Source organism: Peromyscus eremicus, unplaced genomic scaffold (genome assembly GCF_949786415.1).
Source record: "Peromyscus eremicus unplaced genomic scaffold, PerEre_H2_v1 PerEre#2#chrX_unloc_1, whole genome shotgun sequence".
Classification (NCBI taxonomy): domain Eukaryota; kingdom Metazoa; phylum Chordata; class Mammalia; order Rodentia; family Cricetidae; genus Peromyscus; species Peromyscus eremicus.
Window position 1 is genome coordinate 7,943,820 of NW_026734288.1, and position 144,179 is coordinate 8,087,998.

Here is a 144,179-nt window from a genome sequence, read left to right on the forward strand (position 1 = left end):
GCTCTTCTGTACACCAGTGAATGAAGATCTTCACATCCCAAATTCTTTTGAGATATTTATTTGGGAAGGATGAGTCCAGGAGCGCATCTGCCTCTACCAGGAAGGAGACAACAGCTCACAACTGTTTATATAGGCTATCCTGTGGGCAGAGTCAAACCGTGATTGGTTAATTTTTTTGTTTTTTGTATTTTTTGTTTGTTTGTTTTTTCTGCCTAGGGATTGGCCAATTATGTAGGCTAAGGACAGAGATGGCCTTGATTCCAGGGACAAACTGTATTTTTTTCCTCTGGCCTTTCTTGGCTTTTTGACACTAAATCTAAGACCAGTGTTCATTTCTTTCACTGACTCTGATTCTAAGGAACAAGAGTGTTGTTTTGGCACTAGATTCAGAGTCAAGACTTATTTCTTTGGTTCATTTCTCTGGCTCAGCTCCCAAACATAGGCTGTGTTTCTTTCCCTCTTCCTGGGCCCTAGTACCAAAATTCTATTGTCCTACTCTGTGATTGGTTAGTTTCACAAGTCACTTCGCCAGGGGCAGAGATGGCTCTGATTTGAGCCAAACTGTGATTCTTTCACTGGCCATATCTGAACCATCTTATCCAAGTTCTGGGCTCAAGTGTCAGGGTGGATTTCTTTAGTCAATCCCTTTCCCTTACAGTTTTGACAAAACAATAATCAGTAGTACATCATCTACCCTTAGAATTGTACTCAAGAGACTGACACACAAGGATCATGAATTCTAATGTATTGATGAGTAATTACTGACATTCAAGCCAGGCTGGATAAGAAATATTTCAAGCGCATTTGTGAATATTAAATATTAAAAATACAACCATGAATATTAAATATTAAAAATACAACCAATAACAAAAATCTATCACCCTTTCATGAACACCCTTTCTTGTAAAATGTGATCACATACTGCCTGACAGTTAAATAAAAATGAACCACTTAGATAACAGCCATACCATTCTATACAAGGCAGCAGATAAATACTTCTGAATAAGTGAAAGTGCAAAAGAAGATGAACAAAAGCCGCAAAAGGAATATAAGGACCACAAAATAAACTTTACTAATTGAATTTGCCACACATATCCCACACTTCAATACTTTTCACATGTTGCAAAACAGAAACCACAATGGGATCTTCACATTAGTCTTTAGTGAACTTGGTTAATAAATTACTTACTTCAAATCTACAATAAAAAGACTTCAAACAAGTTTTTTTTTCCTTGAAATTGAAAACTGTGTTGTCTAAACTCTTAACCAAATTGTTACATAAATAGGGTTTTCTTTTTTTATGAGTACCTATCTATTTCCTGACAACAAGATGATATAAAAACTTTAAAACATTGACAGTTATAGAGATATGACCAAGCCATTAATACAAGTTCATTTCCTGGACTAAGATCTGGTTCTCAAAGATGTTGAGTAATTCCTGCTACAAAAATCTCCAAGGGTCTAACCTTCTTGGAAACCAGAATGCACATACATATACCCAGAGGAAGTCACACACACACACATAGCATAATTAAAATAAAAACAAATCTTTAAACTAATTTTCAATTATAAATTTTTTTCTATTATAATTCTGTTAACATGGGTTTTGAGGCATTTAAAGGATTACAGCCTTTTTCTCCTTCATGAATTGGTCCATGTAACAGAAAGCATGCATATAGGCTTGAAGTTGGAGTAATGTATCATTTTCAGATTTAAAAAATGGTACCCTGCTAGAAGAAATCAATTTTGAGGGTTGGCCTGAGCATTAACATCTGCACACCATTTCCAATTTACAGTTTTTGCTTTATGCTGCAGGCCGGGTAGTGGTGGTACATACCTTTAATCCCAGCACTTGGGAGATAGAGTCAGGTGCATCTTTGTGACTTCAAGGTCAGCCTGGTCTACAGAGCAAGATCCAGGAAAGGCACCGTGCTACACAGAGAAACTCTGTCTCGAAAAACCAAAAAAAAATGTGGTAGCTTGAGTTTTCCTGACTGGCCCACAGTCAGGACAAATCTCTCTCACCTGCCAGTCGCATAGCCACTCAGCCACTCAGACCCAACCAAGTAAACACAGAGATTTATATTGTTTACAAACTGTATGGCCGTGGCAGGCTTCTGGCTAACTGTTCTTATAGCTTAAATTAATCCATTTCCATTAATTTATACCTTGCCAACTAGCTCGTGGCTTACCGGCATCTTCACATGCTGTTTATCATGGTGGTGGCTGGCAGTGTCTCTGACTCAGCCTTCCACTTTCCAGCTTTATTCTCCTCCTTGTTCCACCTATATTTCCTGCCTAGCCACTGGCAAATCAGTGTTTTATTTATTGACAAATCAGAGCAAAACATTGCCATATAAAACATCCCATAGCAATTCCCCCCCCCCCTTTTTTTTTTCAAAAAGGAAGGTTTTAACCTCAACAAAGTAAAATTACATATAATTTTGGAATTTGGGCATAGCTTCTCTTACTACTTCCTGCTGGAGGGGGGCGCTGTATCTTATGGGGACACAAAGAAAATGTTAGGATTATGGAATAGTCCATGAGGCTGTATTGTCTAAGCCAGTTGACTTCAAACTACTCTGGATGTTGGATCATCATGGCCATGGTGTCATTGGAGACCTTTCAGGGGGTCTTGGCTGGTCAAACCTGATGAATCTTAGTCTGGAACAAATCCATAGCCTCTGGCTTTCTGTGGGAACAAAAGCAGAGTCTCCTTTCCAAAGCAACACATCCTTACATCCAAATTTTGAAGTCAAGGTATCTTTAAAATATACATATTGGTTTAACTCAACATCTTTTACGATCAAATGTTTTTCTGCAGTTAAAAATCTCAAAGACAACACAATCCAGATTCTCTGTGTAATATTCATCTTTACATGGCTTATTTTTTATATTAATTTTACTGTCTCTTTAAAGACTTTATTTTTTAAAACTGTGTATTTGTTTATATAACTGTATATATCACCTTTTTTGTCTCTTTCAAGCCTACATATATTTTACACACATTGTAAACTATTACATCTGAATCTGTCTTATTGTGGATCTATTTCTTTATACTGCAGCATTTGTAAGACTGAAAAGGGGCTATGGCTGCTGGAACTGCCCACCTCAGCTTCCCAACATGGTGGTGGTAGTTTACCGCCAGCTCTGGGAGCTATCCGTGGGTCTATACTTTTATCCAAGCAGCATGTAGCCCAGAAACCTCATTTTTTGTTTTGTACTAGCAAAGGCTAAATCTACCATGCAGCTTAATGTGCCACTTGCAGAGGCCTCATTCCCACCATACAGCGGCAGGTCGAGCACTCACGCTAGGAACCCGCCAGTAGCTCAAACCTGCATGCTGAACCTCATTTGAGAGAGAAAATTAGGAAGCTGTTTTTAGCTCCATTTTAGAATCTTTTCTCAGGTTTTAGGTGGAAATTCTTGCCAACACTTGGGCACCATTTGTAGCTAGAGTTTTCCTGCCTGGCTCACAGTCAGGACAAATCTCTCTCACCTGCCAGTCCCACAGCCGCTCAGACCCAACCAAGTAAACACAGAGACTTATATTGCTTACAAACTATATGGCCATGGCAGACTTCTTGCTAACTGTTCTTACAGCTTAAGTTAATCCATTTCCATTAATCTATACCTTGCCACGTAGCTCGTGGCTTGCCCGCATCTTCACATGCTGTTTGTCATGGTGGCAGCTGGCAGTGTCTCTGACTCAGCCTTGAACTTCCCAGCTTTATTTTCCTCCTTGTCCCACCTATACTTCCTGCCTAGCCACTGACCAATCAGTGTTTTATTTATTGACCAATCAGAGCAACACATTTTGCATACAGAACATCCCACAGCAGAATGTGAATTCTTAGCTGTCTGCTTTAGCTGCCATGTCTGATACTTGTTTCAATGCGACTTTTTATGGAGTTCATGTATTGCTCTGGAACCAAGGGCCAAATTAAACCCTTTTCTAAGTTCACATAGATATCATCCATTTTCAAAGCAACAAAAAAGCAATGATACACATCTATGAAATTTTACAAAATTTATTATTTCATGTATTTGAAGAGAAGTGTCTTCTAGAAGTATGTAGGTCAGTTAGCCTTCAAAAACAGATACTCAAAAAGATCAAAAGTGATGGGCATGGTAGGGCATGCCTTTAATCTCAGTACTCAGGAGTCAGAGGCAAGTGGATCTCCATCAGTTTGAGGCCAGCCTGCTCTACAAAGTGAGTTCCAGGACAGCCAGGGATATGTAAAGACCCTGTCTCAGTTACCTTATCATTTAAATTTATAGGCCTTTTGTCCATATTAGTTGACATGTGTAAACAAAATAAGAAGAGACATAATAATGCTTGAACAGATTGTTGATACAGTTTAGATTTTTTCCAAAATAATTAATTTTGTGTAATTGAATGTAAGTATGTGGCCTGAAATCATAACAATTCATATATATTCAGATTTCCTTTGGTATGAGTTTTTTTCAGATCCTCAAAGTCTAATGTTATATTCAAAGACTTTAAGAGACCAATTACACACTAGAAATTTTACAGTTATAGGGTTGCTCTGTGTTGTGAGTAGGCATTACCACATTGATTACATTCATAGGGTTTTTCTGCAGTATGTGTCCTTTAATATACTTGAAGATGACTGAGCTGTGCTAAGGCTTTACCACACTGTTTACATTCATAGGGTTTCTCTCAATTATGTGTTCTTTCATTAAATTGAAGAGCACTATGATGAACAAAGGCTTTACCACAGTGATCACAATTGTATGGTTTCACTCCATTACGTGTTATAGTATACCTTTGAAAATGAGTGTGATGAGCAAAGGCTCGCAGAACACTGATTACATTCATAGGGTTTCTCTCCAGTATGTGTAATTTCATGTCTTCAAAGATGACAGTGCTCTGCAAAGACTTATTCCCACTGATTACATTCATAGGGTTTCTCTCCAGTATGTTCTTTTATGCCTTTGAAGATCACTATGACATTCAAAGGCTTTACTACATTGTTTGTATTCATATGTATTCTTTCATGCAATTAAAGAGCACTGTTTTGAGCAAAGACTTTACCACACTGATTACATTCATAGGGTTTCTCTCCAGTATGTGTTCTTGTATGTACTTGAAGATGACTGGGTTGTGCTAAGGGTTTAGTACATTGTTTACATTCATAGAGTTTCTGTCCCGTATGTGTTCTTTCATGCAATTGCAGAGCATTGTGTTGAGCATAGGCTTTAGCACACTGATTACATTCATAGGGTTTCTCTCCAGGATGTATTCTTTCATGCAGTTGAAGAGCACTGTGTCAAGCTAAGGTTTTACCACACTGATTACATTCATAGAGTATCTCTCCTGTATGTGTTGTTTTATGTACTTGAAGATTATGGGGCTGTGCAAGGGCTTTATCACACTGATTACATTCATAAGGTTTCTCTCCAGTATGTATTCTTTTATGCCTTTGAAGATGACTATGACATGCAAAACTTTACCACATTGTTTTCATTCATAGTTTTTTCTCCCATATGTATTCTTTCATGCAAATGAAGAGCACTATGATGAGCAAAGTCTTTCCCACAGTGATTAGATTCATAGGGTTTCTCTCCTGTATGTTTTCTTTTATGTACTTGAAGATAATCAGGCTGTGCAAAGGCTTTACCACATTGATTACATTCATAGGGCTTCTCTCCAGTATGTGTTCTTTCATGCCTTTGAAGAGCACTGTTTTTAGCAAAGGCTTTACCACACTGATTACATTCATAGGGTTTCTCTCTTGTATGTGTTCTCTTATGTACTTGAAGATGACTGGGCTGTACAAAGGCTTTACCACATTGTTTACATTCATAGGGTTTCTCTCCTGTATGTATTCTTTCATGCAATTTAAGAGCACTGTGTCCAGGAAAGGCTTTACCACACTGATTACATTCATAAGGTTTCTCACCAGTATGTGTTCTTTCATGCAATTGAAGAGCACTGTGTTGAGCAAAGGCTTTACCACACTGATAACATCCATATGGTTTCTCTCCAGTATGTGTTCTTTTATGTACTTGAAGATGACTGGGCTGTACAAAGGCTTTACCACACTGATTACATTCATAGGGTTTCTCTCCCGTATGTGTTCTTTTATGCAATTGAAGATTACTATGATGAGCAAAGGCTTTACTACACTGATTGCATTCATAGGGTTTCTCACCAGTATGTGTTCTTTTATGCCTTTGAAGAGCACTGTGTTGAGCAAAGGCTTTACCACACTGATTACATTCATAGGGTTTCTCTCCTGTATGTGTTCTTTCATGCAATTGAAGATTACTATGACGAGAAAAAGCTTTACTACACTGATTACATTCATAGGGTTTCTCTCCAGTATGTGTTCTTTCATGCCTTTGAAGAGCACTGTGTTGAGCAAAGGCTTTACCACACTGATTACATACATGGGGTTTCTCTCCAGTATGTGTTCTTTCATGCCTTTGAAGAGCACTGTTTTGAGCAAAGGCTTTTCCACACAGATTACATTCATAGGGTTTCTCTCCATTATGTGTTCTTTTATGTACTTCAAGATGACTGGAATGTGTGAAGGCTTTACCACATTGTTTACATTCATAGGATTTCTCTCCAAGGTGTGTTCTTCTATGCAACTGAAGAACTTTCCAATGAGCAAAGGCTTTGCCACATTGACTACATTCATAAAGTCTTTTAACGGTATGTGTAGTTTCATGCCTTTGAAGATGACAGTGTTGTGCAAAGGTTTTACCATATTGAGTATATTCATAGGATTTCTCTCCAGGATGTGTTTTTTCATGCCTTTGAGGATGATTATGACATACAAAGGCTTTACAACAATCAGTATAGTCATGTGATTTCTCTGAAGTATGACTTTTTTCATGCCTGCAAGAATAATTGAAACATTTAAAAGCTTTACTACATTCATTATATTGTTGAGTCTTTACATCTGCATGAATTAATTTTACAATTTGGTCTAAACATAAAGAGAACTGTGATCTTAAGGTTTTAACAAGTTGTTTACACTCATGTTGTTCCCCTGCATTAAGGTTGACTTTGTATATTTCAACATGCCTGTGATGGTAAGAGCCTTTATTACCTGGCTCATATTTATGGCATCATTTTTCTCTGAGGTTTTTCACATATTTGAAGAGAAATGGGAGAATTTGGACATTTACCTCAGTTATTCCATTGATAAATTTTCTATACTGTGAGTCATGCTACATTTTCAAATTTGACCAGGACAAAGAGAAGCATTTACACAGTCCTAGAACTCATGGGGCTTTTCTGAGGTGTGTTTGTTGATCTATTCTGAATGAAGCTGGAAAACAAATTTTTTGTAAACTTGAATCACATTCAACAATTTACTCAACATGGGACTACTACGTATTTTCTAATTGTTCTGAGATTGAGAGATGTAAACTGCTTCTCTCCAAATCCTTATGTTAATAGAGCTGGTATCCAGAGTGACATATAATATAACTATTAATGAAAGAATAAAAACAAGAATATTTCCACATTTCATTTACAGTTGGACTTTCTGTTCCTCATTGATATATGGTATAGGGAATAGTGTTTCTCTACAACAACCTCTCCCCTTTAACTTTTGACTCTAACTACCCATCTAACTAAAATTAGCAAAGACAGAACAACCATATGAGTAAATATACTATGGACTATTTGGTTATTACAAGGTTGTGTATATATTCTTATCACATATTCAATGAGTATATCTTTTGTAATATGAATACTATGAAACTAAACAGATTGTCAGTTGTACAGCATAGCTGTGATAAAGCTATTATTCCAATGGTATTTTCTTCTAAGACATTTATTTTTTGTCAGCCTTCTTAAAAGAATCAATTACAAACACAATTCACTTACCTGCTATTGAGGTAAATGTGTTTATGAGCATTTAATGATCATTGATGCATTTTAAGCTGTGATTGTTTACATTGCTTCATTTCTTTAAAACTTCCAGATATATATATATATATATATTTTTTGTCAGCCTTCTTAAAAGAATCAATTACAAACATATATATATATATGCACAGAGGCCCATTTCTATCAGCTTTTACAAGAAAATTACCTTGCATGATTTTGAGAACTTTGACAATGTTCTTCAACTTCAAAACGTTGCCAATTGTAGCCTAAAATATAGGAGAAGAAAAAAATGTATGAAATATTACAGGAAACTGAAAATTTTACTTTACTATCTTCACTGATCCTTACAATCAACTGTGATTTATTCACCTCACACTTCCTCATTCTCAATCAGAATTGCAGAAGAGCATCAACAACCAAGAAACTATTGTCCCCTTATTTAAAATGTGAAGGAAAATTTATAGTATTACCTATAGCTGTGAGGTTCATATAGGTCTCCATCATCACATCTTTGTAGAGATTCTTCTGTGAAGGATCCATCAATGCCCACTCTTCCTGAGTGATATCGACATGCACATCATTATATGTCACTGCATTCTAAAATATGCCATATATAAATATGCCATCCATATGTATAAAACAAAAACCATGATACAACATTGTAAATGTGTGCTTCTTTGACAAATAGCCACATAATTCTGATGACTGCAACATGTATTCTATACCTCACACATTATGATGAACTCATCTAATGATTTCACAAAGAAACTGAATAGGAGGATTACTTCTATTATTTCTGAATGCTTTGAATCGGACAGCATCTTGCAAGAGAAAAGCCTATTAACTGAGATAGAGATACAAGCAAACACTTCAACAGTACTGAGCACACATCAGAGAAATTGCATGAACCATTACTAACTACAAAGAAGTTTTGTAAGCTGGATGTATTGGCTCATGCCTTTAATCCCACAACTTAGAAGGTAGAGGCAGGTATATGTGTTTCTGAGTTGAAAGTTAGCCTAGTCTATGTAATCAGTTATAGGACAGAAAGAAGTAAATATTAAGAACCCATCTGCACTGTAAACTTTCATCAACAAACAAAAAGATAAGATGAACTCAGAGATTGTTTTACTGAAGTTTCTACAGAGTTAAGCATTTACTCTAGTTCTGTATTCATCTTCCAGAAATCTGAATTGTTCCAGTTTAAACTGTACTTGTATAAATAAAAAATTGACCACACGCTTGGTCACAAAACACATCTCAACAGATACAAAAATTTTGGAATAACCTCCTGAATCTTTTTGGACCATCATGCTTCAAAGTTAGATTTCAACAACAACAAAAATTATAGAAAGTCTATAATCTCATGGAAACTGAATATGCCCATGTGAAACACCAATGGGTCAAGGAAGAAATAAAGTAAGAAATTAAAGATTTCCTAGAATTCAATGAAAATGAAAGTACAACATACCCAAATTATGGGACACTATGAAAGCAGTGCTAAGAAATTTCATCACTCTGAATGCACACATGAAGAAGATGGAGAAATATACCAATTACTTAACAGCACAACTGAAATCTCTAGAACAAAAAGAAACAAACTCACCCAGGAGAAATAGATGCCAGAAAAAAATCAAATTGAGGGATGAAATCAATGAAATAGAAACCAAGAGATCAATACAAAAAAATCAATGAAACAAAAAGTTGGATCTTTGAAAAAATCAACACGATAGACAAACTCCTAACCAAAATAACCAAAAGGCAAAGAGAGAGCACCCACATTTACAAAATCAGAAATGAAAAGGGAGACATAAAAACAGACAACAAAGAAATCCAGAGAATCATCTGGTCATACTTCAAAAACCTATACTCCACAAAATCTGGATAGGTACCACAACCCAAAGCTAAATCAAGACCAGATAAACTTAAAAAGATCAATAACCCCTAAATAAATAGAAACAGTCATCAAAATCTCCCAACCAAAAAAAAAAAAAATCCCAGGACCAAATGGTTTCAGTGCAGAATTTTACCAGACTTTCAAAGAAGTACTAATTCCAATACTCTTCAAACTGTTCCACACAATAAAAACAGAAGAAACATTACCAAACTCTTTTTATGAGGCTACAATTACCCTGATAGCCAAACCACACAAAGGTACAACAAAGAAAGAGAATTACATACCAATCTCCCTCATGAACATTGATGCAAAATTACTCAACAAAATATTGGCAAACTGAATCCAAAAACACATTAAAAAATTATCCACCATGACCTAGTAGGCTTCATCCCAGGGATGCAAGGATGGTTCAACATACAAAAATCTGTCAATGTAATACACCATATAAACAAACTAAAAGAAAAAAAAACACATGTTCATCTCATTAGATGCTGAAAAAGCCTTTGACAATATCTAACACCTCTTCATGATAAAGGTCTTAGAGAGATCAGGAATACAAGGAACATTCCTAAACATAATAAAGGCAATTTACAGCAAGCCAACAGCTACCATCAAACTAAACGGGGAGAAATTCAAAACAATTCTACTAAAATCAGGAACAAGACAAGGTTGTCCACTCTCTCCATATTTTATTCAATATAGTACCTGAAGTTCTAGATAGAGCAATAAGACAACAAAAGAAGATCAAAGGGATACAAATTGAAAAGGAAGAAGTCAAACTTTCACTATTTGCAGATGATATGAAAGTATATATAATTGACCCAAACATTCTACCAGGAAACTCCTAGAGCTTATAAACTCCTTCAGAAAAGTGACAGAATACAAAATCAACTAAAAAAATCAATATCCCTCCTATACACAAATGATAAAAGGGCTGAGAAAGAAGTCAGAGAAACATCATTCTTTACAATAGCCACAAATAATATAAAATACCTTGGGATAACACTAACTAAACAAGTGAAGGACCTTTTTTGAAAAGAACTTCAAATCTCTAAAGAAAGAAATTGAAGAAGAAATCAGAAAATGGACGTATCTCCCATGCTCTTGGATAGGTAGGATTAACATAGTAAAAATGGCAATCTTATCAAAAGCAATCTACAGATTCAATGCAATCCCCATTAATATACCAACACAATTCTTCACAGACTTTGAAAGAAAAATACTAAACTTCATATGGACAAACAAAAGATCCAGGATAGCTAAAAAAAATCCTGTATAAAAGCAACCTCTAGAGGCATCACTGTCCCTAACTTCAAGCTCTGATATAGAGCTACAGTAATAAAAACAGTTTGGTATTGGTATAAAAACTGGCATACAGACCAATGGAATCAAATTGAAAACACTGACATTAATCCATGCACATATGAACACCTGATTTTTTACAAAGAAGCCAAAACTATACAATGGAAAAAAAGAAAGTATCTTCAACAAATGGTGCTGGCATAACTGGATGTCAAAATGTAAAAGATTACAAATAGATCCATATCTGTCTCCATGCACAAAACAAAAGTCCATGGGGATCAAAGACCTCAAAATAAACCCAGTTACACTAAACTTAACAGAAGAGAAAGTAGGAAGTACACTTGAACACATTGACAGAGGAGATTACTTCCTAAATATAACACCAGCAACACAGACACTGAGCATAACAATTAATAAATGAGACCTCTTGAAACTGAGAAGCTTTTGTAGGGCAAAAGACATGGTCAATAAGACAAAAAGACAGCATAGAGAATGGGAAAAGACCTTCATCAACCCCACATCTGACAGAGGACTGTTCTACAAAGTATATAAAGAACTCAAGAAACTACACATCAAAATACTGAACAACCCAGTTAAAAAATGGCCTAGAGAGCAAAACAGAGAATTCTCAAAAGAAGAATCACAAATGGTTGAAAGATATTTCAATAAATGCTCAACCTCCTTAATGATCAGAGAAATGCACATCAAAACCACTCTGAGATACTACCTTATACCTGTCAAAATGGCAATGATCAAAACCACAAATGACAGTCAATGTTGGTGAGGATGCAGACCAAAGGGAACACTCCTCCACTGTTGGTGGGAGTGCAAGCTTGTACAACCACTGTGGAAAACAGTATGGTGGTTTCTCAGAAAATTGGGAATCGATCTACCTCAAGACCCAGATATACCACTCTTGGGCATAAACCAAAGAATGCTCAATCATACCACAAAGATACATGCTCAACTATGTTCAAAGCAGAAGCTGGAAACAATGTAGATGCCTATCAACTGAAGAATGGATTAAGAAAATGTGATATATATACACAATGAAGTACTACTCCTCAGAGGAAAAAAAAATGACAGCATGAAATTTGCAGGCAAATGGATGGAACTAGAAAATATCATTCTGAGTGAGGTAACCCAAACTCAGAAGGAGAAACATGGTATGTACTCACTCATAAGAGGATTCTAGATATAAAGCAAAGAACAATCAGACGGCAACCCACAGAACCAGAGAGGCTCTATAGCATCAGGGACTCTAGGATGACTGTGACTTAAAATAAGTTTTGATCTTACTCAATTACTGGGCAAGCCTAAATGAAACATTTCACTCTTAGGATAAGACTTTATACTGTATCAAGCTGATAATAGAAAAATAAATAAATATATATGTATTTATTTATATATATAATTTATATATTATTTACCTATATATAAATAATATATATTATATAAATACATATGTATATTATTTATTTATTTTTCTATTATCAGTCTACCAAACTACATTATCACTGAATAGCAATAGCTTCTATTGTATGTGATTTTGAGAAAGTCTATAATGTTGGTAAAGGCATTGTAGAACAAGAAGGAAGCTGGCTGATTAATTTTAACCACAAGACAGTATACAGAACAAACAGGAAATGTGCTGAAACTATAGAGATGCATATTACACTCCTAGTGAAAAATTTTATCCAGAAAGGCTCCTCCTACTAAAGGTTTCAAAACAATAGAAAGAAATAACCAAGGAGAAACATGTGTCCAAATACAGTATCTTATCTGGGAGGGTTTTTAATCAATTGCATTTTGACCCAAGTCATTAAGGCTTACGGTCATTCATGAAGAAAATGCATTTAGTTACTTCAGTGATCCTCATAGTCTGCAACAGCTCTGACACTGTTCAAATGTCCAAAGTCTCTCCTGACACTCATGATGATCTCTTGACAGTGACATCTTGTAAAATTAGTAGAGTTACATCTTTTTTTTTTTTTTGGTTTTTCGAGACAGGGTTTCTCTGTGTAGCTTTGTGCCTCTCCTGGAACTCACTTGGTAGCCCAGGCTGGCCTCAAACTCACAGAGATTCGCCTGGCTCTGCCTCCTGAGTACTGGGATTAAAGGCGTGTGCCACCACCGCCTGGCATGTTACATCTTTTAAACATACAATGATACATAGTCCCATTCACATTCCAAAACAGTGAAATGGAGACACAGTGAGGGAAGGTTGAACCAAGGAAAGACTGAAGCACCACAAGACAAACAACAAATCCTGTATCTCTGTCTCAGATGCAAGGGACTTCAGTTCCAAAGGGCTTAGATGGCCCTTTCCCTGCAACTTCCCATACATCTCTCTCTCTCTCTCTCTCTCTCTCTCTCTCTCTCTCTCTGGTTACTTCTACTCCCCATATGCAGCTAAGTCTACATGGAAGATGTCTCATAGCTGAGGTATCTAAACATCTTGTGGTCACAAAATGTAACCCAGGTGTGTGGAATACTATTTTAAGATGTGTTGTATTTGTGTATGCTGTGGAACATTTGTTTTAATGATGCAAAGATGTTTTGCATTTTTTATGTTGCATTTGTTTAACTCTGTGAAGCTGTGTGCATTGCCTTTCTAAAATACTTGATTGGTCTAATGAAAAGCTGAATGGGCAATAGCTCAGCAGGAAAGGATAGGCAAGGATGGCTGTCAGAGATAATAAATGGGAGAAAAAAATCTGCATAGAAAAAAGGAAGAAGCAGCAAGAAAAAATAAAGAGAAGACACCAGGAGCGATCTACTCACCTACACAGCAAGCAATAGAATAAGAAGTAAAGAAAGCTAAACAGAATAGAGAAAGATAAACGCCAAAAGGTATATGGGATAATTTAAGGTGAGAAAAGCTGGCTAGAAACAAGCCAAGTTAAGGCCAGGCAATTATAAGAAAGAATAAGCCTCTATGGGTGTGATTTATTTTAGAACTAGGTAGCTGGACACCAAAAGAGTAATGAGTTTAAAAAGAATAAAAAACATCAAGCCTCATTGTCACAACTTTATGAAGTGAACCCTCCCAATATCCTCACTTGGTTTCTGTCTCTGCCAATCATAGATTCCTCCAAAAATGCTGAACTGTAACCAGAGGCTAAAAATCCATGACATTAAATATTGATTCTCTCTTGTTTCCAGGACTAGCAGATGATTGGGGATCCTGCAAAGTTTGACTTCTTGATTGGGATGGACATTAACATGCTTGGACCACAGGTGAAGCCTGTTTTGTATGAAGCTGCTTGCTGGGACTAGAAACCACTTTGCTTACTCATTTCATAACTTGAAGCAATAGGTAAATAGAGCATTAAACTTAGGGCACCTTCCATTACCCTTCATGCTTCCATTATCTGTATAATGGTGATAAAGTCTTTGAAAACCCTTGCCTGTTTCAACACTTCACTGCCCTCTGAAACTACCTTCTCATTTTCAATTGTTTCTGCCTCTCTTGTTTTCTTCCACTGTTAACCTGAATGAGTCTATAAAAACACTCCAACATATTCAATATTCCATTTAAGAAACTAGCACATTATTTTTTAATTCTGCATTAATAAATATCCTGGGCATTGACAGAATAAGAAATGATTTGGAGCCAAAATATGACACAAGTGACTCTTAGCCTAATTTTTACTGAGTCATTTTGACTGAAATTCAATAGCCTCAATCTCCATTTTCAGCCATTACTCTTAACATTCCCATATTCCTAGTCATACACAATGGACCAATAATGTTCTGTGTGTAACTTTCTATGGTGTTTGCCAACTAAGGTCCTGATATCTTCCACATTCTTCCAAAAGACAACATTCTCAGGTTCTACCTAGCAACAAAATCACTGTTGGTGTTACATATTTTGTTCTAACTTTCTTTTATCTTGCTACGATTAAAGCCTCTAATCAAAGACATATCAGGCAATGAATGGGTTTATTTGGCTGATTGTGTCAGATCACACTCCATCACCTTGAGAGATGAGGATAAAAACCCATGCTAAAAATTGAAGGCAAAACCCACAGGCAAAGATTGCTTTCCGGTGTTCTCTCTTGGCAGTAACTGTCTCATGCTCAGTTGGCTCCCTTTTCTAGCCCAGGCCCACTTTATTAGGGTTATTGTCACTGTAAGGAACATGTAAGACGTAGGGTGAACTGGAGTGATAAGCAATAGAATGACTTAAGTAAACCACAAATGGAGTAGGGATGAGCTATAATCTATGTGTGGAAGTTGGGATAAGACTAGAAACCTTGCCAGAAAGAGATATAAAATGAAGCCTCAGACCTGATCAACAGATCTCATCAGACCCTTGCATGAGATGTGAGATCCTGTCCCCAGTGAAGACATGGCTAACTGGAGGAAGGCTGACCCAAGATCCAAATAACAGATGTGGCGAGTCCGGACCTGTACACCTGGAGAGGTACTCCATTTCCATTTGGAAGACAGGATAAATATTACTTGTAATCTTAATGTGTGAATAAATGAGTGTTATACCATGTCTGAATCAAGAATGATTATTCCTCTCCTGTAACTTGGGTATGTTCTTGCTACAGTCACCCTAGATGGAATAGCCATTCCTGCTACCCTAGGTGGAGGAGCCTTCTCATTTCAATCATCAATCAGCAAAATCTCTCACAGACATAACAGTTTCTGGCTATTATAAATAAAGCCTCTATGAATCTAGTTGAGCAATTGTCCTTGTGGTAGGGTGGAGGACCATCATTTGGGTATATGCCCAAGCTGGGTCTTCATGTAGATTGACTACCCATTTTCAGAGGATTGCATATTTATTTCCCACAGTGGCTGTACAAGTTTGCACTTGTCAAAGCAGTGACTCCCCTGGCTCCATGTCCTTGCCAGCATTAACTATCATTTGTATTATTGATCTTCTCATTCTGGCAGATATAAAATGAAATCTCAAAGAAGTTTTAATATGCATTTCCCTGATGGCTAAGAATGTTGAACATTTCTTCAAGTGTTTCTCAGCAACTTTAGATTCATCTACTGAGAATTCTGTTTAGAGGTATATCCCATTATAAATGGATTATTTAGTTTGATGTTGTCAAGATTCTTTAGTTATTTATTATCCTGAGTGAGTCAAACATGGTATGACAAACATGGTATGTACTCACCTATAAGTAGATATACGGTTTAGCCGGGCGGTGGTGGCACACGCCTTCAATTCCAGCACTCGGGAGGCAGAGCCAGGCGGATCTCTGTGAGTTTGAGGCCAGCCTGGGCTACCAAGAGAGTTCCAGGAAAGGAGCAAAGCTACACAGAGAAACCCTGTCTTGAAAAAGCAAAAAAAAAAAGCAGATATAAGTAGTTCAGTAAAGTACAATCACAGTAATCACAGTTAATCACAGTAAAATTCATAGATGCTGTGGGGCTAAAGAAGAAACAATGGCCCTAGGAGAGATTTGCATCTCTCCCTTGGAAGAGGGAATAGAATAGATATTTTGGGTGCACTGATGGCAAGTTGGGATGGGAACAGGAAGGATCAGGTGAGTAAGGAAGAGACAAATGAGGAGAAGGTAGGGAGAGATAACTGGAATAGGGGAGCTTTTAGCAGGGGTTATGAAAATAGTACAATGTAAACAACCTGGAACCTGGGCTGGGAGATGGCTCAGTGTTTAAGGGCATTGACTGCTCTTCCAGAGGTCCTGAGTTCAATTTCTGGCAACTACATTGTGGCTCACAACCACTTGTAATGAGATCTGGTGCCCTCCTCTGGCCTTCAGGGACACATGTAGGCAGAATACTGTTTAGATAATAAATAAATCTAAAAAAAAAACATCTTGGAACCTATAAGGGTGACCCTAGTTAGGATTCCAAACAATTAAGAATATGGAGGCTGAACTAGCAATTTTCTGTAACTACATAAGGCTCCAGTGATGGAACTGGGACACCAAGACAGCCACAGAACATTCAACTGAAACTTGACCTGCCTATAATGTATGCTGGATCAAGGTGCCAGGCCACCAGCACATGAAATTTTCACAGTCCCTCCATTCCAATTAGTCTCGTCTGTCTTAATTCCCAAAACTTCAATTAGTAAATGCTTAGAAATTACAAAATCACTCCTCCTACTATAATCAAGTTCTGTTTTTTTTTTTTAATAATGGTGACTTCAGCAGCTTATTATCTACCCTCTTTTCTGCAGTAGTGTGCACAATATACTATTCCTTCTATTCTGGTCTGAAGGTAGAAACCATGCTCCAAATGCAAGTCCTTTCCTTTTACAACAATGGATATTAAATTGGATGAATCAAATGGGTAGTTTTTAAACCTAGAGGTGATACAATCATTCAATTTAAGATTTTGCAGCTGTAATATGGAGGACAGCAAGATCACTGACCTGGAGAGCAACACACTGGGACCATGGCCATTTGTGTCAACCTAAGAGAGCTTGTGTCAGAAACATCTTTCTAAAATGATTAAAATGCAAGTGTCCTAGAATCAATATGCCTTCCAAGGGACAAATCACTCTACACAATTAAGAGATTAATATGGAAAAAAATCTCTTTAATGAAAGCATGCATTCATCTCTAGCTAATGCTCAAAGAGGAACCAGCCTAGAAGAGATCTTGCATTCCCCATATTCCATCATCATTGTGACATTTGGATTCAGGCTTCAGATTACACTTTGAGTAATTCAAATTGGGACCAAATACTGCAACTCCACCCACTTAGACAGATGGGAGACTTACACAGCAAAGACATTTCCAAAATTATTTCTTAAGTAACCCAGTGATATGAAACAGTAGGATCGTCTTCAGTGACAGGGTTCTGAGGTGAAGGAGATGAGAAAGAGAGAAAATAAATGAGGTCTTGTACAACCTGTGTCTCATGTCAACTAAGCACCTTTTTTAAAAAAGGATTTATTTATTTATTTATTTATTTATTTATTTATTTATTATGCATCATACAGTATCCTGCCTGCATGTATGCATGCAGGCCAGAAGAGAGAGCACCAGGTCTCATTATAGATAGTTGTGAGCCACTATGTAGTTGCTGGAAATTGAAATCAGGACCTCTGGAAGAGGAGTAGCCAGTGCCCTTAACCTCTAAGCCAATTCTCCAGCCTCAACTAAGCTTCTTAAGAAGAATAGCCGGGCGGTGGTGGCGCACGCCTTTAATCCCAGCACTTGGGAGGCAGAGCCAGGCGGATCTCTGTGAGTTCGAGGCCAGCCTGGGCTACCAAGTGAGTTCCAGGAAAGGCGCAAAGCTACACGGAGAAACCCTGTCTCAAAAAAAAAAAAAAAAAAAAAAAAAAAAAAAAAAAAAGAAGAAGAATAGCAACTTGTATACTACTTCCAGGTGGAAAACTGAAGAAAATGGATGACCTTTATGAAGTCAGCAGAAACTATCACACAATGGGATAAATTCATGATCTGAAAAAACCCCACCACAAAGGTCCTAGCCCTAGACCATTACCAGATCTCCAAAGCATATTTCTGGCTTTAGGGAAGGAGCTGTTCTATTGTCAACACATCAGACCCTTAAGGAAAGCTCTCAAAGCCTAGGTCCTAGGTTTTAACTACCTTTACAAGAATTTTCCTCCTTCCTGCCTGAGGGCATAAAGGAAAGCCTTGCTTCATCAGGCAACTCTGTAACACAATAGTGTTTTCCATTTCTTTATTTTTATTTATTTATTTTTCACTATTTATTTATTTATTTATTTATTTATTTATTTTGGTTTTGTGAGACAGAGTTTCTCCATGTAGTTTTTTGTGCCTGTCCTGGATCTTCATCTGTAGTCCAGGGTGGCCTTGAAATCAGAGATTCGCAGGCTCTGCCTCTTGGGTGCTGTGATTAAAGGTGTGCACCACCACCACCCAGCACTACATTTCTTTTTTCTCTTTCTTTATTTTTCTTTTTTCTTTTTTTTTTTTTTTTTTTTTTTTTTTTGGTTTTTCAAGAGAGGGTTCCAATGTGTTGCTTTGGAGCCTCTCATGAAACTTACTCTGTAGATCAAGCTGTCCTCAAACACACAGAGATCTACTTGCCTCTGCTTCTCAAGTGAGTGCTGGGATTAAAGGCGTGTACCACCACCACCACAAACCTTGTGTTTTACTTTTCAAACGTTTGTCACTTGGCCATAATGCTCATATGGCAGAACTGTGCCTTTCTAGAGGAATTTTTTTTCAAGGCAGGGTTTCTCAGTGTAGCTTTGCGCCTTTCCTGGAACTCATTCTGTAGCCCAGGCTGGCCTCAAACTCACAGAGATCCACCTGCCTCTGTCTCACTAGAGCTGGGATTAAAGGCATGTGCCATCACTGCCCAGAACTATGCCTTTCTAAAGAAGAAATTGGAATTTTATGGCATGACAGGACTTAAGGTTGGATGTAAACCTGTAATGCCTCAGTGAGCAGCTTGTTAGATATTCTTTGATATAGGATTAGGCATAGTGGCTTGTGGTAAATGGGCAGTGTCTCCTTTGTAATGCTTTGGAGCCAAGTGTCTGAACAATACTGGTGAACAAATGTGTATCCTACTGTCCTAATCTGTAACAGCCCTGGAGAATATACTTATTTTGTGTTTTTTTAAGTAGTCCTCTCTCAGCTAAATTCTATTTTGTGAGACTTACTATCTCCAAAGAATTAGTGAATCTTTTATATCACTAATTCTACTCTTATATATTACACCTTAGTAGTGGAGTTCTACCTAACACATTAGATGCCTTTTACAACCTCCACAAAATTAATGAAAAAGGATCTTAAACATGAAAGGTAAATTCAAAGTGCTGAATCTCTAGAAGGTACTGGAGAAACTAGGCCTCTTCTAGTTTAAAAACATGCTTTTGTGGAAGTGTCCCCAGACAATGTGACCACACAGCTGCATGACAGGCTTAGAGGCCCAGACATACCTTCTGTGACAGGCTTACTAGCAAGCAACACCTGGAGTCAGAAAAAGAAATAAGCATACACCACCCAGGGATCCACCCAGGGATGAGGAAGCACCTAACATCCCAAACATTCCAAGAATTAGATAAGGTGGCCAAATATCCTTGAATCTAGCACACAACTATTTTTGTTTTTGAGATACCACTAGATAATTGTCAGCCAATCAGGGTCCTGAATTCTATAAATTTCCTCACCCCAACCACTGCTATTATAAAAACCCAATCCCACCTGAGCTCAGGGTTCTCTGCTCTCCCTGCTGTGTGGGACAGACAAAGCCCCGGAGGTTGAAAATAAAGGCTTTTTAATTTCACTTATGGGATACAGCCTCCATAGTGGGTTTTTGGTGGTCCCCACAATCTGGGCATAACTCTTTCAAACAAAAAGAATGTTTAATTTGATTACAAATATCTTTCTACACTCAGCTCCCTGCTCCCCATTCTGTGAGCAGAATCAGCCCACAGAGCAAAGTTATTCAGAGGCCTTCCCTGGGACTAGGAAGATTCATAGACCACATGGGACCTCACATGACAGGGATTTTGGCTGGAGGTTCCCACCCATATCTGGGGAGAGCCCACCCCACTCTCTCTTGCACCTCAAGATCTGCCCCACCCCATCTGGGGACAGCAGCCCCTCACTCACCATGTTGTGGGTTCCCAGCTGGTCCATGCTCTCTGCTCAGCTCCTTGCAGCAGCACTCACAGCACAGCACACAAAATCAATGGCACCTTCTCCCCTTCGAAGTCAAGCCTGAAGCTGGCTGCTAGAAGGACATTGAACCACTTCTTACTGGTAGATTGCCTAGGGGGCCTGATTGACTAGTGAGGCCTGAGTGAAAAATGAAAGACCCCGCTTATAGCAGGCTTTTACTTAGCATAAGAAACGCCATTCTTCGAGGCAAGTACCAGAAAAATAGGGCGTCCTTGGCCTAACTGCAAAATGTACGTTTAGATAAACCACTTGGCATAAACCGTAATCAGCCAGCTGCAAAAGCCTGGGACCAAGGAAACACCCACCCTGACCACCCGCCCTGGGAGAGAAACCGTTGAGTCAAAATAAGATATCTCTGGTTGGCCACTTGGCCTTGGGGAATAAACAGTTGGGCTGGGAAAGCACCCCCAAGGCCAAGTCAGCCACACACATCAAATTTCCGAGAATTAAAAATATGTCCCCAAGTTCGCCCTGGCCTTCTTTGAATCAACCAATGGGAACCCTGTAACTATGCTTCTCACTTCTGTAACCGTGCCTCTGCCCCTGGGATCCTATAAAAAGTCCCCTTTACCCAAGGAGGGCGCGCAAGTCCTCCGAGAGACTTTGTCGCCCCAGGTACCTGTGTGTCTGAATAAACCATCTTGCTGCTTGCATATGATCCGTGGTTTCGGTGTGTTCCTTGAACTTGGGGTCTCTCCTGAGGGAAGATCTCCTCTGGGGGTCTTTCAAAAAGAGCACCTCCCATAGGGTTAAACTATGCTTAAAAACACAGTACAATAATTCCTAAGCCTGCCTTTCCCCAGACACAAAGATATTTTCTAAATCAGCAGATATCAGCATTTCAATAGCACTTGCCCCTGGCTCCAATAAAAACCCTGCTATCTTATTGCACTCCATAGGCACCTTCCCTTCTTCCCCCTGGACACAATGTCACTAGCTAGTGTGCGCAGCTCACTGTACTGTGTGGTGTGGGGTGATTCCCTGTCACACAGGTGGAAGGTTTTCCAGAATATTAACAATTAAAAAAAGATTTAAAGATAAAAGGATGTTTGTAAAACAAATTGCTAAATTGTCATATTAATAAAAATTCCAGAGCCAGATATTGGGGAGAAAACTTAAACATCATCAAAGCAGAACAAGCCACAACCAACCTTACCTCATCAACACCTCACACGATCCTGTTTCCACAAATCCTCACACTGAAAGCCTGTGAATCCTCACTCCTGAGGGGCTCAGTTGAACTTCTTAAAAGCATCTAGTTCCTTGTCCTCATGCCTTATAAAACTCTCTGCTTCCTCCCATTGCTTCCTGGGATTAAAGGTGTGTGCCCTCCCCAGGCAAAGACATGAGACCATAGGTGTCAGGATTAAAGGTGTGTGCTATCATGCCTGCCTCTGTTTGCAGTGTGGCCTTGAACTCACAAAAATCCAAATGAAATGTTGTTTGCTGAGTGATAGCATTTGTGTGTCCCAAAACTGTCTGGCCTCTATGTCTAACTAGTAGATGGCTCTGTCTTCTGATCTCCAGATAAGTCTTATTTACTAGAGAACAAATAAAATAATTTCATAGATGTTTGTTCTGTGACTTCACATTGAGTTCAGGTGAACTGAATGTACTTTTTGTCTGGTGGTCACAGGGAATTCAGACAACCAGGAAAGAAAGCAGGAACCAGATCACAAACAAGAAAATAGGTCTTTCTCCCAGCAGAAACCTGGGTGATGGCTCCATTGTTTTAGGAGATTTATTATTAAAATTCAGAACAAACTCTTAGCAAATGCATAATAATAAAGATTAGTCTTCATGGAAAGTTGAATGTTTTAAGCATAGTTGAGCTAGGAAGGAATGTGTTTGCAAGCACTATTGTTAGCCAGGACATCTTCTTCCATGGGCAGGTGAAAACAAAACAAAACACTGCATTATTCAAGGTTCTCTGCATGAACAGGACTGGTAGAATGAACCTTCCATGTATGTAGAAAGTGGATTTATTAGAATGTCTCACAAGCTATGGTAGAGATAGTCAAACAATGGTTGCCTACCATAGAAATATGAAGAGTTCAGTAGTTGTTCATTCCATGAGGCCAGAGATCTAACCTGGTCTTCAGTATAAACCAAAATTCTAAGGAAGTAGCCTCCAATGTTAGTAAAAAGTGAAGTTGTTATCCAGATCTAGGACAAGCAGGCAAAGAAAGAACTTCCTTCTTTAATACCCTTTATATATGTAGGCTGACACCAAGAATTGCTATCCAGATTAAAGGTGCATCTTATCCTTTGTTGTGAAAGGACCAAGCAGACATCATAACCACCTTCTCTGTCTTCTCTCAGGGATCAGATCTCAATTTCAGTTTCTTGAGAATTAAGCAAGCAGTTTCTGGGAGAGCTATGACTTATCCCTTTCTGCACATACTCTTACTGCTCAAGGTTCAGTCAACTGTTTAATGTCTGGGACCCCTCACCAACTTAGAGCTTTGTGCATGGGTCAAGGTGAATGTGCAAGGCCAGCCAGCCTCCATGGCAGCTCAAGGACAGAGCCTGGGCCACTGAGTCAGCCCCCACAGTCAGTAGGTACAAGGCCAGAGAGCCCCCATGGGAGCTCAAGGAGAGAGCCTGGAACTTGTTCAAGCCTGCCGAAAAATGATAACTGTATCTCCCAACCAGTAAATTCAAAGATTACACACTCTCATCCAATCATATGATGTTAAGGCTTGTACCACCATGATTGTGGTTTTTCCAATAAAAAGCCCCTCCCTCCCCATGCTCCTTCACCTGGTTAGCCTGTGTGTTAGACATGGACCAAGCTTGGGATTCCTTGTTATCAATAAATTCGTGTTTGTTTTGCATGAGATATTGGCTTTATGGTGGTCTTGCTGGGGTCTCACAATGCGGCCACAACTGTTGATTGGATTTTTGGTGTTTTCAAGGCAGGGTTTATCTGTGTAGTCCTAGAACTCAGTCTGTAGACCAGGCTGGCCTCAATCTCAGAAAATCAAACTGCCTCTGCTTCCTGAGTACTGTCATTAGAGATGTGCATGACCACCAAGCAGCTGAAGGTGGGTATCACCTGAAATGATTCAGATTAAAAATGGGTCTTTGTTGTTTTTGTTTTCAAGACAGGATTTCAATGTGTAGCTTTTGGAATCTATTCTGGAAATCATTCTGTAGACCAGGTAGGCCTAGAACTTACAGAGATCTGCCTGCCTCTGCCTTCTGAGTGCTGTGATTAAAGCATCTTTAACTTTAAACCTTTAATAAAATCCCCTTACATGTGCACCAAACTCTTTGGGTTTTAGTTATTCCAGACTTAGTCTGTTTGATTACCAAGAACAGCCATCACAGCAGATGGGACAGATAAATTGAAAAAGATTTCTTACCTGCAGGAGGCAAGGTGAGAATGGGAGTTATTTCTAAAACAATGCTTTTCAAAACAAAGAATTGTGGGGACTTTAATTAGGTAATCTGGACTTGTTCATGTAGGGTTCTCCCTCTTTCTAAGCATGCTCAGTTAACAAATACACTTCTGAACATTATCACAATGTACAAGTAAAGACACTGTTACTTCAAAGTCATGCAGAAACATAAATTATAAAAATGATCAAAAGAAAAGTCTCTGACATGTTCATCTTGCACCACAAGGTCTTACCTGAAAGTCAAGCAAAAGCCATAGTGAAAATAGATGGTTTTGGAGCCTATGTGACTGTCAATCTTGATATTTAATCTAAAAGGTAACATACCAATGCCACAATTCTCCCATACATGAAAGATAAAGAACACAAATACAGAAAGCATCAAGGAGAAGTCACCTAACAGCACTGTTTGCTCTGCTGCTACATGAACAGTTATGATGAGCTCTATTAACCTTAGAACAAAGGCTTGGGAGAAGGCCACAACTGCTTCCGTGCAAGACAAAAAGAGTTCATTTTAACTAGCCCTGGCTGCTGTGTGTCTCAGGGCTCTGACATTAATGGAGAGAAACCCATTCTTTCCTTACTTTTAAGAGATCCACCTGCCTCTGTCTCTCAAGTGCTGAAATTAAAAGCATGCACCACCACTGCCTGGCTGGAAGTAATTTTCAAAATTGGAAAAATGACTCATGTAACCCAGAAATTCTTTCTTCAGTGTCTGATCTCATGATTTCATCATGTACATGTGACTTTTTAATCTCTTTTTAAAACTGATGAAAGTTTAATTTATTTTAATGAATAAGGTATATTGTATTATTGATTATTATTATATTATTGATATAACCCTAACCTCTAACACTGACACCTTGACTGTGACCCCCACCCTCACACTGCTGAGGCACATCAATCCTGCAGAAGGTCACATTAACCTGCTGAGGCCCTACACCTGCTGAGGCCCTGGACACATGCTGAAGAAAAGGGAAAACTCCTGAGAATACAGGGCACCTGGGAAACGGAGTCCATGGTGTCATAGTGCTGTTGAGAAAGGCATCCTGGGAAATGAAGCCCATGTGAAATGATAGTTATAAAGGAAGGCAAGCTGGGAAATTAAGTCTATAATGTAGTGATGCTCTAGGGAAAGGCATCATAGGAAGTAAATTCCATACATAATGATGCTGTAGAGAAAGGCATCCTGGGAAATGAAATCTATAATGTAGTAATGCTATTGAAAAAGGTATCTTGGTAAATGAAGTCCAGATTGAAGTGATGCTCTAGAGAAAGGCATCCTGAGAAGTGAAGTTCAGATTGTAGCGATGCTGTAGAGAACAGCAGCCTGGGAAATGAATTTCCACATGTAGTGATGATTTAGACAAAGGCATCCTGGAAAAAGATATCTATATGTAACGATGCAATACAAAAAGGCATTTCAGGAAATGAAGTTGATAACAGAGTAATGCTGTAGAGTGAGTTATCTTGGGAAATAAAGTAAAAAAGGTTGTGGTGCTATGGAGAAAGGCATCCTGGGAAATGGAGTTGAAAGCATGCTAATGTTATAAAGTTGAAACAGTAAGTTTTTTTTTTCTGACACAAACAGCATGATGGGAAAAGTAGTTTGGAATAGAAAACAATACAGGTAAAAGAATCTCAGGAAATGGAGTTCAAAACAGTAATGATATAAGGAAATCATCCAAAAGAATGATGGGAAATGTAATTTCTAGTAGACGTCCAATATACAGAGAGGAATCTTTGGAAAAGAAGTCCATCATAATTATACTATTGAGAAAGGGATCCTGGGGGAAAAAAGTCCAGAATGTACTGATGCTGTAGAGATATACATCCTGGGAAATAAAGTCCCACATATAGTGATACTGTAAAGAAAGGGATCCTGGGAAATGAAGTCCAAAATTTTATGGTGCTACAGAGAAAGGCATCCTGGGAAATGGAGTTTAAAGCGTACTGACAGTATAAAGAAACAGTAAGTTTCCTTCTAACCCAAAAGGCATGATGGGAAATGTAGTTTGGAACAGAAGGACTATACAGGGGAATACATCCTGGGAAATGGAGTCCAACACAGAGTGATGCTATAAGGAAAAGCAACTTAGGAAATCATTGAAGGGGTATGATAGGAAACATATTTTCTAGTACATGACCAAAACACAGAAAGGCAACCTGGGAAATGAAGTCCAAAAAGTAGAGACACATAACCCCAACTCTGACCCTAAGCTAACTCTATCCCTAATATAACCCTAATGCCTGACCCTAACCCTAATGTAACCCTAAATCCTGAACCTGACCCCCTGACTCTGACACCCACCCTCGTACTGCTGAGAGCCCAAAAAACCTTCAGAAAGTCAGCGTCACATGCTGAGGACACTGGACACCTGCTAAAGAAATCGGTAAACTCCCAAGAACACAAGACACCTGGGAAATGAAGTCCACAGTGTCATGGTGCTGTGGAGAAAGACATGCAGGGAAATGAAGTCCAAACCTAGTGATGCAAAAGAGAAAGGCATCCTGGAAAATGAAGTCCATAGGTAGTGATGCTGTAGAGAAAGGCATCCCAGGAAATGAAGTTTTTATGTAGTGATGCTATAGAGAAAGGACTCCAGGGAAATTTAGTCCAGAATGTAGTGATGTTGTAGAGAAAGACATCCTGGAAAATAAAATAGTGATACCCTAAAATAAAAAATACTGGGAAATAAAGTCCAAAATGTAATGGTGAACTAAAGAAAGGTATCCCGTGAAATAAAGCTGAAATGTCCTCATGCTATAGAGAAAGTCATCCTGGGAAATGAAATCCAGAATGCAATGATGCTCTAGAGAATATCATCCTGGAAAATGAAGTTCCACATGTAGTGATGCTGTAGAGAAAGGCATCCTGGGAAATAAAGTTCAAATGTACTAATGCTACAGAGAAAAACATCTTGAGAAATCAAGTCCAGAATGGACTCATGCTATAGAGAAAGGCATCCTAGAAAATGGGGACCAAATTGTACTGATGCTGTAGAGAAAGGCACCCAGAGAAATGAAATCCTACATGTAGTGGTTTTGTAGTGCAAGGAATCCTGGGAAATGAAGTACAAATGTAGTGGTGTTGTAGAGATAGACATCCTGGGAAATGAATTCCAGAATGTAGTGATGTTCCAGAGAAAGGCACCCTGGGAAATAAAGTCAATATGTAATGGTGCTATAGAGAAAGGCATCCTGGGAAATAAAGTTCAGAATATAGTGATATGCTCTAGAGATAGGCATCCTGGGAAATGAAGTCCAGAATATAATGATGCAGTAGAGAAAGACATCATGTGAAATAAAGTGCAAATGAACTGATGCTGAAAAAAGGCATCCTGGAAAATGAAGTCTAGAATGTACTGATGATGTAGAGGAAGGCATCTTGGGAATAGAAGTTGATATGTAGTGATGCTGTAGAGGTAGGCATCTTGAAAAATGAAGCCCTGAATTTATTGATGCTATAGAAAAAGTCATCCTGGAAAAAGGCGTCCACATGTAATGATCCTGTAGAGAAAGTAATCCTGGGAAATGAAGTCCGACCAGTAGTGATGCTGTAGAGATAGTCATTCTAGGAAATGAGGTCCAAATGTACTGATGCTATATAGAAAGGAATCCTGGGAAATGAAGTTCAGAATGTAGTGATGTAGAGAAATCCATCTTGGGAAATGAAGTCCAGTTTGTAGTGAATCCATAGAGAAAGGGATCCTGGGAATGAAGTCTTAATGTACTGATGCTATAGAGGAAGGCATCTTGGGAAATGAAGTTCAAAAAGTACTGGTGCTGTGGAGAAAGGCATCCTGTAAAATGAAGTGCAGAATGTAGTGATGCTCTAGAGAAAGGCATCCTGGGAAATGAAGTCCAGAATTGAGTGATGCAGTAAACTAAGGCATTCTGGGAGATGAACATACAGTGATGCTCTAGGAAAAGACATCCTGAAATATGAAGTGCGAATGATATTCAGAAAGACATCCTGAGAAATGAAGTACAAAAATGTCGTGGTGCTATGGAGAAAGGCATCCTGGGAAGTAAAGTCCAACATATATTGATGCTGTAGAAAACATCATCCTGGGAAATGGAATTCAGAATGTACTGATGATGTAGAGAAAGGCATCTTAGGAAACAAAGTCCAGAATAAACAGATGTTGTACACTAAGGCATCCTGGGAAATGAAGACCAGAATGTTGTGATGCTCTCAAGAATAGCATCCTGGGATATCAAGTTCAGAATGTACTGATGCTATAGTGAAAGGTATCCCAGGAAATGCACTCCAGAATATGCTCATGCTGTAGAGAAAGTTATACTGGGAAATGAAGTCCCACATATAGTGATGCTGTAGAGAAAGGCATCCTGAATGTCATGATGCTGTAGAGTAAGGCATCTTGAAAAATAAAGTCCTGAATGTATTGATGCTATAGAGAAAGTCATTCTGGGAAATGGAGTCCAGAATGTAATAATGCTCTAGAGAAAATCATCCTCAGAAATGAAGTATGAAATGTAGTCATTCTCTAGAGACAGGCATCTTGAGAAATGAAGCCCAGAATGTAATAATCCTGTAGAGAAAGGGATCCTAGGGAATAAAGTCCCACCAGTAGTGATGCTGTAGAGATAGTCATCCTAGGAAATGAAGTCCAAATGTACTGATGCTATAAAGAAGGCATCCTGGGAAATGAAGTCCAGAATCGACTCATCCTATAGAGAAAGGCATCCTAGGGAATGGAGTCCCGAATTTAGTGATGGTGGAGAAAAAGGCATCCTGGGAAATGAAGTCCACAATGTAGTGATGCTTTAGAGAAAGGTATCCTGGGAAATGAAGTCCAGAATTTAGTGATGCTATAGAGAACAGCATTCTGGGAAATGAAGTCCATATATATAGTGATGCTCTAGGGAAAGTCATCCTGAAAAATGAAGTCCGAAAGTAGTGATACTGTACAGAAAGACATTCTGGGAAATGAAGTACAAAATGTCATGGTGCTGTTGAGAAAGGCATCCTGGGATATGAAGTCCATGTATAATGACACTATACAAAAAGGTATCCTGAAAATGAAGTACAGAATGCTGTGATGCTGTAGAGAAAGGCATCCTGGGAAATGAAGAGGATATCTATTCATCCTATGTGAGTTCCAGAGAAGAAAGCCAGGAAAACACTTGGTTGCCAGTTACCTCAATGGCACTTATTTGTGTTTTGAAATTATTTATATATGTGCCGGCATGTGAGTGTCCATATGCCACACCAGAAATGTAGAAATAAGAGAAAGATTTGAAAGAGTGATATGGGTTCCTGGAGTATGAACTCAGGACACCAGGCCTAGTAACAACCACCTTTACTCACAGAGACTCCTCTCTGAAATTCATTTGTTGTTTGGAGAAAGTGTTATGAAAAAAATGTCTGGTCCTAAGAATAAACTAGCTCATTCTACATGCAAGAAAAGACAAAAAGAGATATCAGTATATAGTTTTTGTTCACAAATAGTATTTATTAGTCAATGTCTCCTATTTTCCATTATCTTTAAAAGAAAATGTTTTCAATCAGGAAAAAAACAATATTTTACTGTTTTAATATTTCAACTAATCTTATTTCAGCATCAATGAGACAGCTCTGTTAGAAATGTCAGTGTTGTACAAGGCTGTGACCTCATTTTGATCACCATATGAAGATAGACAAAAGTAGACCCCACAAAGTTGTCTTCTATTCTTCACATTTTTGTCATGGCCTAAAAACACATAGTCATATCTCACAGATACACACACACACACACACACACACACACACACACACACATACACACACACACCAGATTTTTTAAAGTAAATGTCACTGCTATTAAATTATCTGTCGCCTCTATAATTCTCTTTGAAGGCAATACTTCAAGATATTATGCCAAATGGGTAACTGTTGAGGACATGAAGATGCATGAAACCTTAAATAATATATATACATATACACAGTACATCAAGTTCTATTTTAAAATATTCAGTTGATTACTAATTAACTTAAATTATTAAATCTCTTCCAGATAAATGAAAATGTTTCTTTGGATACACACATAAGTATTTAATGTTTTTATATACTCTATTAACTATTTTAACATTAACATTGTTAAAATATTTTGAGAAAATAACAATTATTGGAAGTAAATCATCTACCCTTTGACTTGTACTCAGGAGACTGACACATAAAGATCATGAATTCATATATATTCATGACTAATAACTGACATTCAAGATATTCTCTCACATTCATTTGTTGATCTGAGAAACTGCTATGAACAAATGTTTGGTCCTCAGAATAAACTAAATAAATTGACATGCAATAAAAGGAAAAAAAAGAGATAGCAATATATCATTTTCATTTGCAAATAGGATTTATCACTCAAGTTCTCTTACTTTGAATTATCTTTCAAGGAAAATATGTTTACAATCTGAAAAGATGGTATTTTATTGATTTAATATTACAACTAATTTTATTTGAGCATCAAGGAGACAGCTGTGGTGGAAATGTCTTTCTTGTGCAAGTCTGAAATGTTATGTTGATCAACATATGAAGTTTGACAAAAGTAGACCCCACAAAATAAATCTCACTGCTATTATATTATCTGACATCTCTGAATAATTCCTGTAGAAGACAATACTTTGGGATGAAGTGCCAAATGCATAACAGATGAGGACATGAAGATGCATGGGACTTTAAATAATGTATACATATTCATAGCACATTAATTTTATTGTGAAATATACTGTTGATTACTGACTCCCTTAAATTATTACATCTATTCCGGATAGATGAGAATGTTTCTTTGGATACATACATGAAGTATTTAATGATTTATTCTCTCTTAGTTATTTTAAAATTAATCTCATTAAAATGCATTTGTAAGTAAATAGGTTGCAACAACTCTGAGTTTGGTCCCAGATTTTGGCACCAAAACGTGAGTTTTGCAAATCTGAAGAGAGGTGTCCTGACTACTTGAGAGTCAGAAAACACTTTGAGCTGCTTAGCACAGCTCTGATAGCTGAAACTGAAAAAGACAGATCAGTCATAGAGGGCAAGGTATCCCAGACACCTCAAGCTGCTCAAAACAACAACTCTGCCCTGAAGGTGTCTTGGACACTTGGAGCTGTTTAGCCCAACCCTGCAGGGAAGATTTTCTGACTTCTCAGGAAAGTCAGGTTTGGAAGTGATTCAGCAGCAAAGGGTATCATGACTCTTCGGAAAAGTCAGGCTATACCTAGTGTGATGGGTGATGGTCTCCCTGCAGGATATAGCAATCCTGCTCCTCTCCTGAAGACCCACTACAGTGGAGCTTTGCTCAGCGACCTCTTAAGGGGGCTTCCTAGCAAAGCCCTGCTTCTTTGGCCAAAGAAATTACAAAAATGTAGCAATCTCCTCTGGCTCAGGACAAAAGTGTTACTTTTCAGCTCTTTTGCTCTGTCTACTCAGCAAGGATCTTCTGTTCAGCTCCCTCTTGCTCAATCCACTTGAAACATCTCAGTAAGGTACTTTTTTTCAGCTCCTCCTTGCTCAATACACTATGGTATATCTCAGTAAGGTTCTTCTATTCAGCTCTCCCTTGCTCAAAACAACTTGGGATATCCCAATAAGGTTCTTCTGTGCACCAGTCAATGAAGGTCTTCACACCGAAAACACTTTTGAGATTTTTATTTGGGAAGGAGGAGTCCAGGAGAGTAGTTGCTTCTATGAGGGTGGAGAGTACAACTCTCAATTGACTAGGCAGGGCAGTTTATATAGGATGTTTTGGGAATGGAGTCAACCAATTAGGTTTTTTTTTTTTCTGCCCAGTGTTTGGCCAGTTTTGTGGGCTAGGACAAAGATGGTCCTGATTACAAGGACAAATTGTTTTTCTTTCACTGGCCTTTCTTGCCTTTTTGACAATACCTTTAAGGGAAGGGCATATTTATTTCACTGACTCTGATTCTAGGGACCAAGAGTGTTATTTTGGCACCAGTTTCAGAGTTAGGGCATGTTTCCTCAGTTCATTTCTCTGGCTCAGGTCTAAAACATGAGTTGTGTTTCTTTCCCTGGTTCTGGGCCCTAGGGACAGGATTCTACTATCCTGTTCTGTGATTGGTTAGTTTCACAAGTTAGTTGGCCAGGGGCAGGGATGGCACTAATTTGAGCCAAACTATGTTTTTTTTTTAAACCGGCCTTATCTGTGTCATCTTTCCCTAATTATGGGCTCCAGGGTCATTGTGGGTTTCTTTACCCAGCCCCCAATCATTGAAAGTACATCATCTACCCTTAGACTTGTTCTCAGGAGACTGACACACAAGCATCATGAATTCTAATGTATCCATGACTAATTAATGACATTCAAACCAAGCAGATAACAAACATTTCAAGGGAATTTATGAAAAAATATTAAAAATAAAAACATGAACAAAAATCCACCACCCTTTCACAAACACTCTTACTTGAAAAGTGTGATCACATACTGCCTGATAGTTAAATAAAAATGAACCACTTAGATGATAGCCATCCCATTCCATACAAGGCAGGAGATAAATACCTCTAAATAAGTGAAAGTGCCAAAGAAGGTGAACAAAAGCCACAGAATGAATATAAGTACTACAAAATAAACTTTACTAATTGAATTTGCCTTATATCCCACACTTCAGTATCTTACTCAAATGTTGCCAAATAGAAGCTGCAATGGGATCTTCATATCAGTCTTAAGTTAACTTGGTTAATAATTTACTTACTTCAAATCTACAACAAAAGACTTAAACAAGGTTTTTTTTCCTTGAAACTGAAAACAACTGTGTTATTTAAACTCTTAACCAAATAGTTTACATAAATAGTTTTCTTTTATATGAGTACCTATCTATTTTCTTATATTAAGAGAATATAAAAAGCTTTAAAATATTGACAGGGATAGAGACATAATCAAGCCTTTAACACAATTTCATTACCTGGACCAAGATCAGGTTTTGGATGACTTCCAGTGATTCTTGCAAGAAGCTCCAAGGGTCTAACCTTCTTGGGAACCAGAATGCACATTCATATACCCAGAGGAAGACAGACAGACAGACAGACAGACACACACACACACACACACACACACACACACACACAAACACACACACACATGCAGCATAATTAAAATAAAATCAAATCTTTAAACTAATTTTTAATCATGAATGTTTTTCTATTATAATTTTGGTAACATGGGTTTTGAGGCATCTAAAGGATTACAGAGTTTTTCTCCATCATGAATTAGTCCATGTAACAGAAAGCAAGCATGTAGGCTTGAAGTCAAAGTACTCTATCATTTTCAGTCTGTGAAAAGATTTGAGAAGATTTAGAAAATGGTACCCTGCTAGAAGAAATCAGTTTTGAGGGTTGGCCTGAGTATTTACATCTGCACACCATTTCCAATTTACACTTTCTGCATTCTGCTGCAGGACAAGAATGTGAATTCTTGGTTCATGTATTGCTCTGGAACCAAGGGCCAAATTAAACCCTTTTCTCAGTTCACTTAGATATGATCCATTACCAAAGCAACAGAAAAGCAATGATACACATCTATGAAATTTTACACCAGAATTTATTATTTCATCTATTTGAAGAGAAGTGTCTTCTAGAAGTGTGTAGGTCAGTTAGCCTTCAAAAGCAGAAACTCAAAAAGATGGAAAGTGATGGGCATGGTAGTGCACGCCTTTAATGCCAGTACTCAGGAGTCAGAGTAAAGTGGATCTCTATCAGTTTGAGGCCAGCCTGCTCTAAAAAGTGAGTTCCAGGACAGCCAAGGATATGTAAAGATCCTGTCTCAGTTACCTTATCATTTAAATTTATAGGCCTTTTGTCCATATTAGTTGACATGTGTAAACAAAATAAGAAGAGACATAATAATGCTTGAACAGATTGTTGATACAGTTTAGATTTTTTTTCCAAAATAATTAATTTTGTGTAATTGAATGTAAGTATGTGGCCTGAAATCATAACAATTCATATATATTCAGATTGCCTTTGGTATGAGTTTTTTTCAGAACCTCAAAGTCTAATGTTATATTCAAAGACTTTAAGAGACCAATTACACACTAAAAGTTTTACAGTTATATGGTTGCTCTGTGTTGTGACTAGGCATTACCACATTGATTACATTCATAGGGTTTTTCTCCAGTAGTGTTATTTAATATACTTGAAGATGACTGGGCTGTGCTAAGGCTTTACCACACTGTTTACATTCATATGGTTTCTCTCAATTATGTGTTCTTTCATTAAATTGAAGAGCACTATGATGAACAAAGTCTTTACCACAGTGATATCAATTGTATGCTTCACTCCAGTATGTGTTATATTATAACTTTGAAGATGAGAGTGATGAGCAAAGGCTTGTAGAACACTGATTACATTCATAAGGTTTCTTTCCAATAGGTGTAATTTCATGCCTTTGAAGATGACAGTGTTGTGCAAAGGCTTTTTTCCACCGATTACATTCATAGAGTTTCTCTCCAATACGTGTTTTTGCATGCCTTTAAAGATCACTATTACATACAAGGGCTTTAACACATTGTTTACATTCATAGGGTTTTTCTCCCATGTGTACTTTCATGCAATTAAAGAGCATTGTGACAACCAAAGGTTTTACCACACTGATTACATTCATAGGGTTATGCTCCAGTATGTGTTCTTTTATGTACTTGAAGATAACTAGGCTGTGCAAAGGTTTTACCACATTGTTAACATTCATAGTGTTTCTCTCCAGTATGTATTCTTTCATGCCTTTGAAGTTGAGAGTGACAAGCAAAGGCTTTAGCACACTGATTACATTTATAGGGTTTCTCTCCTGTATGTGTTCTTTTGTGTACTTGAAGATTATATGACTGTGTAAAGGCTTTAACACATTGATTACATTTGTAGGGTTTCTCTCCAGTATGTGTTCTTTCATGCCTTTGAAGATCACTCTTTCGAGCAAAGGCTTTACCACACTGATTACATTTATAGGGTTTCTCTCCAGTATGTGTTCTTTCATGCAGCTGAAGAGCACTGTGTTGAGCAAAGACTTTACCACACTGATAACATTTATAGGGTTTCTCTCCTGTATGTGTTCTTTTGTGTACTTAAAGATTACATGGCTGTGTAAAGGCTTTACCACATTGATTACATTCATAAGGTTTCTCTCCAGTATGTGTTCTTTTAAGTACTTGAAGATGACTGGAATGTACAAAAGCTTTACCACATTGTTTACATTCATAGGATTTCTCTCCAGTATGTATTCTTTTATGTACTTGAAGATGACTGGAATGTACAAAAGCTTTACCACATTGTTTATATTCATAGGGTTTCTCTCCAGTATGTGTTCTTGCATGCAAATAAAGAGCACTGTGTTGAGCAAAAGGCTTTACCACACTGATTACATTTATAGGGTTTCTCTCCTGTATGTGTTCTTTTGTGTACTTGAAGATTATATGGCTGTGTAAAGGCTTTACCACTTTGATTACATTCATAGGGTTTCCCTCTGGTATGTGTTCTTTTATGTGCTTGAAGATGAGTGGGGTGTGTAAAGGCTTTAACATAATGATTATATTCATAGGGTTTCTCTCCAGTATATGTTTTTTCATGCCTTTGAGGATGACTATGATATTCAAAGGCTTTACCAAACTCAATATATTCATATGATTTCTCTGTAGTATGACTTCTTTCATGCCTGCAAGAATAATTGAAACATTTAAAAGCTTTACTACACTCATTACATTGTTAAGTATTTATATCTTCATGAATTAGTTTTACAATTTGATCTAAGTATAAAGAGAACTGAGATCTTAAGGTTTTAACATGTTGTTTACACTCATGTTGTCCCCCTGCATTAAGGATTACTTTGCATATTTGAATATGCCTTGTTGGTAAGAGCATTTATTACCTGGCTAATATTTGTGGCATCATTGTTCTCTGTGGTTTTTAACATGTTTGAAGAGAACTGGGAAAATTTGGACATTTATGCCCCTTGTTCCATTGATAAAGTTACCTATATTGTGAGTCATGCTACATTTTCAAAGTGAACCAGGACAAACAGAAGCATTTACACAGTCATAGAACTCATAGGGCCTTTCTAGGGTATTTTTGTTGATACATTCTCAATGAAGTTGGAAAACCAATTGTTTGTAAACTTGAATCACATTCAACAAGTTTACTCAACATAGGACTACTACATGTCTTGTAGGTGTTCTGAGATTGAGAGATTTACATTGCTTCTTCCATGTCTTTATGTTTTTATGGCTGGTATTCAAAGTGACATATAACTATTAAAGAAAGAATAACAACAAGAATATTTCCACATTTCATGTACAGTTGGACTTTCTGTCCCTCATCAACATGTGGTATAGGGAATAATGTTTCTCTACAACAACCATCCCTTCACTCTTGACTCTAACTACCTATTTAACTGAAATTAGCAAAGACAGAACAACTATATGAGTAACTATACTATGGACTATTTGCTTATTACAAGGTTGTGTATATATTCTTATCACATATTCAATGAGTATATCTTTTGTAATATGAAATAATATGAAGCTAAATGGATTGCCATTTGTACAGCATAGCTTTGATGATGCTATTATTCAAATGGTGATTTGTCATAGGCATTTTTTGTCTTTCTTCTTAAAAGAATCACTTCCAAACACAATTCACTTACCTGCCATGTGTCTTTATGAGCATTTAATGATCATCAATGCATTTTAAGCTGTAATTATTTACACTGTTTCATTTAATTAAAACATCCACATAAATTATATATATCCAGAGGCCCATTTCTATCAGCTTTTACAAGAAAATTACCTTCCATGTTTTTGAGAACTTTGACAATGTTCTTCAACTTCAAGATTTTCCCAGTTGTAGCCTAAAATATAGGACAAGAAAATGTATGAAATACTACAGGATACTGAAAATTTTACATTACTATCTTCAGTGATCCTTAGAACCAAATCTGATTTATTCACCTCATTTTTCCTCATTCTCAATTAGAATTGCAGAAGAGCATCAATAACTGTGAAACAGTTGTCCCTCTATTTAAAATGTGAAGGAAAATTTATAGTATTACCTATAGCAGTGAGGTTCATATAGGTCTCCAGCATCACACCTTTGTAGAGATTCCTCTGTGAAGGATCCATCAATGCCCACTATTCCTGAGTGATGTCGACATGCACATCGTTATAGGTCACTGCATTCTAAAATATGCCATACATAAATATGCCAACCATATGTATAAAAGAAAAAAGCATGATACTACATTGTAAATGTGTGCTTCTTTGAGAATATAGCTACATAATTCTGGTTAGAGCTACACAAATTCTATAACTCAGACATTACAATGAAATCAAATTACTTCACAAATAAACTGAATAGGAAGTTGACCTCTATAATTTCTGAATGCTCTGAACAGGATACCACCTTGCAAGAGAAATGCCTATTAACAGAGATAGAGAGACAAGCAAACACTTCAACAGTAGTGAGCACCCATTGGAGAAATTATATGAACAATTATTAACTACAGAGAAGATTTGTAAGCTGAGTATATTGTCTCACCCCTTTAATCCCAGAACTAAGAAGGTAGAAGCAGGTATATGTGCTTCTGAGGTGAAAGTTAGCGTAGTCTATGCTAACTGCATCTGCACTGAATCTTCAATTCAAACAAAAAAGATAAGATGAACTCAGAGATTTTTTTTTTTTTACTGAAGATCCTATAAAGAGGTTGGCATTCACTCCAGTTCTCTATTCATTTTCCAGAAACCTGAATTGCTCCAGTTTAAACTGTACATTAATAATTCTTATTAAAAGGAACTGTGCATTTAAACAGTTACAAATAGAAAGAAGATAACATTAGCAATATCAATGATGATCATAAATAATCAACACAGGGGGCCTGGAGAGATGGCTCAGAGGTTAAGAGCACTGACTGCTCTTCCAGAGGTCCTGAGTTCAACTCCCAGCAACCACATGGTGGCTCACAACCACTTGTAATGAGATCTGGTGCCCTCTTCTGGTCATACATGCTGTATACAAAATAAATAAATCTTTAAAAAAATAATAATCAACACAGGGAATGAGAGATGCTTCAGAAGTAAAAGACTTCTTACTGGTCTTGCATACAGATGGGCTCAATAGTCAGAACTTATATGGGGGAATAACACAACTGTTCATTATTCCAAGATTGTGGGTTCTAAGACCCTCATTGGACTACTGTGAGGACAGGTGTACATGTGGTGCACATCCATGTATATAGACAAAAGGATCATATTCATTAAAAAGAAACATCAAAACAAACACAAAAAAGCAAGAAGAATGTCACACAATTATAATCCAATGACTCAGAAGGCTCAGACACTACATCTAGGAAGAGAATAGTATCTTCTGCTGAATTTCAAAATTGAAACTGGGGGGTAAAGCTCAGCAAAACAACAAATGCTTGACATGTACAAAAACATATACTCTAGGACGATCACCCAATAATATATATTTAAAAAACCTGAAATGTTGAACAACCTTTAATCTCAGCATGTGGGAGCAAGAGTCAGGTGAATCTCTGAGTTGGAGGCCAACTTGGTTTACAGAGCTACTTTTAGGAGAGTCAGGGCTACTCAGTCAAAGCTTTTCTTCAGAAACAAAAATAGGAACAACAAAATTTTACAAAATTCAGGCTAGCAAAGTGGCTTAGCATTGAATACAAATTCCATCAATTGTATTTTATGTGATTTGATGATACTATCTATACTGGTGGTGAAGTCATGGCAGCACAAGAAGGAAGCTGGCTCATTCATTTCAACCACAACATAGTAGAAACATAGAAAAGGAAATGGGTTGAGGCTAGAGAAGCATATATCACCAGCCCCAATGAGATATTTTATCCAGAGAGGTTCCACATGTACCCCAAAGAAAGTCATCAAGGAGAGACACATGTGCAAATACCTCATCCATCTGGGAGCTTTTTATTCAATTAACTAGATTCTCACCCAGGTCACTATAGGCTCAAGTGTCTTCCATAAAGAAAATGCATTTAGTCACTTCAATGATTCTCATAGTCTGCAACAACCCCTTTACTGTTGAAATGTCCAAAGTTTCTGTTGACACTCAAGACAAATTCTTTACTGTGGCACATTATAAAATCAGAAAACAATTTAAATATTTCCAACATGTGAAAGGCACAGAAAATCCATTAGCATCCCAAAGGAAAGGAACTAAGACACAGTGAGGAAACACTGGACCAAGGGAAGACTGAAACCCAACAGGGCAACCATTGAATATGGTAGCTAACACTGTGTCAGAGACACGAGGCTTCATTTTCAAAGGGCTTAGATGGCTCTGTCTCTCCACAACTTCCCAAACATCTCTCTCTATGGTTACCTCCATTCCCTATATGTAGCTAGCTCTCTATGTAAGATATTTCATAGCTTAATTATCTCAACGTCTTATGGTCTCAAAATACAACTCAGGCTTCATTCTCATAGTATCATGCAAAAGACTCAGACAGTCCTCTCACTGGAGCGCTTACCATACCAAACACAGATGCCTACAAAAAAGCTGAACTGAAAATGCAGACTAAAAATGTATAATCTTAAATTTTACATCATTCTGGTCTCCAGAACAAGTTCAACATCAATGATTCTCCCAAATTTGGTTTCTAAGTTGTGATGGCCTTTGCCATGCTTGGACCTGAGTTGCAGCAGGCTTTGAATAAAATTGCTTCCTGGGAATGGCAATCACTTTGCCTAATCCCTCCATTAACTGAGGGCATATAAGGATGAATTCTTACGCTTGGGACACTTTGCTAGGCTTCTGATGTAGAATTAGGGCCTTCTTTTTAATGGTGATAATCTCCCTGAGCATTCCTGACTCTGTTCAGCATTTGACTACCTTCTTCAAATTCATAGTGCTCTTTTTCTCTCCAACCAATAGACTTTTTATTTATTTATGTCCACTTCTGGATTTTTTAATGTAGTACTGAATGAATCATAAGTAATAACTATCCAAGACAGTCAATATTCCATCTAAGAAATCAGCCCCATTATTTTTTTTAAAGATTTATTTTATTTACTATGTAAGCAGTGTTCTTTCTGAAAGTTTGTCATATGCCAGAAGGGGGCATCAGATCTCATTATAGATGGTTGTGAGCCACCAGGTGGTTGCTGGGAATTGAACTCAGGACCTCTGGAAGAGCAGATACTGCTCTTATCCTCTGAGTCATATCTCCAGCCCTCATTATTTTTTTTTAATTGTGCCTTACTCAATCAGCTTCTTGAGGGCATGGGAAAATAAGAAAAGTTAGGGTCCAAAATATCACATACATGACCACTATTTTAATTCCCACTGAAATCCTTTGACTTCTACCTCCACTGTTTGAAATAATTTTAACAGTATTTTATTCAAAGTATTACAAGAATAACCAATTAAGCTCCAAATGCAGCTTTCTTTGTCTTTTGCCATCCAAATTTTGATATGTTCAACATTCCCCCAAAAGTCACCATTCCCAGTACCTTTGAACAATAAAATCACTTTGGGTTTATCACCTTCTCATATAACTTGCTTTTTTCTGGCTCTGATTCAATTCTCTACACAAAAGTACCTTAGGTAACAAACGTGCTTATTTGGCTCATTCTGCCAGATAACAATCCATCATTGTCAGTGTTTAAGATAGATATTCAGTCTATCAACTGAAGGCAAAAACCATGAGGAATCTTTGTTTCCAGGCTTTGTCTCTAACGTAGTCATTGTCTTTTATGCCATGCTTGCTGTCTTATCTAATGCAGGTCAACTTTCTTAGGGATATTGCACACTCAGTGGAAGAGCTATCACCCATCAGTCATCAATCAAAATCTCTCAAAAACTTAGCAACTAGCTACTCTGATGGGGTACATCCTCAACAGATGTTCCCAAAGGTGACTGTGAGCTTGGAAATGTTGACATCTGAAAGTAACTAGGAAACAGAGACAATAATATATGAGACTTTACAAACCAAAGCCCAATGATTCAACTACATCAATAACTTAAAGAGGGAAAAATGATGATGATAACAAGTAGCAATACAGATACACCAAGAAAGGAAGAAATACAAGTTTCTAAGATCAAGAAGAAAAAAACTAAAATTGTTCCTCCACAGAAAGTCTCCAAATCAAAAACCTACAGGACTCCTAACATAATATAGCAATTTTCCATAAAATAAAAATAAGTGAAGTTCCATCTTTTGCCAGAGAAACAATATAACTATATCATAACTAATAAAAATTGACACCATACAAATGGTACCACTGATAAATGGGGATAAAATGACAGAAAAAGATGGACCTACAAATATAACATTGTCCCTTTAAAAGGAATTATAAGTTTCTAATAAAAATCAAAATCAAAAAAATCACTGACTACCACTCACCCTATGCACTCCAGTTCTCTCCTTCACAAATAATAGAAAATGGTTTGGGTGAGGAGACTGTTCCACCAAATTGAAATCACTTACTTGAAGCCTGATATTTCTACATTGTAGAAAATAATTTTGGCTACTAATACTATCTCATTCTCCTTTGATTAAAAAAAAAGATGTATGTTAGAAAATTTCGAAATAATTTTGCTTCCTGTGATTAAAGATTAGATGTAAACCTGTATCAGAGTGAGGAAATGAATTTTTTTAAATAAATGAAAGACAATAGTTTTTTAAAGATATTGTATGACTTTATTATATATTTGAAGCAACCGGATTTCTCTAATTGTTTTATAAGTCATAAGAGCTTTTGAAAACAAGTCTAAACCCATTGTATGTGTATATTTGTATGTGTGAGAAAGAATATTTTCAATGTGTGTATAGGTGACAGAACAAAGAGCATGTCAGATCCCTTGGATCTGGAATAGTAGTTGATTATAAGCCTCCAAACTTGGGTGCTCATATCTGAACTCCCCCAAGAAGAATACTTGCTAACTGGCCTTTTCAGCCCAAATACTACTTTTTTTCCCAATGAACTAGATGTCTTTCACAGATTAGCCACAGCAGAAGCCTAAATAAGTAAATAAATGATCCCTGGGAACCTAATGAATCAGTATTAATATGTTGGGTATGGGACAAGGAAGACTATCCACAGATGTAACCAATTCTCAGGGATTCAATACTCAGGACTGCCCTGGGGGCTGAAACAGAACTCCAGCTGCAGCTTCTCCTCTCCCTTTTTATGTCTCCTGTGGATTCCAAAGACCATCCCCACCTACCCTTCCCTACTCACCTCATATCTGAGTCCCACCACCCAACTGGGGTGGAAACCCTCTGGTCATTTACTCACCACATCTTCCAGAAGACCAGTTATGATGTCTGCAGATCTACCACATTGTCTCTTACACCAAACCTGATTTAAAAAGTTGCTCCTATCAGTGGAGTAGAACATCAGAGGCAGCTTACTCTCTTCCCTCTCCATCCCTCAGTGCATCTGAAAATCATCTCCCCTGAATTCCTCTTCTCCCAGTTCCTAACACCATCAAGCATTCTCCTTTGAACACACCAGCCAAGAAGGCCAAGAAAAAGGCAACACCCATTCAACAAACACTCTGAAACTCCAGAGAACAAACACAAACCCAGGAACAAAACTGCCATCCAACAAAGATGATGTTATAAACCAGCACTTAGACCTATTATCACCCTAAATCCAGATGCCTAGCAGAGGAACATAATTAATAAAAGTCAGGGCACTATGTCACCACCAGAACCCAGGTGTCCTACCGCAGCAGGCCCCAAATATTCAAAAATAATTGAAATACAAGGGCAAAAACTTAAAACCAAATATATAGAGATGATAGAGGCCCTTAAAAATGAATAAATACATTACATAAATTCATGAAAGCAGAAACAAACAATGGGAGGAAATTAATAAACTCTTCCAAGAAAGCTAGGAAAATGCAAACAATTGGAGTAAAACAATAAACCTCTTATATAAAGCCAAGAAAAAACAAAAAATCATTAAAGAAAACAAATACTACTGTTTAAGACCTGACAATTGAAATAAAAACAATAAAAAAAAGAGAAACTGAGGGAATTCCAGAAATGAAAAATTTAGGATTACAAAGAGGAATTACAGAAGCAAGCTTTACAAATAGAATAGAGAAATGTTAAATGTTAACCTCAGAACAAAACTGCTTTCCTCTCTGAGCAGGCTGGCTTAGCAGAAGGTCACAGCTGCTTCCATGCAAGACCAGCAGGAGTTCATTTGAATGAGCCCTGGCTTTTTTTCTGGCTCAGGGTTGTGACATCACTGTAAAGAATTTCATTCTTTCCTTTTTATAACTTAAAAAAATTATTTATAAAGTGCTTTCTCTGTATGTGTCTGTGTGTTGTGCCCACCAAAGCCAGAAGAAAGCAGGAGATGCCTGGGACTAGAACTACAACAAATGGTTAGCTACCATGTGGGTTCTGCGAATGGAACCTGGGTCCTCTACTAAAACACCCAGTGCTCTTAATTGCTGAGCTGTCAATCTAGCTCCTTTTTTATTTAAAATTTATTTTCATATTTTTTAAATAAAATATATTACATCACTCTTCCCTTTTATCTCTTCCTTCCATCCCTTCCCAAATCCTTTCCAAATTCTCCCTTTTTAAGTGTGGGTGAATAAATATGCTGAAATACATTAATACAATCTGCTGCATCCATATTTATTGGTTTTATATATATGGATAATGGGCTGACCATGTTGTATTGGCTAAATAATTAGGGAGCTCATCTTTGTCTGAGGTTAATTCTCTCAGGAGAATTCTACTTTTTAGTCAGTATCTAGTACCTGACCCTGCCTGGGCTACCTTGGACAGGAAACATAATCAAAAATAGAAAACTTAGGTTGGAAAATACCTTACCAGTTAAGGGCACTGAAGATTCTTTCAGAGCATCCAGCTTCCATTACCAGTACATACAGATAGTCACTAATATCTCCAACTCCAGTATCAGGAGTCCTGACACCATCTCCTTGCTTCCCTGTCAACCATAAGAAGAGGAGTCTTCGACCATAAAAATTATTTTTCAAGATGCGAGCGGTAGTACATTCTTTCACTGCCAGCATACTGGGCACAGAGGCAGGAAGATCATTGTGAGTTTTAAAGCCTGTGCCACAGTCTACACAAACACACACACACACACACACACACACACACACACACACACAGAGAGAGAGAGAGAGAGAGAGAGAGACAGAGAGACAGAGAGACAGAGACAGAAAGAGAACTGAATTACATGCAAGAAAAGGAGCATTAGAGAATTAAAATATAATACCTCCTAAAGCCATTTGAAGTGTCTGGCACTGATGCCCATAAAATCATTTTCAAAAATAAATATGGCCAAGCATGAGAGCACACCCCATTAATTCCAGTCACTGGGAGAAACTGAACATTTGACAGTGGCCACCACCTTACCGTGTGACCTGAACTGCCCATTGTCAGCTGGGTGTTATCCAACACACCAAGTCATAAAGTCAGACATGCACAGCTACTGTGGGATTGTCTTTCTGTATTCTGTGAACATATGTTGCTTCCACTGGTTAATAAAGGAGTTGCTATGGCCTATGACAAGGCAGAACAGAATGAAGTGTGTAATCTGAGAGAGATACATCAAGAAGAAAGGTGGAGTCAGAGGAGATGCTGTGACCCAAAACAGCTGTGATTGTGGTGCACACTTGTAATCCCAGCACTTCTTGAAACACTGAAGAAGGAACAACATTTCAAGGATTCAAATGAGGTCAAGATCACTATGGGCTACCCAAGAGCCTGTTGGAAAAAAAACTCAACTAAATACACAATAGCAAAAAAGTCTAACAGAGATAAGATCAACCAGATTTCCTATAATGTGGGCAAAAACTGAGGGGATGTAGCAAAAGCTTAGCAAGTAACAGCAGTGATTACTTTTATTGGGGACCTGGGGTTGATTTCTAGCATTGACATGGAAGCTCATAGTCATCTTTAATTCTAGTTGCAGGGAATCTGACATCCACTTCTGGCTTTGATAGGTACCAGAAATACAAGTGCTACACAGACATACATGTAGTCAAACTACAAACACAGGAAACCTTAAATTAAAGCTCCTATCTTCTAGTAAGAAATATGCAAAGAAAAAAAGGGGATCAGCAGTGGCTACATATTGTGTGGATTATAAACATAAAAAGGCAATAGTGTAAAAACAAGAACCAGGATTGCATACACAATTTTAGTAGGCTGGAGTTCAGACAAGTAGCACTCTTGGATTCTGGCTATGCATAATTTTGTGTTCACCTCCTTCTTAACCCAGGGCCCCTACATTCACAGAAAACACCAAACTGGTCCTAAAAGCCACACTGGATAAACAGATTTATCACTGTGACAAAACAAGTCTCTGAGTTCCCCTACAAGGAGCATAACCTGTTTTCAGTGTCCGAGAAGAACATTCTCTGGGAGTGTAGGAAAACTTTATTCCTTAATTTGTATTTGTCTGGACCATTCTGGGACATTGTTTCTGTTATAGAAAAGTAATAATAGCATCACTTAAATATACATAATGCCTCCAAACTACCATAGGACTGAAAATGTGTCCTGAATTTAAGTAATCTGATCTCAAAAATCCTAACTAACTTCTGACTAAAGAATAAAAAAAAAAAATCTAGCTCAATGATTATTTACTTGAAAGCAAGATCTGCATTTGTTAGCTGATTTCACATTTGCTGCAATACACAATTATTTAATAAGACATTTATGAGGGGAGAAAATAACTGGAAAGTAAATGATAGTTTATTGGACACACAGCTGTAATCCCAGCTCCTGGAAGGTAGTAGGATTACCCCAAGAATGAGACTAGTATGATCTGTATTGATGAATTCCAGGAAAGTTACCCAACAAAACAAGCTCAGATATATTGATTAATTCATTATTTATAATTTTAAAAACAAGCTAAATATAATTTAGCTACAATTTTTTTTAGACTTTGTGACAAAATGAAAGACAATTCCTTACACAGTCTCAATATTATCCACAAGAAAATCATGACTCTTTATTCAAAGACAAGATATATGAAACAAAAAGCCTTAAAAACTGAGAAATGAAGTCATCTAATAGCAAAATTTTCTACTATAAGAAACGTAGAGGAAGTAAAATCTCATACAAAAGATTTACTAAGCAAAGAGCTTTATCTATTTACTGAGATCATACCAAAAAAATGTTCAAACATCACACAAGTATTTCTAAGGAAGAAAGCAGCTCAGTGCAAGAGCTACTGCCTAGCTTGAGCCCTGACTGGGTTTCACTCCAAGAAGAAATTTTCTACAATAATAAACCTTAGATATAAAAAAACATATTTCTAAGAGCAAATAAGCTTTTTAAAAGAAAAGCTGAGTGATAATGATGATTTAGAACTAATTTGTGAATACATGGGTCACAAAGGTCAAACAACAAACAAAAATCAAGCAGATGTGAATGAAAAACAAGATTTCTTCAACTGTGAACCAAAACCCGTGCAGTATCAAAAAAGGAGCAACATTTTCACAGTTTACATGTTTAAATCATATCCTGGGCAGTGACTTGTGTGGGGCTAAGAGCTACAAGAAAAGGCTATCCTCTCATGAATATGGAATTAAAAGCTACCTCAGCCTACTAAAGACCAGGATACAAAATAAGTAAGCCTGGCCCAAAATTGTTAGCCCCCTGGTATTACTCTGCTTTTTCAAAGTACAACCTACATTGACATTTAGTGGTCATATAAAGAATATCTCAGCCAGATGTGGCAGTATAGACTTTAATCCCAGAACTCTGGAGTTCAAGGCAAGCAGATCTCTGAGCTTTAAGCCAGCCTGCTCTACTCAGCAATGCCAGATCCATCAAGGATACATACTGAGACTGTTTCAAAGAACCTAAATGAAGACCAGGCATACTGGTGTAAGCTTTTATTCCCAGCACTTGTGAGTTAGAGGCAGGAGGATATTTGTGTAAGTTCAAGGCCAGCCTGGTCTATATGAAAGTTCCAAGACAGCCAGTGCTACAGAAACAGAATGTGTCAAAAATGAAACTATATCCCAACAAAGTGTACTTTTATTAGATCAAAATATAAAATTCTTTATTACTTAAGCTTCAAGAGTCTTTAAAATTTCAGTGTCTCCAAGAGTAACAGCCATTTTTTTTAGGATTGATTTATTTTTAACATTTAAAGTATTTTTCCATCTTACATACCAACCACAGTTCCCTGTTCCTCCTCTCAACCTGCTCATTACAACTTCACCCACCCGATCCCTTCCACTCCTCAGAGAGGTCTCCAATGCAGATTTGACCAAGTCTGGCATATCAAGCTGGGGCAGGACCAAGCCCTCAACCCCTCTGCATCGTGGCTGAGCAAGGTTTCCCTCCATAGGCAAAGTGCTCCAAAATGTCTGCTCATGCAATAGGGATAAATCTTGGTCCCACCTTCAGAGATGCCACACACTACAGAATACTCACACCTGTCAGCCACATTCTGAGGATCTAAAGTTTGGTCTTATTGAGGTTCTTCAGCTGACAGTCCAGAGTCCTTGAGCTCCCACGTTAGCTGTATCTGTGGGTTTCCCCATCATGATCTTCTCATGTAATCCCTCCTCTCTCTCTTTGACTGGACTCCAGGTGCTTAGCCCATTGCTTACTTATGAATCTCTGCATCTGTTTCCATCATTCACAGTCACAGCCTCATGTGGTACTGATAAAGATTCAAAATCATTCTTCTAAACCACTAATTTTAAATGCAAAAATATTGTATGCAACTTCTCCTCATAGTAGCCAAAGTATTCAAAGTATCACACTTGACAAATATTTATGTTATGGGTACCAGGAATGACTACTTTTATAAGGTAAGTCCTTGTCAGAACATGCTGTTATGTCATACAAATAAAAAAATAACAAACCAAAGAAAAACATCCAGTTCTGTGCAAATTTATTCAACACATATCTGAAGTGTTCTTTAAATACTAATACTGTTTTTAAAATTTCTTTGAGGGTGTATGTGTGTATATTTGTCTGTGTATATCTCTTTGTGTGAATTGTGTGTGTTTGTGCATGTGATTGTGTGTATGTGTTTGTGTGGTGTGTGTGGTTTGTGATCTTTGTCTCTGTTTATGTTTTTGTGTCTTTATGTTTGTGCACGTATTTGTGTGTATGTGTGTTTTTGTGTTTGTGTGTATAGTTTATGTTTGAGTGCAGTGTGTGTATTTTTGTGTGGTGTGCATGTTTATATATTCATTGTGCATCTATTTGTATACATGTGTGCATGTGAAAGAAAGAGGTGTGTGTTATGTGGGTATCTGTTTGACGGGTAGTGCACATTCATGCTAGACCTCACATACAGTGGCCAATTAACAACTTTGAGGACTTGGTTCTCCCTATCATGTGTTCCCAGGAACAAGCTTATGGCACGTGAATAGCTATGTGCTATAAGTCATCTCAAGATCTCATTAATACATGTAAATAAACTTTATATAAAATAATTGCAGGCACCTAAAGTCAATGCAAATATATTGTCTTGTGTGATTGCTTTTTGAACAAACAAGAAATAACTCAGGTTTACTACTGAACCATCTTAAGTGAATTTCATAACTGGGGAGATTTTAGTGATTAATATTATTTTATCTGAAGCAACAGTGGCTACAGTTACCCAAATTCCCTATATCCACTGGTCTACAAAGCTGTTAACACCACTTTGAAACTTCTCTAGTGCTAAACGTTAGATAGATACTTTTGTCACAGGACAAAGTTGGCAACTCTAGATATACAAATTATAATACCATCCATTAGTATTGGCAGGTGATAGTGAAGTCCTTAAACTTTAAAATATACAGAACACATGTACTAGCAAATAATCACTCTAGTGTGAAGATCCCGCATGATGCTAACTTGAGATTTTCTACTTCTCTGAAACTCTCAAGGGCTGCAAATTGCAAAAACCAACATTAAATAATTCTTATTTAAAATTCCATTTTCTAGGATCCATCTCCTAACTGGTATGAGTCAGAGTAACTCAGATGGTGTTGAGTAAGCTGGAGTAAGCTCTTCTTGCAATCCTGACAAGCAGGATAACTTGGTTACCATTATCCTAAACTTGAGTATTTGTTTTCAAATCCCCCATGTCATTCCCTCATTATGTGAATGGCACAATGGATGTGAACAAATGCCCTCAGTCTCTGTGGATTCTCTTATATAGCTCTACTGGCTGAGCCACTTTCCTTTCTAACCCTACAAGAAACAGTAAACTCAGACCTTCTGATTTAACACTAACCTTTTATTCTTAGTAGAATCACATGATATATAACCCCAGCATTCAGAAGCTGGGAGGAAAGATGCCATGAATCAGTGGCCTCCCTGGGCTAGAAAACAAAACAAAATAATTCTATTCAAGATAGTAAGGAGAGGCCAAACAATTACAAGTCTTTTGCAGTCAGAAAAATCACATTTTAGGTACTTTTTTTTCATTCCAAAATTCTTCTCTGTTGTTGGGATTAAATTCTCTAACCAGAAGTAACTCAGATAATTATGAGGTTTTTTTTTTTTTTTTTTTTTTTTTTTGGTTAATACCCCTTGGCCATAATCCCTCCTTGTGGGAGCTTAGGATAGAAACTCAAGCTAATAAATGAAGGGAAAATATAAAGAAACATTGCTTCCTGGCTTTCTCTCATTCTTTGTCACAGTCTCATGCTAAGCTAGCTCTCTTATCCAGTCCAGGCCCACTTTCTTAAAGATATTACCAACTCAGTGGAAGAGACTTCCCACATCATTCAAAATCAACTCAATCTCCCTCAGACTTAGCAACCAGATATTTTTGTCTGGGAACACTCTCAACTGATGTACCCTGAGATGAGTCTAGGCTATGTCATGCTTACAGCTGAAGCTAATTAGGAAAAAAAAGACAACAGTATATGAGGAGGTTTTAAAGATCCAAACTAATGTTTTAATTATATCAGTCACTTAAGCTGCAAAAACAGAAACAAGAAGATAGCAACAACCAGAAACCACAGATATACCTGGAATTGGGAAGAGGCAAGCCTCTAAGATCAAGAAGAGAAAACTAAAACTGTATCTCCACACAAAATTCATAAGCCAACAAATAAACAATGAACTCATAACAAGAAATTTTCAGAATACAAAAATGTTGAAGATCTATCATTTTTCATAGAAACAACAATGTAATGAGATGATAATAAAACTAACAACATACATGGCACCACAAAAAAAGAGCTGGAAAAAAAAACCTACAAATATATCATTGTCCCTTAAACAATAACAAAAATATTCTAATAAAATCAATCTATAAAAAAATCACTGACCAGCACACATCCTGTACAATAATTCTCTTCTTTGCCAATAATAGAAAATGTGTTGTGTGAGGAGGATTTGCCACCAAAATTGGAGAAATTCACTTCAAGTTTTCTGAAGTTTTAATATTATAGAAAATAGTTTGACTTCTAAAAGGATCTCATTCTTTTATGATAAAGAAAAGGAAGTCTGTTAAGAACACTTAGACACCATTTTCCCTCTATGATTGATGATTGCCTATAAGTCTGAATCAAAGTGAAGAAATAAAAACTTTTTAAAACAAAATAAAAAACAATAGATTTTGAATATATCAGTGTACACCTAAAACAACTTGTTTTGCTCTAATTGCTTTAGAAGCCATAAGTATTTTGAAAACAAGTTTTTTGCAATTTTTGCATATGTTTGTGCAGGAGAAAGAACATATACAGCATCTGGAATAGTAGATAATTATGAGCCTCTCAACCTGAGTGTTGGTATCAGAACTCAGTTCATCCTCAAAAAGAATATGTATTGAGCCACCTGCCAAAACCATAACATGTTTTATCCAATTAACCAAAAGTCTTTCACATATAAACAACAACATAAATAAATATAGAAGCAAATAATTGATCCTTGTGAACATGATGCATCAAAATGCAGTTTTTACTTATGGTAAATTTGCAGCATAAAATGAACACAGTACAATAACAATGCCCAACAATTTACAACAAGATAACTGATTACAAAGCTATTTTCACAATGAAAACACTCAAAGTAATCATTGGAATTAGGAAAAAATTTTACACAGGTTGACATAATATGATTTCTATACTTACTACTAAGCTACAGTAATCAAGAATGAGTGTAATATTTGTGAAAAAATAAAGATAGAGAAAAACAAAAAAACAAAGCCTGAAAAATATAGTCAACAATAAATCAGAGACCAAAGAAAAATTAAACAGGAAAAATGTGATATTGAACAATGTTACCCAGTTACCTATAATTCTATGTGTATAGAAAGTAAATAAGCACAGACTTCACAACCACAACAAAAATAACTCAAAGTGACCCTTGAACAATTTATTTTAACCTGAAAACTACTGATATTTCTTACAAAGGCAGAAGCCCCATGCTCTAGACCGCTCTCTGCAAAAGGAGGTTATCTTATGCTATGTCTCTGCAGTGCCTTATGACTCCTTGTGGTTTCAGGTAAGACCAGCCCCACTGATGTCCAATCCGAAGCAAAATAGAAGAATAAATTATAATCTGCTTTATGTCACATGGATTATGGCACTAAATGTGAATTCTGTCCTATCTATCTACCCAACACCATGCACACCTAAAAAACCTCTGTAGCTCATAAACTCCTTTGTCCGCTAGAACTAAACTTTGCTGAATCACACTATTGCAGCTGGTGGTAGCAGAAACTGAAAAGTGTTCTGATAATGTACTGCTGAAACACAATCCACATCACCATCTTTTTACCAGTTTCTAAAATACTGAAAACATTTATGAGAGAAACCTAAAATTGGAATGCAATATTCAGAACTTTTAGAAACCAGACATTCAGTGTTCTCATGTGTCTTCCAATTGCACACCAAAAGCTTGCCTGTGAGTACACACTGAACAGTGATATTACAAGAATCACATCCTCCTATGCCAGGACTCTACTCTCCCCCTACCCTAGAAATCCATTCACAGTGATGCTCAAAGTACAAGGACCACTGCCCAGGTCACCACATAGTCCAACAGAACCACAGTCTGGCTCATCATCCATCCAAATACCAACAGATATAACAGCTCAACAGCTGGGCAATGGTGGCGCACACCTTTAATCCCAGCACTCGGGAGGCAGAGCCAGGCAGGTCTCTGTGAGTTCGAGGCCAGCCTTGGCTACCAAGTGAGTTCTAGGAAAGGCACAAAGCTACACAGAGAAACCCTGTCTCGAAAAACCAAAAAAAAAAACAAAAACAAAAACAAAAAACAAAAAACAAAAAAACCAAAACAGCTCAGCAGACCTGCTCTGAATACCCTATCCTCCTCATGGCATAGCTGGTGATCTTCCCTACAACTATTTACAGCAGAAGCAGAACATAATCCTGGAATGAATCTGAAAGCTACCTGCCACTCTTATTATTGATTGAAAAGCATTCCATAAGTCTTTCATTGGCTAGGGTCACCCAGGTGTGCCTCAAAATACAAGCAGCTCTCCTACTGGGTGATCAGAGATCGAAGGACACAGAAAGCACAGTCCTTTCAGCTCTGTCCTTCCAGCCCAGGAGACAGGGTCCTAGTCTAGAAAGTTCCCATTTTTTTTGGACATTCTTCTATTCTCTTAGAGCATATCCTCTTCCTCATCCAAAGCACAGGTTCCTTTGGGAGTACATTTAATTATATACTCAATACGCAGTGCAACCAACCCATTGCCTCATCATAGCTGGGAAATTGTGTAGCCAAAAAAGGTCACATTCACACAGTAACTGTTGTTACTGCATAATTGTTAATAAAGAAAAACAGGCCATGCATTAGAAAACAATGAATGGTCATGGTATGGCTTGGAGACAGGAAAGAGGATGTGGTTATGATGTAGATAAAATCTCAAAAATATGTTTTGAAAAGTTGAAATGAGTATAATGGCCATGTGCTCCAGAGTCTGGGGATTTGTATTAGAACACATGAAAGATTTCTCAAACCTTTATTTCTGGGTGTATATCTAAAACTCAAAAATAACAGTCCCATCAGGCATGGCCACATTTTACTTACATATATTTTGATTGTAGTACTGTAACTATAGCAATTTGATTTCATGATAATGTCAGTCCTTTATCCAGATTCTTGATTGCCCTTGTCTGTGGACCCCAAGAAATGGCCAATACGGACATTTATGGAACATCAAAATTTGATTACCTAATTCCACATAGCTATTCTCAAGTACTCTTGAAGTAGGAAATCTATCAACCCCCAACCTGCCTCTCCCTCTCTGCACTGTGACTCCACCAGCTTCAAAGTTGACCAATGAACTCAATTCTTGCACAGGTCCCTCTTCATTTATAACTCTCCACTAAAAGAAAGAGAGATAGGAGAATACTCATTAACTGGTTTATTTTTTCTTCTTACTGACCAGTCAAGGCCCAGAATGGAAGAAATTGGAGGACTTTTTTCCCAGCACTGGGCAGCAGAAACAGGATTATCTGTTCAATGAAATTCTCAATTACATAGAATGAGGAAAGCTTAAACTAAGGGAGATATTGCTCTACACAGAAATTAATAATCAACATCACTTGAGAGAAAAGGAATAAAACTACTGATTACCTACAGACATTGGAGAACAGAAACAAATAGAGATAAGAGCAGTAATCCACTAAAAAATGATACCAATATGTAATCTTAAAAATGATATAAATAATGTATTTTTAAGATGAAAAATTAATCTATATTGATTTTGAAAAAGAATAGGCCCTTCCCTAGTGGAGGGGATGTCATTAATATGAAATAGATTGATCCTGCTCATTTGCATATCTTGGCCGCTGAGATCTATAATTGGCACATTGAGTTATAATCATTGACCTCTTTCTCAAACCTTTGAGCTGGCATAACTGTGTCAAGCAGGATTTGACAGATCTGCATAGGAGAATTGACTAATTGCAAATTAAATATTCATTAGCTTAAGATAATTTTCGGATACTCTACACTCACACAATCTGGTCTGTGATCATTCATGTGACATAAATTAAAACATGATGAGAAATTATAAAACAACTCCTCCTACTATAATCAGGTCTTTTTTATAATAGTGACTCCAGCAGGTGATTGTCTACCCTGCTTCACCCTGGAGTGTGCACAATAAACTATTTCTGCTTTTTGGTCTGGAGTCAGAAGCAATGCTCCACATGAGAAACTTTTTCTGTTGACTGTATTGGATAGTCAACTACATGACTCAAATGAATAATTTTATAACTCTGAGATGCGACAGTCATTTAATTTAAGCATTTTGAAGGTGTAGTATAGAGAACAGTGAGATCTTTGGCTTGGAGGGCAAGAGAATGGAATCAAGGACACCCGAGTCAACATAAAAGAGCTTCTCTCCAAAATATTTTTCTAACAGGATGGAAATTTGGCTGTCCTAGTATTAATATGACTTCCCAGGGAGAAATCATACCTAGGATATTAATAAAGAAAAATACCATTAATGATAGTATGCATCCATCTCTGGCAAATGCTTAAATAGGAGACATCTTTGACACATTTTGCATTCAACATGTGCATTCATCCTTGTGTCTTTTAACTTCATGCTCCGGGTTGCACTTTGAACAATGTAAATAGAGACAGGCAACTTGTAGGTCTAGCCATTTGGGCAGATGGGTCAGTTAGATACCAAAAATATCACTAGAATTATTTTTTAAACATACCAGACACCTGAGACAGCAGATCACTCTTTAGTGACATTGTGCTGGGCTAAAGCTGAGAGAGGATGAGAATTATGGGAAAAGTGGAAAGTAGTAAAGATAAGAGCTGGGTTGGGGTGGTCTTGCACAAGCTATATTGTATGTCATGTAAGCTTCTTAAGAAAAATAGCATCTTGTATAATACTTCTAGGGGGGAAATGGAAGGTAATGGATGATTTCATTGAAGCCAGCAGAAACTATTATACCATAGGACAGACTCAGGAGGAGGCTAATCAAACAGTGCCATAAAGGGGAACACAGAGCATCTCAAGAACATTACTGAGTAAGACCACCAGTGGTCTTGTGTTAATAACCACAGCTCCATGTGGGGTCTGAAGCCACCCGACCATAAAAGGTCTGGTTCCAGAACATTAGCAGTTCACCCAAACATATTCCTGATCTTAGGGAAGGAGCTCTGTTCTATTGTCAATATATCAGGCTCTTAGGGTAAGCTCCCAAGGCCTAGGCCCCAAGCTCTCCCAAGAATGTTTCACCACCTTAACAGAGGGCCCAAAAGAAAGCCTTGCTTGATTAGGCCAGTCTTTAAAACAACAGTATTTTTTTTTTTCAAATAAATATCACCTGGTGTCATATTGCCCATGTGGCAGAAGTATGCTTTTCTCAAAAAAACTGGAACTTTATGGCATGCCAGGCTTTAAGGTTTTCTGAGACCCTATAATGCCTCAATAAGCAGCTTGTTATAATTTAATTCTTTGATACATTTGGTCCTAGTGGCTTATTATATATCTGTATTGGCACCTTTGTGATGTTTTGGAGCCAAATGTCTGGACAATCTTGGTGAACGTAAGTATATTTTACCCTTCTAATCTCTAACCGGCCTGGGTAGCATGTGCTTATTGTTGGGGTGTATTAGAGGCAGTCCTCCCTCCTCAGAATTCTATTTTTGAGAATTCCTATTTCCTAAGCATTAGTAAATTCTTTAAGTCACCAATTCTATTCATCTACATCACACCTTAGTAGGGAGTGCTACCCAATGCATAGGATGCCTTTTACAACCCTCCACAAAATTAACTATAAATGGATATTACATGTAAAAATTAAATGCAAAACACTGAATCTCTATATGTTAATAGAAAGTATTCTATAAATTTGGCATCCTGCTTTCCACGGGTTCACAGAAAGCATGTTGAAGTTCAAAAATTTTTGTTTTTTTGGTTTTTTTTTGTTTTGTTTTTCGAGACAGGGTTTCTCTGTGTAGCTTTGTGCATTTTCCTGGAACTCACTTGTCAGCCCAGGCTGGCCATGAACTCACAGAGATCCGCCTGGCTCTGCCTCCCAAATCCTGGGATTAAAGGCATGCACCACCACCACCCAGCTATTTTTGATTTTTTGAAACGGGATTTCTCTGTGTAGTTTTGGTGCCTGTCCTGGATCTCACTGTGTAGAACAGGCTAGCATCAAACTCACAGAGATCCACCTGGCTCTGCCTCAAAAGTGCTGGCATTAAAGGCTTGTGCCACCACCACCTGGCTCATGCACCACCACAGCCCAGCTTCATTGATGTTTTAAAGCACAGCTCCCTACTTCCAGGTCTGTGAGCAGATACTGCACATAGAGCAGTGATTCAGAGGGCTGCCCCTGGGTCTGGGGAGTTTTGAGTACCACGTGGGACCTCAGAGGACAGAGATTCTACAGACAGGTTTCCACCAGGTCCTTGGAGAACTGACCACAGTGAATTTAATACCTCACCATCTGCTTCAACCTATCTGGAGACAGAAGAAACTCACTCACCTTGTCATGGTTTCCCAGGTCAGCCATGCTCTCTGCTCAACTCCCTGCAGCAGGGCTCACAGGAGAGCACACAAAGCAAATAGCACCAGCTCTTCTTGAAAGCCAAGTCTGAAACCTATGGCATCAGGAATAACGCTGCTCCACTCTTGACTGGCAGGTCACCTGGAGGACCTGATTGGCTAATGAGACCTGAGTGACAAAAGCACATCCCATAGGGTTGCAATGTGCTTAAAAGCAGAAAAATTGGTTCCTGTCCCTCCCTTCCACCACAGACAAAGACATTTTCTAGATCAGCAGAAATATGCATTTCAATAGCTCTTGCCCCAGGCTGCAAAGCAGACTTGCTTTCTTCCTGCTCTCAATAGGTACTTTCTCTTACTCCTCTTGGACACAATGTGGCTAGCTAGCTTGTCCAGACCACTATGTTTTGTGGGGTGGAGTGATTTGCTGCCACACAGGTAGAAGAGTGCCCATAATAATAACAACTAAAGAGATATTTAAAGACACACATTGAGAATGTTTGTTGTGCGACTTAACACTGACATCAGTTGAACTGAAGGTATTTTTTTTTAACCTGGTTGTCACAGGGACTGCAGACAAACAGCAAAGAAAAGCAGAAACTAGATCACAAACAAGATAAAAGGTCGTTCTCCCATCAGAAAGCTGGAGGATGGCTCCATCCTCCTTAAAGAGTTTTATTCCTGAAATTCAAAGCAAAGTTTTGGCAAAATAAATAATAATAAAGAGTAGTCGTCATGGAAAGTTGAATACTTAGAGAGTAATGGAGCCAGGGAGAATGCATTTATGAGCACCATTGTTAGCCAGCACATCTTTCTGCATAGACAGGTGAAAAAAAAACACAACTATATTATTCAAGCTTCTGTACATAATCAGGACTGATAGAATGAATCTCTCCATGTATGTAGAAAGTTGATTTTATAGAATGTCTTACAAGCATGCAGGATCGGGAGACAAATGGAAAAATGAGAAGCCATCTTGAGATATGCTTCCCCCTCCCCTCCTCCAAAGGTTTTTGCTGACCAGCAGTTTTAGAAGTTAGCAAAAGTTGAACTTTTAAGGCTGGGACAATAAATCTATGTATCCTAGACTTGGCAACACAACATATAGGGAGTAATGGGCTCAATTGAACAGAAGTTGAACTCAGGAGAGTAGGACAGGAACAATATATCTGAATGTACATATCCTGGTTTCAACAAAAGCAGGACATAGGGAGTAAAAATTTATGTCTCTGTAATACCGTGAATCCTGTTAGTCATCAGTAACCTCAAGGTTATAGTTCAGCCTGTAACTTCAAAGAACTACCTCACACCTAGCCCCCTCGTCCAATCCCAAGCTGCATGTAAACTTTTCATATATAAATCCCTTAAAGTGAGTGCTCAGGGCCATTCTTCACCACCAACTGTGTCAGATGATGAACGTGACCAAGCTTGCTTGTTTTGTTATTCAAAATTTGTGTGCTTGCATCAGATAATGACTCTCTGGTGGTCTTGTTTAGGGGTCTTGCGACCTGGGTACAACAGAGATCATTTTAACTTGCTCTGGCTGCTGTCTGTCACAGGGCAGTGACATCATTGCAGAGGATTCCATTTTTAAAGCTTTATTTTATTTCATATGTATAGATGTTTGCCTCCAGGTGTTTGTACAGAGTACTTGCAAAGGCCAGAAGAGAGTTACAGGAGATGGCTAGTTAAAATGGAACCTGTGTCCTATGTAACAACAACTGGTGCTGCTTTTAATTGTTAAGCTATCTCCCTAGGCCACTTCTTTATTTAAAATCTATTTTCTTACATTTTAATTTGTTGTGCCCATATCATGACCTCCAGAGAGACCACCAAAGACGAGCATGCTGGAATGCAAAAGCAAGGTTTAATTCTGGATATCGAATACAAGCCTAGGCAGGGACTTCATCCAATACATCCAATGCAGTGGAGGCTGGAAGAAGTTCCCACCTATCTGCAAGCTTAGCTTTAAAGGAAAAAAATCACAAGGTTACATCATTTAGGGGTGCTAGTATGGGTTCAATTCTGATTGGCTCGCTTCTAGTGGCTTTCTAGAAATCATGGCTTAATCTTACTTCTAAAAGGGTGGTTGGCCGCCACCATTGCTCATTGGCTGCCCTCAGGTGGGGACATTTTTATGGTCTGTTACCCTGGAAAGCAGGGTTGGACCATTCTATAGTCTGGCAGTCATTACCTCGTGACTACCTTGTGACTCTGTACTATTACACTTCCTGGTTTCTGGAATCTGGACTGACTTGTTTCAGTAACTATTGGCCTATTCCTTGAAGGAGAAATATTAGGCCTTAGTTTTTGGGTGAAAGCATTTTGGTCTTATTTCTAAGATGGCTCATTTTGGTTTCACACATTAATATGTATTAAATCATTTCCCCCTTCTTTTCCTCTCTTCATCCCTACCCAAATTTTTCCCTTCCAATTTGTTCATTGTTAAGCATGTGAGAATATGTATACCCAAATATATGAATAAAACCTGCGGAGTCCAATTCTGGTGGTTGTGTTTATAAAGATTCAAGGATGAACACATTATATTGGATAAGCAAATAGGGAGCTCATCCCTGCCCAAGACTAATTTGCCCACCTGCAGGAGAATGCCACTATTTAGTGAGCAACACGAGTTTTATCCCCAAGTAATCTAGGTGCCTTGGACAAAAAAACATTCTCAAGAATAGGAAAACATTATAAATAATAGTAAACTTGAGGTAGTAAATACCTCAGCTAACAATTGCTGTTGCCTTGGCCTTGAATTTCTGGAGCTGCAGGGAAGACTATGGACATTGTCCCCCCAGCCAATCAGTTTCCCTTGGTTTTATGGTCCTCCAACCATAACCCATTGACCATTCTCATTTTGGATGACATTGAAAACCTGAAATTCCTACCTCCACATTCGAAGTACCATGATTGTACACCTGAGCCACCATGTCTAGCCTAAGTTGCTTCAAATGCATTTAATGAGACATTAGAATGATGGGGTGAGTTACATGAACAATTTACTTAACTATATTAAAAAAATACTTATCTCTGTGAGCCTGGCTTGCACTGTCTGCAGAATAAGGACAGAACTCTTCTCAGGTTATTGATGAGTTATAACAGACTCAATAATAAAGAAAAACAAAATTTCTTACAGTTGGAAGACAGTGAACATTAAGGCAGGTAGCCTACATTTGATGGGAACCTTCTTTTGTTACTGAAGTACCTGTGTCCTGGCTACACTAACTAGGCAGGCACAGCCACTCATCCTCAGTAAGCCAATTAAATGAACCAAGTTATCCAGTGAGCAACATGCCTCCTATAATGCAGGAACTCTGGAGTCAAGGTGAACAGATCTCTCTGATGTCCTAGGATAGACTAGTCTGTAGTTGAGTTCTTGGCCAGGCAGGGAGTCATAGTAATACTATTCTTTACAAAATGAAAAGAGAAAATGTAAAAAAAGCAAATTATTAATGAAAATTTAAAACATATTTATTCAAATTGACTAATGTAGAACAATAAAGAAAATATAAGATAACTAATCCATCCTTGAGGTCCTCAGAGGTTTAGATAGAAGGCAAAAGATATGCAAAACCAAGTAATCGAATGAATCCATGTAATTATTTTTTCCCATCTTAAAACCATCCTGAATTATCATCTGGAGGATTCAAGTCCTTTCCAACAATAAGATGCCCAGTGAAATTACAATTTCTTTCTTTCTTTCTCTTTCTTTTTTTTTTTTTTTTTTTTTTTTTTTTTGATTTTTCGAGACAGGGTTTCTCTGTGCAGATTTGTGCCTTTCCTGGAAAGGCATCAAGGCATCTAGGAAGCAGAATAGGATTCCATTCAGACAAGTCAGTCTTCATGCTTGCTATTTCCTCTCCTCTCCTTACAAGAAGCATCAACTCCAGCAAGGGTACACCTGCCAATTGTCCTTGTGGGCTCACATTGCTGCTCAATTTTTTAGTATTGGAGATAAACTCATGTCTCGTGGTTTTGGTCCAGCAGTCAGACACATTTAAGACTTGTATTGTTGGGGGCTGGATACCATCTGAAATGAGATCTGGTGACCTCTTTTGGCATGGAGGCAGAACACTGCATACATAATAAAAATAAATAAATCTTTAAAAAAAATTCTTGTATTGCCAATTACACTTCTGATCATCTTTTGCACTCTTCTCTCTTTTGTAGAGATTTGGGCTTGGAAACTTCTTTAAGAACTATGTCTAAGTTAATTTTGGGTCCTTTCAATCTTGTATTTCTTTTGGAAAATAAGGGCTAAGTTGAAGATGAAATCAGGATCATCCATCACACCTCACTACTATAATGACATATTCATGGGACTGAATAGAAGGTTCAACACCTGAACACCTGAGAACACTGGCTGTTTTTTCACAGGGCCTGACTTTGATTCCCAGCACCCAGAAGACAGCTCACTACTCTCTGTAACTACAGGCACCTGGGATCAGACAATCTCTTATGACATACTCCAGTACTTGCCATGTTCTTGATATACACACTGGGAAAACTTATACATATAAATTAAACTTCATTCCTTTTGAAAATAACATATGCATGAAGACAAAAATTTTCAAAATACAGAATCACACACATATCTATCTTTTTGCCATTTGTATATCTGGTACCCTAGCAGGACTAAAGAATGCAACACATCTCCTGGACCTAGAAATACAGGTAGTTATGGGTCATCTGGGTCTAGGAAACAAACTTGTGTACCCAAGAGGAGCATGAATATTCATTAAACTTTCCAGCTCCCAATTAAATGTAGATGAAGATGTCAGATTACTTCTTTGTCTCCTGTTACTTGAAGGTGATGAAAGTCCCCTCTAAATGGCTATCAAAGAGTTCAATGGCTTTTTAGCCCTCTTTGAATGGATTCTCTGCTTTGCTTCTTATTTTCATTATTAACACATTCCCTTGATGTGAGCGAAGATAACAAACCTGATTTGTTGAAACCAGTCAGTGTCCAGTCAGATTTTATAGAAAAAATTCTATAATTTGAGATATGCCACATATTTTAAGAATTTTATTTTATTTATTTATTTATTTATTTATTTATTTATTTATTTATTTATTTATTGTATTTTCAAGACAGAGTTTCTCTGTGTAGTTTGTGTCTTTCCTGGAACTCCCTCTGTAGTCCAGGCTGGCTTTGAACTCACAGAGATCTGCCTCCCAAGTGCTGGGAATAAAGGCATGTGCCATCACTGCCTGACTATTCTAAGAATTTTTTGAGACAGGATACCTCTACAAAGCCATGGCTGTTGTGGAACTCACTATTTGAACCAATCTCACCTGAAACCTCAAACTCAGAGATATTGGCTTGTCACTGTCTCCCAATTGCTGAGATTACAGGCATGCACCTCTAAGGTGAGCTGTAATATGTTTTTAAATGTTCTATCTTTAAATCAGAGAATTAAATGATAACATAAGATTTTAAAAGAAATCATCAATGTTGCATTGAACAGTAATACCTCTTGAATTTCTGTAATAATAATGTAAACTGCCAAATCATTTCATGTATTCCCAATAACTGGGTTACTTGCTTTGTTAACTTCACCCATTTAAAAATGTCTGAACTCTGTCTGTGTGTGTATGCCTGTGCCATCATGTGTATGTGGCAGTGAGAGGACAACTTCAAAGTGTCTATTAACTACTACTCCTATGTGAATTCTAGAGAGGAAACCAAGGAGTCTTCTGGCAGCAAGTGACCTCAATGACATTTATTTGTGTTTAAAAATTATTTAGGTTTGTGTCATTGAGGGAGTATGCATATGGCAAAGCGCTAATGTGGCAATTAGGGAAAATTTTGTAGTTATTTGGGTCTTCCAGAGATTGAACTCAAGTCATTAGGTTTAACAACAACCTACTTTATCACTGAGACAATTCTATGGCATTCATTTGTGGTTATGAAAAATGTAATGAACCAGAGCTTAATTCTCAGAATAAACTAACATTCTAAAGGGAAAAAAAAAGATAGGAGTATATCACTACCATTTGCAAGGATCTATTACTCAAATTGTCCTGATTTCTTCTACCATTAGATGATAATACATTTACAATTTGAAAAGAAGACAATATTTTACTGATTAAATATCTCAACTAATTTTATTTTAGGAGCAGTGAGACAGCTAAGTAAGAAATATCTGTGCAAGGCTGGGGCCTGACTTTAATCACCATATGAAGAGGGCCAAAAATAGACCCCACAAAGTTTTTTCCTGTTCTTACATATCTGACATTATCAAAAAACCCATAATTATAGTAACACAAACATATCAAATAATTTTTTGTTTATTTTGTTTTGTTTTCAATAAATTTCATTTCTGTTGCATTATCTGGCATCTCTCAATAATCCCCTGGAAGGCAGTACTTCAAGATGAAGTGGCAAATATAAAATTAATGGGGAGATGAAGAAGGATGAAACTTCAAATATTATATACATACCCATCGCAAGTCAAGCTATGTTGTGAATACTGGTGTGGACCATTGCTGCTTGACAAAGTTCCAGCATTTTGACTTTGCTGATGGACCACATTTCTGCAGTACCTTTTTGCTTTTATTGTTAATGATTCCCACTATTAATGCCTTTCTTTTTGGGGAAATTTGTGCAGGCTTTGATAAATGATAAAAATGTGTACAACGGTAGACTCTCTTAACAAAATAATTATTGGAAACAAATACTTGCCACCCTGAACCAAGAATTCCTTTGTGCCATCTTAGTTGCACCAAGAACAAGAAATTTAGAGATTTACTAGACACACCTGACCCCAAGGATGAGATGCATACTTTTCACATCCAGAGTCTGAGATAATTAAAGGCAAGAGTTCAGTTAATAAATAAAGAGAAATTAGAATGGAATGGTACAATGGAAAAAGAGTGTGACCTCAGGATCTTCACTTTTGGGAGTGTTATGAGGAGAACAGGCTTATACAGTAAATTTAAGAAATTGTAGTATAGTGTCTGTTCCCCTGAAGAAGTCTTTTTCCCAAGGTCAGGCATTTGGAAAAGAGTCTCTGTTACTTCAGGAAATTGAGGAAAGGTACTGACTAGTAGCTAAAGCACTCATTCTTCTTATCTGTGACAGGAGAAACTTGTGGTCCTTTCATTAACATATGGCTGGTATGTATTATCAAGATCAAGGCTATCTTCCTCAACCTATAATTTCAAACTACACACCAGCTCCTAAGACTTCTTTTTTCCTTTTCAATCCTACATGTAATTATAGAGTATAAACAATATCTTTTTCAATTGAATACTACTGGGAGGCATCTTGATTCACCCTCAGATTATGTCCATTTCCTCCTTCTTTCTAACCACTGCAGACTCCACACATCTTAGAGTCCTGAACCCCTTCCCCAAGCAGGTCTCCAGGAAAATATACAATTGAGTGCTTGTTATGTTACATTGTTACAGCTCTTGAAGACAGATGAAAATGATGATTTGGAAATGCACAGGGTATTTAGTGTGTATTATGCTTTTTTTCAATTAAGCATTTTAACACTAACATGGTTGAAACATGTTGACAAAACAGCACTCATTGGGGGTACATCATCTGCTCTTGTACTTGTACTCAGGAGGCTGACACATAAGGGTCATGAATTCAAATGTATTCCTGATTAATTATGGATATCCCAGCCAGGCTGAAAAACAAACAACATCTCAAGGGAATATGTGAAATTATGAAAACCAAAATGAGGAACAAACTCTCAAAGACATAGCAGTTTAGGGCTATTATGAATAAAGCTGCTATGAACATAGTTGAGTAAGTGCCCTTGTGGAAGGATGGAGGAGCATCTTTTGGGTATATACTAAAGAGAGGTATAACTGTGTCTCTAGATAGGTCAATTCCTAATTTTCGAAGTAATCACCATATTAATTTAAAGCTGTACAAGTTTCCACTCCCCCCAGCAATATAGGAATGTTCCCTTTCTTCCACATGCACGCCAGCATGTGATGTTTCTTGTGTTACTGATCTTAGCCATTATGAAAGGTGTAAAATAAATCTTAAATTACATTTTATTAGCACATCCTTGTGGGCTAAGTGTGGAAGATTCCTTTAAGTGTTTCTCATCATTTTAGATTTCTGTTTTGAGAATTCTGTGTTTAGATTTATACTTCATTTTTATTAGATTATTTGGTTTGTTCATGTCAAGTTTCCTGAGATTTTTTGTTATCCTAGGTGAGGCAACTGAGAACCACATAGACAAACATAATATGTACTCACTTATACGTGTGTATTAGCTGATAATTAAAGAAAAATAACAGAACAGTCCAGAAACCCAGAGAAGATAAGTAAAAAGGACAGCTGTGGGGAGGGAATCACAGATCCCCCTAGAAAGAGGAAATAAATAGATTTTGTGGGTGGATGGGCAGCAGGAATAGGAATGATCAGAGGACAAAGCAAAGGACAGAGGGAGAGAATACATGGAGAGAAGACTGGAATAAGGAAGATATTAGGGGGCAATGTGAAAGCCTAGTGCAGTGGAAATTTCCAGGAAGCTATGAGTGTGGCTGAAGTGAAGACTCCAAGTAATTGAGAATAGAGAACATGAACTGGCCAGCTTCTGTAGCCACACAAGGCTCCCAGTTGTGGGACTGATAACCATAGAGCCAAAAAGATATTTGAACCACACTTGTCCTTGATATGTTGGGGCAATAGCAGCTCAGAGCTTGTCTAATGCCCAATCTATGACTCGTGTAATATGAGGCACAGACCACAAGAGGGAGCCCATGCCCAAGACTGCCTGGATGTACAAGAACTGGAAGTTGAATCACTCAGAGAATTAAGGTAGGACCAAATAGAGTCGACTGAAAAGAAAAAACTCAATGAAATGATTCCTAATTCTATTCTACTATAATCAGAGAATGGGGTCTGTTTCACCACTGGACTGCCATCTGAAACTACCTAATGATTTTCTCTACAAAACACAAATTTTTCACTTCTTTGTTTCTTTTTCACTGGAGACCTGCATGAGTCATCAGTAGTAAACATGCAACAAAATCAACATTTTCTCTAAGGAATCATCCCATTGCTTTTAATTCTGACTTACTCAATTTCTCATGGAAGGGAGAAAGTAAGAAAGATTTGGAGCCAAAATACCATAGAAATGACCTCTGGCTATATTTTTCCTGGAGTCCATTTCCCGCTGAAAAGCTATGACCTTGACCTTCACCGCATTACTCTCAATTCTCCCATTTTAGCAGTCCTACAAGATTAGCCACTTAAGCTCTGTGTACAGCTTTCTATGGCTTTTGCTATCTAAACTCTTAATATCTTCAACAGTCCTAGGTCCTATACTGTAACAAAATCAATTTTGTTGTCCCATGTTTTGTCCTAACTGGCATGTTTCTTGCTATGACTAAATTTTCCAATCAAAAGCAACGTAAGTAATGAATGGGTTTATTGGATGATATTACTATATCATAACATATCATTATGGGATCTTAGGATAGAAACTCAAGCTAGCATCTGAATGCAAAAATCCATTGGGAATCTTTGTTTAATTGCTTTTTCTCTTGCCTGGCTACTGTCTTGGGTCAGCTAGCTGTCATATCCAGCCCAGGCCCACTTGCTTATGGATATTGCTATGCTCAGTGGAAGAGCCTTCCCACATTAGTCATCAATCAACACAATCTCTCTAATACACAGTAAACAGCAGTTCTGATCTGGGAACACTCTCAGTTGATGTTCTCCCACATTACTCTAGGCCACATCATGTGGACAGCAAAAGCTAACTAAGACAAAGAGACAATGATACCTTAAAAGGTTTTAGAAACTCAATACCAATGTATTAATTAGCCATATCAATCAATTAAGCAGAAATAAATTAAATATGAAGATAACAGTTACTGGAAAAACAGACATGTCTAGGAATGAGGACAGACATGCCTCTAAGATCAACAAAACTAAAAGTGTCTCTGTACACAAAGTTCATAAACAAACAGAAAATTTCAAGGTAATTATATCATGATATAATAAATTTTCATGAATATAAATATTGGTGATGGTTCATTATTTTTCAGGGAAACAATATAATTAGATGGCAATAAAACTAAAACCATAGCTCCACTGAAAAAATAAAGACACAACGCCATACCTACAAACATATATCATGGTCCTTTAACAAGAACTACAAGATTATAATCTAAATCAGACAAAAAGAAATCTCTGGTCATCACTCACCCTGTGCATGCCAATTTGCTCATTTGCTAGTAACAAAAAAATGAGTTGGGTGAGGAGGGTTTTTCCACCAAAATTAGAGAGATTCACTTGAAGCCTTCTGGTATTTTAACTTTACAGAAAACAATTGTGACTATTAAAAGATCTCATTGTCTTATGATAAAGAAAATGATAATTGCCAGGAGACACCAATTTGTTTCCTATGCTTGATGACTCTTTTTGAGTCTGAGTCAGTGCGGAACTGAAAACTTTTCCCAATCAAATACAAGATAACAGATTTTTAAATCAAAAGTATATGATTTATATTACACATCTAAAAAAACCTATTTTGCTCTAATTGCTTTATATCACAACAATTTTGAAAACAAGTTTATCCTCATTTTCATGTGTATGTCAACATGTGAAAGAAAGAATGTCTTCCAAGTATGTAGAGGTGACACATAAGAGAACAGCATGTCAGATCCTGTGGCTCTGGAGTAGCAGGTGCTTATGAAACTCCCAACTTGGGTGTTGAGATGTGAACACAGATTGTTTCGAAAAACATGTGCTGAGACACTGACCAAGCCCTGTAGTACATTCTATCCAATAAACTAAATGTCTGTAACATATTTACAAGAACAACAAAGTGTAAATAAATAGAGAGGTTAACAAATGATTGATCAGGAACATGATGCATCAATATTAATATATTGAGTGTGGTAAATTTGTAGCATGAGTTGAATACAATCCACAGAAAACTCTCAACCATTTATGACAGGATACCTAATTCCAAAGGTAAATGCAAAGTGGTAACTCTCAGAGGGCTCATAGGATTATGAAAAAGTAGTACACATATTGACACAATGTGACTTCTATATTTACCACAAAGCTACAACCATCAAGAATATATACAATACATATATATGTATATATATATACATATATATATAAGAATGAATAAAGTAAATGGAGAGAAAAAGCCAAGAACAAAAGCAGAAAAATAAAGTCAACTTTTAATCAAGAGACAAAATGAAGAACACAGAGGAAATATGGCTTCAAGACAAATATTATTCAACTATTGTATGTGTATAGAAATTAAATAAACACAAATTTCACAACTCCCACAAAATTAACTCAAAGTGACCTTTAAATGCTGTTTCTGACCCTGTAGCTATGGGTATATCTTCCAAACAGAGAGGCCCCAAGCTCTAGAGCTTTCTTGGCAAATGGAAAAAATTATGAAAAAAATCTCATGCCATATCTCTGTGAACTCTCATGAACCCATGTGGTTTTAGACCCCAGTCCCACTGATGCCCAATCACAAAACAGTTTAGAAAAATAATTTAATGTCTATTTCCTGCCACATGGATTATGATACATGAACTAGAATCTGCTCTATCCACTTGCCTAATAACATGCAAATATATTACAGATATCATGGCCTCCAATAGCCAGGGAAGCAGAGCCTCCCCCTCACCACTGAGTCCACATTCAGAGTCTCAGAAAAGAAGGGCCATTTTCCAGATCACAATATGGACCAACAGAACCACAGTCTGGCTCATGTTACTTCACAGTCACATAAGCTCAGCAGAACTTCTTCTCTTGGTCTGGAGTCAGTGTTCCCCACACTCACCATGGCATGGATTTTGGTCTCCCTCACAGCTCCTACAGCAGAGCAAGATGAGAATCCTGGAAAGAACCTACAAGTTCCTTCCTACTGGTGCTCCTAATTGCTAAACCTTCCTGAGGTCCCACATTAACTAAGACCACCCAGCTCAGACTCAGGACAGAGGTAGTTCCTCCACTGGGTGATCAGAGATCAAATGACACACACAGCAGAGGCCTTCTCAGCTCTGCCCTTCCACCTTAGGAGCAGACAGGATGCTCATCTGAGAAATCTGTATTTTCAAAAGTCTTCCAGTCTCCCAGAGCACTTCCTGTTCCCCTTCTCAAGCACACAGTCCTTTGTGTACAAATACACATTGATTGTCCAGTGTGGCCAAACCTTTGCTTCATATCTGGGAAATCCTTCAGCCAAACACAGGTCACATTCAACAGTAACTGTTGGGGGCTGGAGAGATGGCTCAGTGGTTAAGAGCACTGACTGCTCTTCCAGAGGTCCTGAGTTCAATTCCCAGCAACCACATGGTGGCTCACAACCATCTGTAATGAGACCTGTGCCCTCTTCTGGCCTGCAGGCATATATGCAGGCAGAACACTGTATACATAATAAATAAATAAATCTTAAAAAAAAAAAAAAGAAACCTCAGGGTTCCCTGCCCCGTGACTGAGGCTGTCTCCAGGGACATGAGACCCCATAGGAAAACAAACAGTAACTGTTGTTTTTTTGTTTTGTTTTGTTTTTCAGAGACAGGGTTTCTCTGTGTAGCTTTGTATCTTTCCTGGAACTCACTTGGTAGCCCAGGCTGGCCTCGAACTCACAGAGATCCTCCTGGCTCTGCCTCCCAAGTGCTGGGATTAAAGGCATGTGCCACCACTGCCTGGCTAAACAGTAACTGTTGTAACTATGTAAATATTAAAGAAAAACAGGCTATGAATTAGAAAACAATTAGTTGTCAGTGGTTGGGCTTGTAGGTAGGAAAGAGACCGTACATATGGTATAGTCATAAACTCAAAGAATTGTTTAGAAAAGTTGGAATAGAATTTGTGGCCATGTGTTTTCAGATACTAGGGATTTGTTTGAGAGGAAACCAAAGATTACTCACATGCGTTTTTTTCACCTGAGGCTACACAACTTAAACAAGGAAAATTGCAGTTCTGTTGTTAGGCAGGGCCACACCACTTTACCAAGATTGTCTGTAGAGGTTGACCAAGTATAACTTCAGCAATTCTGTTTCAATATAGGGTCAGTCCTTTATCCAGATAACTGAATGTGCTGCTCTTTGGACAACAAGAAACAGCCAGTCAGGACACTTGTGGATCATCTAAAATTGGTTACATCACTCCACATTGCTCATCTCAAATACTGTTGAAACAGGAAAACTCTCACCCTTTGTCCTTTCCCTCCATTTCTGACCTTTCAATGTGTCAGCTTCAAAGATGCTCAGTGAACTCAATTCTCACATAGGTCCCTCTTCATGTTTATGCCCCAGAAAATGCCAGGGAGACTGTTGAGCACTCATTAACTGCTCTATTTTTCCTTCTCACTGTGTCCAGCCTAGAAGAAGATGCAGGACTGTCTTTCAAGCACTGGGCAGCAGAGGCAGGTTTAAGTATTCAATGCAATTCTCCATTACATAGCATGAGGCATGCCTGGGCTACAGGAGACACTGCTCTACACAGAAATCAATAACCAACAGCTCCTGAGAGAAAAGGAATGACCTAGATACATTAGAAAACAGAAACAAGTAGATAAGAGCAGAAATGTTCTTAAAAATGTTAAAAATAATACCAATAAGTGGTATTTTAAAGTGATTAAGAATAATGTATTTTTCAAGATAAAAAACTTAGCTATGCCAGGAGGTGGTGGCACACACCTTTAGTCCCAGCACTCTGGAGGTAGAGGCAGGCAGATCTCTGTGAGTTTGAGGCCAGCCTGGGCTACAGAGTGAGTTCCAGGAAAGACTCTAAAGCTACACAAAGAAACTATGTCTCAAAAAAAAACCCCCAGAAAACATCAACAAATAAATTAGCTATATTGACTTTAAAAAAGAATGGAACTTTCTCTAGTAGAGGGAATGTAATTAATAAGAGATAGGTTGATCTTCCCATATGCACTTGTTAGCTGCTGTGATCTGTAACCTGACACACAGAGTTATAGTCAATGGCTTTTGCTCAAAACTCTGAGCTGTCATAACTGTGTCCAGCAGGACTGAACATATCTGCATAGGAGAGTTACTTAATTGAAAATTCAATATCCTCTGGTTCAAGTTAACCTCCCAAAAGTGTAGACGTACCAGTCTGGTCTGTCTTCATTCACAAGACATCAATCAGAACATGCTGGGAAATTACAAAACCACTCCTCCGGCTACAATCAGGTTTGTTTTCATAATGGTGACTCCAGCAGCTGATTGCCTACCCTGTTTCCCCCAGCAGTGTACACAATAAACTATTCCTTCTGTTCTGATCTGAAGGTAGAAACCATGCTCCACATGCAAATCTCTTTCTTTTTACTGAAATGGATATGCAACTGCATGATTCAAATGGATAATTTTGAAAATCTGAGGTGATGCAATCATTTAATACATAAGATTCTTAATGTGTAATATAGAGGACAGCAAAATCATTGCCATAGAGAGCAGCAGACTTGGACCAAGACCACATATGCCAACATAAGAGAACTCGTTTCACAAACATTTTTCTAAAAGAATTGAAATGCAGCTGTTCTAGAATTAAAATGCCATCCAAGGGAGGAACACTTGACATACTTCAGAGATAAATAAAGAAAAATGTCTTTAACAATAGCATGCATCAATCTTTTAGCTAATGCTAAAAGAGGAGACAGCCAGAAGAGATTTTGCATTCTACATAAGCTAATCATCCTTGTGGCATTTAGGTTCAGTCTTCAGGTTACATTTTCAGCAATTTAAATAGGGACAGAAGACTGCAAGTGTATTCACGAAGACAGAGAGGGCTTACACAGCAGAAACATTCCCAAAATTATTTCTTAAGTACCCCAGATTTGTGAAACAGCAGGATATTCTTCAGTGAAAGGGTCTTGAGGTGAAGGTCACAGGGGATGAGAAAGAGAGGAAGAAGTATAATATAGAAAAGATAAAAGATGGGGTGAGGAGGTCTTGCACAAGCTAGGTCTCATTACAATTAAGCTTCTTAAGAAGAATAGCACTTTGGATACTACTTCCAGGGGTGAAATAAAAGGAAATGGGGAAGTTCTAGAAAGTGTCATACAATGGGGCAGACTCAAAGAGGAGACTAATCAAGCAATGCTGCACAAGGGGAAACAGGGTATCTCAGAAACATTACTGACTAAGGCCACAGGGATCTGTGGACTGATAACTATAGCCCCATGTAGTGGAAAAAGTTAGTTTCTCAGGATCTGAAGTAACCCCACCACAAATACCCTGGTTCCAGACCATTGCTAGTTCTCCAAAGCGTATTCCTGGTTTTTGGGAAGGAGCTCTGTTTTATTATCAGTACATCAGGCCCTTGGGGAAAGCTCCCTAGCTCTCCCAAGAATTTTCTTAATCCCTGCCTCAGGTCCTAAGTGAAAGCATTGCTTAATCAGGCAGTTCCTTAAAACATTAGTGTTTTATTTGTCTTTTATCTTTTTCTTCTATTCTTACTTCTTTTTTCTTTTTGGTTTTACTTTTCTATTTTTTTTCTTGTTTTTTTTCAAGACAGGGTTTCTCTGTGTATTTTTGCACATTTCCTGGATCTTCCTCTGTAGACCAGGCTGGCCTGGAACTCACTCTGTAGCCCAGGCTGGCCTCAAACTCACAGAGATCCGCCTGGCTCTGCCTCCCGAGTGGTGGGATTAAAGGCGTGCACCACCACCGCGGTTCTTTTTGGTTTTTCAAGACAGATTTTTACTGTGTAGATTTGGAGCCTGTCCTGAAACTTGCTCTGTAGACCAAGCTGGCCACAAACTCACAGAGATCAACCTGCCTCTACCTCCTGAGTGAGTGCAGGGATTAAAGGTATGCACCACCACCGCCCGGCAGTACCCTCCATTTTTGACAATCTGCTTTCCATGGGTGCACAAAAAGCATGTCACAAGTTTACTACAAAAATGTTTCTTGTTGGACGGTGGTGGCGCACACCTTTAATCTCAGCACCTGGGAGGCAGAGCCAGGCAGATCTCTGTGAGATTGAGGCCAGCCTGGGCTACAGAGCGAGTTCCAGGAAAGGCGCAAAGCTACACAGAGAAACCCTGTCTCGAAAAACCAAAAAAAAAAAAAAAAGAAGAAGAAAAACGAATTGGGTTTGGGGATATATCTCAGTGGTAGAGCGCTTGCCTATCGAGTGCCAGGCCCTGGGTTCAGTACTCAGCCCTGAAATAAAAACAAAAGTTTCTTCTTTTGTTTTCTTTTTTTTGTTTTTTTGTTTTTTTTGTTTTTTTTCAAGACAGGATTTCACTGTGTAACTTTGCGCCTTTCCTGGAACTCGCTTTGGAGACCAGGCTGGCCTCGAACTCACTGAGATCCATCTGCCTCAGCCTCCCAAGTGCTGGGATTAAAGGCATGCACCACCACGGCCTGTTTTTTTTTTTTTTTTTGGCACAGAGGTTTTTTGTGTCATTTAGATGCCTGCTCTGAATCTCCCTCTGTAGACCAGTCTGGCCTTGAACTCACAGAGATCTGCCTTACTCTGCCTCCCCAGTGCAGGGATTAAAGGCGTGTGCCATCGTCATGCAGCACAAAAATATTTCTACAGCACAAAAATATTTTAAACACAGCTCCCTGCACCTAATTCTGTGAACAGATTCAGCCCAAATGGCAAAGTTATTCAGAGGCCTTCCCCTGGGTCCAGGGAGTTTCAAGTACCACATGGGACTTCACAGGACTGGAATTCTGCAGGCAGATTCCCAGGAAGATCCAAGAAGGACCCACCACACTAGATCCTAATCTTCATCATCTACTCCACCCCATCTGGATACATTAGCCCCTCACTCACCATGTCATGGTTTCCCAGCTTGGCCATGTTCTCTGCTCAGCTCCCTGCACCAGGACTCACAGCACACCACACAATACTGCTGGTGCCAGATTTTCTTTAAAGCCAAATCTGAATTGAGGCTAGAAGGACCCTGTACAAATTCTGAATGGCAGGTTACCTGGAGCTCCTGATTGGCTAGTGAGGCCTGAGTGACAAGAGCAATTCCCATAGGATTACTCTGGGCTTAAAGATAAAGCACAATATTCCTGACCCTACCTTTCACCCTAGACAAAGGATTTTTCTAAATGAGCAGAGATATGCATAATAATAGCACTTGCACCTGGCTCCAGTATCTGACCCTGCTATCTTCCTGCACTCCATAGGAACTTCCCCTTCTTCCTCCAGGACACAATATGGCTAGCTAGCTTGCACAGACCACTAGACTATATGGAGTGGAATGATTCCTTGTCACACAGGTAAAAGGGATCCCAGAATATTAACAACTAAGGAGAGATTTAAAGGCACACAAAGAGAGTGTTTCTTATGTCACTTAATACTGGCATCAGGTGAACTGAAGATACTTTTTACCTGGTTGTCACAGGAACTTCAGACAACCAGCAAAAAAAAAAAAAAAGGAGGAACTTGTTCACAACCAAGAAAATATGTCCATTGCAGAAATTCAGAACATACTGTTGGCATATGATTAATAATACAGAGTAGTCTTCATGGATAGTTTAATATTTAGAGAATAACTGAGCCATGAAAAATGTGTTTATGAACACTATTGTTAGTCAGTACATCTTCCTCAGTGGGCAGGTAAAGGAAAAAACAACTGCATTATTCAATGTTGTCTACCTGAAAAGGACTGGTAGAATGAATCTCCCTATGTAGGAAGAAAATGGATTTATTAGAATGTCTCACAAACTGTGGTTTAGATAGTCCATCAATGGCTGCTACCAATGGAAATTTGGAGAAATCAGTAGTTGTTCAATTCATGAGGCTGTGTATCACAGCTGGTCTTTAGTATACACCACAATTCTAAGGAAGTAGACTCTAATGCTGGTAAAAGAATGAACTTGGAGCTGGGTGGTGGTGGCACTTTTTTTTCATCCCAGCACTTAGGAAGCAGAGGCAGTCAGATCTCTGTGAGTTCAAGGCCAGCCAGGGCTACAGAGAAAGTTCTAGGAAAGGTGCAAAGCTATACAGAGAAACCCTGTCTCGAAAAACCGGAAAAAAAAGAAAGAAAAGAAAGAAAAAGAATGAACTTGGTAGCCAGAGCTAGGGCAAGCAAGTGCTTACTCCTTCTGTGTTCTTTATGTATGTTGGCTGCCACCAGAAGTTATGATCTACATTAAAGGTGGATCTTATAATTTGTTTGATTTTTTTTTTTGGTGTTTCTGAGGCAGGATTTATCTGTGTAGCCTTGGAACTCATTCTGTAGACCAGGCGGGCCTCAACCTCAGAAATCCCAACTGATTCTGCCTCCTCAGTGCCGAGCTTAAATGTGTGCACAGACACCAAAGAGCTGAAGGTGGATATCACCTCAAATGATCTAGATTAAAGATGGGTCTTTAATTTCAAATTCTTTCAAAAATGCCTCACAGGTGTACCCAACTCTCATGGATTTAGTTAAGTGGAGAGGTAGTTAGTTTGACTCCCAAGAATAGCCATCACAATATCCAAGATGGAAGAAGGGAGAAAAATTTCTTGCCTGCAGGAGGATGGTAGAGTATGGAATGCTTTTCCAAAGCTTTATGTAAACAAAGGAAGCATGTGGATTTTATATAGGGAATCTGGACATGTTTGTGTAACGTTCTCCATATTCCTAAGCAGGCTAGGTTAATCAATCCATTTATGAACATGATCACAATGTAAAAGTAAACACATTTAGGGTAATCTTTACGTAAAAATCATGTGGAGCCATATATAAATTTTAAAATGATGGAAACAAATTCCTCTGGGATACTCATCTTGTACCACAAAGTCTTTGCTGAAATTCAAATAAGTGAATGTAGATTGCTCTTGAGCATATGAGATCTGTCAATCTTGATGTTCAGTCTAAAAGATAATTATACCAACACCACAATTCTCACCAAGATAGAGAACAGAAACGCAGAAATCATTATTAAAAAGTCACTTAACAGCAGTATTTAATCTGCTTTTAGATCAATGGTTATGATGAGCTTTACTAACCTCAGAATTAAACTGGTTTTTGCATCTGAGCAGGCTGGCTTGGCACAAAGCCACAGTTGCTTCCATGCAAGACAATAAAGTGTTCATTTTAACTATCCCTGGCTACTGTCTGCCTGAGGGCTGTGACCTCACTGTAACGAATTGCATTCTTTACTTTTTCTAACTTTAAAATAATCATTTATATGATGTTTCGTTTGTTCACAGTACCTATGGAAGCCAGAAGAAGGCAGGAGTTGCCTGGAACCGGAATTATAGCAAATCTTTTCCTACCTTGTGGGTTCTATAAATGGAACCTGGGTCCTCTGTAACAGCAGCCAGTGTATTTATTGTTGAGCCATCTACCTAGCCCTTTTTTATTTAAAATACTTTCCCATAAATTGTTAATTAAAATATATTACTTCCCTTTTCCCTTTTATTTCTTTATTCACTACCTTTCCAAATACCTTCTAAACTCTTCCTTGTTAAGTGTGGGTGAATCAGTATGCTGAAATGTAAGAATACAATCTGCTGCATCCATTGCTGCTGATGGTACATATATGGAAAATTGGCTGATCATATTATATTGGACAAATCATTAGGGAACTATTTCCTGCCTCATTCTCTCAAATGGAGGAGAATTCTACTTTTTAATCAGCACCAGTTGTCTGACCCCGACTACGCTACCACGGACAGGAAACATAACTGAGAATAGAAAACTTAAGGTAGAATATGCCTTACTAGTTAAGAGCAATGAAGATTCTTTCAGAGCATCCAGCTTCCATTCCCAGTACACATAGAAGCTCACTAATATATATGACTCCAGTATCAGGGACTCTGACACAATCTCCTGGTCTCCCTGGCCACCATAAGAAGAGGAGACTTAGACCCTAAATATTATATTTCAAGCTGTGTGTGGTAGTGCATTCTTTTAGTACCAGCAATCTGGACACAGAGTCAGGAAGATCACAGTAAGTTGTGAAGCCTATGCTACATAGCCTATACACACACACACACACACACACACACACACACACACACACACACGACACATATACTTTCACTGGAAATGAAAAAATCTGAGTAACATAAATGAATAGGAGCATTGGAGATTTGGGACAATACAATAACGATTAAAGTCATTTCAAGTGTCTGCCACTGGTGCTCATGGAACCATGTTCAAAAAAAGTATGGTTCCAACATGCAAGCACATGCCATTAATCCCAGCCAATGGGAGAAACAGAACATTTGACAGTGATTTAAAACCTCACCATGCAACCTGAACAGCCTATCACAATCAGAGTGTTATCAGACCCACCAAGTTATGAAAAGAGACCTGCACAGCAGCAATCTCTTACCATGTGAAAGAAGCGTATAGCAGATCAGGTCCAAGCAGGTCCTGAAGGTTAAAAACAAGCTACATCAAGAAGTTTCCCAAATGCCTATGGATTCTACTTCTGTTACAATGCCTTCTGCTGCCAAGCATGCACCTATAGCCTCATGGGGTATTCCCTGTGATTGGCTGACTGAGGAGAAGACTAGGGTGGGGTTTAATGATGTTTCTGTGCATCATGCAGGCAACACCCAGAAATGGACAGCTGTATCCTTTCAACCTGATTCTAGGACAAGCCTAAAAGACACTGGTGAAGGGAAATCTACACAGTGGGCAGTAGATCAGGCAGTACACAGGATCATACAGTTTGTTTGAAAGGAGAAATGTCCAAATGTACAACTACTCACTGAGCTGTAGCCAAAGATTGACTGGATATTCAGCAACTTGAAAGGAGCTTGATTGAAAAATTGGTGAGAAAGACATCTGGGGAAGAAGTATGTGGATAGACTTCTTCAAATCGCCAAAGGGTGTGAAGACATCTACATCCGAAGTACATGTTCAGCAAACATGTGACAAGCTGAGGAGTTCAATAATCACAGAGGAAGGATGACTCTTTCTTTGGACAGTCAGCCCCTTTTCCCAACCTTTCATGTCATTACCCAATGGGCCCAAGAACAAAATGGCCATGGTGGCAACGATGGGAATGATACATGTGCTCAACATAAAATTCCACTCACCACAGCTGATCTGGCTACTGTTGCTGCTGTGTGCCAGATCAGCCAACAACTGAGAACAACACTGAGTCCCAGATGTGGCCTGTTAGAAAAGGGAATTGACTTTGGTCTTTTGAAAACAAGGTTACAGCACCCATTAGGTGGCAACATCTGGACAACTGGGGAAACGTTCTCCAGAAGACAGTATATACTCTGAATCAGCATCCAATATATGATAAGTTTCTCCTATAGCCAGCATTGATGGATCCAGGAAGCAGGGTATAGGAAAATGAATACTTCTACTCACTATCACTGCTAGTGACCAACTAGAAGTGTTTGTGCTTGCTGTTTCTGCAACACTAAGTTTTGCTGGCCTAGAAGTTTTTTTTTTCCAGAGGTCATTGTGTTCCTGCCAGGAGGCATAACACACTTTCCAATGAATTGGAAGCTCAGACTGACCCTTGGTTATTTTGGTCTTCAAATACCCTTAAAACAACAGACTAAGATAGGAATAAAACTGTAAGGAGGGGTGATACATCCAGATTACCGTAAGAAAAATCGGACTCTCTCTACAATGGAGGTAAGAAAGATTATGTCTGAAATGTTCGAGATCCTTTAGGGCATCTCTAGGTGCTACTGTGCCCTGTGATTAAAGTCCTTGGTAAACTTCATTAATCTAACCCAAGAAGGATGACAAAGGGAACAGACCAATCAGGAATGAAGGTATAGATCACTTTTCCAGGAAAAGAACCATGACCCTCTGATGTGTCTTTAGAGGGTAAAAGAAATACAGAATGCAAAGTACAGGAATGTAATTCTAAATACCATCTAAGGCCATGTGACCAGTTGAAGAAATGAGGATTATAACTGACATGAGTGCTTCTGTTATATTTTTTTAATGTATTTGTACAAATATTTGTATTTTTTCTTATTTTTTTTAAGTTTCATTTTTTCTCTTAGGCAGACAGTTTTTAATGGATTCAATTGTTTTTGTTTTTGTTTTTTTTTTTTAGTTTCCTTATAATATGTTGCAACACCAATTAAGAGAAGGTCACTTGACATCAGATGTAAGTTTGAGTTACTAGAAAGATGTTTCTTAAGGGACATTGCTACTAGTCTAAATATATAATAGGTTTGTAATTTTATGTGGGATAGTTATGTTATCTTTAGGCATAACTATGACCTGGTTATTGTATTTCATTTATAAATTAATTATGACTTATGAAGATAGGATTGTGTGTCTAGTTGTCAAGATATGGATTGTGATGAATATTATTGGTTGTAAAGTTTACTATATCTGGAATGAATTATAATTCAAAATGGAGGGCATATTTGTCATCTGGACCTAGAGGCAAGAAGACAACATGCCTTTGATGCAGATCCTGAGTTTGGATGACCTCGCCTTCAATCCAGACCTTAAGGATAGAAGGCACATCTTTAATCTGGGTCACACCTTCTGCTCAAAAGATAATGGAAGGAGGAAGGTGGTGTGTAAGTTTTTTGTCTTCTTTCCTTCACCTTGTCAGTACATCTATTCCTTCACTGGCTTTGAAGTCTAGTTTTGTTTTTAAGATTTATGTATGTATGTATGTATGTATGTATGTATGTATGTATGTATGTGTGTATGTCTGTATGTATGTGTGTCTGTATGTATATAGTATTTTGCCTGCATGTGTGCTTGCATGCCAGAAGAAGGAACCAGATCTCATTATAGATGGTTGGAAGCCACCATGTGGTTGCTGGAAATTGAACTCAGGACCTCTGGAAAAGCAGCCAATGCTCTTAATCTCTTAGCCTTCTTTTCATCCCCAAAGTCTATATTTTTGAAATTCCAGCACCTACAAAGAAAATACCTGAAACACCCAGACTTATGAGACTGATCAGCTACTAGATTCCTGGACTTTCTATTCATTCACAGCTAGCTGCTGTTGGACTGCAGTCTGTAAATATTCCAGTATATTTCTTTATTTCCTATGTATGTGTACAACAAAAGGTGACAAGATAAGGAGTTCAATAAAGAGATAGTAAGGATGGCTCTTTCTGTGGAAAGTCAGTCTTTTCTCCAGTCATTCATGTCATTGCTTAATGAGCCCAAGACCAAAGTGGCCATGGTAGCAGAGATGGGATTAATGCAAAATCTCAAATGAAATTCCATTCACCACAGCTGATCTGGCTACTGTTGCTGCTGTGTGCCACATCAGCCAACAACAGAGACCAACACTGAGAACCAGATATGGCCTGATAGAAGGTGGAATTGACTTTGGTCTTTTGAAGACAAGGTTACAGCACCAATTAGAAGGCAATGTCTGGAGGGCTGTGAAAAGTTTCTCCAAAAGGCAGTATATGCTCTAAATCATGTATGTGTGTGTGTGTGTGTGTGTGTTTGTGTGTGTGTGTGTGTGTGTGTGCATATTGATAGATAGACACATAGATAAGTAGAGAGAGAGAGAGAGAGAGAGAGAGAGAGAGAGAGAGAGAGATTCATTCCATCAGTTCTGTGACTCTGGAGAACCCTGACTTATAAACTGGGATTACTAGTCAATTTCTATACTTTTAAGTTCTAATTTTTGATTTATACTCTAACTCCACATCTGAAATACTCTTTTTTAATATTTATTTATTTATTTATTTATTTATTTATTTATTTATTTATTTATTTTTATTTATTTATTTATTTGTTTATTTATTTATTTATTATGTATACAGTGTTCTGGCTGCCTGTTTGCCTGCAGGACAGAAGAGGGTACCATATGTCATTACAGATGTTCGTGAGCCACCCTGTGGTAGCCGGGATTTGAACTCAGGACCTCTGGAAGAGCAGTCAGTGCTCTTAACCATGAGCCATCTCTCCAGCCCCCCTGAAATACTGTTAGTAAATGCTTCAGTACTAGTTTGTATACATTTGCAGAAAATACTTTTCCTATTGTATAAAGCTAAAGAACATGGAAAACAGTGAAGCATATAGTTGTGTGTTTTTTCTAATGAAAACTTTATAATATAGTATGAGCTTTTAGATACATGGCAAGATTAGGTCAATTGTATTGATATGTTGAACGTACTTGTTACTTAGTGGAAAGCTACTTTATTATTAATTTAATCAAGTACGCATTCATTCTTTAATCTAACAAAATTCAAATATTAAGCTTAAAAGGGAAACACCAACATCAAAGCTCCAGTCACCAAGGAAGGAGAAAGTAAACTCTGTCTCCAGTTCTAAATCCATTATTTAGAAATGTACTTAACTGATGGAATGATGTCACTGGGGAGATATCTCCATGGTTAAGAGCATTGAGTGTTCTTCCAGAAAATCTGGATTCAATTCTCAACACCCATGTGGTAGATCACAAGTGTCTGTATATCCAGCTCTAGGGGATCTGACACCCTCACACAGACATCTGGTGATCTTGATCTTATTTATTCTTATGTAATCGTTGGAATGTTTGGAATGTCAGGTACTTCCCATTAGTTGCTGGTCTATCCTTGAGTGGATCTCTTAGTGGTGTCAGTATATGGATGCAGATGTTGCCTGACAGTAAGCTGGTCATGGCAGCTGTGTGGTCAAGCTGTTTTGGGTCCCCTACACCCTTCACCAATATCTTTCAGGCTTGTTCCAAAATGGGGTTGAAATGCTGCAGCTGTCCATTTGTGGGTGAATCCTACATGATGTACAGAACCACCAACTGGCCCTAGTCTTCTCTTACTGGGTCAACCAAATATAGGAAATAACTCCATGTCCCCATAGATGCCTGCTTGGCAGCAGAAGGCATTATAACAGGAGTAGAAACCATAGGCATCTGGGCAACTTCTTCAGGTATCTTACTGGTGCCTTCAGGACCTGCTTGGGCCTGATCTGTTATATACCACTTCCATTTGATAACATATTGCTGCTGTGCATGTACTACTTTATGATTTGGCAGGTCCCATAACATAGCTCAGGATGAGTGGTTCAGGTCACATGATAAGGCACTGGCAAACCTTCAAATGTTCATTTTCTCTCATTGGCTGCAATTAATGTCACGTATTTTACGGTTGGCCATACTTTTTTTTTTGAGCTGAGGATCAAGCCTACGGCCTACCACTTGCTAGGCAAGTGCTCTACAACTGAGCTACATCTCCAACTTTTTTTTTGTTTGTTTTTTTCCTTTTTTTTGAGACAGGGTTTCTCTGTGTAGCTTTGGAGCCTGTCTTGGAACTCACTCTGTAGCCCAGGTTGGCCTCAAACTCACAGATCTGCCTGGCTCTGCCACCCTAGTGCTGGAATTAAAGACATGCACCACCCGGTGGCCATACATATTTTTGAAAATGATTCTATTGGAAGCAGTGTCAGACACTTGAAATGACTTTAATAGGTATTGTATTCCAAATCTCCAATGCTCCTATTTTTGTATTTTATTACATTTTGTTCTTTTACTGTGTCTGTGAGTGTGTGTGTTTGTGGGTGTGTGTTTGAGTGTGTTTGTTTGTTTGTGTGTGTGTGTGTGTGTGTGTGTGTACACTATGTAGCACAGGCTTCACAACTTACTGTGATCTTCCTGCCTCTGTGTCCAGATTGCTGGTACTAAAAGAATGTACTACTATGCACAGCTTGAAATATAATCATTATGGTCTAAATCTCTTCTTCTTATGGTGGACAGGGAGATCAGGAGACTGTGTCAGAATCCCTGATAATGGAGTTATATATAGTAGTGAGCTTCTATATGTACTGGGAATGTAAGCTGGATGCTCTAAAAGAATCTTCAGTGTTCTTAATTGGTAAGGAATTTTCTACCCTAAGTTTTCTGCTTAACTATATTCATAGCAACATTATTCATAATTGTCAGAAACTGTCAACAACCTAGATGTCTGTCAACTGAAGAATGGATAAGGAAAATGTGGGACATATACACAATGGATCACTACTCAGCAGAGAAAAACAATGACAGCATAAAATTGCAGACAAATGGATGGAACTAGAAAATATCATCCTGAGTGAGGTAACCCAGACTCAGAAGGACAAACATGCTATGTACTCACTCACAAGAGAATACTAGATCTAAATCGAAGGACAATCATACTGCAATCCACAGAACCAGAGAGGCTACCTAGCAGGGGGACCCTAGGATGACTGTGTCTTACAATAAGTTTTGGTTTTACCCAATCCCTTGGCAGGCTATAGTGAAAAATTTCACTATTAGGATAAGAATTTGTACTGCACCAAGGTGAAAAAAAAAGAGAAACATAATTTAAAATTAAATAAACTAAAAAAAATTAAAACAAAACAAAACAAAAAACAGGGAAGAGTTTAGAAGGTATTTGAAAAGGGGCTAAGACCTTGTGGTACAAGATGAACATCCCAGAGGCATTTCTTTTCATCATTTTTATAATTTATATATGGCTCCACATGATTTTTATGTATAAATTCTTCTAAGTTTCTCCACTGTTACATTGTGTTCATGTTCAGAAATGGATTGGTTAACCTAGCCTGCTTAGAAATATGGAGAACTCTACACAACCAAGTCCAGATTCCCTATGTAAAATCTACATGCTCAGAAAAAGCTTTGGAAAAGCATTCCATACTCTACCATCCTCCTGCAGGTAGGAAATTTTTCTCCTTTTTTTCTGTCTTGGATATTGTGATGGCTATTCTTGGTAGTCAAACTGACTACCTCTGCAATTAACTAAAACCAAAATAGTTGGGTACACCTGTGAGGGATTTTTGAAGGGTTTTGAAATTAAAAATCCATCTTTAATCTAGATCATTTGAGGTGATATCCACTTTCAGCTGCTGGTGTCTGTGCACAATTTTAAGCCCAGCAGTGAGGAGGCAGAATCACTTGGGGTTTCTGACTTTGATCCCAGCCTGTTGCACAGAATGAGTTCCAGGGCTACACTGATAAATCAAGTCTCAAAAACATTAAAAAAAAAATGAAACAAAGTATAAGTTCCACCTTTAATCTTGATCATACTTTCTGGTGACAGTCTACATATATAAAGGTCACTGGAAAAAAAATAAAATAAAAAAAATAAAAAAATAAAAAAAAAGCCGGGCGGTGATGGCGCACGCCTTTAATCCCAGCACTCGGGAGGCAGAGCCAGGTGGATCTCTGTGAGTTCGAGGGCAGCCTGGGCTACCAAATGAGTCCCAGGAAAGGTGCAAAGCTACACAGAGAAACCCTGTCTCAAAAAAACAAAAAACAAAAAAAAATAAAATTAAATTAAAAAAAAAAAGGTCACTGGAGGAGAAAGCTTTCCCTTTGCCTGCTTGCCCTAGCTCTGGCTACCAAGTTCATTCCTTTACCAGCATTAGAGCCTACTTCCTTAGACCTGTGGTTTATACTGAAGACCAGTGAAGATATACAGCCTCATGAACTAAACAGCTACTGAATTCTTCAAATTTTCATTGGCAGCTGCCATTGATGCACTACCTGAACCACAGTTTGTGAGACACTTGAATAAATCCACTTCTTTATACATGGAGAGATTTGTTCTATCATTTTCAGGTAGAGAACTTTGAATAATGCAGTTGTTTTTTTCCTTCACCTGCCCAGTGAGAAAGATGTGCTGGCTAACAATAGTGTTCATGAACACATTCTTCCTAGCTCAATTGTTCTCTATGTATTAAATTATCCATGAAAACTACTCTTTGATATTATTAATTTGCTAACAGTTTGCTCTGAATTTCTGGAATAAAACTCCTAAAGCAATGGACCTATTTTCTTGGTTTTGATCCAGTTTCTCCTTTTCTTTGCTGGTTGTCTGAAGTCCCTATGACAAAAAGGAAAAAATACCTTCAGTTAACCTGATGTCAGCATTAAGTCACATAATAAACACTCTCCTCATGTGTGTTTAAATCTCTCTTTAGTTGTTAATATTCCTGACATTCTTTTTCCTATGTAACAAAGAATCACTCCACTCCACACAGTTTAGTGGTCTGTGCAAGCTAGCTAGCCACATTGTGTCCTTGAGGAAGAAGGGGAAGTTCCTATGGAGTGCAGGAAGATATCAGGGTCAGATATTGGAGCCAGGGGCAAGTGCTATCAATATGCACATCTCTGCTCATTTAGAAAAAGTCTTTATCTAGGGTGGAAGGCAGGGTCAGGAATCATTGTGCTGTGTCTTTAAGCCACTGTAATCCTATGGGAGGTGCTCTTGTCATTCAGGCCTCACTAGCCAATCAGGCACTCCAGGTGACCTGCCATTCAAAAGTGGTGCAGGGTCCTTCAGGCCACTGGCTTCAGACTTGGCTTTGAAGAAGGGCTGGTTCTAGCAGTTTTGTGTGTTGTGCTGTGAGTTCTGCTGCAGGAAGCTGAGCAGAGAGCATGACTGAGCTGAGAAACCATGACATGGTGAGTGAGGGGCTGCTGTGTCCAGATGGAGTGGAGGAGGTGGTGAGGTGGAAGATCTGGTGTGATGTGTCCTTCTTGGATCTGTGTGGGAACCTGCCTGCAGAATCTTTGTACTGTGAGGTCCCATGTGGTACTTGAATCTTGGACCCTGGAGCAGGCCTCTGAATAACTTTGCTCTGTGGGCTGTATCTCCCCAGAATTGGAAACAGGGAGCTGTGTAGAAACATCTTTGTGCTGCATGAGGGTGGCCCATGCATTTAATCCCAGCACTAGGAAACAGAGTCAGGCAGATCTGTGTGAGTTCAAGGCCAGTCTGCTCTACAAAGTGAGATCCAGGTTAGGCATCAAAACTACACAGAGAAGCCCTGTCTCAAAAAACAAACAAAACAAAAACAAAAAAATGAAATGTTTTTATAGTGAGCTTTGACATGGTTTTGGTGCACCCATAGAAAGCAGGTTGTTAAACATGAAGTGTGCCTTCCAGTAACTTTTAGAGGTTCAGCACTTTGCATTTCACTTTCATGTGTAAGATCCATTCATAGCTAATTTTGTAGAGGTTGTAAAAGACATCTCATGTGTTGGATAGCATGTCACTATTAATGTGTGATGTAGAAGAGTAGAATTGGTGATGTAAAAGATTTACTAATTCTTTGGAGATAGTAAGTCTCACAAAATAGGAGTTAACTGAGGGAGGACTGGCTCAAAAAACAAAAACAAAAAAAGCCACCTCAAAGGTAAGTGTATTATAGCCAGGCCTGTTAGAGATTAGGACAGGAGGATACACATTTGTTGGGCTCCAAACCATTACAAAGGAGCCACAGTTTATTTAAAACAAACCACTAGGCCTAACAGTGAATCAAAATGGGACTCTAACAAGCTGCTCATTCAGGCATTACAGGGTAACAAACAACCTTAAATCCTGGCATGCCATGAAGTTCCAGGTTTCTTCTTGAGAAAAGCATAGTTCTGCCAGATGGACAATATGACACATATGTCAACTTATTTGAAAAGTAAAACACTACTTGGGTGGTGGTGGTGCACACCTATTTTCCCTGCACTCACTCAGGAGGAAGATGCAAGTTGATCTCTGTGAGTTTGAGGACAGCTGGTCTACAGAGCAGGTTCCAGGGGAGGCTCCAAAGCTACACAGTAAATATCTGTCTTAAAAATACAAGAAAAAAAAAAGAAAGGAAAGGAAATAAGAATAATAGAAAAGTTGTTGGACAACCTGGAACACAGCTTGTGAGGTATTCTATTAAATTGACTTTCTACATACATGGAGAGATTTATTCTACTAGTCTTGTTCATGTAGGGAACCTTGAATAACACAGTTGTGGGTTTTTTTTTTTCACATGTCCACTGAGGAAGATGTGCTGACTAACAATGGTGCTCGTAATTGCATTCTTTCTAGTTCAGTTATTCTCTAAGTATTAAGCTTTCAATGAAGACTACTCTTTATCATTATTTAATTTTCCAACACTTTTTTTTTCTGAGTTTCAAGAGTAAAACTCCTTAAGCAACAGAGCCATCATCCAGCTTTCTAATCAGAGAAAGACTTATCTTGTTTGTGCTCTGGTTCCTGCTTTTCTTTTCTGGTTTTCTAAAGTTCCTGTGACAAGCAGAAAAAAAAGCACATTCAACTGATCTGACCTCAGTGTGAAGCCATGTAACAAACATCTCCTATAGTGTGATTATATCTCTCTTTAGTTGTTAATATTCCCGGTACCCATCCACCTGTGTGACAGGGAATCCCTCCACCCCACATAGTGTAGTGGTCTGTACAAGCTAGCTAGTCACATTGTGTCCAGGAGGATGAAGGAGAAGTGCCTGTGGAGGGCAGGAAGAAAGCAGGGTTCCCTATTAGAGCCTGGGACAGGTGCTATTGAAATGCAAATCACAGCTGATTCAGAAAAACTCTGGGTCTGGGGTGGAAATCAGGATCAGGAACCATTGTGCTGTGCCTTTAAGCACAGTTTAAAGCTATGGGAGGTGCTCCTTTCACTCACGCTTCATTAGCCAATCAGGGGCTCCAGGCAACCTGCCAGTCAAAAGTTGTGCAGGGACCTTCCTGTCGCGGGCTTCAGGCTTGGCTTGAGGATCTGGTGCCAGTGGTTTTGTGTGCTGTGAGTTCTGCTTCAGGGAACTGAGCAGAGAATATGGGAGAGCTGGAAAACCATGCTATGGTGAGCTAGTGGCTGGAATCTCCAGACTGGGAGGAGTGGTCAATTGAGCTCCGAGAGCCAGTGTGGTGGGTCTTCTCCTGGTTGGGTGGGAGCCAGTTTCTGGATGGAGAGTTCCACATGTTCTTGCTTGGTCCTGCCTGGTCCTGCTGTGTCTGCATGCTCCACTCTGGTTTTGCGTGGTCCTGTGTGGTCTTTTCAGTTTTGAGTCATGGTCTCTGATGTTGCTGGAGGTGGAATTGAACCCTGTCTGTAGCCCCACAGGGCACTGCCCTTGTTATCCTTGTGACTAACCATCCTAAATCTTGGATGATACATCTGCAGCACCACAGAGTTCTAAAATTACCAATTGGAGTCACATTGTGGACTGTCCATTGCAGAACCGGGAAAGGATTTGTGTGTGGAGCACGGCTACTCACTGCAGACTAGAAGAAGAGGAACAGTGTACTGTGTACAGTGCAGTGGGAAACAGACTAGGCAATAGCTTGATCCCTGATTGAAGTTGAAGGCAGTGAGCTGCAGTCGTCTCCATTATAAAGAAGGACTGAGGGTCAGGGTGAGTGAGATTCTCTGTAATTTTCCTGCATGGATTAATTTCTTCCATATGAACAAAGACAGACAGAATTGGTGGGTGTACAATTTGGGGAAGATATCTTGAACTAGTAAGCATTCAGTTTCAAATTAGAGAACTCTCCTACTTAGATATGTGCAGTTAAGTTAACACAGAGGTTTGAGACACAGGCCATTGGCTGTAAATCCATGTGTTACTTAAAACAATCAGAGGCTAACACTTTACATGGAACAAAGTCATACAATGTCTTATTAATGGTATTCTCTCTATCAAAGTATTACCTATTTTATTTCAATGTCAGTATACCTAAGTGTCCTTCTAATTATTTGTATCATTATGAACATAAATTATTGGTATCATTTTTAAAATTCATTTTTTAAAAATGTATTACTGTAATTTTTTACTATTTAACAATGCTTTCCATTCTATTTTTTCAATGCTATTTATTTATTCATCTATGCATTTATATCAGTTTCAAGCAGTGATTCTCCACATGGGGATCATTGCCCCCTCTGGGACATCAAATGGCCCTATCACAGGACTGGCTTAAGACCATCAAAAAGCACAGACAGATATTTATATTATAATTCTTAACAGTAGCAAAAATGTAGATATGAACTAGCAGTGAAAATAATTATATAGTTGAGGGGTCACTACATCCTGAGGAACTGTATTAAGTGGTTACAGCCTTAGGTAGGCTAAGAACCACAGGTTTAGGTGCCTGTATCTTGTAGCTTAGGCCCCCATCACACTATATAATTGAGAATTTCTTTGGACACCTAATCTTGCCTCTGCTGCCCAGTGCTGGAAGGACAGTCCTGAAACTTCTTCCAGGCTGTGCCTTGACTGATCTGTGGGGAGGAAAAAAGACCAGTGAATGAGTATCCTCCAAGTTCTTTAGATTTTATTGTGAGTTTACAAATAAAGTGGGAACTGTGTGAGATTTTAATTCACTGACCAAGTGTAAAACAAGTGTAGTTAAAGCAGAGAAAGGGATGGGCAAGGAAGATTGTGAAAGCTTTCCTGCTGTGACAGTAGTTGACATTAGCAATGAGCAGGCAATCCATTTTAGATGATCAATAAATGTTCTTCTGAATGGCCATTTCTTCACTCAACAGACCAGGGTATCTAGAATTTGGATAAAGAACTGAGTTTTAATGAAACCAAATTACTCTAATTATACTGTTTCAACCTAAGTAGTAGAACTGTATAAAATGGAGTCACCCTGCCTAATATGATTGTGTTTTCCAGGTTTACAATGCATACTCAGAGAGAAATAGTGTGAGTAGTACTTGATGTGCTCTAATAAAAATCCCTAGTCTCTGGAGCACATGGCCATAAAGCCTGTTTCAACTGTTTAATAGATTTTTTTATTATAACTACATTATTTGCACTGTATTATTTGCTGCCTTCAACACCTTCCATAGTCTCTTGTGTTTTAATCCATGGCTTCTTTTTGTTTAACAACAGATACAGTTTGAATGTTATCTGTGTTTGGTTGCACGACCTTCCAGTTATGAAGTACAGGGCTGTTTACACTGCACATTGACTGTGTAATGGTATGTGCACCTACAGGACCCTGTGCCTTGGAAGAGAAATAGGAAGTGTTCTGGGAGAATATAAGATTTTACTGAGGCTGGAGAGATGACTCAGAGGTTAAGAGCACTGACTGCTCTTCCAGAGGTCCTGAGTTTAATTCCCAGAAACCACATGGTGGCTCACAACCATCTGTAATGAGATTAAGTGCCCTTTTCTGGCCTGCAGTCATACATGCTGTATACATAATAAATACATAAATCTTTAAAAAAAATTTTACTGAACTACAAATATTCCAGTTTAGGCTCCTGTCAGGTCAGCCAATTATGGAAGGATCAACCTAGGAGGGTTTTTGCTCTCTGAGTCTTTTGATCTCTGCTAATGTCCTGAAGCCCAGCTGGGTCATCTTAGCTAATGAGCGACTCTGGGAAGGCATAGCAATATGGAATACCTGTAGGAAGTAGCTTACAGGTTCTTTCCATGATTCTCCTCTTCTTCTGATGTAGGGAGCTGTAAGAATAATGACAAACCATGTCATAGTGAGTGTGGGGGCCATGTCCCTAGACTAGAAAGAACAGGTTGGCTGATCTGTCAAAGCTTCTTGGGCTTTGATGGACCATGAGCCAGACTGAGATTGTGTTGGTCCCTATGGTGACCTGGGTAGTGGCCGTTGGCCTATGAGTTTTGCTTAGTGTGGATTCCCTGGGAAGGGGGAGGCCATGCCATCCTGGCATGGAAGACTATGAGCTTGTAATATTACTGCCTCATGTTACATAATTGAGAATTACTTTGGACACCTAATCTTGCCTTTGCTGCCCACTGCTAGGAAGACAGTCCCACAATTCCTTCCATTCTGAGCCTTGATTGGTCAGTGAGAAGGAAAAATAGACCAGTTAATGAGTTACCTCCAATGTCTCTGACTAAGTTTAGTGGGGGCTTGAAAATGAAAAGGGACCTGTACAGTTGTTAAGTTCACAGACTAATTTTGAAGCTGGTAGGGTCACAGTGCAGAAAGGGAGAGGCATAAAGGAGGTTGAGATCTTTCCTACTTCAACAGTAGTCAAGATTAGAAATGTGTCATTTGGTAATCACTTTCAAATGCTCCATAAATGTCCTGATCGTTCATTGTTGGGATTCATAGACCAGGGCAGTCATGAATCTGGGTAAAAGACTGAACTTATCTTGAACCCAAATTTCTATAGTTACAGTAGTTCAACCGAAATAGATCTGTGTATAATGTTGTGGCATTGCATAACAGGATTGTTATTTTTCTGGTTTTAGATGGTACCCCTGATACCAAAGTTCTGAGAAATCTTTGACGTGCTGTAATATAAATTCCTAGTCTCTGGAGCCCATGGACATAGAGCTTGTTTCAACTGTTCAATATAATTTTTTTGAGATTATAATTACATCATATCCACATTCTCTTTTCTATTGCTAAGCCCTGCTATAATCCCTCATTGTTTTCTAATTCACAGTCTATTTTTTTTAACAAAAGTTAAATAGTGACAACAGTTAAACAATAGCAATAGTTACTGTGTGGATATGACCTATGACCTGTGACCTATGTAGTTGTCCCAGCTACAAGGCAATGGGTTGGCTGCAATACACATTTAGTGTGTAATAGAATGTGCATGAAAAGGATCCTGTGTTTTGGACAAGGATCATGATGTGCTCTAGAAGAGTGGAAGAATGTCTACTAAAATACAAACTTTCTGAACTAGGGCATGTATGCAGGACTGGAAGGGCAGCGGTGGAAGGACTGTGCTTTCTGAATCATTTGATCTCTGATCATCCAGTAGGGGAGCTATTAATATTCTGAGGCCTAGATAGGTGGCCCTAGACAATGAGGGACTCTGGAAAGTCTTAGCAATTATGAGTACTAGTTAGTGGAAGGTAGCTTTCAGGTTCTGTGCAGGATTCTCCTATGCTTTTGCTGTAGTGAATTGTAAAGAAGACCACAAAATATGCCATGGTGAGTGTAGCGTGTTCATAGCAGGTCTGCTGAGTTGTCATTTCTGTTGGAATTTGCATCAACCATGAGCCAAACTGTGGTTCTGTTGGTTCATGTGATGACCCAGGCAGGGCCCCTGTTCTCTGAGCCTCACTGTGTGTGGATTTATAAGGGAGGGGAGAGACTCTGCAGTTCTGGCATGGGAGGATATGATGCTTGCAGTGTCACTGCCGAGTGTCCACACACAGGCATGCTTTTGGTGTGTAGTTGGAAGACAGAGTTTCATCAATATATGATAGAATGCTTCTAAGGTTCTGCCACCACCAGACACAATGGTGTGATTCTGTAAAGTTTATTTATTTCCAGGGTACAAAAGGAGTTTCTGATCTTTAGAGGTTTCTCAGGTGTGCATGATGTTGGGTGGGTGGAAAGGGCAGAATCCACATTTCCTGCCATTATCCATGTGACAAGAAGCATTCATAACTAATAAGAAGTCTCTGTGTCGTGATTTTGGAGCTGGTTCATGCCACAGAAGGAAACCCACTACATGCCCCTATTTACTTCATTTCAAATTGGTTGTTTCTCTTTTGTTATTTGTATGTCTATGCTCATGAATAAATATGAGCTACTGAGTCCATTATTTCTTCTAATTATTTTTCTATTTATATGACTTAAGGGGAGAACACTTTGTTTTGAATAACCAACTAGGATGCTGACATCTGGGAAAAACAATTTTCCCTCTCAATAGTCATTAGTCTCCTATAGTACTTTTTTCTAGGAACAGGGTCTCATTAGATCTCCCTAAACTTTCTATGTTAGCATATGTACTGGCCATGCTTGCTTTTCTACCTGAGATCATTTTCAGATCTTAGGGTGTGTCTTCCACGCTAGCTGTGGTTTGACTTCCCAGCTTCCTGCTCTAGAGGTCCAGGTCTCCTCCTCCTAGGCCTTGTGGTTTGCAGTGAATGGGCTGCCTTGCTCTCTCCACCGGTTTTGATCTTAGAGCAGGTCCCGAGTTTAGCTGCCAAGCACTCCACATCTGCCTCTTTCCTCAAAACTGAAATCACCACAGGATTACCATTTCTTCTGAGTCAGGCTGAGAATAGTGTCTGGAAGGGCATTACTAGGGAAGAGGAATGTCTGTGAACATGTTCTATGGTGTGTCTGTGAGGGACTTGCCTGGGGTTGCATCTGGAGATTGCTGGTCTTGTGAGGAGAGAAGTGGAGAAATTTCTGTTCAGTTTGCCTCAGGGAGAGGGTATGCATAGTAGGTGATTTGTGGGCTTGTTCCAGGGAGGCAGGAAGTTGGGGCTGCAAAAGCTCACAGACCCTGTGCACCAACCCAGCTCTATTCTTTCCTATCTCAATTATCTGTAGAGATGAAGGAGATGTTCATGGAGTGTCATGTGGCCTGATCATTTGGAGCCCTTGAACTAGTCCCTGGATTCCCCCAGGACCTGGATCTAGGTTGACAAGGAGTCAACAAAGGCTGATGATGAAACCCAGAGATGTGGAGGTTGTAGTGCTGCTGCTGTAGTTGTTAGGAGTAGCAGGATGCTGGAACAGTGCAGGAACAGCATGCCATGGTCATAGAGGTGAGAATTTGATGCAAGAAAAGTGATCCGGGAATCCATCTACCCTTTTTAAGGATCTTCCTGCCACCAGGCTGCCTTCTGTTTTTTAAGTCTCTAAGATACTCTCCAGACCCTTCTTTGAGTGCAAATGCTTTCCAAATACTTCCTGGTACCCAGCTCCTTTACTGAGTGTTCCAGCGCCTCACCATTAAATTCTGAGACTTCAGATACTGTTAGAGACATGGATTTTCCTGAGACAGCATGGGTGATCCTCATAGGTAAAACTGGTAATGTTATAAAACACATAAACTCATAACTCTTTTTTGAGGCATTTCTATTTTGTATTTAAAAATCTAGTTATGTTGGTTATTATCAGAATTAGGGAGCTGGTTGAAATTATAAATTGTTGCTGTTCCTATACATGTTGGTTAGACAAGTCAGGGTTAGATAATTGTTTGGAAGCACTCTCTTGTGTAGAAGAAAACTGTTATATTTTGAATAATAAACCAATGGTATAAAATGTAATGTTTACTGGAATTGGTTTTATATGTTCAATGTAAATTAGTTTATATTTGTTTTATTTATTCCATGTATTCAACATATATTATTCATTAAATTATACAGTATGAGTTTGAGGCTTGCTGGAGCTTTGTAATCTTGTCTCAAACAACATAGCAAAATTATATTTAACTATATTTGTGTGTGTGTGTGTGTGTGTGTGTATGTGTTTGTGTGTGTGTATTATTGATAAAGGTCTTTGTCTCATATTCACTATGAAGACCAAATTCAAGGAGATCTGCCTGGCTCTGCTATCATACTTGGTCTATTCATTTCTGAAAATAATTTGACATGGACCAGTGCTTACACCAAAAGTGACTTTAAGAGATATTGTCCTGAATGTGAGTATCTCTGCAGACCTTAAGCTGGGATGCTTCAGTGCATTTTGGAAAATGATTTCAGGATGAGTCAATACAAATCAGATTTGGGCTGGGTTGCTATGGTGCATGCCAAAAATCCCAGCACTTGGGAGGCAGAGCCCTGTAGATCTCTCTGTGTTCAAGTCCAGCCTGGTCTACAGAGTGAGATCCAGGACAGGTACCAAAGCTACATGGAGAAATCCTTTCTTGAAAAACCAACAACAAAAATTTTCCAGTTTTGTCTACATTGGGGATTTCCAATATGCAACCAGTGAATCAGGTATGGATGATCTATAATTGTCCCAGTTGACCATTTCTTGGGCTCCAGAGACCAGGATCCTTGGCCAGGAGATGTACATGTTTTCATTGAAATATTAGGTCTGTGCCAGGACAGAAATTCTATTCTCTTAATCAAGGGCCTTTTTCTCATAACAGGTCTTCTTTACTACATTTAACTTTGCCCCTTCTTGGCCCTTAGTATCACTTATCATCAGAGATCAGAACTCCCAAACACTTGAAACTGCTAAGAGTCCTAGAGACACTTCTGGCTTTTAGTCAAGAAACAACTGGTTTCATTACTTTGGGTTTTTTTACTCTAAACTGCAAAGTTGAATTTTTTCCTTCAGTTCTTATCCCACGTCCCTCTACAGAGGTAACACTAACTGAAATTATGAGATTGAAACAATGACTGATCTGACTCCTTCCCACTGAATTTGGTTTACCAGGTGGCAGTTTTGGGATATCCTTCCATTGTCCTCTTATAATGTCCAAAATCTCAGATATAGACAGAAGTAGAATTCCTTTGCTGGTGTCTGGAAAGAATTAAACTTTCCAAAGTCCATAAGACATTCTTGATGGGCTCACAATGGCACCCATCTATTAGATGTTTCCCTTTGACCTTTAGGTTTGGTCTCCAGTGATGAAGCCACAATTAGTTTTACCACTATTTTATAGCTGTTTCCTAACCAAAAGTCCCTTCCCATGTTGCTTTTGTATAGGGAAAGAAAAAATATTCAGTGTCGTTTAGATGCAAGAATGGTGATTGCCAAACCTTGCCAAGACAAGGTGGGATAGTCCTTAAATTATTTTCTGCTTCATATGAAAGTCTGTCAGATATGCTAGGCCTGTAGGACAAAACTGGATACCCCAATGTTACAGAGGAATCTTTGGTGTCTTTCTAGGCAGCCAGCCCTTTCTGTCATCTCTTGTTTTTTTTTTTTTTTTGAAGTTGTTTGCTTGTACTTCTTGCATATGTAAGTATTATTATTTACTTATTTGGTCTTTGGTAGAGTTTTCTTTTTTTTCTAATGTAGACACTCAGTGATGTACAATTTCCTCACATCACCATTTTGTTGTGTCCTTTAAGTTTGGGTATGAGGTGTAATTATTTTCAAAGAGTCCTAGAAACTCTTTATTTTCCTTTTTTATTTCTGTCCTGACCCACTTTCTTCAGTACAGTGTTGTTCAGTTCTCATGAGATTTTAAATTTTGGTTTTTTTTTTTTTTAAATTTTATAGTCAGCTGTTGTCCATAGTGATCTGACATTATGCACAGAGTTATTTAAATTTTCTTGTATCTGTTGGGACTTGAATTGTGTCCAAGTGTCTAATCAACTTTGGAGAAAACCCCATGTGGTGCTGAGAGGAAAGTGTATCTTTTTTTGGATTGAATGTTCTGTAGTATCTGTTTGGATCACACTGCTTATAAAATCCTTTAGCTCCAATATTTCTCTGTTTGATTTTTTGTCTAGATGACATGTCCATTGGTGAGAGTGGGGTATTGAAGTCTACCACTGTCAAACCCTGTGTGAGAGTCACTGTGTCATTTAATCTGTGGAAGTGTTTCTTTTACAAAAGTGGATGACCTTGAGTTAGGGGCATAGGTATTATTAATTGAAATGTCATATTGGTAGATTTTCCTTTGATAAATAATGAGTGTTCTTCCAACATCATTTGATTAATTTTTGTTTGAAGTTTATTTTGGTAGATAATAAAATGGCTGCACACACCTGCTTCTTAGTTCCAATTGCTTTAAATATGTTTTCCAAGCCTTTGCCTTTTAGTAATCTCTATCCTTGATGTTGAAGTGTGTTTCTTGTATATGATAGAAGGGTGGACATTGTTTTTGAATCCATACTCTTAATTTGTGTCTTCATTGGGGAGTTGAGTCATTTGATATTGGGAGACATCAGGAATAATGATCATTAATTCCTCTTATTTTGTTGTTAGTAGTGACGGTAGTATGTAAATGAATGTATGCTTGTGTGTGTTTTCCTTCTTTTGGTTTTGCTAGTGTGAGATTATTTATTTACTGTTTTTTCATGTGTGTAGTTAGCTTCCTTGTGTTGTATATTTTTTCTAAGAATCTTCTGTAGTGCTGCATTTGTACATAGATACTGTTTAAATTTGACTTTTTCATAGAATAAGTTATTTTCTTTATTTTTGGTAAATAAAAATTTTCTGGATATAGTAATATGAGATGGCATCTGTGTTTACTTAGAACACGCACCACATGTGTCCAAGCCCTTATGGCTTTTAGAATCTCCATTGAGAAGTTAGGTATAATTTTCATAGGTCTGCCTTTACATTTTGCTTGGTCTTTTTCCTTTGCATCTTTTAATATTTTTCTTTATTCTGTATGTTTAAATATTTGGTGATTATGTGACAAGGGGACTTTTTTTCTGACCCAGGTTATTTGGTGTTTTACATGCTTCTTTGTACTTTTATCAGCACCACCTTTAACTTAGGAAAAATTTATTATATGATTTTATTGAAAATATTTTCTGGACTTTTGAGTTGTGGTTTTTTTTTTTTTTTGCTTTTAATCTTTCCTCTACTCCTATCCTTCACAGGTTTGGTCTCTGCATAATATCCCAGATTTCTTAGTTGTTTAGCATCAAGAAATTTTTATTTTTAACATTCCCTTTGACTGACATATCCATTTCTTCTATTGTATACCCAGGGTCTGAGATTCTCCCTTGCATTTCTCTATTCTATTTGTGAACCTTGCCTCTGTAATCCCTGTTTGTAGTCCTAAAGTTTTCTTTCCTGGACTACCTTCAGTTTCTGTTTTTTTTTTTATTATTATATTTATTTCCGTTTTCAGCTCTTAAACAGTTGTATTTGTTTCCTTTAACAATTTGTTTGTTTTATCTAAGCTTTATTTAAGTTTTTTATTGGTTTACTCCAATTGTTTGTGTTTCCCTATCTTTTTTTGGAGGAGTTTATTTATTTTCTTCCATCGTTTGTTTGTACTTTCATGAATTCATGTAAGCTATTCATTTTTTATGTGCCTCTATCTTCTACATATATTTGGTTTTAAGATTTTTTTCCTTGTATTTCATCTATTTTTAACTGTTTAGGTCCTGTTGTGGTAGGATAGTTGGGTTCTGGTGGTGACATACTGCTCTGGCTTTTATTAATTATGTTCCCCTGCTAGAACTCTGGGTTTAGGGTGATAATAGGTCTAGGTGCTGGTTTATAACATCACCTTTGTTGGGTGGGAGTTTTGTTCCTGGGTTTGTGTTTGTTCTCTGGAGTTTCAGAATGTGTGTTGAATGAGTGTTGCCTTTTTCCTGGCCTTCTTAGCTGATGTGTTCAAGGGAGAATTCTTGCTGTTGTTGGGAACTGGGAAAAGAGTAATGCAGGGGAGATGATCTTCAGATGCACTGGAACCATGGAAAGGGAAGAGAGTAAGTTACCTCTGATGTTCTACTCCACTGACAGGATCAACTTTTTAAATCAGGTATTTGGTAAAAGACAATGTGGTAGATCTGCAGCCATCCTAACAGGTCATCTGGAAGATGTGGTGAGTAAATGACAATAGGGTTTCCACCCCAGTTGGGTGATGGGATTCAGATATGAGGTGAGTAGTGAAAGGTAGGGGGGATGGTCTATTAAATCCACAGGAACATGGAAAGAGAGAAGAGAAGCTGCAGCTGGAGTTCTGTTTCAGCCCTCATGGCAACCCTGAGTATTGGATCTCTAAGAGTGGAGAAGGTCTCTGCATAGTCTTCCTGGTCCCATACCCAACATCTTAATACTGATTCATTAGGTTCCCAGGGATCATTTATTTACTTATTTAGGATTCTGTTGTGGCTAATCTTGAAAGACATCTAGTTTATTGGGGAAAAAAGTAGTATTTGGGCTGAAAATGTCAGTTAGCAAGTATTCTTCTTGGGGGAGTTCAGATATGAGCACCCAAGTTTGGAGGCTTATAATCAACTGCTATTCCAGATCCAAGGGATCTGACATGCTCTTTGTTCTGTCACCTATACACACATGGAAAATATTCTTTCTCATACATACAAATATACACATACAATGGGTCTAGACTTGTTTTCAAAAGCTCTTATGACTTATAAAGGAATTAGAGAAATCAGGTTGCTTTAAGTTGTAATAAAAATCATACAATGTCTTTAAAAAACTATTGTCTTTCATTTATTTAAAAAACATTTCATTTCCTCACTCTGATACAGGTTAACATATAATGTTCAATCATAGGAAACAAAATTATTTCTAAATTTTCTAACAGACATCCTTTTTTTTATCAAAGGAGAATGAGATAGTATTAGTAGCCAAAACTATTTTCTACAATATCTACAAAATTTCTACAAAAAGTAGAAATATCAGGCTTCAAGTAAGTGATTCCAATTTTGGTGGAACAGTCTCCTCACCCAATCCATTTTCTATTATTTGTGAAGGAGAGAACTGGAGTGCACAGGGTGAGTGGTAGTCAGTGATTTCTTTGATTTTGATTTTCATTAGAAACTTATAATTCTTTTTCAAGGGACAATGTTATATTTGTAGGTCTGTCTTTTTGTCCCCCTTTTTCAGTGTTACCATCTGTATGGTGTGAGTTTTTATTAGTTATAATATGGTTATATTGTTTCTCTGGCAAATGATGGAACTTCACTTTTTTTTTTTTCGAAACAAGGTTTCTCTGTGTAGCTTTGTGCCTTTCCTAGAACTCCATTTGGAGACCAGGCTGGCCTTGAACTCACAGAGATCCACCTGCCTCAGCCTCCTGAGTGCTGGGATTAAAGGCGTGCGCCACCACCATCCGGTGATTCACTTATTTTTATTTTATGGAAAATTGCTATATCATGTTAGGAGTTCCTTAGGTTTTTGATTTGGAGGCTTTCTGTGGAGGAACAATTTTAGTTTTTTTCTTCTTGATCTTAGAAACTTGTATTTCTTCATTTCTTGGTGTATCTGTATTGCTACTTGTTATCATCATCTTTTTTTTCTCTTTAAATTATTGATGTAGTTCAATCATTTTGTAAAGTCTCATATATTATTGTGTCTGTTTCCTAGTTACTTTCAGATGTCAACATTTCTGAGCTCACAGTCACCTTTGGGAACATCTGTTGAGGATGTGCCCCATCAGAGTAGCTAGTTGCTAAGTTTTTGACAGATTTTGTTGATTGATGATTGACGGGTGATATCCCTTCCACTGAGTGTGCAATATCCCTAAGAAAGTTGACCTGCACTAGATAAGACAGCAAGCTTGTCATAAAAGACAATGACTATGTTAGAGAGAAAGCCTGGAAACAAAGATTCCTCATGGTTTTTGCCTTCAGTTGCTAGATTGAATATCTATCCTAAACACTGACAATGATGGATTGTGATATGGCAGAATGAGCCAAATAAGCACATTTGTCACCTAAGGTACTTTCGTGTAGAGAATTGAATCAGAGCAAGAAAAAAGCAAGTTGTATCAGAATGTGGTAAACCCAAAGTGATTCTGTTGTTCATAGGTGGTGGGAATGGTGACTTTTGTGGGAATGTTGAACATATCAAAATTTAGATGGCAAAAGTCATAGAAAGCTGCATTATGAGCTCAATTGGTCATTCTTGTAATACTTTGAATAAAATACTGTTAAAAGTATTGCAAACAATGGAGGTAGAGGTCAAAGGATTTCAGTGGGAATTAAAATGGAGGTCATGTATGTGATATTTTGGACCCTAACTTTTCTTATTTTCCCATGCCCTCAAGAAATTGATTGAGTTAGGAAGAATTAAAAAAAAAATAATGGGGGCTGGAGAGATGACTCATAGGTTAAGAGCATTGTCTGCCCTTCCAGAGGTCCTGAGTTAAATTCCCAGCAACCACATGGTTGCTCATAACCATCTATAATGAGATCTGATGCCCCCTTCTGGCATATGGTAGACTTGTAGGAAGAACACTGTTTACATAATAAAAAAAATAAATCTTTAAAAAAAATAATGGTGCTGATTTCTTAGATGGAGTATTTACTTTCTTGGATAGCTATTACTTATGGTTCATTCAGTACAACATTACAAAAATCAAGAAGTGGACATAAATAAATGAAAAGTCTATTGGTTGTAGAGAAAAAGAGCACTATGAATTTGCAGCAGGTAGTCAAATGCTGACCAGAGTTAGGAATGTTCAGGGATATTATCACCATTAAAAAGAAGGCCCTTATTATACATCAGAAACCTAGCAAAGTGCCCCAAGGGTAAGAATCCATCCTTTTATGCCCTCAGTTAATGGAGGGATTAGGCAAAGTGATTGCCATTCCCAGGAAGCAACTTTATTCAAGTCCTGCTGCAACTCTGGTCCAAGCATGGCAGAGGCCATTATTACTTAGTAACCAAATTTGGGGGAATGATTGATGTTGAACTGGTTCTGGAGACCAGAATGATGTAAAATTTAAGATTATACATTTTTAGTCTGCATTTTCAGTTCAGCTCTGTTTAGGCATCTGTGTTTGTTATGGTAAGAGCTTCAGTGAGAAGACTGTCTGAGTTCATTGCATGATACTATGAGGATGAAGCCTGAGTTGTAGTTTGAGACCATAAGATGTTGAGATAATTAAGCTATGAAATATCTTACATAGAGAGCTAGCTATAGGGAGTGGAGGTAGCCATAGAGGGAGATGTATGGGAAGTTGTGGAGAGAGAGAGCCATCTAAGTCCTTTGAAAATGAAGCCTCATGTCTCTGACACAGAGCTAGCTACCATATTCAACGGTTGCCCTGCTGAGTTTCAGTCTTCCCTTGGTTCAATCTTTCCTCACTGTGTCTTAGTTCCTTTCCTTTGGGATGATAATGGGTTTTCTGTGCCATTCACGTTAGAAATATTTAAATTGTTTTCTGATTTTATAATATGCCACAGTAAAGAATTTGTCTTGAGTGTCAAAAGAGACTTTGGACATTTCAACAGTGTAGGAGTTGTTGCAGACTATGAGAATCATTGAAGTGACTAAATGCATTTTCTTTATGGAAGACACTTGAGCCTATAGTGACCTGGGTGAGAATCTAGTTAATTGAATAAAAAGCTCCCAGATGGATGAGGTATTTGAACATGTGTCTCTCCTTGATGACTTTCTTTGTGGTACTTGTGGAACCTCTCCGGATAATCATTGGGATATCATTGGGGCTGGTGATATGTGCTTCTATAGCCTCAACCCATTTCCTTTTCTATGTTTCTACTATGTTGTGGTTGAAATGAATGAGCCAGCTTCCTTCTTGTGCTGCCATGATTTTACCACCAGTATAGATAGTATCATCAAATCACATAAAATACAATTGATGGAATTGGTATTCAATGCTAAGCCACTTTGCCAGCCTGAGTTTTTTAAAATTTTGTTGCTCCTATTTTTGTTTTTGAAGAAAAGCTTTGACTGAGGAGCCCTGAGTCTCCTAAAAGTAGCCCTGTAAATCAGGTTGGCCTCCAACTGAGAGATTCATCTGATTCTTGCTCCCACATGCTGAGATTAAAGGTTGTTCAACATTCCAGGATTTTTTAATATATAGTATTAGGTGATGGTTCGAGAGTATATGTTTTTGTACATGTCAAACACATGGTGTTTTGCTGAGATTTATCCCCCAGTTTCAATTTTGAAATTCAGCAGAAGATACTATTCTCTTCCTAGATGTAGTGCCTGGGCCTTCTGAGTCATTAGATTACAATTGTGTGACATTCTTCTTGCCCTTTGTGTTAGTTTTGATTTTTTTTAATGAATATGATTATTTTGTTTATGTACATGGGAAAAAATTTTTGAGACCAGGTTTCTCTGTATAGCTTTGTGCCTTTCCTAGATTTCACTCTGTAGACCAGGCTGGTCTCGAACTCACAAAGATACACCTGCCTCTGCTTCCCGCGTGCGCTGGGATTAAGGGTGTTCACCACCAAGACCTGGCTGTCTATGTACATGGATATGCACCACATGTACACCTATCCTCACAGCAGTCCAAAGAGAGTCTTAGAAACCATAAGATTGGAATAATAAACAGTTGTGTGATTTCCCCATGTAAGTTCTGACAATTGAGCCCATCTGTATGCAAGACCAGTAAGAATTATTTTACTTCTGAGCCATCTCTCATTCCCTGTGTTGATTATTTATGATCATCATTGATATTGCTAACGTTATCTTCTTTCTATTTGTAACTCTTTAAATGCACAGTTCCTTTTAGTCAGATTTACTAATATACAGTTTAAACTGGAACAATTCTGGTTTCTGGAAAATGAATAGAGAACTGGAGTGAATGCCAAACTCTTTGTAGGATCTTCAGGAAAAAAAATCTCTGAGTTCATGTTATCTTTTTTGTTTGTTTGAATTGAAGATTCAGTGCAGATGCAGTTAGCATAGACGAGGCTAACTTTCACCTCAGAAGCATATACACCTGCTTCTACCTTTTAAGTTCTCGGATTAAAGGCATGAGCCGATATACCTAGCTTACAAATCTTCTTTGTAGTTAATAATTGTTCACAAAATTTCTCTGATGGGTGCTCAGCACTGTTGAATTGTTTGCTTGTCTCTCTATCTCTGTTAATAGGCATTTCTCTTGCAAGGTGATATCCTGTTCAGAGCATTCAGAAATAATAGAGGTAAACCTCCTATTCAGTTTGTTTGTGAAGTAACTTGATGAATTCATTGCAATTGTCTGAATTATGGAATACGTGTAGCACTCACCAGAATTATATGTCTATATTGTCAAAGAAGCACACACTTACAATATTGTATCATGCTTTTTGCTTTATACATATGGATGGCATATTTATGTATGGCATATTTTAGAACACAGTGACCTATAATGATGTGCATGTCGACATCACTCAGAAAGAGTGGGCATTGATGGATCCTTCACAGAGGAATCTCTACAAAGATGTAATGGTGGAGACCTATATAAACCTCACAGCTCTAGGTAATACTATAAATTTTTCTTCACAGTGTATGATTTGTTTTATACACTTAAATAAGATTATTTTCCTCTAATTACTTTCTGAGTCACAAGAACTTTAGAAGAAAAGTTTATTCCCAGATTTTGCATGTTTTTGTGTGTGACAGAGGATGTCTTTCATGTGCATACAGGTGATATACAAAGAAAGAGGGCATCAGATCACCTAGATTTGGAGTAGCAGCTGGTTATAAGCCTCCCAACTCTGTCTTGAAAAATCAGAAAAGAAATAAAAGGGAAAAAAAGAAGTAATATTTTTTAATGTTAATATTTTAATTTATTTTTTTATTATCAGATTGATACAGTATATATTCGTATCCCAATAGTGAAATGTTTCATTGAGGCTTGGCCAGAAATGAGTAAAACCAAAACTTATAAGCCACAGTCATCCTAGGTCCCCCCTGCTAGGTAGCCTCCCTCATTCTGTGGGTTGTAGTATAATTGTTCTTGGCTTTATATCTAGAATCCACTTATGAGTGAGTATATATCATATCTGTCTTTCTGGGTTTGGCTTATTTCACTCAGGATGATATTCTCTAGTTCCATTCATTTGCCTGCAACTTCATGCTGTCATTGTTTTTCTCTGCTGAGTAGTACTCCATTGTGTATATGTACCACATTTTCTTAATCCATTCTTCAGTTGAGGGGCATCTAGGTTGTTTCCAGGTTCTGGCTATTACAAGTAGTGCTGCTATGAACATAGTTGAGCATGTATTTTTTTGTGATATGATTGAGCATTCCTTGGGTATATGCCTAAGTGGTATGGCTGTGTCTTGAGGTAGAATGATTCCCAATTTTCTATGAAACCACCACACTGATTTCCACAGTGGTTGTACAAGTTTGCATTCCCACCAACAGTGGAGGAGTGTTCCCTTTGCTCCACATTCTCTCCAATATAGACTGTCTTCAGTGTTTTTGATCCTAGCCATTCTGACAGGTGTAAGGTGGTATCTCAGAGTCATTTTGACTTGCATTTCTCTGTTGATTAAGGATGTTGAGCATTTCTTTAAATGTCTTTCAGCCATTTGTGATTCTTCTTTTGAGAATTTTCTGTTTAGTTCTTTAGCTCACTTTTTTAGTTGGATTGTTCAGTATTTTGATGTCTAGTTTCTTGAGATCTTTATAAACCTTGGAGATCAATCCTCTGTCTGATGTGGGGTTGGTGAAGGTCTTTTCCCATTCTGTAGGCTGTCTTTTTGTCTTATTGATGATGTCTTTTGCCCTACAAAAGCTTCTCAGTTTCCAGAGGTCCCATTTATTTATTGTTGTGCTCAGTGTCTATGCTGCTGGTGTTTTTTTTTTAGGAAGTGATCTCCTGTGCCAATGCATTCAAGTGTAGATAAGTTAAGTAATATCTTTTAATTAACAATTTATGGGAAAACCCTTTAAATAAAAAGGGGCTAGATAGATGTCTCAGCAATAAGTGCACTGACTTCTGTGACAGAGGACCCAGGTTCCACTTATAGAACCCACAGGGTAGGAAATCATTTGTTGTAACTCTGGTTCCAGGCACCTTCTACCTTCTTCTGGCCTGTGTAGGCCAGAACAGTGTGAACAGACAAAACATCATATAAATATTTCTTTAAAGTTAGAAAAAGTAAAGAATGGGATTCTTTACAGTGAGGTCACAGCCCTCAGGCAGACAGTAGCCAGGGATAATTTAAATGAACTCCTTATTGTCTTGCATGGAAGCAGCTGTGGCCTTCTGCCAAGCCAGCCTGCTCAGAGGCAAAAGCAGCTTCATTCTGAGGTTAATAAAGCTCATCATAACCATTCATCTAACAGCAGAGTAAACAATGCTGTTAAGTGACTTTTTAATAATGATTTCTGTTCTCTCTCTTTGTGAGAATTATAGTATTGGTATACTTATCTTTTAGACTGAACATTAAGATTGACAGGTCTCATATGGCCAAGAGCAATCTTTATTCACTGTATCATTTACTTGAATTTCAGCTAAGACTTTGGGGTACAAGATGAATATCCCAGAGGCAGTTGTTTCTATCATTTTATAACTTATATATGGCTTTGCATGATTTTTATGTAAGAATTCCCCTAACTGTCTCTACTTTTATATTGTGATTGTGTTCAAAGATGGACTTGTTAAACTGCCCTGCTTAAGAATAAGAGAACTTATTCTCACAACCATGTCCAGATTCCCTATGTAAAAATCTACATTCCTCCTTTGTTAACATAAAGCATTGTAAAAGTATTCCATACTCTACTATCCTCCTGCAGGTAAGAAATTTTTCTCATTTCTTCGATCTTGGATATTGTGATGGCTATTCTTGGTAGTAAAGCAGACTACCTCTGCAATTAACTGAAGCCAGAAGAGTTGGGTGCACCTGTGAGGGATTTCTGAAAGGTTTTGAAATTGAAGACCCATTTTTAATTTAGATCATTTGAGGTGATATCCATATTCAGCTGCTTGGTGTCTGTGCACACATTTAAGCACAGCACTGAGGTGGCAGAATCTTCTCAGGATTTCTGAGGTCGAGGCCAGTATGGTCTACAGAATTCGAAGGCTACACAGATAAATCCATTCTCAGAAACACCAAAAAAAAATCAAACAAAGTATAAGCTCCACCTTTAATCTTAATCATACCTTCTGGTGGTAGTCTACATACATAAAGAACACAGAAGGAGTAAGCTCCTGCTTGCCCTAGCTCTGGCTACCAAGTTCATTCTTTCTCTTCCTTCCTTTCTTTCTTTCTTTCTTTCTTTCTTTCTTTCTTTCTTTCTTTCTTTCTTTCTTTCTTTCTTTCTTTCTTCTTCTTCTTCTTCTTCTTCTTCTTCTTCTTCTTCTTCTTCTTCTTCTTCTTCTTCTTTTTTGGTTTTTTGAGACAGGGTTCCTCTGTGTAGCTTTGAGCCTTTCCTAGAACTTTTTCTGTAGCCCAAGCAGGCCTTGAACTCACAGATCCACCTGCCTCTGCCTCCCAAGTGCTGGGATTAAAGGCGTGAGACACCACTGCCCAGCTCCAAGTTCATTCTTTTACCAGCATTAGAGCCTAATTCCTTAGAACTGTGGTGTATACTAAAGAACAGCTGAGATATACAGCCTCATGAACTGAACAACTACTGAATTATTCGAAGTTCCAATGGTAGCAGCCATTGATGGACTATCTAAACCACAGTTTGTGAGACATTTTAATAAATTCATTTTCTTCCTACATAGAGAGATTCATTCTACCAGTCCTTTTCAGGTAGAGAACCTTGAATAATGCAGTTGTTTTTTCCTTCATATGCCCACAGAGGAAGATGTGTTGACTAACAATAGTGTTCATAAACACATTTTTATAGCTCAGTTATTATCTTAATATTAAACTATCCATGAAGGCTACCCTGTATTATTATTCATTTGCTAACAGTTTGCTCTGAATTTCTGTAAAAAAATTCCTAAAGCAATGGACTTATTTTCTTGGTTGTGATGAAGTTCCTGCTTTTCTGTGCTGGTTGTCTGAAGTCTCTAAGACAATCAGGTAAAAAGTACCTTTCAGTTCACCTGATGTCAGTATTAAGTCACATAATAAACACGCTCCTCGTGTGTCTTTAAATCTTTCTTTAGTTGTTAATATTCCAAAATCCCTTTTACCTGTGTGACAAGGAATCACTCCACCCCGTAGAGTTTAGTGGTTTGTACAAAGTAGCTAGCCACATTGTGTCTTTGGGGGGCAAGGGGAAGTGCCTATGGAGTAGAGGGAGAAAGCATAGTCAGCTATTGGAGCCATGGGCAAGTGCTATCAATATGCACATCTCTGCTGTTTAGAAAAAGTCTTTGTCTAGGGTGGATGGCAGGGTCAGGAACCATTGTGCACACTGTATCCTTGTTGGAGGTACTCTTGTCACTCAGGTCTCACTAGCCAATCAGGCTCTCCAGGTGACCTGCCAGTCAGAAGCCATGCAGGGTCCTTCCGACCACTGGCTTCAGACTTGGCTTTGAAGAAGAGCTGGTTCCAGCAGTTTTGTGTGGTGTGTTGTGAGTCCTGCTACAGTGAGCTGAGCCGAGAGCATGGCCAAGCTGGGAAACCATGACTTGGTGAGTGAAGGGCTGCTATCTCCAGATGGAGTGAAGTAGATGATGAGGTGTGGGATCCAGTGTGGTGAGACTTCCTTTGATCTGGGTAGGAACCTGCCTGCACAATCCCAGTCCTGTGAAGTCCCATGTGGTACTTGAAACTCCTTGGACCCAGGGGCAGGCCTCTGAATAACTTTGTTCTGTGGGCTGAATCGGCTCACAGAATTTGGTACAGGGAGCTGTGTGTAGAAATATTTTTGTGCCAGGTGAGGGTGGCCCTCACCTTTAATCCCAGCACAGGGGAGGCAGAGTTAGGCTGATCTCTTTGAGTTCAAGGCCAGCCTGGTCTATAGAGTGAGATCCAGGACAAGCATTTAAAATGACACAGAGAAGCCCTGTCTCAAAACACAAAAACAACCAAACAAAAGAAATGTTTTTGTAATAAACTTAGACATGCTTTTGGTGCACCTATGGAAAGCAGGTTGTCAAAAATGGAGAGTACTATCCAGTACCTTTTAGAAGTTCAGTACTTTGCATTTCACTTTTATGTGTAAGATCCTTTTATAGTTAATTTTGTGTAGGTTGTAAAAGGCATCTCATGTGTTAGGTAACACTCCACTATTAACATGTGATGTAAAAGAGTATAATTGGCGATATAAAGGATTCACTAATTTTTCGGAGATAGTAAGTCTTACAAAATAGAATTTAGTTGAGGAAGGACTACCTCAAAAAAAAAAAAAAAACCCTCAAAGGTAAGTGCATTGTAGTCAGGCCTGTTAGAGATTAGGACAGTAGGATACACATTTGTTTGGCTCCAAACCATCACAAAGGAGCCACTGCTTATTTAAAACAAGCCACTGAATCAAAGAATGGGACTCTTCCAAGCTGCTTATTGAGGCATTACAGGGTAAAAACCAACTTTTTATCCTGGTATGCCATAAAGTTTCAGTTTTCTTCTTGAAAAAAGCATAGTTCTGCCAGATGGACAATATGACAAATATGTTAACTTATTTGAAAAGTAAAACACTAGCCGGGTGGTGGTGGTGCACACCTATTTTCCCTGCACTCACTCAGGAGGCAGAGGCAGGTTGATCTTTGTGAGTTTGAGGCCAGCCTGTTCTGCATAGCGAGTTCCAGGAGAGGCTCCAAAGATATACAGTAAAAATCTGTCTTGAAAATACAGAAAAAAAAAGAAAAAAGAAAGAAAGAAAAGAAAAGAAAAAAAAGGAAATAAGAATAAAAGAAAAGTAAAACACTAGTGTGTTAAGGAATTGCCTGATCAAGCAAGGCTTTCATTTAGTCCCTCAGGCATAGATTAGGAAAATTCTTGTGTGAGCTAGTAATAACCTTGGACCTAGGGCTAGGAAGCTTTCCCTAAGGGCCTGGTGTACTAATAATACAACCGAGCTCCTTCCTGAAAACCAGGAATATGCTTTGGAGAACTAGTAATGGTCTGGAACCAGGGTGTTTGTGGTAAGGTTACTTTCGATCCTGAGAAACCAAGACATTCCCCCACATCACGGTATAGTTATCAGTCCACAGATCAAGTGGGCTTAGTCATTAATGTTCTTTTTTTTGGGAGCTGAGGATCAAACCCAGGGCCTTGTGCTTGCTAGGCAAATGCTCTACCACTGAGCTAAATCTCCAAACCCTAGTATGTTCTTGAGATACCCTGTTTTTCCTTGTGCAGCATTGTTTGAATAGGCTCCTCTTTGAGTCTGCCCCATTGTATGATAGTTTCTGCTGACATCTTAGAAGTGCCCCACTTCCTTCATTTTACCCCTGCAAGTAGTATGCAAGGTGCTATTCTTCTTAAGAAGCTTAGGTGACATGAGACATAGCTTGTGTAAGACCTCCCCACCCCAGCTTTTATCTTTTCTATCTTATACTTTTCCTCTCTTTCTCATCTTTTTAAACCTTTACCTCAGAACCCTGTCATTGAAAAAGATCCTGCTGTCTCACATCACTGGGGTACTCAAGAAATAATTTTGGAGCCAGGCGGTGGTTGCTCACGCCTTTAATCCCAGCACTTGGGAGGCAGAGGCAGGTGGATATTGTTGTGCCCAGATTGGGACCCCAAAGACTTCACCACAGACCTTAGGTTCAGAATGCAATAGCATGGATTATTTCTCTTTGTTTACAAGCCGCGGGCAGGGAAGCTCGATCCAAAGCACTCACTTGTAGTCGTGAGACCAGGAGGAATTTGGTTTTTCTTTGTGTGGCTAGCTTTTTAAAGGCAAAATCCACAAGCTTTTCAGGGGGCTTGGGGAAGTCTTGCACAGGTGCAACTCGGATTGGTTTATTTTTATCTCTGTTCTCTTTAATTGGGTGAGGGTATGTAACCTTTGAATTTACTGGTTGGTGGTTACAATTTATAACTTTGGGGGCAGTCCAGCACAAGTCCCAGGCTTTGTTCTTGAGCCACCATGGGGGCTGGCTGGTCAAGCACGTACTGCACATAACTCTAAGTTGGTGAGGGGCCCCAGAGAGTAAATATCTGGCTGAACTTTGAGCAGTCAGAGTGCGTGCAGAAAGGGAGCTACTTCAAGGACTATGTCTTTTGTTCATAGCCCTCCCAGAAACTGCTTTGCTCAAGTCTCAGGAAACTGAAATTGAGGCCTTATCTCTGAGAGAAGACTGAGCAGCTTGTTATGGCATCTGCTTGGTCCTTTCAGATATCTGTGAGTTTGAGGCCAGCCTGGGCTACAGAGGGAGTTCCAGGACAGGCTCCAAAGCTACACAGAGAAACCCTGTCTCAAAAAAACAAAAAAAGAAAGAAAGAATTTTGGAAATGTTTTTGCTGTGTAAGTCTTTCTTCTGTCTAAGTGAGTAGACTTGCAGTCTTCTGTTCCTATTTAAATTGCTGAAAGTGTAACCTAAAGCCTGAACCTAAATGTCATAAAGATGATTAGCGTATGTGCAATGCATAGTCTCTTCTAAGCTGGCTCCTCTTTTAGCATTAGCTGGAGATAGATGTATGTTATCGTTAAAGAGTTTTCCTTTATTAATCTCTGAAGTGTGTTGAGTGACTTCTCCCTTGGAAAGAATTTTAATTCTAGAACAGCTGGATTTCGATCCTGTTAGAAGAATGTTTCTGAAACAAGTTTTCTTATGTTGACACCAGTGTCCTTGTTCCCAGTCTGTTGCATTCTATGGCAATGACTTTGCTGTCCTCTATATTACACATTAAAAATCTTATATTAAATGATTGTATCACCTCATGGTTTCAAAACTATCCATTTGAGTGATGCAGTTGCATATCCATTGCAGTAAAAGGAAAAAGATTTGCATATGGAGCATGGTTTCTACCTTCAGATCAGAATAGAAGGAACAGTTTATTGTGTACACTGCTGGGGGAAATAGGGTAGACTCAGCTGCTAGAGTCACCATTATGAAAACAAACCCGACTGTAGCAGGAGGAGTAATTTTATAATCTCCGAGCATGTACTGATTGATGACTTGTGAATGAAGACAGACCAGACTGGTTGGTGTTCAATTTAGGAAGGTAAACTTGCACTGAATGATATTGAATTTTCAATTAGGTAACTCTCCTATGCAGATAGTTCAGTCACTCTGTTCTCTAATGTGTCTATGTCATTAATTGTTTCATTCTTTTCTATCAAGAGCTGTTGATTATTGATTTTCCATGGAGAGCAGTGTTTCTTGCTTGACACAGTTATGACAGCTCAGAAGTTTGAGAAAAAGGCCATTGACTGTAACTGTGTGTCAGGTTACAGGTCACAGCAGCCAACAAGTACATATGGTAAGATCAACCTATCTTTTATTAATGATATTCCCTTTACTAGAGAAAATTCCTCTCTTTTTTAAAGTCAATATAGCTAAGGTTCATTTTTTGTTTTCTTTTTTTTTTTTGAGACATGGTTTCTTTGTGTAGCTTTAGAGCCTTTTCTGGAACTCACTCTGTAGCCCAGGCTGGCCTCAAACTTACAGAGATCTGCCTGCCTCTATCCCCGGAGTGCTGGGATTAAAGGTGTGTGCCACCACCACCTGGCATAGTTAAATTTTTTATCTTGAAAAATACATTATTTTTATCACTTTGAAATATCAGTTATTTGATGTGGGATGTTCTGTATGGCAAATGTGTTGCTAATTAGTCAATAAGTAAAACACTGATTGGTCATTGGCTAGGCAGGAAGTGTAGGCGGGACAAGGAGGAGAATAAAACTGGGAAGTGGAAGGCTGAGTCAGAGAGACACTGCCAGCCACCACGATGACAAACAGCATGTGAAGATGCCGGTAAGCCACGAGCCATGTGGCAAGGCATAGATTAATGGAAATGGATTAATTTAAGCTGTAAGTACAGTTAGCAAGAAGCCTGCCACGGCCGTACAGTTTGTAACCAATATAAGTCTCTGTGTTTACTTGATCAGGTCTGAGCGCCTGTGGGACTGGCAGGTGAGAGAGATTTGTACTGACTGTGGGCCAGGCAGGAAAACTATTGCTACACTTATTGGTATTATATTTAACATTTTAAAGAGCATTACTGATCTTATCTATTTGTTTCTGTTCTCTAATGTGTCTAGGTCATTATTTGTTTCATTCCTTGTCTATCAAGAGCTGTTGATTATTGATTTCTGTGTAGAGCAGTGTTTCCTGTAGCCCAGGCTTGCCTTATGCTATGTAATGGAGAATTGCATAGAACACTTAAACTTGCCTCTGTTGCCAAGTGCTGGAAAGACAGTCCTGCATCTTCTTTTAGGCTGGGCACAGTGAGAAGGAAAAAATAGAGAAGTTAATAAGTGTTCAACAGTCTTCCTGGCTTTTTCTGGGGCATAAACATGAAGAAGGACCTGTGTAAGAATTGAGTTCACGGAGCATCTTTGAAGTTGACGCATTGAAAGGCCAGAAATGGAGGGACAGGACAAAGGGTGAGAGTTTTCCTGTTTCAACAGTACTTGAGATGAGCAATGTGGAGTGATGTAACCAATTTTAGATAATCCACAAATGTCCTTACTGGCTGTTTCTTGGGGTCTACAGAGCAGCACATTCAGTAATCTGGAGAAAACACTGACCCTACATTGAAACAGAATTACTGTAGTTACACTTGGTCTATAGACAATCTGGGTAAAGTGGTGTGGCCCTGCCTAACAGGACTGCTATTTTCCTTGTTTAAGATGTATAGCCTCAAGAAAAAAAAATGCATGTGAGTAATCCTTGGTTTGCTCTCAAACAAATCCCTAGTATCTGAAACACATGGCCATGAACTCAGTTCCAACTCTTCTAAATAATTCTTTGAGATTATGATTATGTCATGTCCATGCTCTCTTTCCTACCTACAAGCCCTACCATTGACCACTAATTGTTTTCTAATTCTTGGCCTGTTTTTCTTTAACATTTACATAGTTACAACAGTTACTGTTTGAATGTGACCTGTGTTTGGATGCAGGTCTTCCCAGATATGAAGCAAAGGTTTGGTTGCACTGGACAATTAGTTTGTAGTTGTACACAAAGGACTGTGTGCTTGAGAAGGGGAACAAGAAGTACTCTGTGAGAATGGAAGAATTTTGAAAATACAGATGTCTCAGATTAGCATCCTGTCTGCTCCTAAGGTGGGAGGGAAGAGCTGAGAAGGCCTGTGCTGTGTGTGTCATTTGATATCTGATCACCCAGTGGGGGAGCCGCCTCTGTCCTGAGTCTGAACTGGGCAGTCTTAGCTAATGTGTGACCTCAGAAGGCTTAGCAATTAGTACCAATGGGAAGGAGCTTGCAGGTTCTTTTCAGGATTCTCATCTTGCTCTGCTGTAGGAGCTGTGAGGAAGACCAAAATCCATGCAATGGTGAGTGTGGGGCCCACTGACCTGAGACCAAGAGCAGAAGTTCTGCTGAGCTGTCAGAGCTTCTGTGACTGTGAAGGACCATGAGCCGGACTATGGTTCTTTTGGTCCCTGTGTTGATCTGAGAAATGGCGCTTCTTTGAGAATCCCTGAGTGTGGATTCAGTGGTGAAGGGGAGGCTCTGCTTCCCTGGCTATGGGGCTGTGATATCTATAATATATTTGCATGTTGTTAGGCAAGTGGATAGAGCAAATTCTAGATCATGTGTTATAACCCATGTGGAAATAGACATTAAATTATTCTAAACTGTTTTGTGATTGAGCATCAGTGGGCCTTGAAACCACATGGGGACATCAGAGTTCACAGAGTCATAGCATGTGATTTCCTCCATTAGTGAAGAAAGCTGTAGAGCTTGGGGCCTCTCTGTTTGGAAGATATATCCATAGCTACAGGGTCAGAGACAGCATTTATAGGTCACTTTGAGTTAATTTTGAGGGGGTTGTGAAATTTGTGTTTATTTAATTTCTATACACAGAATTACAGGCAGTTGGATAATATTTGTCATGATCTCATATTTCTTCTGTGTTCTTCATTTTGTCTCTTGATTAAAAGTTGATTTTATTTTTCTGCTTTTGTTCTTTGCTTTTCCTCTCCATCTACTTTATTCATTCTCATATATTGTACATATTCTTAATTGAAAAAAATAAAACAAACAAAAAAATATTTTTTATATGTTTATGTTACTGTAATTATGGGTTTTTTGGTCATGTGAGATATGTAAGAACAGTAAAAAAAACTTTGTGGGGTCTATTTTTGGCCCTCTTCATATGGTGATTAAAGTCAGGCCCCAGCCTTGCACAGATATTTCTTGCTTAGCTGTCTCACTGCTCCTCAAATAAAAGTAGTTGAGATATTTAATCAGGAAAATATTGTCTTCTTTTCAAATTATAAATGTATTATCATCTAATGGTAGAGGAAATCAGGACAATTTGAGTAATAGATCCTTGCAAATGGTAGTGATATACTCCTTTCTTTTTTTTTCCTTTTGAATGTGTTAGTTTATTCTGAGAATTAAGCTCTTGTTCATTATATTTTTCATAACTACAAGTGAATGCCATAGAATTGTCTCAATGGTAAAGTAGGTTGTTGTTAAGCCTAATGACTTGAGTTCAATCTCTGGAAGACTCAAATAACTACAAAATTTTCCCTTAGTGCCACATTAGGGCTTTGGCACATGCACACTCTTACAATGGCACATACCTAAATAATTTTTAAACCCAAATAAATGTCATTGATGTCACTTGCTGCTAGAAGACTCCTTGGTTTCATCTCTGGAACTCACATAGGAGAACTAGTTAATAGACACTTTGAAGTTGTCCTCTCACTGCTACATACACATGATGGCATAGGCATACATGCACAGAGTTCAGACACTTTTAAATGGATAAAATTAACAAAGCAAGTAACCCAGTTATTGGGAATATATGAAATAATTTGCCAGTATACATTATAATTACAGAAATTCAAGAGGTATTACTGTTCAATGCAACATTGATGATTTATTTTAAAATCTTATGTTATCATTTAATTCTCTGATTTAAAGATAGAACATTTAAAAATGGATTTCATTTGGCCTTAGAGGTGCATGCCTGTAATCCCAGCATTTGGGAGACAGTGACAAGCCAATATCTCTGAGTTTGAAGTTTCAAGTAAGGTTGGTTCAAATAGTGAGTTCCACAACAACCATGGTTTTGTAGAGGTATCCTATCTCAAAAAATTCTTAAAATAGCCAGGCAGTGATGGCACATGCCTTTAATCCCAGCATTTAGGAGGCAGATCTCTGTGAGTTCGAGGCTAGCCTGGACTACAGAGGGAGTTACAGGAAAGACACAAAGATACACAGAGAAACCCTGTCTTGAAAATCCAAATAAATAAATAATAAATAAATAAATAAATAAATAAAATTCTTAAAATATGTGGCATATCTCAAATTGTAGATTTTTTTCTATAAAATCTGACTGGAGATTGACTGGTTTCAACAAATCAGGTTTGTTATCTTTGCTCACATCAAGGGAATTGTGTTAATAATGAAAATAAGAAGCAAAGCAGAAAGTCCATTCAAAGAGGGTAAAAAGCCATTGAACTCTTTGATAACCATCTAGAGGGGACTTTCATCACCTTCAAGTGACAGGAGACAGAAGAAATAATCTGGCATCTTAATCTACATTTTAATATCAGATTTGGGAGCTGGAAAGTTTACTGAATATTTATGTTCCTCTTGGATACACAAGTTTGGTTCCTAGACCCAGATGACCCAGAATTACCTGTATTTCTAGGTCCTGGAGACGTGTTGCATTCTTTATTCCTGCTAGGGCACCAGATATACAAATGGTAAAAAGACAGATATATGTATGATTTGATACTTTTGAAAAAGTTTTTCTTCATGCATATGTTATTTTCAAAAGGAATGAAGTTTGATTTATATGTATAAGTTTTCCTAGTGTGTATATCAAGAACATGACAATTACTGGAGTATATCATAAGAGACTATCTGATCCCAGGTGCCTGTAGTTACAGAGAGTAGTGAGCTGTCTTCTGGGTGCTGGAAATCAAAGTCAGGCCCTGTGAATGAACAGCCAGTGCTCTCAGGTGTTGAACCTTTTATTCAGTCCCATGAAAATGTCATTATAGCAGTGAGGTGTGATGAATGATCCTGATTTCATCTTCAATTCAGCCCTTATTTTCCAAAAGAAATACAAGATTGAAAGGACCCAAAATTAACTTAGACACAGTACTTAAAGAAGTTTCCAAGCGCAAATCTCTACAAAATGAGGGAAGAGTGCATGAAATGATCAGAAGTGTAATTGGCAAAACAAGTCTTTTTTTAAAGATTTATTTATTTTTATTATATATGCAGTGTTCTGCCTGCATGCCAAAAGAGGTCACCAGATGGTATCCAGCCCCCAACAATACATGTCTTAAAAAGTGTCTGACTGCTGGACCAAAACCATGAGACATGAGTTTATCTCCAATACCAAAAAATGAGCAGCAATGTGAGTCCACAAGGACAATTGGCAGGTGTACCCCTGCTGGAGTTTATGCCTCCTGTAAGAAGAGGAGAGGAAATAGCAAGAATGAAAACTGACTTGTCTGAATGGAATCCTATTTTTCTTCCTTGATACCAGTAAAACTCTCTTTTGGAGCTCCTAATTGCGGTGACTCCAGATGACATCCAGCTTGTCAGGAGATCCTGAGACTTAAACAGAAGTCACTGTAAACCAGTGGCAATCAGAAATTCAAAAAGAGCTATAGAGTATGGAGGAAGTGTTAGGAGACAGTTTTCAGAGTGAAAGCTCAGGATCAAATGACCAGAGAGAAATTCTCAGGGTGTACCTGAGAAAAGCTGTCTCCTACTGTGCTCTTTGTATTGACTCAGGTGGTGAATTAGTGCATTCCAGGTCTCTCACTCTTTCCTGTTTTGACAACTACACGTAGTTGTCACTGACAATTTTCTACAGGTCCCTGTAGATGTAACCAACCATCTTATTAAATAAGAAACACAGAGCCGATTCAGAGAAGAAAGCCAAGAGGTCAGAGCTAAGAGCCTCACCCTTCCTGATTCAGCAATCTTCTTCAGCCAAGAGAGCTCTCCGAAAAGGAGGACCTATTTCCTGTGTGTATGTCTTTATATAGTCTAGCTGTTCTGCCTTTTCATTGGTTGTAAACCCAAACATGTGACTGCCTCATCACTGCCTGTATGTACAGCCCTCCAGGTCCTCTATGGTATTGAGATTAAAGGTGTGCGCCACCGCCGCCACGCACTTGCTGTGGCTCTAATAGCTCTGACCCCTGGGCAACTTTATTTATTAACATACAATTAAAATCACATTTCAGTAGAAGTAAAATACCACCACATTTCCCCTTTTCTATTTTAATAAAAAGGAAAAAAAAGAAAAAGGGTATAACTAACAAAAGAAAAACTATATACAAAAGTACAATAACTATACACAATATATACAAATAATAAATGTCTAAACAATGTCTAGTCCATTTGTATTTGACAAATTCAGAGATAATAATTTCATTATCTATCCTATTTTGTTAAGTCCAAAATGTATCTAATTCACTTTCTATCCTAATTAATCTTCAACTATAACTAACTAACCTTCAACTATAACTAACTAATCTTCAACTCCCTCAGAGACCCAAGAAGGAAATAATATTAGCTAACAAAAATAAAAACAGAAAGTGCATGCAAGCAACTTCCAAAAAATTTGTGAGTTGACTGAAATAGCAAGCTGCCTGGACAGTCACCTGAGGTTTCTCCGCAATGCTGGGGCATCATCTTCAGCCTATAGGCTTAGCATATCTGACAGACTCATTTGTGAAGTAGGATGTACACAAGGTCAACAGTTCAACCTCATTTTGGGTGAGAGCAGTCCATGTATCAAAAACACCTGAATTCCACTAGTGTCATGTCATGATTCAGGATTTTAAATTCTGGAAATTGTTGATGGTTTTTTTAATTCAACTGTCCATTCTTCTTGGCTGTGTATATATGGCTTCATCTCAGCATCCCATTCTTCTCCACATCCCTCTATCAAATGCCCGTCTACTATTGAGAGGTGTGAGCTTAGTTACTCTTCAAGAATAACTGTTTCAGCTGCTGTTCCATTGCACATCAGAAGCCATCAGCCCACTGCCTATTCAGCTGCCTTTGAAGAAAAGGGCACTGTACCTTTTCCAAATTGCGAAGTCCACTTCAGGGATGGTGCCATATTGTCCAGGCCTCAGAAGATGCCTTTTGATAAAGCCATAACCACACTTGTTTTGGCAAGAATCAGTAGTCCTTTGTTTTGTGTCCTGTCTGTCCATTTTGTCAGCAGTTGATTCGAGGATACTTTGTTGTCCAGTGGCTAACTTGTAGCACAATGAAAGTTAACTCCATATACAGTTTCTTCAATGCCCATATTTTCTCTGAAGTAGATTGGTACTGCCAGGAGCCGACATGTCTCAAAAAGAAAAAATTTCTAAGTTATTAAAACATTTTAAATGCCATATTCTGTAGATCTCTGAAGGGTTTGAAGATGACCTGTCTAAAATATATCTGCACAATTTTTTAAAACATACCTAATATGACTACAAGTTCTATTGTAATGTCTAGCTACTAACTTTCATTTCTTTATATCCTAATAGTTGGTAATAATAACATTTAAGGATCAGAAAATTGCATTGTTAAATGAACGGTATAAGTACAATTAGAAATATACATATAGCATTTTCTAATAATATCAATTTCAATATATATAATTTGTATACAATATAAAACAATCCAATCCAATGTAAAGTATTTAAAACTAATAATTGTCTTTTTCTTCTTCTTTCTTTCTTTCTCTTTTTTTTTTAAACAAGAACCTTAAATCTAATCTCCTTTGCTTAGCCTTTTTCCTAGCCCTTGACAACAACTTGTAACCAATCCCCCTAAACAATGAAAATTATCCCAGACCCAAAACCCATTAAAAAGACCAAAAAACCACCCGCCCCACACCACCTCTTTGGGAATGTAGGCGTTGTATTCTTAAAATTGCTTCCTTCTGGGTATGGACGACGTTATCTTTATCCTGAAAGAAAAATTTTAGGTTAATTGTCAAATTCTAGGAAAGGTAACTATATCCTTCATTATTCATTCTGTGTATAATGCCAAAGTTCAGGGTTTATCTCAAGTCCTTATTCAAGTAGTCTTTGAGACTGGATCATCCCAGCTAGTCATCTCAAAATTGCTCTTAGCACCTTGTAGTTCAAAGCTGATCTGTAGATGATGCTTGTCAGCTTAGTGATATTATTATTGTCCACGTGGAATTGTTGTTGTTGTGGGGCCCCATCTTCTTCCTGGAGACTTCAGTTGATGTTAGGCCTGGCTGTAATTTCCTGCAGAAAACAGATAAGAGACTCGAACACAAAGACATATATATGCAGCTAATTGTAGCCTTTTTTCTATAATTAGTTAGTACTCTATATGACCATTCATATCTTAACAAACTTTAAAATGTATATATATCTATATCTATATATTAATCTTGTAAATTTTGATATAAAATTTATATTTTAAGAAAAGTTTAAATAATCAGAATAGAATCAAAGAGTTGAGATTAGTAATATAATACTCTTTTAATTAATTTGGCTTTTCTCCTGTCGCCTAGCAAAAGATGGCTCTTTTATTCTGGCATGATACAGGGATTTTGCATTTTCCTTTTAACAACATGCTTGAATTTAAAGGAGAGCGCCATTCTCCAACTCCAAAATCAGCTTTAAATTTTAATTGAACTGGGACTATTAGAAGACCAATAGTGTTAAATTTTTAGAGAAAAGCAGAAACAAACATTTAAGAAGACATAAAATTTTTTAGATAATATATACCCATATGCCATTTCACTCTGTTTCCTGGGATAGATGATTTGTCCTTTTTCTTCAGTTGTCTCATTTGTCCAGTGTTCTTCAGATTCCTTAACCTTCATTCTCCTAAAAGACAAAAACAAAAACCTTTCCCCAAGACTAATTTTGGAGATGTTCCTTTTTGGAAAGTTATTATATGATTAAATGAAAAGACATGTGTTACTGGTATAAGTTAGTTTAAATTGGATGTTCATGTTGGTTGATGAGCTATCACCTCCTCTAATTAAGAGGTTTCTCTTGTTCAAAACGAACCTTTATCAATTTTGATGGTACCCAGAGCTTATCTTCTCCTATAGAAACAAAAGCAAAACCTCGTCCCCAACATAACACATACCCTGATTTCCATTCTGAGGTCAGCACATCCTTAAAGTATATAGGCTGATTTAATTCTGTAGTTTTTTTCTATTATTCAATGTATCTCTGCAGCTGTTGTTCCTTTCTCATTGGCATTAAGAAAATTCAAAGTTAATAGAGCATTATGCAGTCTATTTCTGGGGGTTTTTGTTACCCCTTTCTGTTTATTTAGCATATCCTTTAGAGTTCTTTTTGATCTTTCTATAATTGCTTGACTTGTAGGATTATGTGGTATGCATGTAATATGCTTTATATTGTAATAAGCAAAAAACTGTTTAATTTTAACAGAGACATGTGATGGAGCATTATCAGTTTTGATTTATGCAGGTATACCCATGATGGCTATAACTTCTAGCAAATGAGTGATTACAGAATCAGCTTTTTCAGAACTCAAAGCAGTTGCCCACTGAAATCCTGAATAAGTATCGATAGTGTGGTGTACATATTTCATTTTTCCAAATTTTGCAAAGTGAAACAGGTCCATCTGCCAGATTTCATTCCTCTGAGTACCCTTTGGGTTACATCCTGCTGGTAATGGCGTTTGATTATAGAAGGAACAAGTAGGACATTTCTTTACCATTTCTTTGGCTTGTTGCCAGGCTATGGAAAAATCCTTTTTAAAACTTTTACTACTGACATGATGTTTTTTTATAAAATTCTGAGGCCTCCAGCACATTTCCTATCAATAATTTATCAATCTCATCATTGCCTTGTGCTAGAGGGCCTGGCAGACCAGTATGAGATCGGATGTGAGTTATATATAAAGGATGACTCCTTTTCCTGATTGTATCTTGTAATTGAATAAACAGCGAAGTTAATTCTGAAGCATCGTGGATAAATTCTGCAGTCTCAATATGTAATACTACTCTTTCAGCATACTGAGAGTCAGTAACTATGTTGAGAGGTTCTGAAAAATCCATTAATATCAACAGAATAGCATACAATTCTGATTTTTGAACTGAATTATAAGGACTTTGAACCACTTTATTTAAATTTTCTGACTTGTAACCTGCCTTTCCTTGTTTATTGGCATCCGTATAAGATGTACGAACTCCAGATATGGGCTTTTCCCGTACAATTTGAGGCAAGATCCAATTAGATCTCTTTATAAGATCAATTCTATCACTTTTGGGATATTTGCTGTTAATTTCTCCCAAAAAATTACTACAAGCTCTTTGCCAAGGTGTACTTTCTGTCCATAATTTTTCAATGTCCTCCTTAGTTAAAGGTATGACAATTTCTGCTGGGTCTATTCCTGCTAATTGACGAAGTCTCAATTTTCCTTTCCAAATCAAGTCAGAGATTTTTTTCACATAAGTTTTTAATTTTTTATTTGGTTTATTTGGTAAAAATATCCATTCCAATATAATATCTTCCCTCTGCATTAATATTCCTGTAGGAGAATGCCTAGATGGCAAAATAACCAAAATACAATCCAGCTTTGGATCACTACGATCCACGTGCCCTTCATGTACTTTCTTTTCTACCAAGGCCAATTCTTTCTCAGCTTCAGGTGATAATTCTCTTGGCCTATTTAAGTCCTTGTCACCTTCTAAGGTTTTGAACAAATTATGCCGTTCATCATTTTTTACCCCAACAATAGTTCGTAGATGAGAAATATCTCCAAATAATCTTTGAAAGTCATTAAGAGTCTGTAGTCTATCTCTCCTAATTTGCACCTTTTGGGGTCTAATTTTTTGTAGCTCTATTTTATATCATAAATAATTAATAGAATTTCCTCTTTGTATCTTTTCAGGAGCAATTTGTAATCCCCAGCAAGGCAAAATTTTCTTTACTTCTTCAAACATTCTTTCTGAAGTATCTGCATTTGAGTCAGCTAGTAAAATATCATCCATATAATGATAAATTATAGATTTAGGAAATTTTTTATGTATCACATCCAATGGCTGTTGTAGAAAATATTGGCACAGAGTTGGGCTATACAACATTCCCTGTGTGAGGACTCTCCACTGAAATCTTTTTTTTTTTTTTTTTTTTTTTTGGTTTTTTCGAGACAGGGTTTCTCTGTGTAGCTTTGTGCCTTTCCTGGATCTCGCTCTGTAGACAAGGCTGGCCTCAAACTCAAAGAGATCCGCCTGCCTCTGCCTCTCAAGTGCTGGGATTAAAGGCGTGCGCCACCACCGCCCAGCTTCCACTGAAATCTTTTAACCGGTTGAGAATTATTATAAGTAGGCATTGTGAAAGCAAATCTTTATCTGTCTTTTTCTTGTAAGGGTATTGAAAAGAAACAGTCTTTTAAATTAATAACTATGAGAGGCCATCCTTTTGGTAACAGAGTAGGCAAAGGAATTCCAGATTGTAGAGAGCCCATTGTCTGAATTACATTGTTAATTGCTCTAAGGTCTGTTACCATTCTCCATTTACCAGATTTCTTCCTAATAACAAATACAGGAGAATTCCAAGGGCTGGTTGATTCCTCAATATGCTGAGCATTTAACTGTTCTTCTACCAGCTCTTCTAAAGCCTGGAGTTTCTCTGTTGTTGAAGGCCATTGCTAGACCCATACAGGCTTGTCTGTTAACCATTTTAAAGGTATAGCTGTTGTTGTTTTTGAAAGATCACCAGTTGTTGTGCCCTGTTGTTGTATAATATGGATGGCTGGTGACCACTCAGAATAATGCCTTCTAATATTTCTCTCAGAAACATGTGCTAGTTTATGATTTGTTTCTGAGATTGGAGGGATGTTAATCTGAGTATTCCATTGTTGGAACAAGTCTTGACCCCACAGATTCATAGCTATGTTAGCCACATATGGTTTTAATTTTCCTCTCTGTCCTTCTGGACCTATACATTCGAGCCATCTTGCACTCTGTTTCACCTGAGATAATGTCCCAATTCCTAATAGTTGAATGTTTACCTCCTGAAGAGGCCAAGTTGGATGCCAAAATTCTGGCACAATTATGGTAACATCCGCACATGTATGTACCAGACCAGACAACAAAACACCATTTATTTTTATCGATAATTTTGGTCTTTGTTCATTAATAGAAGTTTGCCAAAAATTTTTGTTTATGTTTTCTCCTTTATTTTCTATTCTCTCTGTTTCATCATCCTCACCAGCATGACTTATTCCAATATGCATTTGGTTATTTAATTGCTCTGAGTAGGGGTTTCCTCTATGACTGCAAGAAAGGTTTGAACTGGATTTACTATTGGGGCCTGCATGAGGCCCCTCTGGGAGTTTCCCGAAGACTGAGGCAAAGGATTACCCTGTCTGTCCCTTGTTGATCTACATTCATTGGTCCAGTGTTTTCCCTTACCACACCTTCTGCATACTCCAGAAGGAAGAGGCATTCTGTTGCCATTGTTCCTTGAAGAAACATTGTTTCTAGGAATAACCTGTTTACAGTCCCTTTTCAAATGTCCTTGCTTTCCATATCCAAAACATCTAACATTCCTCAAACCTTTTGAAATTGCTTCTCCTACCTACATATCATCATGCTCATGAGCTTCAACATTAACCGTGTCTCTAATCCAATCTTCCAAAGGTGCAGATCTTGCCTTTAGCAGCCTGATTATTGTTTTGCATGCTGCATTCGCATTCTCAAAACCCAAAGATTCAATTATTATCTTAATAGCTTCTGAATGCAGGACCATTCTCTTTACTGCTGAAGCCAGTCTTTGTAAAAAAAATATGTGAAAGATTCTTTTGGGCCTTGTACAACCTTTGTAAATGACTCAGTTTATTTTCCTGGTTCCTCAACTCTGTCCCATGCATTCAAGGCTGCCGTTCGACATAAAATTAGGGTTTGTACATCATATAAACATTGTGTTTGTGATGAAGCATATTGACCTTCTCCAATAAGCTGATCCTGGCAGACTTGTATTCCTTTATTCCTCCATTGTTTTTCTATGTTTTTAGCTTCATCCTTGAACCAAGGTAGCCACTGAAGCCTTTGACTGGATTCAAGAACAGCTTGTGCCAGCTCCCGCCCGTCCTGTGGTACAATCCTATTATATGTTGACCAAGAGTTTAACATTTGCTTTACATATGGGGAAAGCATGCCATAAGATACTATTGCCTCCTTAAACCTTCGTAAATCTAACATTTCAATTGGAGCTCAAATATTTTGTGTAGTCATTTGATAAGGTAAGTGCTGTACAGTTACTGGACAAATTAAGGGTGACTGTGTGAAAACAGGCTTTCTTTCTGTAACCTTATGATCCAATCTTGAAGCAACTTCACTGTTAGTTTCTTCTGTCTGAGTTTTTACAGGTTTAACAAGTTTTTCTAAAGCTATCACCCTGGCACTTAAATTCACTATCTTTTAAATAGTAAAATGAGGATAAGCATAGTAATAAACTGCATAATTCAATCAGCATTAATCTTATCATATAGTTGTTCCATTATCAGACTGCCTAAAATTGCAAACAAGGCCCAATTTTCTTCCAATGTACACAGAAAAGCCATTTTTTTTTTAATGTGGAAAAAAATTTCTCACCGGGCGGTGGTGGCGGCGCACGCCTTTAATCCCAGCACTCGGGAGGCAGAGCCAGGCAGATCTGTATGAGTTCGAGGCCAGCCTGGGCTACCAAGTGAGTTCCAGGAAAGGCGCAAAGCTACACAGAGAAACCCTGTCTCGCAAAACCAAAAAAAAAAAAATTCTCTTCTAAATCGTTTTCTTTAGAATATCTGATATGATAAGTGACTTACCAAGTCCGCATAGAACAGTACAAATCCGAGGGAATTTCAAAACAGCCACCTAGTGTCCGAGTTGTGAATCCAGAGAGAGAAAGAGAGAGAGAGAGAGAGAGAGAGAGAGAGAGAGAGAGAGAGAGAGAGAATGAGAGAGAGAATGTAAGAACCGTAGCCGCAAGTTCTGCCTAAGAGCTTGAATCCAGGCACGTGTTCCCGCTTTAGCCCAGTCAATGCTTGGCTCTGACTTCCTTAAGCTTCTACCACATGCGTTGGCTTTACAGGCAGGGGCCCTGTACGGCAGGGCAGGCCTGAGTTGTTTGTAGCACCGGCTTTAAGCAAGTAGCTCAAGGTTAGTCCGGCCTGAGGCCAAGCCGACCTGGACCCGGGCTAGGGAGCTGGCCACCCTGGCGGGAAACCGGACCAGCTGCCAAGCCAAGTTAAGCGGTTTTTAATGGATTCTTGTCATGTTGGGTGCCAAATGTAGATGTAACCAACCGTCTTATTAAATAAGAAACACAGAGCCAATTCAGAAGAGAAAGCCAAGAGGTCAGAGCTAAGAGCCTCACTCTTCCTGATTCAGCGATCCTCTTCAGGCAAGAGAGCTCTCCCAAAAGGGGGACCTACTTCCTGTGTGTATGTCTTTATATAGTCTAGCTGTTCTGCCTTCTCATTGGTTGTAAACCCAAACACGTGACTGCCTCATCACTGCCTGTATGTACAGCCCTCCAGGTCCTCTATGGTATTGAGATTAAAGGCGTGCGCCACTGCCGCCATGCACTTGCTATGGCTCTAATAGCTCTGACCCCTGAGCAACTTTATTTATTAAGATACAATTAAAATCACATTTCAGTAGAAGTAAAATACCACCACAGGTCCCCTTTTTCTGGTCCACATTTGAGCCTTAAAACTCCTCAGTCCACACCTGTCAATCCCTGTAACCTGCATTCCTGGTAGCAATAAGGATGTTCTAAGGAGACATTTCTACCTCTCTTTTTGGCTAACAATTATTGGAAGAGTGGACCACATGAAATTGTATTTTCACCAAGTAGTGGTGGCACACACCTTTAATCCCAGCACTCAGGAGGCAGAGGCAGGAGGATCTCTGTGAGTTCGAGGCCAGCCTGGTCTACAAAGCAATTTCCAGGAAAGGCACAAAACTGCCCAGAGAAACCCTGTCTCAACCCCCCCCCAAAAAAAAAGAATGAAATTTTAATTTCACTGGGCATCTCATTGTTGGAAAACACTTGAATCCTCCAGATGATAATTCAGGATGGTTTTAAGATGGGAAAAAATAATTACATGGCTTCATTAGATTATTTGGTTTTGCATATCTTTTGCCTTCTATATAAATCTCTTAGGACCTCTAGGTGGATTAGTTATCTTATATTTTCTTTATTGTTCCAAATTTGTCAATTTTAATAAATATCATGTTTTAAATTTTCATTAATAATTAGCTTTTTTCCCTTTTCATTTTGTAAAGAATAGTATTACTATGACTCCCTGGCTGGCCTGGAACTCAATTACAGACTAATCTGTCCTAGGACATCAGAGAGATCTGTTCTCCTTGCATCCAGAGTTCCTGCATTATAGGTGGGCATGTTGCTCACTGGATAACTTGGTTCATTTAATTGGCTTCATGAGGATGAGTGACTGTGCCTGCCTAGTTAGAGTAGCCAGGACACAGGTTCTGATCCTATCTTCAGTAACAGAAGAAGGTTCCCATCAAATGTATCCTGCCTGCCTTAGTGCTACCTTTCTTCCAACTCTAAGAAATTTTATTTTCCTTTATTACTGAGTCTGTTACAACTCACCAATCACCTTGGAAAAGTTCTGTCCTTATTTTGCAGAAAGTGAAACCCAGGCTCACAGAGATAAGTATTTTTTGAATATAGTTAAGTATAATTATTCATGTAACTCATCCCATCATTCTAATGCCTCGGGAAATGCATTTGAAGCAACTTAGGCTAGACATGGTGGCTCAGGCCTGCAATCATGGTACTTAGAATGTGGAGGTAGGAATTTCAGGTTTTCAATGTCATCTAAAATGAGAATGGTCAATGGGTTATGGTTGGAGTATGAGACCAAAATGAGCCATCTTAGAAATAAGACCAAAATGCTTTCACCCTAAAATTAAGGCCTAAGATTTCTTCTTTTGGGAATAGGCCATTAGATACTGAAACCAGTCAGTTCAGATTCCAGAAACCAGTAATTGTAAAAGTACAGAGTCACAAGATAGTCACGAGGTAATGCCTATCAGACTATGGAATGTCCTCTCCCTGGTTTCCAGCGTAACTGACCACAGAAATGCCCCCACTTGAGGGCAGCCAATGAGAAATAGTGGCGGGCAACCATTCCCTTAGAAGTAATTTCTAGAAGTCCCTATAAGCGAGCCAATCAGAATTGTACCTGTACTAGCACCCCTAAATGATGTAACCTTGTGATTTTTCACTTTAAAAACTGAGCTTGCAGATAGGTGGGCACTTCCTCCAGCCTCCACTGCATTGGATGTATTGGATGAAGTCCCTGCTTAGGCTTGTATTGCTTTTGGATATCCAGAATTAAACCTTGCTTTTGCATTCTGGTATGCTAGTCTTCGGTGGTGTCTCTGGGGGTCATAATCTGGGCATAACAGGAGGACCACAGAACCAAGGGAAACTGATAGGCTGGGGACGATGTACATAGTCTTCCCTGCAGCTCCAGTAATTCAAGGCCAAGGCAACAGCAATTGTTTGCTGAAGTACTTACCACCTCAAGTTTACTATTATTTATAATGTTTTCATATTCTTGTAATTGTTTTTTGTCCAAGTCACCTAGATCACTTGGGGATAAAACTCTTGTTGCTCACTCAATAGTGGCATTCTCCTGCAGGTGGGCAAATTAGCCTTGGGCAGGGATGAGTATGGTGGTATTTTACTTGTACTGAAATGTGATTTTAATTGCATGTTAATAAATAAAGTTGCATGGGGGTCAGAGCTATTAGAGCCATAGCAAGAGCGTGTCAGTGGTGGCACATGCCTTTAATCCCAGCACTTGGTAGACAGAGCTAGATAGATCTCTGTGTGTTTAAGGATACAGCCAACATTAGAGACACACGCCTTTAATCTCAATACCATAGAGGACCTGGAGGGCTGTACATACAGGCAGTGACGAAGCTGTCATATGTTTGGGTTTACAACCAATAAGAAGGCAGAACAGACAGTCTATATAAAGATGAACAGACAGGAAGTAGGCCCTTTTTGGAGAGCTCTCTTGGCTGAAGCAGGAAGGGTAAGGCTCTTAGCTCTGACCTCTTGGCTTTCTTCTCTGAATCGGCTCTGTGTTTCTTATTTAATAAGATGATTAGTTACATCTACAGATGAGCTCCCTATTTGCTTATCCAATATAATGTGTTCATCCTTGAATGTTTATAAACACAAGCAACAGAATTAGACTCAGCAGGTTTTATTCATATATTTGTGCATACATATTCTCACATGCTTAACATGGAAGAAATTGGAAGGGAAAAATTTGGTAAGGGATGGAGAGAGGAAAAGAAGGGGGGGAAGTGATTTAAAACATATTAAGGGCCGGGCGGTGGTGGCGCACGCCTTTAATTCCAGCACTTGGGAGGCAGAGCCAGGCGGATCTCTGTGAGTTCGAGGCCAGCCTGGGCTACCAAGTGAGTTCCAGGAAAGGCGCAAAGCTACACAGAGAAACCCTGTCTCAAAAAACCAAAAAAAAAAAAAAGGTGTCTTCTTTAAAAAAAAAAAAAATATTAAGTTGTGTGACAAAAATGAGCAATCTTAGAAATAAGACCAAAATGCTTTCACCAAAAACTAAGGCCTAAGATTTCTCTTTCTAGAAATAGGCCAATAGTTACTGAAACAAGTCAGTCCAGATTCCAAAAACCAGGAAGTTTAAAAGTACAGAGTCACAAGGTAGGCACGAGGTAATGACTGCTGGACTATAGAATGGTCTAACCTTGGTTTCCAGGGAAACTGACCATAAAAATGTCCACACCTGAGGGCAGCCAATGAGCAATGGTGGCGGGCAACCACCCCCTTAGAAGTAAGATTAAGCCATGATTTCGAGAAAGCCCCTAGAAGCGAGCCAATCAGAATTGTACCCATACTAGCACCCCTAAATGACGTAACCTTGTGATTTTTCCCTTTAAAAACTGAGCTTGCAGGTAGGTGGGCACTTCCTCCAGTCTCCACTGCATTGGATGTATTAGACTAAGTCCCTGCCTAGGCTTGTATTGTATTTCCAGAGTTAAACCTTGCTTTTGCATTCAGGCATGCTCATCTTTGGTGGTCTCTCTTCGGGTCATGATCTGGGAACAACAAATTAAAATATATGAAAATGAACTTTCAATAAAGAAGTGGCCTAGGGAGATAGCTTAACAATTAAAAGCAGCACCAGTTGTTGTTACATAGGACACAGGTTCCATTTTAACTAGCCATCTCCTGTAACTCTCTTCTGGCCTTTGCAAGTACTCTGTACAAATACCTGGATGCAAACATCTGTACATATAAAATAAAATAAAGCTTAAAAAATGGAATCCTCTGCAATGATGTCACAGCCCTGAGACAGAGAGCAGCCAGGGCAAGTTAAAATGATCTCTGTTGTGCCCAGGTCACAAGACCCCTAAGCAAGACCACCACAGAGCCATTAGCTGATGCAAGCACACAGAAGTTTTGAAGAATAAAACAAGCAAGCTTGGTCACGTTCATCATCCAACAAAGTGGGTGGAGCAGAATGGCCCTGAGCACTCACTTTAAAGGGTTTATAGAGGAAACATTTACATGCAGCTTGGGATTGAATGAGGGGGCTAGGTGTGAGGTAGTTCTTTGAAGTTACTGGCTGAACTATAACCTTGAGGTTACTGATGGCTAACAGGATTCACAGTATTACAGAGACATAAATTTTACTCCCTATGTCCTGCTTTTGTTGAACCTAAGATACATACATTCAGATTTATTGTTCCTGTCCTACTCTCCCCAGAGTTCAATTTCTGGTCAAATGAGCCCGTTACTCCCTATATCTTGTTTTGCCAAGTCCAGGATACATAGATTTATTGTCACAGCCTTAAAAGTTCAATTTCTGGTCACTTCTAAAACTACTGATCAGCAAAAACCTTTGGAAGAGGGGAGGGGGAAGCATCTCTCAAGATGGCAGCTGGTTTTTTTCCTTTTTCTCCTGATCCTGCATGCTTGTAAGACATTCTATGAAATCAACTTTCTACATACATGGAGAGATTCATTTTATCAGTCCTGATCATGTACAGAAGCTTGAATAATAGAGTTGTGGTGTGTGTTTTTTTCTTCACCTGTCTACGGAGAAAGATGTGCTGGCTAACAATGGTGCTCATACATGCATTCTTCCTAGCTTCATTGTTCTCTAAGTATTCAACTTTCCATGAAGACAACTCTTTGTTATTATTTATTTTGCCAAAACTTTGCTCTGAATTTCCAGAATAAAACTCCTTAAGGAGGATGGAGCCATCCTCCAGCTTTCTGATGGGAAAAAGACCTTTTATTTTGTTTGTGATCTAGTTTCTTCTTTTCTTTGCTCTTTGTCTGCACTCCCTGTGACAACCAGGTAAAAAAGTACCTTCAGTTCACCTGATGTCAGTGTGAAGTCACACAACAAACACTCTCCTTGTGTGTCTTTAAATATCTCTTTAGTTGTTAATATTATGGGCACCCTTCTACCTGTGTGGCAGCGAATCACTCCACCCCACAAAGTATAGTGATTTGGACAAGCTAGCTAGTTATATTGTGTCCAGGAAGAGGAAGAGGAAGTGCCTATTGGGAGCAGGAAGAGAGCAGGTCTGCTTTACAGCCTGGGGCAAGAGCTATTGAAATGCATATTTCTGCTGATCTAGAAAAGGTCTTTGTCTGTGGTGGAAGGAAGGAACAGGAACCATTGTGCTGTGTTTTTAAGCACATTGTAACCCTATGGGATGTGCTCTTGTCACTCAAGTCTCATTAGCCAATCAGGTCCTCCAGGTGACCTGCCAGTCAAAAGTGGTGCAGGGTCCTTCCTGCTGCCAAAGGTTCCAGACTTGGCTTTCAGGAGGAGCTGGTGCTCTTGGCTTTGTGTGCTGTGCTGTGAGCCCTGCTACAGGGAGTTGAGCAGAGAGCATGGCTGACCTAGGAAACCATGACAAGGTGAGTGAGTTGCTTCTGTCTCCAGATAGGTTGATGCAGATGGTGAGGTGTAGAATCCACTGTGGTCAGTCCTCCCAGGATATGGGTGGGAACCCGTCTGCAGAATCTCTGTCCTCTGAGGTCCCATGTGGTACTTGAAACTCCCTAGACCCAGGGGCAGCCCTCTGAATCATTGCTGTATGGGCTGTATCTGTTCACAGACCTGGAAGTAGGGAGCTGTGCTTAAAAACATCTTTGTAGCTGGTCCATGGTGGTGGTGCATGAGCCAGGCAATGGTGGTACAAGCCTTTAATCTCAGCACTTGGTAGGCAGGGCCAGGTGGATCTCTGTGAGTTTGATGCTAGCCTAGTCTACACAGTGAGATCCAGGACAGGCACCAAAACTACACAGAGAAACCCTGTTTCAAAAAACCAAAAAAAAAAAATCTTTGAACTTCAACGTGCTTTCGGTGAACCCATGGAAGGCATGATGCCAAACTTGGAGAATACCTTCTATTACCATATAGATGTTCAGTGTTTTGCATTTATTTTTTACATGTAATATCCATTTATAGTTAATTTTGTGGGGTTTGTAAAAGGCATCCCATGCATTGGGTAGCACTCCCTACTAAGGTGTGATGTAGATGAATAGAATTGTTGATTTAAAGGATTTACTAATGCTTAGGAGATAGTAGTTCTCACAAAATAGCATTTAGCGGAGGGAGGACTTCCTCTAATGCACCCCAACAATAAGTTCATGCTACCCAGGCTGGTTAGAGATTGGAAGGGTAAAGTATACTTATGTTCATCAAGATTGTCCAGACATTTGGCTCCAAAGCATCACAAAGGAGGCACTACAGATGTATAAGAAGTCACTAGGCCAAAACATATCCAAGAATTAAATTTTAACCTGCTGCTTATTGAGGCATTATAGGGTCACAGACAACCTTAAAGCCTGGCATGCTATAAAGTTCCAGTTTTTTTGAGAAAAGCATACTTCTGCCAGACGGTTAATATGACACCAAGTAACATTTATTTGAAAAGAAAAATAGTGTTGTGTTAAGGACTAGCCTGATCACACAAAGCTTTCTTTTAGGCCTTCAGTCAAGGAGGAGGAACATTCTTGGGATTGCTAATAATAACATGGGGCCTAGGCCATGGGAGCTTACCCTAGGGGCCTGATGTATTGACAATAAAACAGAGCTCCTTACCTAAGATCAGGAATATGGGTGAACTGCTAATGTTCTGGAACCAGACCTTTTATGGTGGGGTGGCTTCAGATCCCACTTGGAGCTATGGTTTACAATACCAGCATCACTGGTGGGCTTACTCAGTAATGTTCTTGAGTGCCCTGTGTTCCCCTTTATGGCAATGTTTGACTAGTCTCCTCCTGAGTCTGTCCCATTGTATGATGGTTTCTGCTGACTTCATAGAAGTCGTCTGTTCCCTTCCATTTCACTCCCTAGAAGTAGTATACAAGATGCTATTTTCCTTAACAATCTTACATGGCATGCAATATAGCTTGTGCAAGACCTCCCCAACCCAGAGCCAAAACTTTGCCCTGAATTTCAGGAATAAAACTCCTTAAGGAGGATGGAGCCATCCTCCAGCTTTCTGATGGGAGAAAGACCTTATATCTTGTTTGTGATCTAGTTTCTGCTTTTCTTTGCTGTTTGTCTGCAGTCCCTGTGACAACCAGGTAAAAAGTACCTTAGGTCACCTGATGTCAGTGTTAAGTCACACAACAAACACTCTCCTTGTGTGTCTTTAAATATCTCTTTAGTTGTTAATATTTTGGGCACCCTTCTACCTGTGTAGCAGGAAATCACTCCACCCCACATAGTATAGTGGTCTGGACAAGCTAACTAGCCACATTGTGTCCAGGAGGAGGAAGAGGAAATGCCTTTTGAGAGTAGGAAGACAGCAGGTCTACTTTACAGCCTGAGGCAAGATCTATTGAAATGCATATCTCTGCTGATCTAGAAAAGGTCTTTGTCTGTGATGGAAGGGAGGGACAGGAACCATTGTGCTGTGTTTTTAAGCACATTGTAACCCTATGGGATGTGCTCTTGTCACTCAAGTCTCATTAGCCAATCAGGTCCTCCAGGAGACCTGCCAGTCAAATGTGGAGCAGCGTCCTTCCTCCTGCCATGGGTTTCAGACTTGGCTTTCAAGAGGAGCTGGTGCTATTGGCTTTGTGTGCTGTGCTGTGAGCTCTGCTATAGGGAGTTGAGCAGAGAGCATGGCTGACCTAGGAAACCATGACAAAGTGAGTGAATTGCTTCTGTCTCCAGATAGGTTGAAGCAGATGGTGAGCTGTAAAATTCACTGTGGTCAGTCCTCCAAGGACCTGGTGGAAACCTGCTTGTAGAATCTCTGTCCTCTGAGGTCCCACGTGGTATTCAAAATTCCCTAGACCCAGGGGCAGGCCTCTGAATCACTGCTCTATGGGCACTATCTGCTCACAGACTTGGAAGTATGGGAGCTGTGCTTAAAAACATCTTTGAAGCTGGGTTGTGGTGGTGGCACGAGCCTTTAATGCCAGCACTTGGGAGGCAGAGCCATGTGGATCTCTGTGAGTTTGTTGCTAACCTGGTCTACACAGTGAGATCCAGGACAGGCACCAAAACTACACAGAGAAATCCCATTTCAAAAAACCAAAAATAGGTGGGTGGTGGTGGTGCACACCTTTAATCCCAGGATTTGGGAGGCAGAGCCAGCGGATCTCTGTGAGTTCAAGGCCAGTCTGGGCTGCCAAGTGAGTTTCAGGAAAGGCACAAAGCTACACAGAGAAACCCTGTCTCGAAAAACCAAAAAAAAAAAAATCTTTGAACTTCAACATGCTTTCTGTGAACCCGTGGAAAGCAGGATGCCAAATTTATAGAATACCTTCTATTAACATATAGAGGTTCAGTGTTTTGCATTTAATTTTTACATGTAATATCCATTTATAGTTAATTTTGTGGGGGGTTGGAAAAGGCATCCTATGCATTAGGTAGCACTCCCCACTAAGGTGTGATGTAGATGAATAGACTTGGTGACTTAAAGGATTTACTAATGCTTAGGAGATAGAAATTCTCACAAAATAGAATTCTGAGGAGGGAGGACTTCCTCTAATGCACCCCAACAATAAGCACATGCTACCCAGGCCGGTTAGAGATTAGAAGGGTAAAATATACTTATGTTCACCAAGATTGTTCAGACATTTGGCTCCAAAACATCACAAAGGTGCCACTACAGATATATAATAAGCCACTAGGACCAAATGTATCAAAGAATTAAATTATAACAAGCTGCTTATTGAGGCATTATAGGGTCACAGACAACCTTAAAGCCTGGCATGCCATAAAGTTCCAGTTTTTTTGAGAAAAGCATACTTCTGCCACATGGGCAATATGACACCAGGTGACATTTATTTGAAAAGAAAAATACTGTTGTTTTAAAGACTGGCCTGATCAAGCAAGGCTTTCTTTTGGGCCCTCTGTTAAGGTGGTGAAACATTCTTGGGAGAGCTTGGGGCCTAGGCCCTGGGAGCTTACCCTAAGAGCCTGATGTATTGACAATAGAACAGAGCTCCTTCCCTTAGATTAGGAATATGTTTGGGTGAACTGCTAATGTTCTGGAACCAGACCTTTTATGGTCGGGTGGCTTCAGACCCCACATGGAGCTGTGGTTATTAACACAAGACCACTGGTGGTCTTACTCAGTAATGTTCTTGAGATGCTCTGTGTTCCCCTTTATGGCACTGTTTGATTAGACTCCTCCTGAGTCTGTCCTATGGTATTATAGTTTCTTCTGACTTCAATGAAATCATCCATTACCTTCCATTTCCCCCCAGAAGTATTATACAAGATGCTATTTTTCTTAAGAAGCTTACATGAAATACAATATAGCTTGTGCAAGACCTCCCCAACCCAGCTCTTATCTTTACTACTTTCCACTTTTCCCATAATTCTCATCCTCTGTCAGCTTTAACCCAGCACAATGTCACTAAAGAGTGATCTGCTGTCTCAGGTGTCTGGTAAGTTTAAAAAATAATTCTGGTGATATTTTTGGTATCTAACTGACCCATCTGCCCAAATGGCTAAACTTACAAGTTGCCTGTCTCTATTTACATTGTTCAAAGTGCAACCTGGAGCATGAAGTTAAAAGACACAAGGATGAATGCACATGTTGAATGCAAAATGTGTCAAGGCTGTCTCCTATTTAAGCATTTGCCAGCGATGGATACATACTGTCATTAATGGGATTTTTCTTTATTAATATCCTAGGTATGATTTCTCCCTGGGAAGTCATATTAATACTAGGACAGCTGAATTTCCATCCTGTTAGAAAAATGTTTTGGAGAGAAGCTCTTTTATGTTGACGAGGGTGTCCTTGATTCCACTCTCTTGCCCTCCAGGCCAATGATCTCACTGTTCTCTATACTACACCTTCAAAATGCTTAAATTAAATGACTGTACCACCTAAGAGTTTTAAAATTATCCATTTGAGTCATGTAGTTGACTATCCAATGAAGTCACCAGAAAAGATTTAGAATGTGGAGCATTGCTTATGACTCCAGACCTAATAGCGGAAATAGTTTATTGTGCACACTCCAGGGGGAAGCAGGGTAGACAATCACCTGCTGGCATCACTACTGTAAAAAAAGACCTGATTATGGTAGCAAGAGTTGTTTTATAGTTTCTCTTCAGGTTTTAATTTATGTGACATGAATGATCACAGACCAGATTGTGTGAGTGAAGAGTTTCAGAAAATTATCTTGAGCCAATGAATATTGAATTGCAATTAGGCAATTCTCCTATGCATATATGTCAAATCCTGCTTAACACAGTTATGTCAGCTCAAAGGTTTGAGAAACAGGTCAATGATTATAACTCAATGTGCCAATTATAGATCTCAGTGGCCAAAATATGCAAATGAGCAGGATCAATCTATTTCATATTAATGACATCCCCTCCACTAGGGAAGGGCCTATTCTTTTTCAAAATCAATATAGCTTAATTTTTCATGTTAAAAATACATTATTTATATCATTTTTAAGATTATGTATTGGTATCATTGTTTAGTGGATTACTGCTCTTATATCTATTTGTTTCTGTTCTCCAATGTCTGTAGGTAATCAGTCATTTTATTCCTTTTCTCTCAAGTGATGTTGATTATTAATTTCTGTGTAGAGCAATGTCTCCCTTAGTTTAAGCTTTCCTCATTCTATGTAATTGAGAATTGCATTGAACAGCTAATCCTGCTTCTGCTGCCCAGTGCTGGGAAAAAAGTCCTCCAATTCCTTCCATTCTGGGCCTTGACTGGTCAGTAAGAAGAAAAAATAAACCAGTTAATGAGGGATCTCCTATCTCTCTTTCTATCAGTGGAGAGATATAAATGAAGAGGGACCTGTGCAAGAATTGAGTTCATTGATCAACTTTGAAGCTGGTGGAGTCACAGTGCAGAAAGGGAGAGGCAGGTTGGGGGTTGACAGATTTCCTACTTCAAGAGTACTTGAGAATACCTATGTGAAATTAGGTAATCAAATTTAGATGTTCCATAAATGTCCTTTTTGTCCATTTCTTGGGGTCCACACACAAGGGCAATCAAGAATCTGGATAAAGTCCTGACATTATCATGAAATTAAATTGCTATAGTTACAGTAGTACAATCAAAATATATGTATGTAAAATGTGGCCATGCCTGATGGGACTGTTATTTTTGAGGTTTTAGATATACACCCAGAAATAAAGGTTTGAGAAATCTTTCATGTGTTCTAATACAAATTCCTAGACTCTGAAGTACATGGCCATTACAACCGTTTCAACTTTTCAAAATATGTTTTTGAGATTTTATCTACATCATAACCACATCCTCTTTCCTGTCTCTAAGCCATTCCATGTCCACTCATTGTTTTCTAATTCGGGGCCTGTTTTTCCTTAACAAGAGTTATGCAGTAACAACAGTTACTGTGTGAATGTGACCTTTTTTGGCTACACAATTTCCAAGCTATGATGAGGCAATGGGTTGGCTGCACTGCGTATTGAGTATATAATTAAATGTTCTCCCAAAGGAACCTGTGCTTTGGATGAGGAAGAAGATATGCTCTAAGAGAGTAGAAGAATGTCCACAAAAAATGGAAACTTTCTAGACTAGGAGGACCCTGTATCCTGGGCTGGAAGGGCAGAGCTGGAAGGACTGTGCTTTCTGTTTCCTTAATCTCTGATCACCCAGTAGGAGAGCTGCTGGTATTTTGAGGCATAACTGGGTGACCCTAGCCAATGAAAGACTTACGGAATACTTTTCAATCAATGAGAAGAGTGGCAGGTAGCTTGAAGATTCATTCCAGGATTATGTTCTGCTTCTGCTCTAAACATTTGTAGGGAAGATCACCAGCTATGCCATGGGGAGGATAGGGTATTCAGAGAGGGTCTGTTGAGCTTTCATGTCTGTTGGTGTTTGGATGGATGATGAGCCAGACTGTGGTTCTGTTGGTCTTTGTGGTGACCTGCACAGTGGTCCTTGTACTTTGAGCATCACTGTGAATGGATTTCTTTGGTAGGGGGAGAGTAGAGTCCTGGCATAGGAGGATGTGATTCTTGTAATATCACTGTCCAGTGTGTACTCACAGGCAAGCTTTTGGTGTGCAATTGGAAGACACATTAGAACACTGAAAGTCTGGTTTCTAAAAGTTCTGAATATTGCATTCCAATTTTAGGTTTCTCTAATAAATGTTTTCAGTATTTTAGAAACTGGTAAAAAGATGGTGATGTGGATTGTGTTTCAGCAGTCCATAATTAGAAGGCTTTTCACTTCTGCTACCCCCAGCTGCAATGGTGTGATTCAGCAAAGTTTAGTTCTAGGGGGAAAGGAGTTTATGAGCTACAGAGGTTTTTAGGTGTGCATGGTTTTGGGTAGATAGATTGGATAGAATTCATCTTTAGTGCCATAGTTCATATGACATAAAGCAGATCATAATTTATTCTTCTATTTTGCTTTGGAATTGGACATCAGTGGAGCTGGACTTACCTGAAACCACAAGGAGGCATAAGGGGCTAGAGAGCCAAAGCAAGAGATCACCTCCTTTTGCAAAGAGAGGTCTAGAGCATGGGGCTTCTGCCTTTGTAAGAAATATCAGTAGTTTGAGGGTTAAAATCAATTGTTCAAGGATCACTTTGAGTTAATTTTGTGGTAGTTGTGAAGTCTGTGCTTAATTGCTTTCTATACACATAGAATCATAAGTAGCTGGGTAACATTGTTCAAGATGACATTTTTCCTGCTTAAGTTAACTTTGGTCTCTGATTTATTGTTGACTATATTTTTCTGCCTTTGTTTTTTGTCTTTCTCTCTATCCTCTCTACTTTTTTACAAATATTACACTCCTGTTTGCTATAGCTTAGTAATAAGTATAAAAATCATATTATGTCAACCTGTGTACAATTTTTTTTATAATCTCAGTGATCACTTTGAGTGTTTTCACTGTGAAAGTAGCTTTATAATCAGTTATCGTGTTGTAAATTGTTGGACATTGTTATTGGACTGTGTTCATTTTATGCTGCAAATTTACCATAAGCAAAAACTTCATTTTGATACATCATGTTCCAAAGGATCATTTATTTGCTTCTGTATTTATTTAGGTTGAGTTTATATGTGAACGACTTTTGGTTTATTGGATAAAACATGTTATGGTTTTGGCAGGTGACTCAACACATAATCTTTTTGAGAATGACCTGAGTTCTGATACCAACACTCAAGTTGAGAGAATCATAATTGTCTACTACTCCAGATGCTGTATATGTATGGAAAACATTCTTTCTCATGTACAAACATATGCAAAAATTGCAAAAGAAAAACTTGTTTTCAAAATGCTTATGTTTTATAAAGCAATTAGAGCAAAACAAGTTGTTTTAGGTGTACACTGATACTTTCAAAATCTATTGTTTTTTATTTTGTTTTAAAAAGTTTTCATTTCTTCACTTTGCTTCATATTTATAAGCAATCATCAATCATAGGGGGAAAATGGTGTCTAAATGTTCTTAACAGACTTCCTTTTCTTTATCATAAAAGAATGAGATCCTCTTAGAAGTCAAACTATTTTCTATAAAATTAAAACATCAGAAAACTTGAAGTGAATTTCTCCAATTTTGGTGGCAGATCTTCCTCACACAACACATTTCCTATTATTGGCAAAAGAGAGAATTATAGTACAGGATGTGTGCTGGTCAGTGATTTCTTGTAGATTGATTTTAATTAGAATCTTTTGTTCTTGTTTAAGGGACAATGGTATATTTGTAGTTATCTTTTTTCATCTCATTTTTTTCTGCAGTGTCATCTATGTTGTTAGTTTTATTATCATCTAATTATATTGTTGTTTCTCTGGAAAATGATGGACCTTCAATAATTTTGTATTCTGAAAATTTCTTGTTATGAGTTTGCTGTTTATTGGTTGGTTTGTGAATTTTTTTGTGGAGATAAAGTTTTAGTTTTCTCTTCTTGATCTTAGATGCTTGTCTCTTCACATTTCCCGGCATATATGTGGTTTCTGCTTGTTGCTATCTTCATGTTTCTGTTTTTGTAGCTTAAGTGACTGATACAATTAATACATTGGCATTGGATCTTTAAAAATCTCCTCATATACTATTGGGTTTTTTTTCTAATTAGCTTCAGCTGTAAGCATGACATAACCTAGAGTCATCTCATGGCACATCAGTTGAGAGCGTTCCTAGACCAAAATATCTGGTTGATAAGTCTGAGAGAGATTGAGCTGATTTTGATTGATGTGGGAAGGCTCTTCCACTGAGTTGGTAATATCTCTAAGAAAGTGAGCCTGGGCGGGATAAGAGAGGTTGCTTAGCATGGAACAATGACAAAGCAAAAGAGAAAGCCTGAAAGCAGTTCTTCCTTATATTTTCTCTTCATATATTAGCTTAAATTTCTATCCTAAACTCCCACAAGGAGGGACTGTGGCCTAGGGGTATTAACCAAAAAAAACAAAAACAAAAACAAACAAAAACAAACAAACAACAAAAATTATCCCCCAAAAAACTTGTTAATTATCTGAGTTGCTTCTGGTTCGAGAATTTAATCCCACCAACATAGAAGAATTTTGGAATAAAAAAATATAAAGGTACCTAAAATATGATATTTCTGACTGCAAAGGACTTGAAATTGTTAGGACTCTCCTTACTATCTTGAATTGAATTATTTTGTTGTTTTGTTTTCTAGCTCAGGGAGGCCATTGATTCATGGCATCCCAGCTTCTGAATGCTGGGGTTATATATCATGTGATTCTATTAATAATAACTGGTTAGTGTTAAATCAGAATGCCTGAGTTTATTGTTTCTTGTAGGGTTAGAAAGGAAAGTGGTTCAGCCAATAGAGCTATATAAGAGAGTCCACAGAGACTGAGGGCATTTGTTCACATCCATTGTGCCATTCACACAATGAGAGAATGATATGGGGAATTTAAAAACAAATACTCAACAAGTTCAGGATAATGGTAACCAAGTTTTGCTGCTTGTCAGGATTGCAGTAAGACCTTACTCCAGCTTACTCAACACCATCTAAGTTATTCTGACTCATACCATTTAGGAGATGGATCCTAGAAAATGGAATTTTAAATAAGAATTATTTAATGTTGGTATTTGCAATTTGCAGCCCTAGAGAGTTTCAGAGAAGTAGGAAATCTCAAGTTAGTGTAATGAGGAATCTTCACACTAGAGTGATTATTTGCTAATACGTGTTCTCTATATTTTTTAAAGTTTAAAGAATTCCCCATCACCTGCCTATACTAATGGATGGTATTATAATTTGTGTATCTAGAGTTGCCAACTTTGTCCTGTGACAAAGGTATCTATGTAATGTTTAGCACTAGAGAAGTTTCAAAGTCGTGTTAACAGCTTTGTAGACCAGTGGATATAGGGAATTTGGGTAATTGTAGCCGCTGTTGCTTCAGGTAAAATAATATTAATCACTAAAATCTCCCCAATCATGAAATTCACCTAAGATGGTTAAGTTGTAAACCTGAGTTAGTTCTTGTTTGTTCAAAATGCAATAACACAAGACAGTATATTTGCTCTGACTTTAGGTGCCACCAATTATTTTATAAAGTTTGTTTACATGTATTAGTGAGATATTGAGATGACTCATCAAGTCAAAGCACATTGCTGTACAAGTGCAATAAGCTTGTTCCTGGGAACTCATGATAGAGAGAAACAAGTCTTCCAAGTTGTTCATTGGCCACTGTATATGGTGTCTAGCATGTATGTGCACTACACATCAAACACATACCCACATCACACACCTCCCTCTTTCACACACACACACACACACACACACACACACACACACACACAAATACATGCACAATATACATATAAACATGTATACCACACAAAATATACACACACTGCTCTCACACACAAACTATATATACAAACACAAAAACACATACACAAAAATATGTGCACAAAGTCACACAAACATAAACAGAGACAAAGATCACATAAACCACACACACCACACAAACACATACACACAAACACATGCACAAATACACACAATTCACACAAAGAGACATACACAGACAAATATACATACGTACACCCTCAAAGAAACTTTTAAAAACAGTATTAGTATTTAAAGAACACTTCAGATATGTGTTGAATAAATTTGCACAGAACTGGATGTTTTTCTTTGGTTTGTTATTTTTTATTTGTATGACATAACAGCATGTTCTGACAAGGACTTACCCTATAAAAGTAGTCATTCCTGGTAGCAATAACATAAATATTTGTCAAGTGTGATACTTTGAATACTTTGACTACTATGAGGAGAAGTTGCATAAAGTAATTTTGCAATTTAATATTAGTGGTTTAGAAGAATGATTTTAAATCTTTATCAGTACCATATAAGGCAGTAACTGTATATGATGGAAGCAGATGCAGAGATCCATAGCTAAGCAATGGATTGAGCTCCTGGAGTCCAGTCAAAGAGAGGGAGGAGGGATTCCATGAGAAGATCATGATGGGGTAACCCACAGATACAGCTGACCTGAGCAAGTGGGAGCTCAAGGACTCTGGACTGACAACAGGGGAACCTCAATAAGACCAAATTAGATCCTCAGACTGTGACTGACAGTTGTGAGGCTCTGTAGTGTGTGGCACTTCTGAAAGTGGGACCAGGATTTTCCCTACTGGATGAACAGGCATTTTGGAGCATTTTGCATATGGAGGAATACTTTGCTTAGCCTTGATGCAGAGGTGTTGGGGGCTTGGTCCTGACTCAGCTTGATATTCCAGACATTGTCAAATCTGCATTAGAGACCTTACCCTCTCTGGAGAGTGGACGGCATGGGGTGGGTGAAGGTGGGGTGAGCAGGTTGAGAGGAGGAACAGGGAACTGTGGTTGGTATGTAAGATGGAAAAAATACTTTTAAATGTTAAAAATAAATCAGTCCTAAAAATATGGCAGTTACTTTCGGAGACACTGAAATTTTAAAGACTCATAAAGCTTAAGTAATAAAGAATTTTATATTTTGGTCTAATAAAAATAGACTTTGTTTGGATTTGGTTTCATTTTTGACACATTCTGTTTCTGTAGCCCTAGCTGTCTTGGAGCTTTCATATAGACCAGGCTGGCCTTGGACTTAAACACAGATCCTCCTGCCCCTGACTCTCAAGTGCTGTGAATAAAAGCTTATACCAGCATGTCTGGCCTTCATTTAGGTTCTTTGAAAGAGTCTCAATATGTTTCCTTGATGGGTCTGGCATTGCTGAGCAAAGCAGGCTGGCTTCAAGCTCAGAGATCTGCTTGCCTTGAACTCCAGAGTCCTGGGATTAAAGTCTATGCTGCCACATCTGGCTGAGATAGTCTTTATATGTCCAATAAATGTCAATGTAGGTTGTACTTTGAAAAAGCAGAATAAATCAAGGTGGGTAAAAATTTTGGGCCAGACTTACTTATTTTGTGACCTGGTCTTTAGTTGGCTGAGGTGGCTTTTAATTCCATACTCATGAGAGGATGGCCTTTTCTTGTAGCTCTCAGCCCCACACAAGTCACTGCCCAGCTTATGATTTAAACATGTAAACTGTGACAATGTTGCTCCTTTTTTCATACTGCACAGGTTTTGGTTCAGAGTTAAAGAATAATTTTGTTTTACATTCACGTCTGCTTGATATCTGTTTGCTGTTTGTCCTTTGTGGTCCATGTCTTCACAAATTAGTTCTAAATCATCATTATTACCCAGCTTTTTTTTAAAAAAAATCTTATTTGCTCTTAGAATTATGATATTTTGCATATCTTGGATTTATTATTGCAGACAATTTCATCTTGGAGTGAAACCCAGGCAGGGCTCATGCTAGGCATTGCTCTACCACTGAGCTGCTTTCTTCCTTAGAAATACTTGTGTGATGTTTGAACATTTTTGGTATGATCTCAGTAAATAGATAAAGCTTTTTGCTTAGTAAATCTTTCGTATGAGATTTTACTTCCTCTAAGTTTCTTATAGTAGAAAATTTTGCTATTAGATGACTTCATTTCTCAGTTTTTAAGGCTTTTTGTTTCATATATCTTGTCTTTGAAAAAAGATTCATGTTTTTCTTGTGGGTAATATTGAGACTCTGTAAGGAATTGTCTTTCATTTTGTCACAAAGCCTAAAAAAAATTGTAGCTAAATTATATTTAGCTTGTTTTTAAAATTAAAAATAATGAATTAATCAATATATCTGAGCTAGTTTTGTTGGGCAACTTTCCTGGAATTCATCAATACAGATCATGCTAGTCTCATTCTTGGGGTATTCCTACTACCTTCTAAGAGCTGGGATTACAGGTGTGTGTCCAATAAACTATCGTTTATATTCCAGTCATTTTCTCCCCTCATAAATGTCTGATTAGATGATTGTGTATTGCAGCAAATGTGAAATCAGCTAACAAATGTAGCTCTTGCTTACAAGTAGATAATCATTGTGCTAGATTTTTTTTTTATTCTTCAGTCGGAAGTTAGTTAGGATTTTTGAGTTCAGATTACTTAAATTCAGGACACATTTTCCGTCCTATGGTAGTATGGAGACATTATGTATATTTAAGCGATGCTATTATTACTTTTCTATAACAGAAACAATGTCCCAGGATGATCCAGACAAATACAAATTAAGGAATAAAGTTTTCCTACACTCCCAGAGTATGTTCTTCTAGGCCACTGAGAACAGGTTATGCTCCTTGTATGTGCCTTGTTTTGTCACAGATATAAACCTGTTTATCCAGTGTGGTTTTTAGGACCAGTTTGGGGTTTTCTAGAAGATAGTAGTTGTAATTTAAGGTTTCCCATGTTTGTACTTTGCCTACATGTATGTCTGGGTACCACTTGTATTTCTGGTACCTATCAAAGCCAGAAGTGGATATCAGATTCTCTGCAACTGGAATAAAATATGACTGAGCTTCCATGTCAATGCTAGAAATCAACCCCAGGTCCCCAAAAAAAGTCATCAATGGTTTTACTTGCTAAGCCTTTGCTACATTCCCTCAGTTTTTGCCCCCATTATAAGAAATCTGTTTGATCTTGTCTCTGTTAGACTTTATTGCTATTGTGTATTTAGTTGAGATTTTTTTTTTTTTTTGCAACAGGCTCTCAGGTAGCCCAGACTGACCTTGAACTCCTTTGAATCCTTGAACTTCTGATCCTTCTTCCATGTTTCAAGAAGTGCTGAGATGACAAGTGTGCACCACTACCACAGCTTTTATGGGTCACAGCATCTCCTTTGACTCCACCTTTCTTCTTGTTCTATCTCTCTTGGATTACCCACTTCATTCTGGTCTGCCTTGCCATAGACTATAGCAGCTTCTTTATTAACCAATGGAAGCAACACATATTCACAGAATACTGAAAGACAATCCGCCGGCAGCTGTGTATGTCCTACTTTATTACATGGTGGGTTGGATAACCTCCAGCTGACACTGGGCAGTTCAGGTCATATGGTAAAGGGGTGGCCCACAGTCAAATGTTCAGTTTCTCCC

General features: G+C 38.4%; 1 protein-coding gene across 1 annotated transcript; it reads right to left on the reverse strand.

Annotated features, from left to right (window-relative positions):
• Nucleotides 1-5,457: 5,457 nt before the first annotated feature.
• On the reverse strand, nt 5,458-9,183 carry LOC131900977 (zinc finger protein 431-like). Its single transcript, XM_059252278.1, has 4 exons — nt 9,034-9,183; nt 8,344-8,470; nt 8,079-8,139; nt 5,458-6,871 (listed from the first exon to the last, which is right to left on the reverse strand). The coding sequence occupies exons 1-4, from the start codon at nt 9,181-9,183 to the stop codon at nt 5,458-5,460; spliced, it is 1,752 nt and encodes a 583-aa protein (XP_059108261.1).
• Nucleotides 9,184-144,179: the final 134,996 nt, after the last annotated feature.

What these genes read in the sequence shown, in the direction of transcription:
- LOC131900977 (XM_059252278.1), bottom strand. Translation starts at nt 9,183, where the DNA reads ATGGTCCAAAAAGATTCAGGAGGTTATTCCAAAATTTTTGTATCTGTT. An exon ending in TATGAACCTCACAGCTATAG is followed by an intron (nt 8,140 to 8,343) that starts GTAATACTATAA and finishes CCTATATTTTAG; the next exon opens with GCTACAATTGGCAACGTTTT. An exon ending in AGTTCTCAAAATCATGCAAG is followed by an intron (nt 6,872 to 8,078) that starts GTAATTTTCTTG and finishes TTATTCTTGCAG; the next exon opens with GCATGAAAAAAGTCATACTT.